We start from the raw sequence: 102,808 nt of genomic DNA on the forward strand, positions 1-102,808 counted from the left end.
TCCAGTTCCATTTTTATTGTTTTGCTTGTAAATGAGCTGCTTTTGCAAATTTTAACAATCCATTTCACATGAATACAGACGTCTGGTGACCGTAAAATAAAAAAAGCACTTAATATTAATAGAACTAGAGTTCTTACTGACAAAATGTAGAGGAAGTAATACTTTTGAGTGAAAAATATCAAGCTGTATGACTTCCAAGCTCTAATGTATCAAAAGCAAAAGTACTTAAATGCAGAAAAACGCTTCTTATTGATGTTTAATTTAGTAATATTGGTACATGGATGTGTATATGTGTCGGCTTAAAACAATATCTGTTTACTGCCTTCGGATATGAAACTTGAGTAAATGTGCTTTTCCGTCTTTGATGACAAACAGTAATAAATATAGCTTAAAAACCTCTGAATACATCAGGTAAGACAAACACTAACACACATATCTAAATGGTTTTAATTTACAGAAATCAACTCCCAAAGATGGTACTATATGTGTTTTTCACAACATTCATTTGTAAACAGCGGAAATAAAAACGCACACGAGTGGCGACTATCTCTGATCTGATCTCAGAGTCTCGTCTTCTTGCTCGTCCGAGTGACTGGAGGACTTCAGGTGCGTTTGAGATCACACGACACTGTTGGACAGTGGAAACAAAGACTGACTTTGGGCATTAAATGCAACCTGTGCATGTTACTTCATGTGTGAACAAATTTACTGCATCATAACTAAAAAAAAATAAAACAAATTCAGTGCCAAAAAATTTTGTTGTTTTTTTTTTTGCATTATTATGTGCATCAATTAAGAAAAAGAGTTGGTGTGGCAGCAACTACCAGTAGAGTCCAAATAGCAAGGAGCTCCAGACAAAGGCAGAGTAGGAGACGGTTACAGGTCCACTGGACGATAGAGGTTTATAGTCCGTCATCTTGTCTGGTTGTCCTTCGTGCTGGTTGTTGATGGCTCTGGTGGTCAACAGCCTGGCCCTTGAGGGTCTGTAGTCCTTTTTTACAACAGGCGGGGGCAATGTGGGTGGAAAGCAAGTCTCGGTATAAGATGAGCATCCAACCTGAAGCCATCGCTCAAAAAGTTGTGATGTTAGCTTCAGAAGCTCCTCTGGAGAGGAAGACGATGTGGGGAACTGGGAAAGATCCGTCTCCTCCTGGAACCTCTGCAACAAAGGAAATGGGAGGTCAAGAATATTGAAAACAGATTTTCTTTTTGAGTCAGGGTAAAATATGAATCTTACCTCAATGTTTTTATTCTTGTCTATAATTTTATCCAGTGTCAGCTTTAGCTCCAGGATCAAGGAGCGATTTACGTGTTCGCCCCAGAGGTTTCCGAGGAGCTCGTTCCAGGAGTCCAGGAGGACCACTGCTGCGGGGAACACGCAACACTGCAGGAAGAGGTGCGCCACATCAATACCGGCATACATAATTCATGACAAAGCATCCACCCGTCAGTTGCAAACACAACAGTCTGCCATCAATCTGAGATTTTTACTTTTGATGCTAAAAAGAAAGAAAGAAGCAAAGAAGTCCCCAGGTTAAAGAGAAACAGGCTGTGTGTGTGTGTGTGTGTGTGTGTGTGTGTGTGTGTGTGTGTGTGTGTGTGTGTGTGTGTGTGTGTGTGTGTGTGTGTGTGTGTGTGTGTGTGTGTGTGTGTGTGTGTGTGTGTGTGTGTGTGTGTGTGTGTGTGTGTGTGTGTGTGTGTGTGTGTGTGTGTGCGTGTGGTGGGGGGTAGGGTTTAGGTAAAAAAAAACTGCAAGATCATAAAATGTGCATGTAAATGATTAATTTATGATGCAAGAGTTTTCTATTTAACTGAGAAGTGACTCACCGGGTCAGTTTCACACAGCATGCTTTTGGTGTAATGATGCACTACATAGTAATCTTTAGGAAATACAGTCCGCTGAAAGAGGGAAACACAGGTAGAGCATGGGAAAAATGTGTTATTTTAATATAAAGTACAGTAAATACACCTTTTGACAATGACCTGCTTTAGATCTTATATATTTGTGAAGAAAACAATGTAATTGAAACTCAAGCAGATTTAAAAGTATTTGTTTTGCCATTTTCCCCAGACTTAGATAAAAGGGTAAAAAGCCTTTTGTACCCAGGCCAGTCAATCTCATAATCTGGCAGAATTCTGTTAGCTTTAGCTTAGCATAAACAATGTAAGTGAATGGTAACAGCTAGCATTTTGTGTGTAAAAGTCACGAAAATGACTCAGTAATTTTCTCGGTGACCTCAATAATCATGTTAGGGGCGACGGTGGCACAGGAGTTAAGTGCTCGCCCCGTAATCGGAGGGTTGCAGGTTTGAGCCCCGCTCAGTTTGTCGCTGTCGTTGTGTCCTTGGGCAAGACACCTAACCCCCCTTGCATGCTGGTGGTGGTCGGAGGGACCGGTGGCGCCAGTGCTCGGCCTCCTTGCCCCTGTCAGTGCGCCCCAGGGCAGCTGTGGCTACATCGTAGCTCATCCCCACCAGTGTGTGAATGTGTGTGTGAATGGGTGAATGACTGATTGTGTTGTAAAGTGCCTATGGGGGTCCCAGGACTCTAGAGGGCGCTATATCAAATACACGCCATTTACCATATTGACTAGAAATGAAAATAAGTAACATGAAGGAATTACAGGAGCCGATTTAGACTTGGGACTGCATCACGTCATGTTGTTGAGTCTTGCAGCGGTGCTTTATCGTAGTGTGGTCCCAAGTCTACCTCGGCTCATGTAATTAGTAGGGATGCACATACCGATACCAGTATCGATAAAAGTTAACCGATACCAATGCAGTTGCTTGAAAATGGCTTCACTGTAACTTGTCATTTCTGTTCACCTAGTATTTTAGTTTTGTGATGATTTCTATTCATATATTTTAATTTTTATCTACCTCACAGTCCTTTCCTGTTGAAAGCAGAGAAGAAAATAAGACCTGTATTCCAATTCATAGCATTTTTTTTTTTGTGTGGTAGAAGTGTCACTGATCCGTATCGGCGAGTACTCAGATCCAAGTATCAGTATCGCATCGGTTTGGAAAAACTGGTATTGTTGCATCCCTAGTAATTACTTCATGTTACTTATTATTTTCATTAGGAATCAATATGATTATTGAGGTCACCGAGAAAATTTAGGATCGTTACTGAGTAATTTTAAAGGTTTTACTCAATACATTTGCAATGGTCTCTAGTAAGAATGAATGCCTTCCAAGTCGTTACTCTGGAGAAGGGGGGAGTTCAGATGCACCTGATTCTGGAAAAGGCAGAGCGCCACATCAGAGGAGCGCTTTACACAACGAGATTTAGAGTCTTATTTCCTAATATTTGGACATCTCGTCTCTGATTGGCTAACAGCAACACGACTCTACTGCTGACTCGGTTTGCTCTGCAATGTTGATGTTTTATCTCCACAAATAACACAAGCCTGGAGGAGTTCTGCTGTGTGGTGAAGTTGCTAATGCTAACAGTTAGCTTCTACTAGCAGAGACATTCTCTGCTGTTTCCCGGATGCTAAACCAACAACAGCCTTCCCCGTCGTGAGTCAAGATGGGTGACTCCATGAATGTTAAGTGACAGTGTGACGTAGATCTATCAGGATTTTCTAATCCTAGAGTTTCACCGTCTGTTTTCTATCAGAAGCTACTGCAGGAGATAGGTGTAGGAGACTATTTTCATGTTCAGCCTGCATGAAACACTCAGGGTGACCGATTATAATCAGAAGTAATAATTAAAAAATAGTGTTTCAGTTTTCCACACCTTTAATTACTCTTTCACACAAAATGCTAGCTGTTACCATTCACTTACATTGCTTATGCTAAGCTAAAGCTAAGAGAATACTGCCAGATTAGGAGAACGAACGGGCTGATTACAAGATGCTTTTACCGACTTATCGAACTGGGGAACATGGAATCAGTCCAAATTTCACGTAGAGGTGGAATATCCCTTTAAGAAAAATCCAAAGCAGCACGTTGTTTAATCTCAGAAGCTTGTTTGGTGTGACATCTGATAACCTATTACCAGGTGATTAGCTTGAGTTCATCAATTACCTCCTTTATGACTTTTATCTGTTTTTATCTCGCGGTTTGTCCTTTTTACTGTACAGCACTTTGGTCATGCTGTTTTTAAATGTGCTATATAAATAAACATGGTTTGGTAATTAAAACAAAACACAAGCCTCTCACTTTTCAAATGCTCCTTCGTGTCGATACGAGTTCACGTTTAAAGAATTTCCTTTGTGAGAAAACCCAAAGTTTAGACTTTAGAAAGTGAAAACTCACAAATCCAGTGGGATTAGACTCAATGGTTGCCTTTATGTTCTCCACACCTTTCCGGTCAAAGTCACAGCCGCCGCATTGGACAATCAACAGCAATAGCAACAGTAAGACTGTGAGACATGTGAGGAAGACAAGAGCAGATTTGAAAACCCTCCTGTGGTTTCTTCGATACCTGCTCTAGAAACAAACCATTTCCTGTGTGAGGTAGCCTCTTGTGCAGAACATCTTATGAACTGTTTCAAGTTCTTTCTGCATCATCTCCGCATGAAGGGAAGTCCTAAACATTTGCTTGTTTCATTGCACGACACAATAGAAAAGCAGCAGATGATCACGCAAGCCTGAAGTAAGATAGTTTGAACGCTCGGTAAAAAGCAAACCGGAGGAAGCTTCCTGTCGTTTCTCACCTTGCAGTGACATCCTCTTATTTTTCCATGAATGGACACGTCTCCATTTCTCTTGTTGATCGTAATCACTCTTCAGATGGCTGTCTGTGTCAGTCTGTGAAAGGCAAAGTTTCTTCCTCTGTGGGTTTGTTGAGGTCGCCAACAGATCACGTCTCTGCCTCTTTTAAAGGTTGATCTTCTCATTCACATCTCTCAGGAGGTCTGTCCTCTTTGGGTCCATTTGGTATTTTCCAAAAAAGAAAATATGGCTCATCAATCATCTCATGCCATCATTCTCTTTCACTTTGGATTTCCCCACTAATGCCTGAGTGGCTGCAGCCTTTCCCTTTTCAAAGCTGTTTTCCCTTCTTCTCTCCTCTCCCTCTTCTTTATTTGTTTCCACTTTCTTCTTCTTTTCACTGCCGGCCCAGAACTTTCCTGAATTTCAAACACTCCTTTGGTCCTTTTAAACTGGTTGGTGAATAAGAGACGCTGTCCCCCCCCCCTCCTCTGGATCTGTCCTTGTATCCTCACCCAGACTGGCTCGGCTCAAAGTGAAAGTGCTCTAGTGGATTGCTTGTCTGCTCTCTATAAGGCACAGCCCCTCCCACCGCCGCACGCTTCACCTCGCTATTGACTGACCCAGCCCCCTCCCCCTCTGCTCCCCACATTCCCCGACCTCCCCCCTCCCCAATCCTCCCCTTTCTCAAACAGGGGCCGAGGAGGCTTAGTCATGCAATTGGAGCGTATGGTTCTCATTTTGGACTCTCCCCCGCATCTCTCTTCCTGCAGATCCTCTGGTCATTATCTCTCCAGAGCCATCGTCATCACATGAGCAGTTTTGTTTTGTTTACTGGATAAATAATCACATTTCTTGTCAAACTTGATTGCAACACAGCACTGCCAGAACCTGCGAGTCACTGGATGTGTGACAGCTCAGTGTTTAAAGTGAAAACAGCTCTTGCAGATGTGCTCATGTCGCACACGAGGGCCAGCGTTGTCTGCAGCTGTCACCTCTACGAGCCCGAGGGTTACGGGGGCCATCCTGTTGATCTCAGTTAGGTGTCAGAAGTGATTACTATTGACAGGAAGAAAAAGAGGTCGTCAAAGACAAACTGTTCTGCCGCGTGTTCTTTCTGAACCTGGGCCAAAAATGGAAGAATAGATGTCTCACCGAAGGACCTGAAAGGAGGGAAATGGAAACTAGAAGAGCCGCAGCAACCTCGCAGCTCTTCCCCAAGGCACCGTCAAGACGAAACCTCTTGACCTTTGCTACGTGTTGCAACGACGGGCGTAAATATTCAGCCATTTTGCCGTCTTCCTGTTTCAGGCGTCGCTTGCATGTGAGAAACCATGCAACTAATTTGAAAAGCTGCTGCAAACAACGTGCTTTTTATTTTTTCTTGGATCTAAGCAAATGAAATCCAGATTTGAGCTAAAAGTAGAAAAGTGTTGGTCAACAGACACAAACGTCATTTCTTCCTTAACTTGTTTTGCAAGTGAAATTAGCCTGATTTAATTAAAGCAGTATGCTGTTGAATTTTATTAACTTTAAGTTGCAAACCTCAGCAAAGTCACACCAATAACAGGTAAATAAAAAAATAAAAAAGGTGGGCCAATGTGTCTGGCTCATTAGGAAGCCCACATCCTGCTGATGCGGTGGACCGGACTGCAGCGAGGGCTCCTTCTGTAACTGCGTTCTACATTTCTGCGTATTAGAAACCCTTAAAAGTGTAATCTTACACCACCTGGGACTCGTTGGCCCAGAGCCTCTCAAGCAAGTGAGTGGAAGCTGGTGGAGAAAAATGAGGACCTCATCCTCTGCTTTCATTCTTCCCGTTCACCACAAGAGGGAGCCAATTCCAGCACAAACAGGAAGTCAGATGATACTTAATTTTATTCTGAAACATCTGCATGAGTTAAAGTGCGAAGGCGCTTGGTAATAAGTTAAACTTTACACACCAGGTTTCCCTTTAACAATAAGGCCCCGCCCCCCACGCATTATCCAAAGCGAGTCGCTGTGTTAATCTGTGCAGGATAATCATCCGAGGTTAGAACAGATTCTCATTACATAAAAAGACAATCATGGATGCCATCGTCCAATCACAGAGCCTCTTCGTTCCACGGAAAACCCAAAACCCACAAAACGGGTTTAGACCGATTCCCTTTTCTTTACTCTTCACTGACTTGGGCTCCTCTCTCCCCCCCGTACAGCCGTCATCAAATGACTCTTGTAGGTTTTACTCAGTCCAGTCATCCAGAACTTCAGCAGCCGGACATTGTCCTCCTCGCCGGGCCCTGTGGCACCGAGCAGGGCCAGAACCTTCTGGGTGTCCTCCCTCCCACGACCGTCCACTTTGGAAAACTTGAACAGCACCTTGACTTTACTGGAAAGAGGAAGAAGTCGTCAGGAGACGGCTAAAGTCTCCCTTAAGTTTGTTTTTTTTAAACTTACTTCATCCACTCCTCCTTCAAGCACAGCAGGCAGTGAGACACAACGTCCACAGACAGGTTCTCGTTAGACAAAGCCACTTCAAGCTTATTGAGCAACGTTGGACCTGAAAATAAAGACAGCAGAGGCTCAGACGACTGGTCGGTTGATATTTCAACACACGGTAATTATTCCAAGGTTTTGGCTCCCGCGTTTGTCATGTGAAAAACTTCTGAGGGGAAGGCAATAGCTGAATAATGAGTTTCTGATGTGGACCCACATTAGATTCTGTACATTTTTTTTACGAACTGAACAATTTCACAACCAGAACATAAACTGCTGCTCTGGCTTAAATCACACAGCACAATTATAATTTATTACAGGGCCAAATAAAAGACTTTTGCATGGTTTATTACATTTTCTTCCTCATGCGGCATTTTTCTGTGGAATTTCATAAGACACTAAGTTTAGCTTCTTTCTGAAACGCCACATAAATCACTTTGGTTATCCCCGAGAGCTTTATTATAAATGTGACTCCACTAGAAACAAAACATGGTGCAGGAGCGTCGGGTGAGGACTATTTCTATTCTACGTGGGTTTTAATGACGGTGATTTAGATTTTACACACAAACAAAGCGACACAACACCCTGACATAAAATGGAAAAGCTCATTTGCAGAGCAGTAATAAAGCATTACCCCTGTCTGTGGGCTGAGTGTTGGCACTGCTGATGGTGAACTGATAAATTGGGCCGACATCGTCTTCATCTGCAGCCGCGACCTGACAGCTCCTAACGGCAACGTCCACCAGCACTGAAAACTCTAGGTAACACACACACACACACCTGATGTTACCCACAGGTACCAGACAGTGACCAGACGTTTGGGTGCTGTTCCTTACCTGAGGAGCTGACGTGGGCTGGGATAGGGACGTCCGTGCTGAGACCCAGAAAGTTGCATTTGTAAGCTTCTTCATACTGAGGGCTGTACGGCACAGAGCGCACACAGCCGACCGGCAGCAAAGACTAACGGGAACACAGGTTCAGATGCGTTACTGGGACATACTGGCTGTAAAACCGTGTTTAGAGTGGACATGTTAGTTCTAAGGTTGATAATTAAACATGTTTACGAAGTTCGTTGCACTAAATTTCCTCTCACAGCCATTTTAATCTAGACATTTTCAGCACCTTCCAGAAGGAGCCGTTTCAGGGCTCTGTCTCTTTACGAAAACAAGCTGGAGCCGGCCACGCCCACCCCTCCCCGATTGGCTGCTATTAGCTGAGAAGCTCTGATATCAGGAAGGGGCTTGGAGTTAGAGCCCTGCACGGGCCTAAAATCTGAGCCCGTGTCCGGCCCGAGGGGGTGGAGCCCCAGCCCGACCCGGTCCGAAAAGGTTTTCAGGATTCTCTGGCCCGACCCGAGCCCAACCTTTTTTTTAACCTTTCATAATGTTTTAGCCTGATAGAATGCTCAGCATTCTAATTATCCGTGAGAAGCGTTCTGCAGTTAAAAAAAGAAAGAAAAAAAAACAGCATCAATGCAGCTTTTTTTTTTCTAACAGTGTATTTTTCGAGCGGCAGATGAAATTTACGAACACTATATTACTTGGATGTGTTTGTAAATGTAATCTGCTCTGAAAATGCGCTCTTGTGCAATTAGAAAAAAAAGCAGCATTCTAATTTTCTAACTGCAGAGCGCATTTTCAGAGTGGCAGATTAAATAAACGTCCCCAATTAATATAGCGTTTGTAAATTTAATCTGCCGCTCTGAAAATCCGCTCTCCAGTTAGAAAAAAACCCAGCAATGTATGCTGTATTTATTTTAACTGCAGAGCGAATTTATTCACAGAAAAATAGAATGCTGCCGTTTTCATGAGAATGAACGAATGGTTTCTGACATCAAAGTGGACATGAAATGGCATGTTAGAACAAGGGCTCATGTTTCAATCAGCAGTTTGAGAATTCGTTTATATCGGCGCATTTATAAACCACACACACCTTAACTAAGCTAACGGGTGCCGGTGCGTGACAAGCAGGCAGGTGCTGCTGCGTTTGTTTCAGTTTTTTTTAATGAATTCGATTAAAAATAAAGGCGCCCGGCCCCGCCCATGTCCGAGGTAATTACACAGTCGTTGGGGCTTCAGTGCAGGGCTATACTTGGAGTAGAGCTTCTGCTCCTCCTGCCTGGAGAGCTGAGAGGGAGTTCTATGCTAATTTCTCCATCAGTGACATCACAAACGGAGACTTTTTGAAACGGCTTGTTTTAGGGACCAAATTCCTTAAACCAAACACCGACAGAAAACGAGTGGATGGTTTTTTCTCATTTGGGGTGTTAATAGAGGCAGTAGAGACCTACGTGGAATCAAAATGATGGAAGAGGTGAGTTTTGCATAACATTTCCCCTTTAAAGCAATAATTTGGCTGATTTCCCACAATCAGGTTTGTGGTACCTTTAGCACTGTAAATGCCGACTGTACCAGCCCTGGGTCTGTGCTCCTCCATATGACCTGGTTTCCCATGAGCACGTGCCATGCTAGCTGTCGAAAGTCATTCGCCCCGAGGACCTGCAGAACAAAGAAACCGCTCAGTTACAACTTGTGTATCAGATAAAGACACCCAGTGAGTAGAATATGTATCATCATCACAATATATATCAGCACACAGGAATTGTCTCAGTCACTGTCGCTGTTTGTCTACGCCCCACATCACCTCACCGTAAATAAAGACTCCTGCTAACTGTCACAAGTCAGTATGATTCTAACGTATGTTTTCACACACCCTCTTAATTTTGTGTCTCCAGCTCGCCGTAGCCCAGGAGACTTTTGTTTTTTTTTTTACTGACAATCATTTTTCCCGCTTTTGCTCCTCAAGACTTAGTCAGCTCTATTGCGCTCCACTGCTTACGCACTAAAAACAAAATCAAACAACGACCTGTCTCAAATGTCTCAGCGATCTGAACTTGGGACCAGGTATTTCATCTGACTTCGAAGCGTCATACAGGAAGTGGAAGTGGCTGCTCTCTGATTGGTGCAGCGGCGACTTTGATCCCCTTCCCTCGGCTCCTTCCCAGCAGCTCATTTCCTCCTCTTGCTCTTTAAAAACACAGAATAACAAAAAGTAGAGAGAACATTTATTTTTCCAACAGATTTAAGACTGACTCGGGGAATTTCCACAGGAAGTTACTACGAAGGAAAGACGTTACATCACACTCCACTTTCAGACTCTTACACGAGGTGCACATGAAGCACCTTAAGTGTTTTTCCAAAACACAATAAAAACACTCACCTCACCTCGTACTTGTGATTTATTTTATTGCGTACATTCATCGGCTGGTGGATGATGAAACATGTCTGCAAATACACTACACCAGCGGATTCTGCTGTATTGTCTAAGGTTACCATCTCAGCCTGTAGTAGTATAGTAGTTAATAATCCTGTTCGTAACATTAGTATCTCCAGTGGGATTTCCTTCATCCGCTTTCGTTTTGTCCCAGTTTTTATATCAAGCTTACAAGAATTCCTGCTCTGCAGAAATCAACTAACAAAAACAAAAGGATGCTTCAAATTAAAGATTAAAATTCTAGATATTTGAATGTAAAGATCTGCTTTTCGTCTGCGCCGTCTTGAAGAAAATCAAAAAAATTTAATTTAATTTTTTCGATCTTTATTTTAAGTACTGTTTGAAAAAAATACAGATATAGTCAGGGTAAAAAGTACTACCTCAATCTAAAGGCAGTTTCACACTGCAAGCATCAGCGGAACGGAACGGCAGCGACGCGGCACCGCTTCAAATAGAATCCAGTTATAGTTTATGGAGTGTTTCAAACCAGCCGCGACGCGGCGATTTCCAGGCGCGTCCCAGAAGCGGCATGCCAGGGTATCTGCAGGTTTAAGGGAGCCAAATTTAAGACTTTTTAAGACCTTTTTTAAGGCCACTTTGACCAAATTTAAGCTATTTTTAAAATTAAATTTAAGCTATAATTTCCAGCTATTGCCTGGAATCGGTCCTAACCACGTCGCGAACGTGGGATTAGCCATCCAGTTACCATTAAACTTCCCCATGGTGCAAGCTCCCACTAGCTTAACCAGCTAATGTGCTCATCTCAAAATAGCCCCCTTTCACAACCAACTGAATGTGTACGGTTCCGCTTACGGCAACATCGTTCACAAAAAAAGCTGAACACTAACTAGACATTCACGAAAATTTTATAGAAATAAAATAATCTTGTTTAGTGGGCCTTTGGTAATTTAAGACCTCTGGAAACTGTATTTAAGGATTATTTGTAATTTTTAAGGATTTTTAAGGCCTTAAATTTTGAAAAGCAAATTTAAGACTTTTTAAGGACCCGCGGATACCCTGGCATGCCGAGCCGCTAAAGATGGGATCGAGTTCTATTTTTTCCGTGAGCCGCTTCTGGGACACGTCAATTTCCGCAGTTCACATCGTGTGAGACAGGAAACCACACGGTTTCAGTGTAAAATCCCCAGTTATTTTCAAAATAAAATGCAACGATGCAATGTTGTATATAACTTACGTCAGCACGTGCGACCGAAAGGCTTTGTTTACCACCAGTTTCTTTCGAGAAGTGCAGCGGTGTGATTCTCGCGGGGTTGTGAACTCTCGACGAGGAAGGTGTCGGAAGTCTCGAGGGATTTTAGAATCTCGCGGGTGCAACGAGGCGCAGCGAGGAAGCCGTGCCGCGGCCAAGACTCTCCCGGTGTGAAAAGGACCGCTTAGAAGTTTGCGAGTGAGCCGCTCCGCCGCTGTTCCGTTCCGCTGATGCTTGCAGTGTGAAACCGGGGTAAGGGTTTGCAACTTACTTAAAATATAACATTTCAGCCCAAAAGCGTGATTATATCTCCATCTTCAGGTTAGAACTCGGCTCCGCATTAATTCAGAATCAGCCACAGCTGATGGCTGCGGCGCTGCAGTGTGACGTTGTCTGTGCCGTACGACGTGGCTGAGTCTCGGCCACGCCTCCACTTGGCTCAGCCGCTTGTCTGCTGATATGACACGTTGGCGCTTGGAGCTAAAAGACGTCCTCCTCTTTCCTCTAGTGATCACGGTGAACAAGAAATCCTCCTTCCTGCAGTCAGTTTCAATGTCTGCTGTTCTCCTGAGCGGTGAGTTTGCTCAGTTTGTGCACGCACTTATTGACGACTCATTTTTCCCGCTGAGACGCTCCAAGAGTGCACCTGGGGGGAGGGATGGGGGTTGAGGGGGGTGCAGTCAGTCATTGCATCGGTGCATCTCTCTCTCCTCCAGGCAACGTCTTTTTTCAAAGTATTTTCTTAACAGGAAGTCAGGTTGAAATAGGTCTCCATCCACGGTGTTACTAACCCCTTTAAGTGACCACATGTATTTTCCCTGGCGATAGGGTGCAGTACCATGGGCGTCGCACCTGTGGGGGCATGTGGGGGTTTCAACACCCACACTTTTCCAGCCGTTTACCTAGGGTGACCACCATATGTCCTCTTTCCCCCGGACATGTCCACTTTTCACTCTCTATCCAAGGCGTCCGGGGTGGGGGTCTTGTATCGATGAAAATGTCCGGTTTTTCATCCAGGAGCAGGGATGAAATTATGGGAGAGCTGGATATCCTACACATCCAGGAAGAGCCAGAGAAAAGGTTTCTACCTACATTACCTCATTTATGGACTCTCAGCGGACCGGGGTTTTTTTTTTTTTAGCGGAGAGCAGAGAGAGCGGCAGAGCGCTGATCGTTGATGCGCTCCAGGCTGCTGCGTCCAGCGCGGTCCATTCTCAAAGCGGCGCAACCAAAAAACTATCATTAACACACGATCGTTCATGTCCGCACATGTTCTCAACTTTCTGTCTCATTTGTGCCTGAAGCGCTCTGCTGCTGCGGAGCTCATCACCTGTGCTGCGGTGATTTCACCTCACCGACACAGCATCGAAACGCGCGCTCCGCTACGGTCAGGAGATCCCTTTTATCTGCTCAGAAGTAACTGATGAGGTGAAAAAGTAAGAATCCAGGCAGCAGATTTTCTGGAGAGTTTAGAGGAGATGCAGGAAGATGAGAGACAGACAGGACAGCAAAATAGCTAAATAAAAACAAGAAAACAAAAGTGTTTGAAAAGTAAAATGTGGGTAGATTTATCTCCACTACACGTTTTTACCTGTATAAAACAACAAGTTACACACATGTCATATTTATACGTTTGAAACAATTCACACACCCCTTTTGACTTAACTGCTTATTGTTGAAATTGGGTGTTGCTGATGGAGAACACTCGGGTTCTGTTGTTTGGAAGATTAGTTCTTCCCGTTCTGCATGTGTGCAGTTTATACATGAGTGAATATTAAGCACGATTTTGGAAGGACTTTATTCCTGTGAATTATGCGTGGAGCGTCAGCCTGACGAAGTTTGCAGCCGCAAACGAAACGTTGCAGGTAAATAAAACCTTTCTGTGTTTTAAAAAGAACTAAAAGATGGAGTAAGAATTTCAACACGGCAAGAACACACCAAAGATGTGTGGACCCGGTACTGGATTGAGGTTGAGTTTCAATTTACAGCTGATGACATCCACAGACAACATCCCCCACACTTTTGAAAAGCTTGCAACGCGCTTGGGCAGCACATGCATAAACCACTGCAAGCAAGCATTATTTCTGTGTTTGAGTAAGACATCACCAATGGATGGCCTTAGGGAGGCTAAGTCACGCCCATCTACTGCTGGACCACGGGTCCCCGGAACGGAATGGAAGTCAACGGGGCTAAAAATGCAATTTTCTAATTTTGCTTGTTATATAATGTCCGTGAATTTTAAGGAAGCTTTTTGATACCGATAACGTGCTCGTTTTATAATGGGGGAAATGTGTGAAAATAAGTCCAGGTCTATGAATGCGCTTCACCAAAGTGACGTCATCCAACCAGACACGGAGAAAACTGAGGGACAATGGCTGTAAGTTCAGCAAACTTCAAATCCTTCTTTCAGGAGGAAAGAACCACCATAAATCTGGCCATGTGGTGAGTAGCAGCTACGCTAGGGGAGAGGAGATTATGTGGTGATGTCACACATGCGACGTATGTAATCATGCTAATTACAAACTTTTACAAGCTGATAAATCTGAAAGTACGTGACTGGTGTGGTCGAAACACCATCATTACTTTTCATTTAAATGGCAGTACAACACGTGTGATCCAGGCCGTAAGGCAAAGTGGATTAGAAAATAGCTTTTTTAGTCCCGTTGACTTACTTTCATTTTCTCGTTCTTCCGGGGACCCGTGAGCCAACTGGAAAATGAGGAGACTTGGGCTCCCTCTTAGGATCAAAAATCCCTAAGAGTGCAATTTTTGAACGAGTAATTTGTCAGATCGTTCAACCTCCAGCAAAATGGCAAACCCACGAGACTCCCTTTCATCACTGGCAACAAGTGAAGAGGTACACATATAAAACAACAACTTTTATGAATGGCGAAAGTTTTCTAACCGCTTGTTACAAAATCAGTAAATGCATTTTGTCCTCACGGGCTCCTGTAGAAGGAAACATTGTGCCTGTTTTGGCTCCGTCGCCGAGAGACTTGGACCTGCTCACCGTGTATTTTAGACATGATTTTTATGGTTATGTTACGAAGCCGTCAAATCAACAACTGGGCACCATTTAATTCATTTTCAACAACATTTCAATGAATATTTCCAGAGATTAATGAGAAAATCTACACATTGTAAGTTTAAGAGATGGGAACCAAATTCTTTTAGGAATTGAATCCCTTAGATCAGGGGTGTCAAACTCATTTTAGCTCAGGGGCCACATTGAGGGAAATCTAGTCCCAAGTGGGCCGGACCGGTAAATAAAAAACAACTTCAGATTGTTTTCTTTGTTTTAATACAGTCAATATAAAACAAAGCTGGAGCCTGAGGACAGTGTATCCAAAATAGTACAAGTACAACATCTGAAGTGTACTTGAAAATTTGAAAAAAAAAAAAAAAAAAAAAAAAAATCAATCAATAAATAAAAACATTCCTTAGTGATTCCTTACAGATCACATGGCTAGATCAGTTTCACGCAGCATGTAAAGTATATTTGACTAATTTTACCTAACATCTTTTAGCTTTCACCAGCACATCAACATCAGAAGTCACATCGTGAGTGGCGGCCAACTTCAGGATGTGATTCGAGTTCTTGTGTGAGCCTTGAGCGCAGCTTTGTTTCATTTATACTCATTACAGAGAAAACTTGCTCGCAAAGATACGTTTATTTTCACTCTACATTGTAAAGTATGAAAATAAAGTTTACACAACCATCTTGCGGGCCGGATCCCCTGCCTTAGATTAAAAAAAATAAATTAACCGTTGCCTTCTATCTTGTTAGAAAAAATGGATTCTTAAATATATTGAGCACATTTCAAAACGTAGGAGGAAAGCAGATGATATTTAGATACGAGCAGCTGAGCTGTTGCTGGAATTCCAGCCATCTGGGGAAAAAACGGCTAACTGTGTGGATCATAAGTGTTCCAGCTCAAATAGCATTTGACAATTTTAAGATAGCCTGCATCAAAAATCCCCAGAATGCTGCTAATATAACGTCATAAAACGATTAAACCATAAAAAGAGATCAGGACTTCAGAGTTGGACTTTGAAACCTCGGACCAGCTGCACCCCTCCTCATATTCCCTCGGCTCTGAATTCTGGGAATTTCGGATGTGGTTCTTTATGAAAATGCCATTTTGGAAATAAAGTGAATCATTACAGAAGAAATTGTCTCAACCTGAGAGGATTTTTGTATTCTTCGGACAATCTCTCTGCTCATATTAACTTAACCCTACAAGGATTATTCATGTATTGATAGCCCAATATTTTTAACATAATAACAATGCTGTTTAATGTGTTTATTTATATGGTAGCATTTCAGCCAGAGGAAAAATTATAACTACATTTGGACACGTAACAAGACTGAAAAGGCTGAGTAATAGGGATGGGAATCTTAGAGCAACTCACGATTTGATTCAATTCCGATTCTTGGGGTGCCGATTCGATTCAGAATCGATTCTCGATTTAAATCGATTCACAATCAGTATTAACAAAGAGTGTCAGCTCCAGGATGAACTACTTTGTTGTACAAGTTAGTTAAAGCTATGGGACATTTTTATTTGACTTTAAACTGGTCATGCTCCAAAAATGCTAATTTACAATGTAAACTAAAGTGATTCTAAAACTAAACAGAAACAATCTTTTGACCAAAAGGCAACATTTATTTTTGCTTACCTTGTAAAATATAACAAATCTGTAGTTACCCAACAGTAGCTTTGAAAGTAATATGGTCAAATACTTTTCAAGTATGTGTAGAAACAAGTTACATGAGTAATCCTGAGTACTCATTTATCAACTTAGAAAATAAATATGAGAATATCTCAAATTTCTGAGTATTGAAAAAATGACATTCAAGCGCCCTCTTATCAGCAGATTCAAACATAAGTCATCTCAATTTATGGGACCACAAAAGTAATCTGAGTACTGACTCTCCTAACAAAGATCAAAAAAGTGCATCTCAAACCTGTAACGTGCCAAATATTTGAGTTCTTGGAATCGACTCTGAACCTTTGTGAATCGATTCTGAATCTTTATAAATAAGAATCCCGATTCAGACTTGAATCGATTTCTTTCAGCACCTCTAGTGAGTAATGTTAAAACACCAAACGAGAACAACACCCGCCTCCTAATTAGGCTTTTCTGTGACAGGTCTGGATCATGATTAGATGTGTGAAGACCGTTAGGAGTTGGGGGATTTCAGCACTCTGAAGGATTTTCTTAAAAACAAAATCCCAATCTGAACCTGCAAAAGTGTTTGGATTCAACATCATCTGCAGAACACAACACTGAATGTTTTAGAGGAAACTAAATGGCTTGTGCAGCAGCGGGAGAGGTTTAAAAACATTGAGTGTCCACTGACTTTAATCTCCATCAGACAATGGTCTAAAGTGGGATTAGACTAGCCTGGCAAGCCAGACTAAATAAATGTATTATTTAGTCTGGCCATGCTCCATTGACGGCTCTCGGTTGTGGGGCGGGATCTACCGTTATCTTTCAAATGATGTCCGCATGCCACTGGACAATGAATGTGACATACTCTTGTTTCACTCTGTTGCATCATCCCACCCACCAGGCATATAGAGTGCCCTGATTGGCTCACAAAGCAGATAAAGCTCTGTGATTTGTTCACTAAGCAGATAGAGCACTATGATTGGCCCACCATTATGGACCAATCACAGCTCTTTATGTGTTTGCAACCCCTGTAGAGAGCTGTGATTGGCTAGCCAGAGTCCTGGTAGGAGCTGCTGAGGTTCCAATGGAGCGTGCCTAGACCATTCTTTGCAAAGCAAGAATTTGGTCTGGTTCACTAGGCTAGGATTAGACCACAGGCAAAGGAAAAGTTCAGAAAACCTGTTGTTCCATATAATGGAAAATCACTATTTTGGAGCTTTTTACCCTGATATTATCATTTCCTCATGAGAAATACCCCCAAACCCCTTTTCCTGCCTCAGCTTCAACTTTTTCTACTTTACGTTCTCGCCTGCAAATGGACAAAAGTAGCCCAAGTTGCTCATCAGGCATTTATTTCTCCTTCCCCTGAAGCTAGTGTCTGGTCTGGACCCCGCCTCCCCTGGAAGTAGGTCACGAACGCCCACTTTCCCATAGTTGCAGGCATAGAGCGGTTGATTTCATGCTGCAGTTGTTGTTGATGTTTTCAACCCTTTATTGGTAAACTGATTAAAATATAAGGACTAATATGTTTTACTTTATTTAACCAGTGGGAGTCCATGTGAGGTGAGCAGAGTAGATCAGCTAAAATGCTGCTTGGAAAATGACAAAAATCAAACATCTTTTGCAGAAAATAACCAATAAAACTAAAATATAGAAACATGACATCTACTTCATCTGGCTGAATAAATTACCGCCCTCAACAGCAGTCGAACAGGCGTCCGCCCACGGCAAAACAAGACGAAAGGCCGTTCCTTTAACCGCTAGCCAGCGCAGCAACTGACTTGCCTGAGATGCTGTCGTAGGCATATTTTGTTAGAGCGGAAGTGGGCGGAGCTTCACTGAAACTAATCGTTTCTATTCCAGGTATAAACTCAGGCTGATGAAAATAACTCCTATTTAAATGGTAAATGGCCTGTATTTGATATAGTGCCTTCTAGAGTCCTGGAACCCCCCAAGGTGCTTTACAACACAACCAGTCATTCACCCATTCACACACACATTCACACACTGATTGTGATGAGCTACAATGTAGCCACAGCTGCCCTGGGGCGCACTGACAAGGCGAGGCTGCCGAGCACTGGCGCCACCGGTCCCTCCGACCACCACCAGCAGGCAACGTGGGTTAAGTGTCTTGCCCAAGGACACAACGACAGCGACAGACTGAGCGGGGCTCGAACCTGCAACCTTCCGATTACGGGGCGAGCACTTAACTCCTGTGCCACCGTCGCATTTAAGATAAAATGACATCTCAATAGTGCCGATGGTAATGTTTGATCATATACTGTGTGTACCGTTACTCTCAAAGGTTTAAAATAGCATCATCTGGAACCTTTAAAACATGGTTGGTGGTTTCTTCCCAGCCTTTAATGTGCTATCATATAGCCTGGCCTGCCAGACTCCTCCTCTGTTTAATTCTGCACAGAGAAAGGGTCTGGGAACTCCCCTAATCAAATAACCATGAGGAATCTAACCGAGCCAATCAGCGCTGAGCATTGTACGTCACACACCATAACGCCGAGTTTGTCGTAAACATGGCGCCTGAAGTGGAGTTCGCTGCGGCTCTTTCCTCTGTTCTAAATTACTTGAATGTCTTTAGAACCACAACAAGCAGAAGTGCTAAAAGCCTTTCTTCTACCCTTTCTCAGTGGCCTAGTGGTAGAGTGTCCTGAGACTGGGAGATCAGGGGTTCAACTCCTGGTCGGGTCATACCAAAGACTGAAAAATTGGGACCCAATGCCTCCCTGCTTGACACTCAGCATTAAGGGGTTGGATTGGGGGCTTAAACCACCAAATAGTTCCCGAGCGCGGCTGTGTCTGCAGCTCACCGCTCCCCCAGGGGATGGGTCAAATGCGGAGAATAAATGTCACACACATACCTGTGTGTGTGACAACTAATGGGACTTTAACTTTGACTTTAAAAGAATAATAGATGTCTGCGCCGTTGCTAGACGCCATTTTTTAACTACAGCGTTGCATGGTACAGTCGGCATGTACGTCTTTTTTCTCATTGGTTATTTTTGAGCTGTCTAGTCCCGCCCCTCAAGTGCCTCTCCGCCTGTGAGTTACCAGACTCTTTGTGCAGAATTAAACAGAGGACGAGTCTGGCCGGCCAGGCTAGCTATCATCTACATTACCAGACAAATATTTGAGATCACTTGAAAATATCATGTTTCTTTCTGCTGCGTGCCAGAACCCTGTTGCGCTGATCTGGGAACAGCTGGCCCATAGGGTATATGGGGGGGGGGGGGGGGGGGGGTCGCATTAGATAATCTGCTAGAAGGAGACACCCAGGAATGTCTGTGGGCTGCCAGGCTGTGACTACTGCAAAGCTGCTCTGTGGTTTTTGAAGAAAACATTGATCATTTCCATTAAATGATTTAGAATCATGTAAAAAAAAGGTTTTTGTTTGGACATTTATTTTTATTTTTTATCAATGAACAAAGTTCATTCCACAGTCGTGTCTGGGCCGAGCCCCAAAAATTCTCCAAAAGTCTTTTAATCACTTTCTAAATCTCGACAAACCGGGGTTTAACTGTGAAGTGGTGTGTCATGTTTTCCTGGATCAAATGCCTTTCCCGATCGACTCTGTGATTCACTCTTACGGATTTCAGGCTGACTAGTTGAACAAACAAAAACACTAGCCATAGCAGTGAATGTCTGATGAAATCATGTCTTTCTACCTGTTTTTCTCTCAAGAAGAACCAGCGTGTCCTCTGTTGGGGCTCCTTCAAGGAGCTTTTCTGTCAGACGACAACCACAGGCTTTCAGTAACCTAAAAAGGAAGTGAAAACACACATCAGCTTGGTAAGTCATAAAAGTAACGTGGAGAAATCACAATGGCTGGCTATTAAAAGTCTATCTCAACTCACCAGCTGAAGGAGCAATGCAGGCTGGCCCAGAGATTGGGATGCTGAGTGAGAGAAGTTAGCGATCGGGCTGCGTTGCCACTTCTTTGATGTGGAAAAACCGCAGGAGAAAACACGCTGTTCATCCTCAGAGCTCGCTGGGGACAAATACCCTGTTCAGTGTCAAACACCTGATGGACAAAAAGATGGCAAAACAGCACAAACTGACTTATTAAAATGACAAAGTGTTTGTCCAGTAAAAAAAAATGAATGCACAGTCTACATTTAGGCTCTACCTTTAGAGCTGTGCTTTGCAGACTTTGTATAGTGAGTTTGAGGTGTCGTAACAGGAAAGGCCAGGAGTTGATGAGGTAGATCCTGTCCATGGCCACTACAACTATACTGTACCAGCGCTGAAACCCACGGGCCAGGCTGTCCTTGATGAAGAACGTGTGTGAGAACACAAACCCGTGTTGTTCATCACCGAAAAAGATCGGCCCTTCACGTCCAGGGCACACCTGAAACCCAACAACAAAAAGACTCGCGTTTTTGGAGGAGGGGAGGTTAGAAAAGGTCCTCCTCAGTTAGATCAGGTAGAGTTTACCTCACAGCTGAGACTGCGTACACAAGCCTGACGAACTACACTGAAAAGCTGAGACTGTCTGGGGTGCTGATGGCTCACAAAGCGAATTCCTGTTTCATCATCGATGCTCACGAAGCCTGGGTGAGACGCAGGTAGAGATCGGCATCCCTGTGAGGCATGGACAGGAGGGAAAAGGAGAACTTCGATTACAGGATTATTAAATAATGTTGCTGCTCTATCTTCTTAAACCATAATGAGTTGTGGCGGGTGGCTGCTCATACTGAGCCTGGCTCTTCTGGGGCTAAAAGGGAGTTTTCCACTCCACTGTCGCTACACACTTGCTTAGTGTGAGCACTGCAATCTGCTGAGTTCCTTTGTATAGAAATGTTTACTATGTGAAGTGACTTGAGACGACTGTTGTCGTGACTATAAATAAACTGAATTGAATGAACCTTCTCCAAGGTTTACTGTGGGTGAGATCCCATCACGCATGCCCACTCACCTCACACATCTCCCCTCTTTGAGACACAGACCCGCTGGCCCTCATGGTCAGACCTTCACCCTCCCGATCAGCATCTCTGTCCCCTGGAACCGGGGTGCCCACCTGAGAGGAGGGGTCTGGGGATGGAGGGTGTAGCGCCTCGGTACAGAATAGTGTCCGAGGGCCATGGAGCTCACAGAAGTGACACAAAGCTACCAGAGCATTCATCTGAGAAACGGATCAAGCGTTTATGAGAATCTAATCAACGTAATTTATGACATAGTTTTTATTCACAAGCTAACACCCGTTTAAGCCATTTTAACCAGCAGCAACGAGAGGATCTCACCTTTAGCACTGAGAGTTAGACTGGAGCTCGCTGCTGCTTCACTCGTTTGTGTTAAAAATGTATAAACAACAAAAGCGTGACGCTAAATCAAATATTTCGTCTACATGTCTCGTATAAAACGCGCGAATTCAAGAGAATAAATCCTCTCAGCACTTTCTCGTCTCAGTCTCGAGTTGTTAGCAAACAGCACAGTCACGTGACCTCGAGTCACGCGCTCGGACACAAATCATGACGTACGTCACGGAGTTGATTAAGTTTAATCATAATTACTATTTTATGATTTATTTAAAATAAAATAATGTCGTCTGTGAGCAGATAGTTTTCATATGGGAAAATGTGTTGCTAGCATTTGACTTTACGAAGCGTGTTTCGTCGAAAGACAACATAAAACTACATTACCCAGAGTTAAGTTCGAGGAGGGTAAAGGTTACGAATGAGTTGGTCAGCGTTTCTCTAGAGTGCTAAAAAGTACGGAGCTACAGAGGACCGTGTGGTAATGTACTTTTAATAAATATAAAACACCATTTCTTAAAACGTTTGTATTTGTGATTTAAATGTAATTAACATTGTATAATGTTGAATTTACAGCATGTGTGTTTACTTTATTAGCTCATCAGTAACTTCCGTGTTTCATTGTAAAGGAAAAGGCAAAGCCCAACAGGGACGTAGGAGCCTTTCTGAACTGGGAATGGCGTCAGACGGATCAGGAGTTCCCCCAGAATCCGCAGTGGACGGTGGAGGGACCCCCCCAGCTGAAACTAAAAGTAGGAAAGATGCCCAACAAGCCACGAGAGGTAAATGCCTGTTTTAGTGTTTGTCTTTTCTCATGTCTGTCATTCTCTCTCTCTCTCTCTCTCTCTCTCTCTCTCTCTCTCTCTCTCTCTCTCTCTCTCTCTCTCTCTCTCTCTCTCTCTCTCTCTCTCTCTCAATATATGTATATTTATATGTATATAAATATAAAAAAATCTGTATTTCTCTCTCTCTCGCCGTCTTTCTTCCCTGTGTCTACCCACCTGCCAGTCATGTTGGTCAGATTTGGTTCTGTTGTCTGAGTGAGCCTCCAGTGACTTGGCCATCTTCACCACAAGTTGCAGTCACTTCCTGTTGCTCTACAGATGCATCTTGTCAGTAGGTCACTGGTAATGGTGACAAGGATGGAGAGGGGACTTTTCAACCACAGCCTTCTGCTGAAGTGACTCTTCTGCAGTCATGTGTGGTGTAGAGTTGAGCAGAGATGCTCAGTGTGGTAGCCCCCTAACCATCTCCACATTCCAAGTGGTCGAAACAGGAAGATCTAGCAAACAATGGCTCTGAACTAGCAATGCAACTGCTTTGGTGGAAAACCCCTAACCTCACCTCTGTAACATGTAGCTCACCTCAGTAGCTCAACAGGTTGAGCGGGTTGTCCAGTAATTGGAAGGTTGCAGGTTCGATCACGGCTCCGGACAGATAATTCTGCTGTTGTGTCCTTGGGCAAGACACTTAACCCACCTTGCCTGCTGGTGGTGGTCGGGGTCCGGTTGCGCCTGTGCTCGGCAGCCTCGCCTCTGTCTGTGCGCCCCAGGGCAGCTGTGGCTACATTGTAGCTCATCCCCACCAGTGTATGAATGTGTGTGTGAATGGATGAATGATACACTGTAGTGTAAAGCGCTTTGGAGTCCCTACTCTTGAGAGGCGCTATACAAGTGCGGGTCATTTATCATGTTTGATCCTCAATGCCAATGAGTCCAACTGCAAAGCTTTCAATTTTGTGCCAAAGGTACATTTGTGTGTTTGCAGATTAAAGTTTAAAGGACTGAGTACACACCCTAGGGCTGCACAACTAATAGTTATAAAAACCGCAATCTCAATTCATGCGTGTACGCAATCTCATTTCCAAATGATAAGGATTTTAAGCAGCTGGCTAGACAAGAAAAGGACAATGTTCTCTGTTGTGATCCTGCCATGGTCAACAATTATGCTGTCCTGTTAAATGTTACATTTTGTTAATAATTGCGGTTTACATTTTAACAAACACACATATTACCTACGTCTTTCATCACCTTACAAGCAGAGAGAACATTGTTCAAAACAGTTATCGTTTAAATTATTTAAAAGTTGTGTACGTAAGTTGATATGCAGGTAATAAGTGCAATAAATACTTATTTTGGATAATAATTGTAAGAGAATCTTGATCTCAATTTTAAGCAAACAAAATAATTGTCATTCTCCTTTTAACCAAAATTGTGCGGCCCTAACACATCCCTGATTATCTTCTGTGTTCGGCTTATGAAGCGTTTTTTTTCGTTGTCTTCAAAAACACCTGTGAACTCAGCAGTAAAGTCTTTTAGAGCATATCTCAGGTTAGTGTTGGGTTCGGGAGCTTTGTGTGAGTCGACTCCGCTCACACACCAGCAGTGTGAAGAGGATGGTGGGAGTGGTATTCTCTACCTGGTGTGAGTCACAGCTACAAAAATATTTCAAAAATCCCCTACTCTCATCTTTGTGATACTTACACACAGGGATGGACAATATATTGGTATCAATGTCGGTATCGGCCCAAAAATGTCATATCGGTGCATCACTACTTACACATATTATTGAATAGCTTTTAATATTTTAGATGGAAGCAAGCAGCAACAGCCACACCTCTGTTTCCTCATAAAAAGCAGTCTACCTTATTACCTGAGTAAATAACATAATGTGTGTGTGTGTGTGTGTGTGTGTGTGTGTGTGTGTGTGTGTGTGTGTGTGTGTGTGTGTGTGTGTGTGTGTGTGTGTGTGTGTGTGAGTTCTGGTAAGCCTTACATTGTGTTGCTGTTTCTTCTCCTAAGGCTGAAATGGCAGCTGAAAGAGGGGTGTGATGGATGGAAACCAAACATTTTTAACTTCCTGCTGAGGTGTTCTGCCGGAAAAGTGTCTGTCTTTAGCAAATGAGTCAAGAGTCATAACTCTGACCTCAAGGGGAGGATAGGATGAACTCTCAGTTTCTACTCCCTCTTGTACCACTGGCTCCAAATCCACATAAAACGCTCGAAGCGTGTATTTATGTCGATGCTCGAAGCCCACAAATATCTTAAGAATGGTTTCCAGGAACTTCTGTGTACACTGGAGTCATCTCACCGGGAAAAGGAAGGCGATACGATAGTCGACGTGTTTTGTCTGCCTTGCATTCAGAGCCATCCTTCGTAGTTGTACAGGGAGTGTGTGGTTGGTGTTCTCAGTAGGGCCACTGCTGCACCTCTTGGCAGACGTTGTAGTCCTCTGGACTGAGTCATTACCACCTGTTGAACATCTAATTCTCTCAGGAAGTGTGTTGGAACGGACATGACCCGCCCACACGCGTTTGTTTCTTTGAAATGCTCACGCAAATGATAAAAAAGGAATGATATAATTGAACAAAACAACGTGTCTAGTAGGGCTGAACAATTAATTGCATATGCAATTAAACTGCGATGTGACAAAAGGAGATTTTCTAATCGCAAAGGCTGCAATTTGACTGGCAGTGAGTGGTTAGCGCAATGCTAATATACATTGAAAAACCCATAGGGATGCTAATGCTAATATCGCCGATTACATTCTTACAAATTACGAATTAGGAACGTGCCAAATTATTACATTTGGAGTCTAATAAAAAGTCAAATTTGTTATTAATCAAATAAGTACAGATATTTTAGTAAAGCTAGAAAACTGTAAGAGACTAATTACTCCACTGGCTAGCAGCTATGAACGAAATTGAACTACGGAAGCTCTCCACAGACAAAACGTCAAAAACTCTAAAATCAAAATACTTCAATAAATGGGACACACTTCCTGCAAATCAGTTTTCACAATTGATGCTAATACCCATGGTCCTTCATAGGATGTGCTCCTGGCTGCAAAGCATTGCACCTTAAAATACAAAATTTTGTTTTTACTTGTGAGTGTTTATGTAGACATATAAACTTGTTGATATGATATGTAGATAAATATATAGATACATAAACTTGTTCATATTCAGTACAAGTTACATAGATTTATTTATTTTTTGCTTCCGTTAGTTGAAAAATGAGAAAAGCCCCTTGAGAAAATAATCGTGAATTTCAATCGCAATTGCACTATTGAAGAAACAAAATCGCAATTGGATTATTTTCCAAAATCGTTCAGCCCTAGTCTCTAGATGATTACAATGTTTGTCTACATCACGCTAAAGGTCCAAAAAAGCTGCTTTAACCTAACAAGCTGTTAACTTTGTCCATTTTCTGCTTGTCTAACCGGCAGCAGTAGCTCAGCAGGTGAAATTGTATAATATGTACGGATTCTTTATCAGTTTTGTTGGCACTTCATTCAAGAAGTAATGAAAATAGAGTTGATATTTTTCTAGAAATATTTGAATGCCTATTTCGGTTGTGTGCCTTAGGGATTGAAATAAGATTTATGTGGGTACCGGCGCACAGGGGGATAGAAGGTAATGAATTAGCAGATTATTACGCAAAGCAAGCAGTAAAGTTAGAAGTAGGGAAACCGATCCCTTTTAGCAGTAACGAAGTGAAGTCAATGTTTAAGGATAGAATTATGAATGAATGGCAGGACATGTGGGTAAGGGATAAAAAGGGCCGACATTTATTTAATATACAGAACGTAGTAGGTAAAAGGTCGTTTAAGGAGTTACATAATAGGGAACAAACAATAATAACGAGATTGAGATTAGGACATTCGGGATTGAACAGCACTTTGCATATTTTGGGAAAACATCAAACAGGTTTTTGTGATTGTGGGACAGAACAGGAAACGGTAGAACATGTTTTGTGTTTTTGTAGTAAGTTTGATGTAATTAGGGGTGAATTTATAGATAGGTTGAAAGATAAAGGATGTGGCATTTGGAATTTGAGAACGTTGTTGAATGGCAGTGGGTCCAATTATAAGTTGGTGCTAGAGTTTCTTAGGAAAATTAAGGTATTTAGTAGAATTTAGTTTTTTATTATTTATATATATATATATATATATATATATATATATATATTTTTTTCTCTCCTCGCTCTGACTCACTTTCCTGCACAGTAGGTGGCGGTAATGCACCTTAAGTTGGTTGCCACCCGCCATTTAACCGGAAAGGAAGAAGAAGAAAGCTCAGCAGGTTGAGTGAGTTGTCTAGTAATCGGAGGGTTGCAGGTTCGATCCCGGCTCCAGACAGAGAATTCTGCTGTTGTGTCCTTGGGCAAGACACTTAACCCACTTTGCCTGCTGGTGGTGGTCGGAGGGAGCGGTGGCGCCAGTGCTCGGCAGCCTCGCCTCTGTCAGTGTGCCCCAGGGCAGCTGTGGCTACATCGTAGCTCATCCCCACCAGTGTGTGAATGGATGAATGATACACTGTAGTGTAAAGCGCTTTGGAGTCTTTACTCTGAGAGGCGCTATACAAGTGCGGGTCATTTATCACTTCGTAGCTGAAAGTCTGTATTTTTTCTGTCGTTTACAGAATTGGTCGGCTTGAATCAGAAGGGATTAAATCCATGCCAGTTTTTCCTGATGGGGAAGTGTCACTTTGGGAACCGATGTCGTTTATCACACAGGTTTGCTCACTTCACTTTGTTCTAATTCACAATCTTTTTTTGCGTTATTTTTTTTACGATATTAGACCTTTTCAAACAGAGATCGTTGTGAACAACAGGTTCTCATGGCCAGGATTAAAGGCACGAAACAAAAAGGGAAAGGGCCGGAGCAAAAACAGTCAGCTCTGATGAGGACATTCTGTCGAAACGTTTGTTTTTTTCTTGCACGTAATAAATTAGAAGATTGAACCGAGTGCTTTTTCATTATATCATTGTGAGTTCAAAGTTTTTAGGATGAGTCTCTAAAGGTTTTAAGGTGTGGGAGACCTTTTTCTTTAATACATACCCTGTGGATCCTAGTAGGAATGGGGGTTGCTCCCGTGCGCCTGTTTCAGGAACCAGAAGAGAGCCCGGTCCGAGTTGAGATTCGGACGACAGGATTTGGAGTCTTCTTTCTTGAAATTTGGTTATCTCTCCTCTGATTGGCTAACAGCAACACGACTACCACTGACTGGTTGCTCTGCAACGTTGATGTTTTATCTCCACAAATAACACAAGCCTGGAGGAGCTCTGCTGTGTGGTGGAGTTGCTAATGCATAGCTTCTACTAGCTAGACGTTCTCTGCCGTTTCCTGGACGCTAAACCAACAACAGCCTTCCCCGTCGTGAGTCCAGATGGGTGAGTCCATGAATGTTAGTGACAGTGTGACGTAGATCTGTCAGGCTTTTCTAATCCTAGAGTTTCACCGTCTGTTTTCTATCAGAAGCTAATGCAGGAGATAGGTGTAGGAGACTATTTCCATGTTCAGCCTGCATGAAACACTCAGTGTGACCCTTTAGAATCATAAATAATAATAAAAAAAGATATTTTTAAGTGTTTTTTACTTTTAAAATTCTGAAACCAAAGTTTTATTTAGTATGTACATTCCTCTGTGACTATATTAGTGCCACTGAGAAGGAAAAAGCCTGAGATTAACATGTAGAGAAAACCGTATCGTGGATATTATTTTCTGATAAAACTCCAACATTTTAAGAAGCATGTGACATTTTTTGTTGCATTTATGTGTTTTAGACTCTTATTGTGAAGGAATAACGAGGGTTCTGCTGTGGAAGTAGCCAAAACACTGCGTCTCTATTCAATATCGACTTTTAAATAATATATTTTATTCAGTAAAAAGTGTGCATAACTCATGGTTTAATTATTATTAATAACAACAATAATAATAATAAAGTCAGGTTCAAAAACACAATTGTTTGTTTCTGTATTTTCCATCAACAATCCAACTTTTATCTCAACATTTTCTACCGTTTTTGCTTTTCAGTGGCACAAATGCATAATTATATGATGAAGTATATTCAGATTTTATGCACAATATTTATTTAAGGCACCGATGACTTAATTTTGACTAGATTAGACTCGTTCTTTGTTTTTAAAGCCTTTGTCGAGTTTATTGCAAGTCTTTTCTCCTCTTTAGTCTTGTGCTTCACCCATATTTGCACACCATGCTGATTCGCTCTTGCTCTCATTTGTCAGTGACCCCTCACAGGATGATTCAGACGCTGCATCCCCCGATGCAGATGACAAACAGGATGGAGGAAAGATGGAGGATCGCAAGAAGAAAGAAGACAGTGTGAACAAAGTGGCAAAGTCGACACCTAAAGAGGAAATAGGTCACCCCTCATTTCTTACGGTCATCTGATCATGACAAAATACTCATTAGGAGGTTTTTTTTTAAGTTTTTGATCTGTTTGTCTGCAGCAGAGGTGAACAAAAAGCCCAGAATGCGAACAGCTGATGATGTTATCTCTCGCATCCTGTGGGACCCATCTGTGGATTCCTCAGAGTTCGCGGTGGGCTACGTGGATCGCTTCCTGGGTGTGCTGGAGCGGCCTTTCTGTGACTTCAACTGGGACACAAACCCCTGTGACTGTGACTACTCGTCCGAGCTGGCCCTGCCCAGACACAGGATCCAGTACTTCACCTACAGAGGGCAACGGGTCTGGGACCGCCACAGCAGGACTGACAGGGTTTTTGGCTCCACTGGCCAATCTCTGGCTCCCCCCTTTGGAAAGGAGGAGGAAGTAAAGGGTAAACTATCTCCCCCCCCCCCCAAGACTCTCGTCTAAAGCCAGAATTAAACTGACTGAATGTGAACTTTTATTTCAGAGGGAATTCACTCAGAAAACCTTGATGCTGAAACAGCAGAAGAGCAGAGAGTTGCTGTGGGGGGGCAGGGTGAAGGCAAAACGTGTCCCAAAGACCGACACGAGGAAGACGAGGAGCTGAATGGGATGAATCACACTTTCAACCCGACGCACGGTGCAGGAAACGTTTCGCAGGAACAGCGGGAGTCGTGTGCTGCAGAAGAGGCTGCAAATAGGTCTGGTGTTTAATTTTAAACCTCGCTTCCAACTCAGAACAGACGACGCGTTTCTGTATGAAAAGATACGAATACCCGGTTTGTATAAAACGATAAAAGCACACAGCAAAACACAGAAGGTTATTTTCCATGAAAGAATAAGTAACTGTAGTAACAAAGGATTCAAATTTCATGTTGTAATTGAATTACTCCGATACTGTCTGATGTAGATCAGCTGATCCATCGGTTGGGAGGATTTTAAAAGACACATTCTGGATCTGAGACCACGGTTCTCGACCGGGAAAGGGTGGCTGGCCAACTCCGGGTCGGGGGAGAGGTCCTACCTCAAGGGGAGGAGTTTAAGTATCTCGGGGTCTTGTTCACGAGTGAGGGTAGGAGGGATCGGGAGATCGACAGGCGGATTGGTTCGGCGTCTGCAGTGATGCGGACGCTGATCCGATCTGTCGTGGTGAAGAGGGAGCTGAGCCAGAAAGCCAGGCTCTCGATTTACCGGTCGATCTACGTCCCAATCCTCACCTATGGTCATGAGCTTTGGGTAATGACCGAAAGAACGAGATCGCGGATACAAGCGGCCGAAATGAGTTTCCTCCGTAGGGTGGTCGGGCTCAGCCTTAGAGATAGGGTGAGGAGCTCGGACATTCGGGAGGGACTCGGAGTAGAACCGCTGCTCCTCCGGATCGAAAGGAGTCAGTTGAGGTGGTTTGGGCATCTGGTCAGGATGCCTCCTGGACGCCTCCCTGGGGAGGTGTTTCGGGCATGTCCTGCCGGCAGGAGGCCCCCGGGTCGACCCAGGACACGTTGGAGAGGTTACATCTCCAATCTGGTCCGGGAACGCCTTGGGGTCCTGCCGGAGGAGCTGGTGGAGGTGGCCGGGGAGAGGACGGTCTGGAGCTCCCTAGTTGGGATGCTGCCCCCGCGACCCGGACCCGGATAAGCGGAGGAAGACGACGACGACGACATTCTGGATAAAGATGCAGATTTTCAGGCGCGTGACAAAAAATAAGTAAAAGGTTTACACAAAAACTCGAGGCTAGCTGCGTTTTTATTAGGATTCTATTTAAAAGCAGAATTTTGTAAATTAATCTTAATTAATTTTGTCAACCTGTTTGCATTAAGGCTTCAGCCTTCAGAGCTTCCAGATGAGTCGGCTGTAAAAGAGGAGGAGGACGGGCCTGCAGAATGGGAAGAAAGCTGGGAAGATGGAGACGAATCCCAGGTGTGTGTGTGTGTGTGTGTGTGTTCCATCATATCCCGAGACACGCTCCTGCTGCTCCAGCTTATATTTAGTCCGGTTGTTGTTGTTTTCCTCCTCAGATCCCAGCGGCCTCTCCGGACCAGACGGAGGAGAGGCGGGGCGGACGTCCTCCTAAAAAGCAACCCACACACTTCATCGCCTTCAGGGCCAACACTCCCGCCATCCTCTCCTGTTTCCAGCTGCTGCAGGAGGAGCTGACCTCCCTGCTGCCCTCCTCTGCTCCTCACTGGCAGACTGCCTCCAAGCTCCACGTCACCTTGTGCCTCCTGGTGCTGAACGGCCCTGCCGAGGTGGCGGCTGCCGCTGAGATCCTCCGTCAGTTCGCCCATTTGGACCGCAACCCGCCCGTAGCCGTGACCTTCCCTGTGAAGCTGAAGCACTTTGCCGGGAAGGTGCTGTACCTGAGCCCCCAGCCTCAGCTGCACCTGCACCAGCTGAACTGTGGCCTACAGGAGGCCTACAGGAAGGAGGGCTGGCTCCACAGGAGCTCCTACAACCCACGGTACCACCTCACACTGGCTAAGGTAGAGAACCGGGACGGGGAGAAGATCTTTGAGGGCGTGGGGGACCTGAAAGTGGGGAAGGGTTTGAACTTTGGTCGCCTGCCAGTGAACACCTTACACCTTTGTACGGTGGGTGACTCCAGAGTGGACGGGTTCTTTGAGACGGTTTGCAAAGTGACTCTTCGATGATAAAGAAAGCGTCTCGTTAGCAAACACTACAGAGGACATTATGAGATGATTAATTAACTTATAACTATAACATTGTGGAGTCTTCACCAATTCAGAGTGAAGAATGTCGACGTCTGGCGTTCGCAGTGAGCGCAGGAACCTGGGGTGAGAATGTTTGAATGTTTCGTCTTCATGGAATGTCAACACGCGTTGAACAGAACCTTCTGGGTTTAGAAGGTCACCTAGAAACTGGAATTATTTCTGTAGATGAAAGGTTATGTTGATCAATATATAGGAGAAAATTGACCCTTTTGAACATTTACATATTGCATCTGTTTAAAGAGGAAGTCACCCCCTACCAGAGTATTACTCCACACCCACTTCCTGTTTGAAAAATGCAACAAATGCTGTTGCCTAGCAGACCGAGAGGGCGGAGCTAACAAATACACACACACACACACACACACACACACACACACACACACACACACACACACACACACACACACACACACACACACACACAATGACATTGTTTATGTTTATGTATTTAGCAGACGCTTTTGTCCAAAGCGACTTACAAGTGATAATCGGCATGTTGCCCTTGAGGCTAACAACAACAATAACAACAACAACTTGACATCAATCATGGAGAGGAGGGAACAAGGAGTGGACAGTAGAGAGGGGGGGTGGGTGCAGGGAGGGTGCTAGTTTAGAAGATGCTCTCTGAAGAGCAGGGTCTTCAGGAGTTTCTTGAAAATTGAAAAGGAAGCCCCTGTTCTGGTAGTGCTTGGAAGGTCATTCCACATTTGTGGAACGATGCATGAGAAGAGTCGGGATTGTCCTGAGCGTGGTGTAGGCACTGCTAGCCGACGATCCTGTGATGAGCGGCCGGACCGAGACGTAAGCCTTTGCAAGAGGATTCAGGTAGATGGGAGCCGTACCGTCTCGGACTTTGTATGCTAGTGTTAGCTATTTGAATTTGATGCGTGCTGCTAGCGGTAGCCAGTGGAGCTCAATGAACAGAGGGGTGACGTGTGCTCTTTTAGGCTGATTGAAGACCAGACGCGCCGCTGTGTTCTGCACCATTTGAAGAGGTCTCACAGTACAGCCTGGAAGACCAGTTAGAAGGGCGTTGCAGTAATCGAGGCGGGAGATGACAGTAGATTGCACCAGGAGCTGGGTGACATGTTGTGTTAGGTATGGTCTGATCTTTTGTATGTTATACAGCGCAAAGCGGCATGAACGAGCCACATTGTGACATCATATGGTACCAGCTAACATTTAAGGGTACCTCTTAGCCAATAGCGATGGCAGATTTAAATTCTAATGCAGTGCAGTTTTTACCTGACGACACAACGCTGACAGTTTTAAGCAGAAGATTTAAATTTTAACTGAAATGCACTAAAGTGCAAAACTATTGACTACACGTGTCTGCAGCACGATTAGACGCACATTTATGTAGTTTACCAGGAAAATAAGTTGATTTGGGGGTGACTTGCTCTTTAAGGGCTTATAATAAAATAGTTGTGGGAGTCGGGCGAATAGAAATGTTCCACATAAATAATAGCATTATGATCTTCTTTCACACTGTCTTTAATTCTATTTAAGGAACAAAATTCTAGTTTGTATGGAGATTTTAAGATAGAAAAATGTCGAGAAATGAAGGCCGTCGGTCTTAAACTAGGGATGCACCGATACGATACTGGTATCGGTATCGATACTGGTATCGGTACCGATACCAGTATCGGTATTGGTAAAAGTTAACGGATACCAGGAGCTGATACCAATGCAGTTGCTTGAAAATTGCTTCACTGTAACTTGTCATTTCTGTTCGCCTAATATTTTACTTTTGTGATGATTTCCATTCATATATTTTACTTTTTATCTACCTCAGTCTTTTCCTGTTGAAAGCAGAGAAGAAAATAAAATCTGTATTCCAAATCATTGCATTTTCTTGTGTGGTAGAAGTATCGGTATTGGTAATCGGTATCGGCGAGTACTCAGATCCAAGTATCGGTATCGTATCGGTTTGGAAAAAAGTGTTATCGTTGCATCCCTATCTTAAACGTCATGCATATAATCCCAAAATTACCCAAATTATCCGTTGAGCTGTTTTCATGTTTTCAGATAACAGAATCAACATAAAAATGTTCAAATTTAAGGTGAAATCCGACATTTTTATCCATTGAAATTTGTCTTCGATCAAATGCAAAACATCTAAGATCTGAAAAGACGCACAGCTGTCCTCGTGCTTAGACCTTCTATTAACAAAGTGTTCGATTTGTTCATCTGATGCCGACCACCATGATGGTGTCTGTTTATCATGATTTAATTCAAGATCACAGCTCACTATTTGGATGAAAAATACACAGAAACTGACTAATCATCAGATATGTTAGATTAAACATTTCACGGCAGATTTCTTTCACAAAGTTTAGTTTGCGTCTCTCTGAGCATCATCATGAGTCGTGTAATTAGTCAGTTTTCAGCCATTATTTGAATTAAAAACTAATTTTTGTATTTTCTGTTCCTTTTAATCTGGTGTGATTTTAAGGGCTGCAGGCCCAACATGTCTCTGTTTACTCTGGATTAATAAACTGTTCATGGAGGGTAAAACTCTTGATGTCTGTGGTTCAGAGGACACTGGTTACTGTCTCTTCTTCTACAGATTATCACAAGAGCCGGTTTGAGGCTGAATATTAAATCGCTTCGTTTTGAGACTCGCGGAGTCGTGAGATTTTCTCGTCGCGGTGACGGATGTGCCGCTGCTCCGACACGTTGGAGGCCGTGTAAACCCTCAGCTCAAGTCTTGCATCCATAATATGGGTTTTACACACACACACACACACACACACACACACACACACACACACACACACACACACACACACACACACACACGCACACAAAGCTACTGTTTGCTCCCTCGCTCGTATTATCTCCCCTCCCCCTCTCTCTTTCAGTGACACAGAAAAACCAACGCCACCCCCCTCTCTCCCTCCTCTCGCCCCCCCCACCCCCCCCATGGAAGGCAAACACTTCAGATCCATCCTCGCTGGGTTTCACCTCCACGTCTTCACGTTTGCCTTCTTACATTGCGGCTCCTCCACGGCGTGCGCTCATCACGTCTGTCACGTTGTTACGCGTTTTCTTTCGCCTCCTTATCGGCGTTGGTGCGGCCTCCGCTGAAAACTGCTCCTGCCTATTAATCCGCTGCACACTGCTTTGCCCCTTTCTGTTCATTGTTCGCTCCATCCATGGCTCGCCCTCCCTCCCCTTTCTCTCAGCATCCCTCCCTGGGAACCCATGCACACCCCCTCCCACCCAATCTCCCCAATTCCCCGCGTTTCCCCCCTCCCTAAAAGCATCCCTGTGTTCCAGTTTTCCTCTCCCAGCTTCAGATGCATCTTTTATTTCTTTTTTACCGGGGTATCCCAACTGTGCATCTAAGATGTGACTGGATTTTTAAAACCCCTCCTCCCAACCAGGCACTGGGAGGACTTTTGCATTGCTACTCTTGGTAATCCGGTTCAGTCTGCTGTTGCGGGCAGAAACCGGTGTCGTGAGGTGGTCGTTACTGCGAACGTGCCTCTCCATCCGACTGGGTTGGACCCTTCTAATCCACGGTAACGGATTAATTATCTTGGAGCAATATCGTTTTGGGAAGTCATTTGGGCGTTAAGCGGCGAAGGGCTACAATGCAACGATAAAGAGTCCCTCAGGGGTGTCTCCTCAATCCTAATCCCTCCCTCCCTCCCTCTCTCTCTCTCTCTCTCGCTCACTAACTCGCTCTCGCTGAGAGCTCTTCTCCCATCCATCAACACAAACACCTCTCCACCGTCACCAGACAACCGTACAATTACTCCCAATTTCATATTTTAATCGTTGCTTTAGAATTTGGCACCTTTTTGTAAATTAGCTTTTTTTTTTGTTTTTGGCACGCTCGTGTGCCATTTTTATTTTTTAATGTTTTTGTTTAGGATGATGAATTTTCAAGAGCATCAAGCATCAACGGCAGGCTCGAGACCCCTCTGAGAGGGTAAATATTTAACGGGCTACCGGCAAAGAGACGAGACAAGGAGGAGAGGGAAATCTCCCGACGGCCGACTGAGGTAAGAGGCGGATTCCTGACCAGCTGATGTGGCTGCAAAGATCCGTCATTCAAATGAGACCAAATTCACTCTGCATGTTTACTCCACAAAATCACTCATGGCTCTATGTTCGTCTTTGCAGACACACTTGATGGGTCTTTGTGGAACCAAAATCAGGGGTGCCTCCAGAAAATTTTGATGGGGTGGCCAGATGGGGCCAAAGAAATTTTTGGGGTGGCACACCAAATTGGTTCTTGTGGTAACTCTGGGAGAATTTAGCCTGTGGCGACGTGCTGCATTGCACCTTTATTCATTTTTATTAAAATAACAGCACATATCCAAAACATTCAACTTAAATTTTACAAACGCAAACATTTTAGAAAAATACATTTCAGTTATTTCAAATGTTACCCCAAATATAATTTAAAATTTTATTTTTTTAGTTTTTTTTTCACCTGTGTTGCTGTGTTCACAAAAAAACAAAAAACTATGGTGATAAAAACTTTTTTTAATTGGTGAGAAGCAGAAACATATGTATATTTTTTATTCTGATTATTTCTTTACTCATTAATTGTAATTTTTATTTTGTTTTACAATTATATCTTGAAAAAACAAGATTAATATATGGTTTGACTGAACATTAATATGATTTGTTAACACTGGCTTTTCCTGGGGGGGCAGCAATGGCCACCCCTGGCCACCCTTTGGGGGCGCCCTTGACCATAAAATTGCATTAAATACAGAGATTAATCATTTTTCTCCCATCAACATTTTAGAAAACGCTATTAAGCCGCGGATGTCGTTATTTCTTAATTTTACCCCAAATTTTTTATTTTATTCGGATCCCGTGGACGCCTTTGAACTTCCTGTCATGCTGGACGCTTCTGGTAAGCTCCGACCTTCCAGCAGCACTTTGAATGGTCCCGCCTGGTCGGAGCAGAGCAAGTCTTCTGCAGATGAGGATTTAAACCTGAGTGAATTCTCTCTGCTTTTTACAGGTTGGACGATTAGTTTCTCTCAGCAGATTTAATGGGTCTTAAAGATGTAATGTTCTCATTAAATTCTGCTCTCTAAAGAGGTCGTTGCAAGATGAACATCCAGGCTGTAATGCTGACAGATTTTATGAAGCCAGTTAGAAATGTGCAGCTCTACATGGAGTCCCAGCTCCAATCAGCTGACGGAAAGAAGAATTAAAGGTGGAGTTGATTTCTGTGCACCAAAGATGATCCTAAATCCAGCAAACAGAAGGCGCGTCTAGCCTTGTTCTCATTAGCTGCCTCACAAAATGGCCCTTTTCTTTACATCCAGACATCATGGAGTCTCATATGTGCGAGTCATTTCACCCTCGCTTGTGTTTAAACTTTATTTACTGGGTTTTCTGCCTTCTTTTGTTATGATTTAAGGCTGTAAGCTTATATTCTGGATTTAGCCCAACTCCTTTCCATTTTTCTGTTTCTCTTCAGCTTAGCTCTAAAGCTCATTTATCTGTAAAGTTATGCAACGGACATAAGAAGCTGGCAGAAGATATCACGTCACCTCGAGGCTCCCTATCTGTGACAACTGCTGAGTAACCCCCTCCTGCCTCTGGGACCCCCTCCCCACCTCACTTCCATCAGCTCCTCATTAGGTCAACTCCATATTTCGATTTAGGAGTTGGAGGAGATTCTTACCTGATCTTTGACCTGACAACTTCCAGAAATGTGTCATTCTACATAACCGTGGAGGAGCCATCATTCTCATGTTGGTGATGTTCTCTTGGGGCAGATTTATTCCCCTCTAATTGTGAAATTCCTCCTTTAGTTGTTTATTGCACCTCTTGAAAGGCTTTGACCCTAAAAAATGGCGTTTGTTGCGTTTTATGAATGGAAATGGAGTGTTGGCAGTGATTTGGTTTATGACGGTTGTGAGCGCTGGAACTGTGAAGGTGAGCAGACTTGTTGTAATGGGCTTATTCTGTGTGGTGATCTATTAACTTGTTCTCTTCCGTTGACGACCCGGATCTGAACAGCGAGCTTGTTCAACATCAAATGCGTCGCGTGGCAAAATCCAAACCGTTTTTCTGTACCGTACGAACTCAGCCATGTGCGGATGTTTACAAAAGGCCTCTGTATGGGGAATCAATAGGGACTGTAAAGTGGAACAGTGTGTTGATTGAAAGTTTTATTACTAAGAGAGACTTAAAATCCAACACAGACCATCATTTGAGTGTGTTTGCGCGGTATTGATGCAGGATATCAGTCTGTGACATCAGCATTGAGCTGGACTCTAAAACTTTTCATGTGTGTAAATGTTTCTCGGCTCTTGAACAGTAAAGCTTTGCTTGGCGGTGTCCTACAACAGCCTCTGTTGTTGCCCTTTCTGCTCCGTCTTCACCGGGAGGATTCCACTTTTGGAGAACTGGATTTGTCCTCTGCCTGCATTTAGCCTACTTTCTCCCCTCTTGACCAGCTTTGGTTGTATTGAATGATAACAGCCAAACGCTTTATTTTCTAATTTGTGTCCCAGATCAAACGTTGTAAATGTAATCGGTCAATCAATACTTTATTAATCCCAGAGGGAAATTAGAGTTTCAGTACACACAATTCAGAGATCAGATATACATGGGCAAGACACATGACAAGAATTGGTGACTGTGGTCATTCGCAACCCTGAGTTGCACTACCTTAATAGAGATAAGAGGGTTACATGAGGATTGGTTCAGGTGGAGGGAAAAAAGGCACTTCATAGTTACCCTCCACCAGGAGGGCAGCTTTGCTCTGCAAAAAAAAAACTTCAACAAATATGCAACAGACTTCAGACTTCAGATCCTATTTCCCCCCAGCGAGAGCAGCCACCTACGGCACTCATTTACTGTACAGTCACAGGTGGGAGGGAGATCTTGGGAGAAGCGAAGAGCACATTGACTCCTATAGCTGATGACCTCGCCAGGCTGAAGCCCACCAATCCGGGGGCGGTAGGTCAGGTTTACACAGCATCTGTCTGCATTCCTTCGAGGGGGTTTGTTGCTTGCCACTCAAGGCTACCAGGGCGTCAGATTCAGATAGCAAGAATTTGTTTGGGTCAGGTTGAGATAATTTTCCTCTCTGCCTTCAGTCTTTAAACTGATCATTCCAGTCCTTCAGTGAAGCCAATTTTGGGTTTTTAAACCTGTCCATACCGTCCGGTGACTCTCTCCGCGATGACATCCATTTTGCGCACTAATACCGGTATCGCAGCTAGAACATTGTCCAGCTTACGATTCACCTCAAGTAACGTCCCAGTCTGAGAAGTCTCCACACGGACAGTGCTTTCCTTGGGTGCGGGTCGCCCTCCAATCGCTCCCGTCTTCCCAAATTTCCAGAAAACCAGATATCCTCCCACTCCAATCAGGAGAAATCCAGTGATCATCAGGCCGAGTATCCACAATCGGTGTGTCCTCTCTCCCTGGAAGTAAAAGTATGAAGTAATGATGCCATTCTTAGGCTGTGTATCCTCCCCCACTCGTCTAGAAAAAGGCACCACCTTGTTTTCAACAAAAAAGAATCTAGTGCATAGGCATGCAAAGCCTGTAGGTGGTGGTAGTTCCCCAAATCGCCTGTCTTTGCTGAGAAACATTCCTTGGATGTTGAATAATTGGTGGTGTGCAATAATTGTTCCTAAAAGAAAAGTTCACTTGTTTTTCAACACATCTGCAGTGGTCTCTAGTATAAACAAGTCTCTGGCGCTCCTGTTTCAGGAAGTAGAAGTGAGCCAGGGAAGAGTGGAGCTTCAGACGACAGAATTTCGAGTCCAATTTCCTGAGGGTGATCCTCAATGTCAAGTCGCCTGGCCTCGCAAGGCGATGTCATGCGAGGCCAGGCGTCTTGCTTACGAGGACACTGTCCTTCCTTGGTCAAAGAAATCAGCTAATGGAACAGACTTGCATCAAATGACACGGGATATATCATACTTTATACATATAAGTTTCAATATAAATATATAACGTGTTTACTTTTTAAATTGTGTATATATTTGTTAGATTACATATGTAAGCGAGTTACTACCCACTAGCCTTCCAAGCTGCAATTACTAAGCAACTAACCAACCATAGATAACTTCTTTTGGATCTAAAAAAACATTTAAAATTAGTTGACTTACATTTAAACTGGAAATTTGTCCCTGAAGTAGCTGCCGGCTTCTGATCCGCCATGCTTTTGAAAATTCCGCGCTGTATTCTGGGAAATGTTTGACCAAGGCTAGGCTACAAGACAGCTCCTATCCTGGCTCAGCTAGCTGAACGGCTAACAAACGGAGAACAGACGCATTGGTAGAGCATGAACATTCAAACACGTCTTGGCGGTTCCTGATGACGTATCTCCTAGGCAACCGGGGCGGGACCAAGACATCAAGGCGAGGTTCCTTGGCATTGACAAACACCCCTGATATTTGGACAACTCCCTTCTGATTGGTTAACAGCAACATGACTCTACCACTGACTCAATTTGCTCTGCATCGTTGATGTTTTATCTCCACAAACAACACAGGCCTGAATGTGTTCCGCCGTTTGTGGAGTCGCCAATGCTAATGGTTAGCTTCTACTGGCAGAGATGTGCTCTGCTCTCTTCTGGACACTTAACAACAGTTTTCCCCATAGCAAGTCGACATAGGTGAGCCCATGAATGCTAATATTCAGTGTGACATTGATCTGAGTGACTCCTAATCAGAGTGTTTCCGTTTATTTTCAATCAGAGACTAAAGAAGGAAATAGAAGTAGAAGACTAGTTTCGCTTTTAGCCCGCACGTAAAACACAGAAATGACAAGTAAAAAAAGGAGTTTCTCAGTGAACATGGTCCTTAACGTCGTCCTTCGCCCGTGGTCTTCTACATAAAGCAGCAACCAAGCTTATAAAAACAGGTCGCATGTGTGTATCAGAGCATACATAATCCTGGTTATTTAAATCCACAAACAAATGCTGACAACGGAGAATTTGCAACTTTCCAGAATCATTTTTGGTGCCATATAGCTTAGCTTTGGTGTGGACGACAGGCCAAACCGTAGAAGATTATATTTTTGTGTAGTTGGATATCTGGCTTCAAGCATAAAGAGCCTTTGTCAAATTTGGCTAAGTTGACTTTTTTTAATGCCACATTTCTTTGATATAAAATGGTGTCGAACACAGGTGTCTAAAGTGTAGCCCCCTGGCCCGCAGAGCCATTATATCCGGCCCTGCACAGCAACCCACAAGCATACACTATTGATGCTTTTTAAAATACATGATGCCCATCATCAGTAAATGCAGATAAAACAGTCTGTTTAAAAGTAAAAGTACAAATCAAAATTCAACTCTTTGCATATCATGTTTAAAATTGGCAGATCTTTTATTTTATTTCTTTTTTATTAACAAAAAATGTAAAACACTTAGTTTTGTTGTGTTGCAGGTGTCCTGTTGAGCAGGTAAAATTGAGCAAAAACAAAGAAATTTGTTTTATGTTTTTTGGAAAATCTTTTTAAACCCAAGTGTTCGTGCGCTGAGCGACTTTCCAAATCGGCAGTTTTGGCCCAATTTTTGAAACATTTTGGACAAAAATGCTTATAAAAAATTAGCCTCATTTACCCGAGCAAAATAATTATGCTTTGCATCAAGCCATCCTAAATATCCACATACATAGGATGGCTTGCCAGGCTAATAAAAAAGGGGAAAAAAGAAAAATCTGCAAATAACCTCAGGAAACGGAGCATTTAACAGTATTTTTATATTAAAAAAAATCCCTACATGGATCACATACTTGCTACAGATGCAATTTTTTCTGTTTAAGTGGCATTTTTGACGAGTATTTCTTTATTTAAATATAAATATAGACCCCACCACATTTGAGCCGTGTCATGAACGTGGAAAGACGCCCAGACTTCCGCACCTCCTCCTGGTTCTGTTCATGCCACCTCTCCTTGGCCTTGTCACCCCCCCCCCCCCCCCCCCCCCCCCGCCTCATCTTCACATCTTCACATCCTGGTTTGACTAACCCCCGTGTCTTCCCTCCCACAGGGCGGAAGGAGAAGAAGGGGGACCGCTGGCAGTAAACCATGGCTGCCATGACGACAGTGCCCAGCTACACTGCTTCGATATGGGTGAGAATGTGTCATGCTCTGCCCCGACTGGACTTCAGTATGCAGATGAGGGACAACACCTTTGTCCCTGACAGCTGGGAGTACCAGCAGGTAACAAACTCCTGACAAAAACTCAGACCAAACCCACCCTCGGGTGCTGCGATGCATGATTATTTCAGTCCCAGGTGCTCTGTTTGGATGCACAGGTGTGGTTTATTACACGTTAGCAGGATGATGGGTAATTTGTGCCACATGACTCGAATAATTAGCTCCATAAATCCCTGCAAGTAATGGCAACCTGCTGAACCGTGAAAATGACATTTTCCATGTTTATTAATTGACACGATTAAATGTGTAAGATTTCTAGTCGTATTTTTGCTCCTTTACCTCACTTGAAATACTGTTTTGCATAAAAGTAGAGAATTCATTCAGGCGGTGCATGCTACCTGTGTCGCTTTTGTCTGCAAGATGGAGTTTTGTTCTGCAGCAAAATGCAGCGTTTTGCCTCTCTGAGTGTTTCTGACTTGACTTTGGTACCAAAAGGAGGCGGGTAAGGGAGCGAGAGCACAATTTGTCCTGTAGAACTGAAAGACAAAAGAGACTCGGAGAACGGGGGTGAGAGAGGCAACGAGTAATGTGAGGAGGTTGGCGAACTGGGCACAGAGAGAGGGAACGCAGTCAGAGCGGGAGCCAGAGAGAGTGGCAGCGAAGGTTTTAAGTAGGTCAGATTATTAATAGAGATTCAGCGGTGTGGATGGAAAGAAAGAAAAGACCGGGGGGGAGTGGGGAAACGGGGATGGGTGGAGTGGAGCGATGAGGAGGGGCTTCGGAGAACAGGAGGGGAGACAGAGGGAGGAATGGGGAGTGACAGACGGGCAGATGGATGGAGGATAAAGCTGCAGAAATGAGTGGAAGCAATATGCGTTTCAGTTTCAGTACTGTTGACTCTATTGATCAAAGCAGAGCCAGATGTGGCGTAGTGGCGTTAAACTCCATCATGGTGCGGCGAAACATCAGGGTTTCCCAGCTACACGCCTGTGAAGGGTAGAGAATCAGCGTTTCCTTTATGAGCCTGTCTAACTGCTTTATGCTCCCTGTCTGTTTGGACATGATTCATATGCACACACCTTTTTATCATCATCTCCCACTGTTCATGTGGGCGGGACGCTTGGAGACGCTATAGAAACGTAAACTGCTCCTTTAAATTCAACGTGATTTTTATCTTTTGCACTCGGCGACTCATCTCCTCACCCACCTCCTCGTGCCTTTTTCAGACTCTGCTGATTTTGTCCAGTCTATCAGCCATCGCCCTCGTCATCTCCCTCTTGGTGGTTCTCTCCTTCCTCATACACTACTGCTGCTGTCACCGCGGCGACCGGAGCGAGGGATCCGAAGAGGAGGAGGAGGATGAAGATGGCAGCACGGGTCACGGGTACAGCGGGAAGAAGGGGAAGGGCATCTGCTGTGTCACATGGGTGGCGGTCGCCGCTGTCACGCTGTGCTGGTGAGACGCAGAAATCAGCTGTTTGGTTTCAGGTCAACGTGTCGGTGATGAAAAATAAAACCTAAATCAAACAGTTCAGCAGAAAATGTCACATTTTAGCGTCAATAAAAGACAACTTTGAACTATTTGGGTTACTGAAGATTGAAGAAGCAGAATAAAAAAAACAAACCTCAAATACATAATTTCACCTCATAATTTAAAAAAATATATTTTTTAGATCCAACAGACAGTGAGGCACGCCGTGTGTTAATGCAAACACTCATCAGACATCCTAACTGGGTTTTAATCACTCAACTTGTGACATAGATTGCAGCGACTCTGCTTCAAGGCCCTCCCAGATATCGGAGCTTCTCAGGCCCAATCCCAAAACTCGCACTGCACCCTACGGTCCTCAGCGAAGTGCACTTGGATAGAGTGCGGTGAGGCTTTGAGTGTGTGGTACACAGGTGAGCGGATAATAGCCGAATTGGGACAGTGAGCAATGCGTCCTCGATTGTACTACTTTTAAAAAAATCCTTATTAACTATTTTCAAACAAAAAGTTATTTGGCATATTTGCATTTATTGCTGTCCACATTGAATATTAGTCTAAAACATTTAGGGCATGAATAAAAATCATGAATTGTCTTTCCTTTAGGGTAAAAGAGGAAGTTATGAAAATTTGGTTCTAATAGTGAAGATTTGATTTTTCAGAAACATTCCAAAAAAATTTTCCCTCACTGAAATAGGAAAATTTCTCTTTCAATTTTAAACTTAATATTTTATTGTTTACTCTGCAGTCTGTAAAATTGAGCCAAAACAAGCGATTAAATTACTGACATGTCGTGTCCAAAAACAAACACACAGCACCGTTGTCAGTAGACAATATTTATCAACAGACATGGAATGCATCTTTCCAACAGTAAAGATGTGCTTCTAATCTGTACACAATTTAAAACTTACTTTATATATATATATATATATATATATATATATATATATATATATATATATATATATATATATATATATATATATATATATATATATATATATATATATATATGGGATTACATATTTTTTCTGAAATGGCACTTGAGCTATTGCTCTGCATTCTTCTCAAAATTAGATTGTGGGTAATACCCTTTGCCTAAGTCCGCATCGATGAGGACTTTGGCAAAGTGCAGATCAAGGGTGTAAAAGGGGCGTGGTCAACTTCCGCATCTGAGAATCAGGACACCCTATGCAGGAAAGCGCATTTGAAGGGTGTAAGAGTGGAAGTGTGAGTATTGGGATTCAACCTGAGTGGGTGTGGCCAACTCCAGCTTGTTTTCTTAAAGTGACAGGGCCCTGACACAACTCATTGTGAAAGGTACTGAAACTGCTTAAATATCTTTGTGCGAGAGCGATTTAGTGCAAAGAACTTCATAAACATGTTCTGTGTCAACCATAGATCTATTATAACTTAAAGGTGCTGCATGTAAGAATATAGTGAGAATTTTACTTTGAGAAAATCCCAAGAGTCTGTTTCAGTAATGTTGGCAGGAAGGTTATACTAAAACATATTTCATATCCAGCTGGCTGCAGGGATTCTTAGTTGTTCTCCTTTCAAAATAAAAGGAGGGATGCAACTACTGTTAACCATCGGTAAGTGTGGGGTTGCCGTGTCTTCTGCGAGCTAATACTGCAGCACCGACCATTTTAATTTGACGATGGACGGCAAAAATCTCCAGAGTTGTTTAAAGTGGTTGCTGTAACCCCATTTTACCGCAGGATGCCATTTTTATTTCATTTCTACATAATGCACCTTTAAGAAAAACAGCCATGTCCACTTTGAGTGGCACAGATATTTTGGTAGGGCACCAGAAATCCTGGGATGGAACATCATTCCATTTAAGTTCTCATCTGTTTTTGTCATTAATCACTTTTGGCTCAGCGGTGGCAGAAAAAAACTAAAACTTTTGAGGATTTTTGTTCACTAAAATGAATATTTTTCACATTCCGATTGTCATTCAGTGGACTAATATTTTCTATCAAACGGCTAAAGATAAAACACCCAAATGGGAAAGCTGAAAGGGATTTCTTACAGTACACAAGCCTTTTTTTCCTGTGTCCCTCCATGAAAGTGTTCCCCAGAGATCACCTGATAATCTGCCAAGTGGCTATTACACAATGCTCACTGACGGCTCTTGTTTCACTTCCCAAACTCTTGGATGTTTCTGTCTATAACACAGTCTGTACTGCCCTCTTTGGGAGTATCACTATCACACCTATAACCTGCCTGAGGCTGCTATTCTCATTTATTTTATTTGAAGCTCTTTAGCAAAGATTTACAGCTGCACTAACCTGACATTAACAGTTAAATATGTTTGAGAATAAAAGAATGGCTAGATTAATGACAATACATCCTCAAAGAGCAAGTCAACCCCTACCAGAGTATTACTCCACTCCCACTTCCCCTTTTGAAAAATGCAACCAATGCTGTTACCTAGCAGACCGAGAGGACAGAGCCACTAACAAATACACACACACACAGCCACAACGACATTGTGACATCATATGGTACCAGCGAACATTCTAGGGTACCTCTTAGCCAATAGTGATGGCAGATTTAAAAACAAATGCAGTGCAGAGTTTTTACCTGACAACGGCACAACACTGACAGTTTTAGGCAGACAATTAATATTTTAACTAAAATGCACTAAAGTGCTAAACTATTGACTACTCGTGTCTGCAGCACGATTAGACACACATTTATATAGTTTATCAAAAAATAGTTGATTTGGGGGTGACTTGCTCTTTAAGTTTCAAACTTCTTTGTAGGCTGAAACCAGCTCTTAAAGGTCCAATATGTAAGAATTTTACTGTGAAATAATTACAAAACAGTCTAATGTCTCAGTCATGTTGGAAGAAAGGTTATGCTGAAACAGATTATTTCTCCGCCGGTTGGGGCGACGGTGGCACAGGAGTTAAGTGCTCGCCCCGTAATCGGAAGGTTGCTGGTTCGAGCCCCGCTCAGTCTGTTGCTGCTGTTGTGTCCTTGGGCAAGACACTTAACCCACGTTGCCTGCTGGTGGTGGTCGGAGGGACCGGTGGCGCCAGTGCTCGGCAGCCTCGCCTCTGTCAGTGCGCCCCAGGGCAGCTGTGGCTACATTGTAGCTCATCCCCACCAGTGTGTGAATGTGTGTGTGAATGGGTGAATGACTGATTGTGTTGTAAAGCGCCTTGGGGGGTTTCAAGATCTCTAGAAGGCGCTATATCAAATACAGGCCATTTACCATTTAATTCTATTCCTTGAAGACCAAAGAGGAAAATAGTCGTTGTTTACATTCTGTGAGCCCACAGGGTTGCTGAATGCCAACATTGCAGCTCAGGCATTTGTAATTCAACACTATCAGGCAAAAAGCTCCAAAGCAAGTAACGGGAGAGACCCAGTAGTTATTTCCTGGATCCCTAGGAAGCCACAGCATCTTTTAGTTTTACTCTAATATCGGGTCAAGAAGCTAGACCAAAGACGCAAATCATTCTAAAAGGTGAAAGTGTCCAATGTTTGAGATGAAGTTAAACTACGAACAGACTGGCTAATGCTAATGCTAGTGGGTAGCACTCTCATGTGCTCATGTGACGTGGGATTCCGAAAAAATCTGATGATCGCAAAACTAAGAATGACTAAACTCTACAAGTGGAAGAAAAATGGTCAGATTGTCTCCACGTCTAATGCTCCTTCTGTCGTCTTGGAAGAAAGATTCGAAGCTTGCTAAACTCACAGCCATTTTCTTCTCCGTGTCTACACCGATGACGGCAATATGGTGAGACGCATTTGTAGTCCTATGCATCTGTTCACACTAAACCTAAAATAACTTTCAACACTGTTCAAAAAGAAGCGCTTTATTAGCATCAAAGCGTGTCTTTAAAATTCACAGACATATGCAAACTTTATGGCACACATTAACAGGATTAGAAAATAGCTTCTTTATCCACATGGACCTGCATTATTTTTTTTCTTATTTCTAGGGACCCATGGTCCGGATGGGCGTGACACCTTCGGCTCCCTGTTGCACCTTTAAATATTGTCTCGTCAAAAAATAATTTTATTTGATAACTGTGCTAAAGCTTTAAACCAGTAAGACGTCCGACTTTCTATTTTCTGATAATCTGTTTTTTTTTACATTATTTTGGTGAAGCGTTTGGGATTAATTTAAATTTACTGCAGCATCTAAACTCCAAAATAAATGTTAAATTGCGTTTCCATGTCTAACTGAATAAGTAATGTTTGTGCCACTAAAGTAACTTTTTTCAAGGTTTTAAAAGACTTCTTTTGCTCCACTAGCAGTGACTTTAAATCATGTTATCCTCACAGTTACCAGTTCTGTAAAGACCACACTGCTCAGACCTCATTCGTTGAAGTTTTACTTCAGGAAATTGATTTTATTCCAATGACCAAAAATATTTAAGCTAAAAGAGATTTGCCAAGTCACAAATTGTCTAAAATTGTTTAATTATCTAACTATTTCAAACAAATTCAACTGTAATCAAATATTTAACCATTTTATTTTAAAATTATTAAATTAAAAGACAATTCATGTAATGTTGCCGTTTCCCACGTGCACTCTGCAGTTAAACGTGAGGAAAAAGTATTTGGCCCTTATAGATTTCTTTGGTATTTTCCTTTTTTTGTTGTTGTATTTGAAAGTTTCTGATTGGGATTTATTGTACAAATAATGCAAATTTTAAATTATTATTTTATTTTTTTTAAAACGCTATAACCAACCTGGCCCTGTGTGAAAAGGTAACCACCTGCATTGTTAATCCATCCTATAATTCATAGTGTGATTAATTATCTGCAATTAATTTTCACATTATTTAGAAAGCAGAGTTCAGTTTCACTAACCAGACTCATGTATGATTAAGGATTTCCTTCAATAGAACCTTTCTGACAGCATGAAGCAGGTTAAAAGATCTCAAAAAGCAACACGTTATGCCTCATTCTGTAGCAGTCGAAGAACAAAAATAAACCTGAACAACACCTGATGATTAGCATCTAATGAAATTTGCGGATCTGAAATATTCAAGTGAAAAAGAAGTATTCTCAAAAGCGGAAGACGTCGGAGTCAAATTACATTTTCATAAAACTGCGACTCTATGCTAACGGCTAATGGTCAACATTAGATAACCTGCAGTAGAACACTAGACAAAAATGAAGGCAAAGTTGTACAGTCATTTTGTAAAGTCACACTAGACCATGATCATCAACCCTACTGGTTGAAAGTGGAATTACAACTGTTGTAAACAACCCTGCTGTAGCTAGCGCTAACAATGAGCTAATATTAACATGAGCCAAGTAATACTAAAGTAAACCATAGAGTAAAACGATCCACTGTTGAACAAAAAATATTGTCAGTCCAGTAGCAACAAAGCCAGGTCACCATCAGTTTGTGATTTCTTAGCCGCCCTTAGCTCCGTCGCACTAGCTTAGGCTGCGGTGATGTTAACACTGGGTTTAGCTCTTTGCTTTGCCTCCAAAGACATTACTCTCTTACTTTTACTTCCAGGCTCCGCCATTATACCAACAGGAAAAGCAAACTTCATTTTCTTTCTTCTTGTGCTTTTCATTGACGATTGGCGAACTGAAAATGCTAACTGCTAGCATTACAGCTAACAGCCGAAAAGCAGTGAAAGAGCTCCTCCTAGGGCACCTACCTGCGTCACAAAACGATCCACATTAATTTACTCTCAAACGTTCTGTAAGTTTTCCATTAAACCTAAATCCACCTCGAAGAAACAGAGAAAAGCTAACGGCGGCTCACGGACTGAATAAAAATGATTGATGCAGCCACACAGTCAGAAAAGTGAAGTCAACGTGAAAGTCTCTGAAGTGCATTAGTACTGTGGGAAGCAGGCACCATCTCGCTCTCTACTTATCTCTAGATGAATTGGTCATTATGGAGCGTTTTCATCTAAAATCCAATCTTCTCATTAGCATAACATTCAACTGCGAGCTAAAAGAGTCCAAAAAAGCTTTGTATGTCTTCAAGAAGCTTGGTTTGTTCCAAACAGCTGGCTGTGAATCACTTGCTGCCCATCACCATCATCATGTGGCCTCCAGCCTCCCACAAAGTCGTGTTATTTCCGTTTCCTAACCACAGCCAGCAGCAGCGCCGTGTTTATGAAACCCACTGCCTCCGCATCAGTGTGTGTGTGTGTTTGAGAGGATGATGTCAATTCAGCCAGTCATTAACCCACCAGTGGTTACCCACTCCTCTGCTGATCATAAAGTCATCAGGTCGGTGCATTAGGGTGGTTGTACATCACATAAAATACTGCTTGACGTCTGTCCAGCATGCTGTTGTAATGGAGGAGTGAGTCGCCGTGGCGACGGCCCTGATGCCTCACTTCGAAACCCATGGCCACCCGTGTGATTTAAGAAAATGAAAGTGCACTTTAATGGTTTGGCAGGGCTTATTATCCTCCATCTGCTGCAGTTTTATATACATGGAGACTGAACTGCTAAACGACAGAATATGATGTAGTGCAGATCTGACCTTAGCCGGTAATAATGTCCTCACACACCGTCTGCAGGTGATGAAGGGGCTCGTGTCTCCCCCTCATGGACTTTCTGGTCTAAACATCAACACAAACGCTGCAACTAACCTTCTGAAAAGTGTTCTCTAAGAGGATGGTGGCTTTTAAGTGGGTGCACTTCAAAACTGCATTAGACGCCGGAGTTCCCGTTTTAAAATGCAAAGCACACACAGAAACGGACTCGCACTCCCCCCCTTTCTCCCTGCTCTCTAATCTGGGTCACATACTTTGAGGGAGATTGGGCTGTACCATTTCTCTTGGGTTTGAGGGGATTTGATGAACATCTGGCCCCGCGCCATAATCCGAATATTTGAATAACCGTAAACACGCTGAGACGTTTAACATTTCAAATGCGTCTTCTCCCCTGAGAGAGCGACGTGTGTTCATCTGTTTATTGCTGTCCCTGTGCTCTGCTCTTGGTGCGCTCGTCCCTCGCTCGTTTTATCTTCTAGTTGTGTCACGTTCGTTTAAAATGTTCATACACACTGAATTAAACATTGCATCTGTGCCCCTCTCTCTCTCTCTCTCTCTCTCTCTCTCTCTCTCTCTCTCTCTCTCTCTCTGTCTCTCTCTCTCTCTCTCTCTCTCTCTCTCTCTCTCTCTGTCACATGTGCACCCTCCCACAATGTTCTCATCCTCCTTCTCATTTTTTTATTTCCTCCCCTCTCTGCAGCGTTGCCATAGGCATCGGTTTCTATGGCAACAGCGAGGCTAATGATGGGATGTATCAGTTGACCTCGTCTCTTCTCACGGCCAATTATACGCTAGCTTCCATCGATCTACTGGTGAGTGCTGCACCCTGCGAGTGAAATGTCACGCAGAGCATCTGCACTGCTCGGTGTGTGTGTGTGTGTGTGTGTGTGCGCGCGTGTGTGTGTGTATGTGTGTGTGTGGTCAGCCTCTGAGAGGAAGACAAATCAGACACAAACTTCTGTTTTAGTGATTTGCTCGCGGTCAGGCGGCGGCTGGTGTGGTTTTCTTCCGTGTAGTTGATGACACGCATTAGAGCGAGTCTCAGTGATCCCGTGAGTGATTGCAGAAGCAACGACAAATCACTTCGCTTGGGTTATTTAAAACTGGAGTGCTTGTTTTACACTGTAAAGCTACAATGGAAATCTGCAAACAAGCTAGCTTGTGGAGTGATTTTTGGGGGGGGGGGGGTATTAATAGCCTGGCCTGCCAGACTCGTCCTCTGTTTAATTCTTCCCATAAAGAAGCATGGGGCTGGCTGGTCAGGCTAGATTCACAAAGTGGTTCTCTCACATTTGTCTAAAAGCCTCTACCAACAACACAGCTCGGTGCAAAACCAACTATTGGACCGTCTGGTTGTCTCTCCCCGAACCGCTGCACTTCCCTGGGTTCTCCATTTATTTCACTCATATTTAGCAACAGAGCACCACTCAGAGTGAGAGGTTCTCCACTGACTAATGTCAGAGAAGGAGAAACGGCTGGTGTAGGTACCGGATCTGCTCGGGAACTGCTGAGGAGTTTCTGGTCAGCAGAAGGCTGCAGAGTGCCGTCTAATGTGAAGTTGCTCAAGTTTGTGGCTCAGGAACCACCGAAGCCAGTTTGAAAGCAATAACAAAGTGTTGATGAGAAGCTCTGATATCCAGGAGGGGCTTTGAGTAGAGCTGTTGCTCCTCCAGCAGCAACTCGTTGTTGCACGTGAGACGTGGTCCTTTTCTACCTCGCCGTTTGTGACATCACAAAAGGGCACTTTTTGAAACGGCCTGTCTCAGGCACACAAATACTACTGACTAAAACCGACGGAAAACTGACTCATGGGATTTTTTGCGTTAAGAGTGCTGATGGAGGCAGCGGAGACCCAGATGGCTGCATGAAATAATGCGATTTCAGAATGGCTCTGTTCTCATTGCCTAAAGTGCAAAGAGGCCACTGATGATGCAACCGATGCGAAAATGAAGCCGTTTAGGATCCAGAATGAGTTTAATGTCTGTGGAGGAATTTGATGTTCGTGTGTTTGGCCGGTCTTCCTGGCTGTGGGGCATTCAGCGTCTCAAACCAACAAATGAAGCTGTTTAAAGATTGTTTTTCAAGCTTTTTTCAGAAGACTTCAAACACATGAATGTTCGTCTTTTATTGCACACTCATTCCAACAATTTTCAAAGTTCAAACTTTTGCTTTTAGAAGTTTGTTCCATACAGGATGTGACCTCTGACCCCTCAGTTATATATCACTCATGCAGTAGCATCTGCCTCTCCTCTACACAACCACTCAAACCAGCATTAAACACATGATCGTATCTGTTTTTGTGGCTTTCATTCCACTTTACTCCTCTTACAGATATCCGACACAATTAACGGACTGCAGCTCTCCGTCTCTGGCCCCCTCTCCTCGATGGAGGAGCTGTTTTCCGGCAGTAAACCCTTCTTGGTGTCGACGCGGAACTGCCGGAGGTTATCTGAGAATGTGATCAACCTCCTGTCCTCCATCTCTCTGGCTCGGTCCAGCGTGGAGGCAGGTCTGCTGGGGAACGACAGCAGCATCAGCGGGGCGTCCATCATTCCTCTGACGCCGGTCCCTCCCTCGGTGGCTCCCACGGTGGTGCCTACCAGCAACCTACTCCCAAACCCCTTCTCGCCTGGCTGGGCAGCTAACACGCTGATGGTCAATGAGGACTACAGGTGAGGCCTTTCAACACTTCAGTTTGATGCACTTGTAAGAACTTTATTGTGTTTGGCTCAATTAAAACGTGACTTGTTCAGATTTAGTGAAAAACCCAAACACCCACAAATCTTATGTTATTTTTAAATCAACTTTGCCAACCAGCAGCAAATAATCAGGCTCAGCAATGAAATATCCAGTCTGTGGATTTAAATGATTTATTTTTAACTAATGGAGCATTTTCTTAAGGTGATCCGGAGCAGATCATGCAGAAAACATCAACGCATATTCCAATTAGTCACCTGCACCTGATGTGAAAGGTCAAGCCAAAACAAAACAAGCCTTTTTATTTTGTTCACTAGTTTAAAATGCAAACTACCCGCATGCAGATGGATTCCTGAATGGCCTCTGTTTGGAGCAAAAGCATTTATGTCCTGTAGGACTGATGAGCTAACGGCTAGTCCAAAGCACGTTGCTGCAGTTTTAAAACATCTCTAATTCCCCAAATTTCATTGCAATGAATGCGGTTATTTTGTGAGCCTTTGCTTGCCCATCAGCTTTCATATTCTAGCTATTTACGGACATCGGCGGCTTTTCATGCATGCAGGGATCAAATCCTGCAGGAGTTTCTTAAAGCGTAACTGGTCTTCGATCTGCCACAACTAATTTCAAACACGTTACTCTGATTATTCAGGTTTTTTTTAAAGACTATGTGTTGTAAGAATGTGGTCAGAAACGGGAAATACCCTAAATCTATCGACAAACGTCAACATTAGCAGCTAGCTCCTTTTTATGTTGAGAAATTTTAATCTTTGGCTTTAATTCATGTCCAACATCAGTTAAGATAGTTCCAAATAGATCTCTAATACTTGTTTATTATATATTTATTGTTAATTCTGATTTAATAAAATCCTGTTTTCAACCTGAACTCATCCACATTCTGTTCCTCTGTCGCTAAAGCAGATATCCTTTCTTAAAGGGGACATATTACACAAAACTCACCGTTTGCATAATTTTTTTTTTTTTTTGCTGCCACAGGACTCTCTGCTACCTCTCAAAACACTCCAAATGTGAAAAAAGATACATTTGTTTTCTGTTACTGTTTGGGATCATGTGTCTAAAACAAGCAATGTAGAAAAGTCCCCGTTTGTGATGTCACAAACGGGAAAATTAGCACAGAACCACCCATCAACTACAAAGAGCTGCTACTGGGGGAGTAGCGGCTCTCCTATGAGCTCCTCAGCTGGTAGCAGCCTGAGTGGGTGGTGGGTGGGCGTGGCCAGATTCAGCTTATTTTCTTAAAGTGACAGAACCTTGAAAAGGCTCATTCTGGAAGGAACTGAAAATGTCAAGATTTAAACAGCTGAAATCGCTTTGTGTGAGAGGGATTCAGTGCGAAGAACTTCATAAACATGTTTTCTATAGATAATAGAACTATTATAACTTAAGAGAGAAGTCGTTTGTCTCCTGTAAATGTTTCAGGTGCAGATTTATTGAATTACAAGATGATTATCCCCTAAATGGGCCGTTTTTACATTCTGTTTAATTAAAGGCTTTTAGTGAATGAATGCCACATCGTTTTGCATGTAAATGATTTTTCTTGCGTAAGAATAAAACACAACTTACTTTTTAAAGTAAAGAAAATGAATAAAGTTTGGCTCCCTCACCAATGAGCTTTAAAATGAAAGAGAAGTCTCATCTGGGGAGACTGATTGCTGATTCAGACGAATCAATTTAGCTATATTGTTATTTTTTACCTGTTTGTGAGTCTTAACTCACTAAAGTAAGACAGCAGCTTCTCCCCTCAGATCAAAGTCGGAGAAAGAGCCAGAAATCAAAATGTTTTTTACAAAGAAATGTCATTAACCCGGTGGGATAAAATGACTCAAATTGTTGGTTTAATTGCAATCAGATGCATTAAAAAGGAAAACTAGAGTACTAATGCAGTACTAATAACATTAAACACATCTGCGTTGTGTTTTCTAGGTGGTTGTCATACGTGTTGCTGCTGCTGCTTGACCTCATCATTTGTCTGTTCATCCTGCTGGGACTGGCCAAACAGGCCCGCTGGCTGCTCATCCTGTGAGTAAAACCTCCCCGCGGAGACCACGCGGGCGGCTCTGGACCCGTCCGTTTGGCTGAGCCGTGTTTGTGTTCCCCACAGGATGACCGTGCTGGCCTGGCTGGCTCTCTTCCTAAGCTGGGGCTCGCTGGGTTTGGAGACGGCCACTGTGGTGGTGAGTAGATCCAGAAAACCCCGCTGTCATGAGCAGACCAGGGGCTGCAGGAGAAGAACCATGTGTGTGTGTGTGTGTGTGTGTGTGTGTGTGTGTGTGCCCATTGTGCTACACTGTGAAAAAACCTGCCTCACAGGGGAGTGCTGCAGTCGTGGCAGAGGCCCAAGAAGGCAGGAAAATGGGTCAGAGATTAAAGATTCAATGAGCGTGTGCACGTTTGTGAACAAAGTGAGCGCTCTTGCGCCGCAGTGCGTGTTTTACACGAATGTGCGCTTGCTAGTTTGTGGGCGTTTTGAGAAGGAAAGCAGCGTGACGAAGCGCAGGACTGTCGGCGAGAGCGAGGAGCAGGCAGAGTGCATCCTGGGATGACTTTTGAGAGACGGAACAATCCACTGCGTCTGCGCCTCCGACCCGAGCAATCAGATGGAGCGTGCTCAAGTAAAACTATAATCTCCTGAAAGGTGCATTTGGTTTCACGAGGTCCAGCTGTGCTGTCCACACTGTGCATGTTTATCCCTGCAGAAGGCGACGCTCTGTTTGCAGTTATGAAGTGTGCTCATTCTCCCCTCTTTCATAAGAGGAGGATCGCGGGGCTTTTCTCTTCAATGCCATTCATTTGAAGAGTCTCTGTGTCATGAGGGGCCGGCGGGAGATGTCCCAAAGCCCGGCGGGCCGCACAGAGCTGCTCTGTCCTCGGGTCATTAACAGGAAAACAATGAGCCGGCTGTCAGCCTGCTCACTGCTCTTCCAGTCAGGCACCAGGCTCTGCATGTGGCGTTTGCTCCCTCTTCTGGTGGGGAGATCTCCAGCTACAGCGGAGCTTCAAAAGTGCACACAGGATTGATTAAAGAAGAGGAAAACAAGGTTAAAAGAGGGGATGATGCCACGGAAATAGAACAGACAACACGTGATGCCACCAGATCAGTATGTCAGACATCTGCAGAAGTGTGTCAGTCGGTCAGTGTGTTCACTCGTTGGCTTTTTCAGTTGATTTAATGGATATCGAGCCACGGTGCTGCTAGCTGAGAGTCACATAAACGTCATGGCTGTCTCCTGGCTGGCTCGCCATTTGTAATGAATTAAATTACAGGTTATTTAGGCCCTGTCCACACGTAGCCGGGGATCTGCCAAAACGTAGATATTTTTCTACGTTTTGGCCTGTCATCCACACGAAAACTGAGTTTTTTCACACGAAAACGGATCTTTTTAAAAACTCCGGCCAAAGTGAAGATCTGCGTTTTCTCCGTTTTGGGTGTCTGCGTGTGGACAGACAAATCCGGAGTTTTAAGGTCCGCAATGTCACTTTCCGCGACAAAAAATGCTGACATCACGTGTGCGACCTGTGTTTACACTAGCCGACAGCATGGATGCCCTCGGAGCTGCGCTCTGTCACTACCCGATCCATCAATTGTCCAAGCACTTTTTGCTTGTTTGTTTTTGCAAGCGGAATTACTGCTCCTTGCGGAAGACCACAGACGAAGGACGAGGTTAAGAACGGGGGAAGTACTGCCGCCTACAGGTCTGGCATGTCCTTAACAACGTATTTATCCGGGTACGTGTGGACAGAGTTATTTTTAAAAACGCGGTGGTGTGGATGCAAGTTTTTGGAGGGGCGGATATTCGTTTTAAAAAAACCCCGGCTACGTGTGGACTAGGCCTTAATAAGCCATAAGTCGTCGGATTCCATAGGAAATATGAACTCCACCTTATGGACCTGTGAGGTTATTTGAACCAGAAGATTGGATCTTTTTATTGCAGGGATTAGAAAACAGCTTCGTATTCACTGAGAGACGACAGAAGAGAGAGAGTCAAGTTTAAAAGTTAAGAATTTTATTACTAATGAATTAAACTAGACTGACTTAAAACACTACATGATGTGTGGTGTAACTAAAGTGGATGAGGCGGTGAATGGATGACGTGTGATGTTGGTCAGAACCAGCAAATCCGAAGAAGCGATTAGTTCTGATGGGAGCTGAAGGTGATGTCTTCGCTTTAAGCTTTGGTTAGGAGGTTCATAAACACATTCAACGCCATTACGTCGGCCTACGTACCCTTTTGGAAGTCCCCGTTAGATCAGGAATGTCGAGGTCCAGCTTGACCTTTTGTGGAACCGAGCCGGTAGGAAAAGCAGCGGTTGCCGACCAGACCAGTCTGTGAGATACTTCCGGGTCACGACAATTTTATTGGCGTCAGGTGAGACCCGAACCTGGGTCGTGATGGTTCAGCTTTTATTCTGAAAGGAACTGTTGCAGCGGTTGGAACAGCAACAGATTTTATCCAGCTTGTCGTTGGTTCTTTCGGCTGAAGAGGAAAGTTACGGATTGGCCACTCCGACAACTTCTCCAGAAAGCTTTGAACTGGCGTTAGAGATGAAGTGGGCATAGTTTTATACTTCGGATGTTTTGGTTTATGGTCGAATGAAAAGTTGACAGATTTACCAAACACCACCAAAACCACGCCTCCGTCAGATCTGTCAGATTCTGATTGGATCAGTGAAAGTAATGTGTCATGTCTTTTAACGCTCCGTGAAATCAGTCCTGTTGGAACATTTAAAGTCATAGTACCTTTATATTCTATAGGATTATAATAAAGTAATTAATATTTTGATTTCACAGATTGGTCACATCTTATTTATTGACTAACACTTTGATGGATCAGCTTTATTAAAATAGAGTTATTTGATTAATTAAAAGAAAAGAGTCCATTCTTCATTCTTCTGTTGAGCTGAAAAGAAGCAGGTTAGAAGCAAATGCATGAGACCTTGAGACCATATCTCATGCAGACTAGTTCTGTGTCAGAGGAGGGGGAAAACAGTCATTTCATTCTGTTACATAGAACTGACCAAAACAACTAAAACTCCATCATCTCCTGCTCCTTCCTTCAGGCTCTCAGTGATTTCTGCTCAGATCCAAACACGTTCGTCCTGAACTCCACCCAGTTCAGCGCGGGCACCAGCTCAGGTACGGCAGCTTGTTTTCCCTCCTGATTTAGCTCCTGAAACCGCGTCAGTCAGCAGAATCGAACAGAGCGACGGGTGAATGCGGCTTTGTGTTTCACGCACCCTGATCTTTTGTCTTCTGCTGAACATCCAGATGTGTTGGATTATTACCTGACCTGCAGCCGGCGCATGACCAGTCCATTCCAGCAGGTAAAGTGACCGCTCGCACTCACGTGCACATGCATCAGCCTGCAGGTTCTCGCTCTGAGGGGCGGGGGGGGGGGGGGGGGGGGGGGGGCAGGAGGGGATGGGGAGTTGCATCTACCAAAAAACATATGACGATACAGATGAGCAGTAGTCTAAAAATGTGGTTCTGAACTGTGCTGCTTCCGGTTCTGGATTTAGCTGCTGACCCAGTCGCAGAGAGCGCTGTCGAACATCCACACACACCTCTCCAGTCTGGACAGAAACGCTCTCCCGCAGTTCCCCAAGGCCCAGGTAGGAAGTCATTCCTGCACACTTGAAAGCCGTCGTAGGAATTGTTTCCACCTTCAGCACATTTGTGCTTTGTGCAGAAATCCCTCAGGGAGGTTCAGCATAACCTCAACTCCACAGAAGGCAACTTCCACCAGCTGGTGGCGCTGCTCAACTGCCGGGGTCTCAATAAGGTAACTGCAGCTGTTCACCTGAAGAGCTGCTGTTTCGTCTTCTGAAATGGACTCATCGTGTGTGTTTACGGGCTGTTTTGGGTCAGGACTACATCGACTCCCTAAAAGGCCTGTGTTACGATGGGATGGAGGGACTGCTCTACCTTTCTCTTTACTCGTTCCTCTCAGCATTGGCCTTCACTGCCATCCTTTGCTCTTTGCCTGGAGCCTGGAGGAGCTTCCCCAGGTAAAAGCAGTGTGTGTGTGTGTGTGTGTGTGTGTGTGTGTGTGTGTGTGTGTGTGTGTGTGTGTGTGTGTGTGTGTGTGTGTGTGTGTGTGTGTGTGTGTGTGTGTGTGTGTGTGTGTGTGTGTGTGTGTGTGTGTGTGTGGCACAGCGATCATAAAGTACAGTGCCTGGTACATCACCATACTGTGGTTCATTACAGGGTTATAGCAGCAGAGTTACAGAAGTTCAAAAGTTAAAGGGGCGTTATAATAATAATAATAATACATTTTATTTCAAAGCGCCTTTCAGGACACCCAAGGTCACTTTACACAAAACACGTAATAAAATACAATAAAACAATAATAAAACCCAAAGAAGAAAAAACAGAGAGAAACATTTCAATAAAATCAGAGGTTGTAGGCAGATTTAAACATATGTGTTTTGAGTTTTGATTGGAAAAGGGTAAAACTGTCGATGTTCCTGATGTCTGGGGGAAGTGAGTTCCAGAGTCGAGGAGCAGAGCGGCTGAAAGCTCTGCTCCCCATGGTAGCGAGACGGGCAGAAGGAACCGCAAGATGGATGGAAGAAGAAGATCTGAGTGAACGGGACGGGGTGTGAATACTTATAAGGTCTGAGATATATGGAGGAGAGAGGTTGTGGATTGCTTTGAAGGTATGGAGGAGAATTTTGAAGATGGACCTGAATTTAACTGGGAGCCAGTGGAGCTGCTGGAGAACCGGCGTGATGTGGTGAAAGGAAGGGGTTCTGGTGATAATACGGGCTGCTGAATTCTGGACCAGTTGCAGTTTATGAAGGAGTTTGTTGGGGAGACCATAAAGAAGTGAATTGCAATAGTCGAGACGGGAGGTGACGAGGCTGTGGACGAGAATGGCGGCAGTGTGAGGGGTCAGTGAGGGACGAAGACGGTTTATGGAACGTAGATGGAAGTATGCTGACCCAATTAAGTTATTAATGTGAGCCTGAAAAGAAAGGGAGCTGTCGAGAATGACACCCAGACTCTTGACATGAGGTGAGGGGGAGACTGTGGCACTGTCAATAGTTAAAGAAAAGCTGTCAGATGTTGAGAGGGTGGAGTTAGTGCCAACTAGAAGAAGTTCAGTTTTATTGCCGTTGAGTTTGAGGAAATTAGAGGTGAACCATGATTTGATTTCCGAGAGGCAGAGTGTAAGGGAGGATGGTGGGAGAGTTGAGTTGGGCTTACTGGAAATGTAGAGCTGGGTGTCATCTGCAAAGCAGTGAAACTGGATATTGAATTTGCGGAAGATTTTGCCGATAGGGAGGAGATATACTATGAAGAGGAGGGGCCCCAGGACAGAGCCCTGGGGCACACCTGACTTGACTGGGGAGGGTTCTGAGGTAAAGGATTTTAACTGGATGAACTGAGTGCGGCCAGTAAGGTAAGATTGAAACCAGCGGAGGGGGGTGTGAGTGATGCCTAAGGAATAGAGTCTATTAAGGAGGATGGGATGAGAAATGGTGTCAAAGGCCGCACTCAGATCGAGGAGAATAAGAATAGAGATTAAACCAGAATCAGCAGCAATGAGTAGGTCGTTAGTGATCTTGATGAGAGCTGTTTCTGTGCTGTGGTGGGGACGGAAGCCAGACTGAAACTGTTCATAAAGGTTATTGCGGGTGAGATGTGAATGGAGCTGAGATGCAACAGTTTTCTCAAGGACTTTGGAAATGAAGGGAAGATGGGAAATGGGACGGAGGTTATTGAAATCATTGGGATCTAAACCAGGTTTTTTTAGAATAGGGCTGACTGAAGCGGATTTGAATAGGGATGGGACCGTACCAGAGGATAGTGAGGAATGAATAATGGCTGTTATAAAAGGGAGCAGAGAAGAAAGGCAGGATTTAACTAAAACAGTTGGAATAGGGTCCAGTTGACAGGTGGAAGGTTTGGATTTGGTGATGTAATCTAATATTTCTGAGGGATGGGGAAGTTCAAAGGAGGAGAACGGAATGGTGGGTTCAAATAAATCAGGAGAGGGAGGGGAGGAATGAGGTAAAGAGAGATGGATTCTATTGACCTTCTCATTAAAAAACTGAAGGAGAGAGTTACAGGTTTCTGAAGAGTAAAGATGGATGGGTAAGGAGTCGGGAGGCTGAAAAATGCTGTTCATGATGGAAAATAATGTTTTAGTGTTGCTGGAGTTGGACGAGATGAGACCGGAGTAATACTGAGATTTGGCATGGGAGATGGAGTCCTTGTAGAGAGAAATCTGAGCAGAATATAAGTCTTTATGGATGGTGAGACCGGTTTTCTTGTAGAGTCTTTCAAGCCTCCGGTTGGTAGCTTTCAAGGAGCGAAGGGCAGGGGTGAACCATGGAGCAGACCGAGTAAAATATACAGAGCGGGATTTGATGGGAGCAAATGAATTAAGGATAGAAACCAGACCGTTATTGTACTGAATGACAAGATCATCGGGAGTAGAGGACAAATTAGGGGTCAAGGTGGCAAAACTGGAGGACAGGGAGGCTAGATCAATGTCCTTAATATTACGAAAAGAAATGATACGTGGTGACTTGATGATGGAGAGACGGAGGGGAACAGAAAAGGAGATGAGGAAGTGGTCCGTGAAAGGGAGCGGGTCAGCTGTACAGTTGGAGGGGGTCAGGCCGGAGCAGCAGATTAAATCCAGGGTGTGACCTTTAATGTGAGTGGGAAAATTGGCATATTGATGAAAACTGAGGCTGTCCAAAGATGAGGAGAAGTCTTTGCTGAGGGGGAGGGCCATATTGTCCATATGAATATTAAAATCACCAAGTAAAATTACATTTGGGGAAAGGGCGGACAGATGGGATAAAAGAGCAGAGAGTTCATTTAAAAACTCAGGGCTGAACTTGGGGGGACGATAAACAGTGACAATTATTGTGGGGGTCGGGCCGGAGAGTTGACAGGCGAGGCATTCCAGAGTGGTGAGAGGAGGAAGGTTTACGGGAAGGACCTTCCAAGTCTCGCGATAAAGTATCGCGAGACCACCGCCGCGGCCCGACCCACGGGGTTTGGAGAGGTAAACAAATCCGGGAGGAGTACAGTCATTGAGTTGTGAGAAATCGCTGGGTTGTTGCCATGTTTCGTTCAGACAAAGAAAGTCTAGCTTATGGTCACTGATGGTATCTTGGAGGAGATGTCCTTTACCAGAGAGGGAGCGAATGTTGAGAAGACCAAAATTAGCAGTGCGGAAGTCCCTGGCGACAGGAGCATTAGTCCGACTAGCCAGCCGGGCTAACACGCTGGAGTCGGCAGCTCGGCAGGTATTCCTGGGTAGCCGCCGGCTAGTCGTGGACCAGAAGGAGGGTATTCCTTTGGAGCCGTCGAGATGGAGGTTCCGCCGGGACCCCCGATGGATATACCGACGGCGAGGCTGGAAGGTGATGTCGGGGAAGAGGCACAGAGCTGGTGGTGGAGATCCGGAGTAGCGAAAGCGGAGGTTGAAGAGCTCCGCCGCCGAGTACTGGAGAAGGCCATCCACGGACAGAAGAATGAGCGACAGGATGATCCAGGCCAGTGCGAGGCACACAGAAATCCTGCTGGACCACATTATGGAGTGGAGCAGGGAGGTGGTGATGTGCAACCAGAACGCAAGCTGAGCAGGTAGGTGAAAATGAGTTTTCACCGACACAGGGATGTGACCAGGGTGAAAAAGAAGAAAAAAAAAATACAAAAAGTTTGTTTGCCAGCGAGCAGCGGCAGCGAGACGCGCCAGCGTTCACTCAACCGGAACCGGAAGTTTGACAGCCAAAACATGTATAGAAATAATAAATTTCTTCTTCATACGTTCTCCTGACCTGAATTGGAATGTTTATTACCTGAAGTGCCTTGAGATGACTCTTGTCGTGACTTGGCGCTGTACAAATAAAATTGAATTGAATTGAATCCTGCGATGCCCTGGTCCTGTAGAATGAGCCCTGGCATTTTTACTGTGATTGCCTGTTTTTCTGTAAAATCACAGAAAAAGAGAGATGCTCGGGTCGAGCAGGCTGCTTCATGCGCGTTCACGCTCAGGCATAGCCCGTAGCATTTGCTATCCGTAGCTTTAGCAGCAGAGAGAGAGGCAGTGCCACTTTGTCGCTGTTCCTAACGCCTAGTGACAAAGCTAGCTACATTTCTGAGGACCCTTAGCTACTTTCTGTAGAACTTTCTTCTAGATATTTCCTGCAAATTAGCAACAAAATAGCCATTTTCGCTCCGAACCGTTCTTTGGTTTGACGTTGTTTCAGCTGTCATCAAGGACATAAAAGCTACAGATACTGTAAATGTTACTAGAGTGTAGCTCACCTAGTAAGATGTCTGACTCTCATGCAGAACTCCTAGGTTCAATTCTGGATGTGAACATAGTTTATTTAGTTTCTTTTTTACATTAATGGTATATTTTTTTTACAGTAAAACGCCCAAATTTTTATTTGAGACTCGCCGAACGGCGTTGAATTCACAGATAAAAAAGATGTGGGTTCAACTTTCATTTTGGAACAATTTTTCAAGCAAGGGAAGGGAATGATCTGAGCATGCAGGAGGACTGACCCATCATAAACCTTTGTCGGCTGTGCTGAAGAGAAAGGTACAGAACCACATTATTTAATTAATTAGCTGCACGTTCTCCTGTCCTCTGTCCTCCGGGCCACACACACACACACACACACACACACACACACACACACACACACACGGGACTGTCTCAGCTGTAATTTTCGTTAAGGAGTGTGCACGTACAGCATGCACGCCTCGTGCACGAGACTACTATTGAAGCTGCCGTTACGCTTTTAGCCTGAGGGGGCAATCGCGAGCATAAACATTCAAAAGTCCGTAAAGTCCCTTTAAACAGAAGCTTTCAAAAAGAACAAAACGAAAATAAACAAACAGGAAATTCGAAAAGAAATGATGAGCAGCAAACGGGTCAATAAGCGATTTTCAAATATGTAAAATGTGGTAAAAATGTTCTTAACCGAATGTAAAATGAGACAAAATGACTAAAATTGGATAAAGTTTTCACCATAATAAACACAGATGAATGATGCATAAATGAAAATACAACAGAACAAATAAAAACAATTATATACATACATAATATAAACCGGTGTTATTTTGCTGCTTTCACAAAAGCTTTTTTTTCTCTTTTTTTTTTTTCCATGGACGTCGACAGCGAATCAGAGGACTACGACGACTCGGACAGCGAGAGTGAGGACCCCTTCACCTCCCATCAGGCACGTAGACAGGCGTCCTCGGGGTCTCAGCGAGGGGCCATGGCCCCCTTCTATAATTACCCGGGGGCCGGGTGGACACCCCCCTTTTCTAGTGCGCCGCCCCTCCCGTGAGTAACACAGACTCTCAGACACACAGACAGACAGACAGACAGACGGAGCATCCTGCCGGCCCTTTAAGAAAACACCAAAACACAGAGACTGGCTGAGGATCTTTGTGCAAACACAGTTTTCATAGTGAAAAAGTCCAGCGTGAAATCACGTTTGCTCCCTTCGAAGCACGAAGCTTTCACACTGATAAACTGATACGTAGACGCTGGATGTCACGCTACACGCTTCACACGAGGGAGATTAGATGGTCTGAGTACCTGTGTTACACACACACACACACACACACACACACACACACACACACACACACACACACACACGCAGGATTAGGCTACCACCACCATGAGCACACGAACTGCAGACAGACACACAGACAGGTCACTGTGAGGTCGAGTGTAGGCAGAGAAACAGACACACGTCCAGAGGTCTGTCTGTCTGTCTGTCTGTGTGTCTGTCTATCCGTCTGTCGGGTGTTTCAGGACAGACGATGTAGGCCGCTCGGACATTTCCTCTTTCAAACGGCGTCCTGTCTCCTGAGCAGCAGTTTGTCCTCTACTGCTGTGCGGGGGTCAGGGGGGAGGCGGCGCTCGTAAAATCTCCAGCAATGTGAGGCTCAGGGTGACGATAGGTAATCCCCCCCCACCCACCTGTCTCTGACACACACCCGCCGCCCCCTTCTGCGTCTGTGTCCTCACTGTGGTGTCCACACGACTCTCCGTTTTAAAACCAAACACAACCAGCCCCCGTGCTGCTGCCTCCTTCCTGCTGACTCCTGCTTCCTGATGTGTTCTCCCTGTTCTCCTCCTCCTCCTCCTCCTCCTCACCGAAGACAAAAGCATAGCTAGTGCTCTCCTAACTAACACTAACACACTGACACAAGAGTACTGACAACTGTGCACTGAAACACAGTCCAGCCCCTGAGATGAAGCCTGCTTTAAAAAGCTCTCTGGGTTTTATCGTGCAGATAAACAAGTTCATTAGAGAAACTTTTGCAGTGGAGATGTGACTGTTGAGTCAGGATTAAATGCACGTAATTGCAGATTATTGTAATAATCCCCACGTGCATCAGCCATGAGTGGACTGTGGGTCTGCTGGAGCTCCTACTCAGGGCAGCTAGCTCTAAAGCACCACCAGTTCTTTTGAGTGCTGCGCTTTTCTGCACCTTCATTTCTAATCACTCTTTCTTCTTTTGTCCTTGGGTCCCGTCGCCCCACGGCCTCTGTTCCCTCTGCCTTTCTGGATGTGTCTCACCTGTTTCCCTCTCTCCTTAATCCTCCTCTCCCTCCCTCTTCTGTCCTTGTCTCTTTCTGTCTCCACACAGGACTCCAAACGTTTCCTCCAATGGCAACCCTGGCTATGAGAGCCTACCCCTGACCGACAGGCAGTCCCCACCCCCCTCTGTGAGTTCCTCTGTACTTGTGACGCCATCTTGACCCGTGACGTGGTTTTTCCCGTTGCCGTTGATGCCGATTCTCCGTGTGATGACCGGTAGCCGAACGCGATACCGAGCCCTCAACCTCACCGTGGTTTTGAAAAGCAAAATATGCCAAAATGTGGAAAAAGAGTTTGAATGATGGGAAGCTCATCATGGGAAGCTCATGGAAGCTGATGGGAACAACCTCAGTTTGGAGAGTTTGTTTCTGATCGGATTGACGAGCTAAAGGCTAGTCAGACCAGGACCATGAGAAAAATGTAGGAGCCGGCATCTCATCACAACATCTCAAAACTGTTGCAGCAGATCACGCAAACACACTTTTAGAAGTGGGATCAAGTCGCACATAAATTAACTCTTGGCTCAGATTAAGTCCTAATCTGGAGTCAGACCCAAGTCCTCAATTTGAATTTTCAATTCAAAAGAAGACATTTGTTGACATATTCATAATAAATGCTAGAGGCCGACCGATATGGTTTTTTTAAGGCCGATACCGATTTTTAAAGATTTTTGGTGTCGGTGGCCGATATACATGTTTTAGCAGCACATTGATTGTGAGACAAGTGAACACTCACTGTGTGCAACATAAATTAAATAAGTCAGTGAATCTCTTCATATCATTGTACTTCAAGTATAAAACAAACTCAGAACATTTTATAAAACGGTGTGTTGGGGTCCTTCGGGTCCTTTCTTCAGTAGTGGCGGCAGTTGGCCTCACAGGTGCCTGACTTTTTTTAATCGGCCCTTAAAAATGTTTTTTGGCCGATATAGATAAAAATGCAGCTCTCCAGGAGCTTCCCTCTGTTGGAGCTGGAGGTCAGATCACGTCTTGTTGAATAAACTTAACGAGCGCGGCTTCGATTGCAACAAAAAGCAAGTTATGTCCGTGATAAACGGAAATCCGCAGCAGTGCGGAGACCGCCCCCATACCCCCTTCATGCCACCATCGCGTATGTTGCGCGACACTACTGCCACGGTCTGACCACTTATAAACGACCTACGTCTCCCTGATGCCGCCATGGTGTTGCGGCAAATTGATGGCATTGTTCTGTTAAAACAGCGTAGAAAAAATAAATGCCTTGTAAGTCGTACTCTGGGGAAAACGCTCAGAAGTGCCTTTATCAGCACAGAGAACTCAGCCAGAGGAGAAAGTAGCTTCAGACGACAGGATACTGAGTCTTACTTCCTGATATTTCTGACATCTCTCCTTTGATTGGCTTACAGCAACACAACTCTACCACTGACTCTGGTTGCTCTGCTACGTTGATGCTTTATTTCCACAAATAACACAAGCCTGGAGGAGTTCTGCTGTGTGCTGAAGTTGCTAATGCCAACGGTTAGCTTCTACTTGCCGAGACGTTCTCTGCTGTTTCCTGGTTAAAATGCAGGAGATAGGTGTAGGAGACTATTTTCATGTTCAGCCTGCATGAAACACTCAAGAGTGACCCGTTAGAATCAGAAATAATCATTTAAACGTGATTTTTTTTAGTGTTCCACACCTTTAAATGATTGTGTGTAAGATATTTTAGATTTTAGTATTTTGACCTGTAGTATGATTCAGTCAGAGTAACCTCAGTTTGGAGAAATGGGGAGAAGTTCCTAAAAGACTAAAATCAGAGCATCATTTTAAAGTATCAAGATGCTAAAATGTATCCTAACAGTTCTGGTGGCCATGTTGTTCTTGTATGCTTTTTTTGCAGTTCATTAATTTTGCTATGCTAACTGTGTGCAGACTCCCTCAGGAATTGTTCCAGCTTCTCCACTAAGAGTCTTTCTCCTGGTTTTTAGACATTTCCTCATCTTCAGAAGAATGCACAATTGTCTTAAATATTGCTTTTGTTCACAGCCTGCAGTTGTTTTTGCGTTAAAGTAGCTTAATAATGCTATCTGACCCTTTGCTATGACATAAAGTAGGTTATCCTTCATAATTTATATTTCCCCTAAGCCCCTACCGTGGCCGCTACAGCAAAACAAATTATTTACGTGACCCTGGAGCATTGACCAAATCGAGCTGTGTCCACAAGAGGGCGCTGTTAATCAAGAATGTTCCCAGCATGCACTACAGGATGATGCAAAGTGAGCTTAGCACACCAACCTAGCTTGAACTCGATCTGCTTTGAATTAATAACTGTGGCAGAGGAGGGAGATGAATGAAGATATATTCATCATTGTTGTGTTGGAGCTAAGTGTAGCGTGGCGGTCAACCGTACGCTACGGCAGACTATTGTTTTAGCCTGTTGTAGCGTTAGCAGGGGCGTGCTAGCATCGCGAGTGCCGGCTTCCTATGGCTCCTGCAGAACCCGATGAAGGCCGAGGAGATAATTCAGCAGTTAGATGTGTGTCTGAGCAGGAACATATCCAAAACATGACTTGTCCGTTAGCAGTAGACTATTTGTGTACACATTCAGCTCCTTCCAGAAGGGGAGGGGGAACAGGGGCGGGAGCTATTGCCGTTCAAATTTCACCACTCCCCCATGACATCACGCCAGCTTTAAAGAGCAAGTCACCCCCTACCAGAGTATTACTCCACTCCCACTTCCTGTTTGAAAAATGCAACAAATGCTGTTGCCTAGCAGACTGAGAGGACGGAGCCACTAACAAATACACACACAGGCTCACAACGACATTGTGACATCATATGGTACCAGCTAACATTCTAGGGTACCTCTTAGCCAATAGCGATGGCAGATTTAAATTCAAATGCAGTGCAGAGTTTTTACCTGACAACGGCACAACACTGACAGTTTTAGGCAGAAAATTACAATTTTAACTAAAATGCACTAAAGAGCAAAACTATTGCCTACACGTGTCTGCAGCACGATTAGACACACATTTATATAGTTTATCAGAAAAAATAAGTTGATTTGGGGGTGACTTGCTCTTTAAATCTTTACAGTGGTTCAACAAAAGTTAGTTGTACTGGTTTTACTCTTGTATGTGAAAATAACGTTTCTTTTGTCCCACTTTTACTTTCTCCACATGGTTTGGGATCGCCCCGGCCTCCGTCCTGACGACTGACCTCACGCTTCGTGGAAGCGCAGTACTCTCCCAGCATGCTGACTGGTTACGGGGGGAATCAATCACACCCTAACCCCCCTCATTCGAGGAACCTGTATTCACGTTGAAAAATGTTATTTTTTTGTTTGTTTTTTTGTTAGAAAATGTATAGAAAAAAAGTTTAGTTTTCATATAAATGGACACTTTAATTAAATAAAAAAGAGGAAACTAATCTAAATAAAACGAATGCTAGATGTGAATTCAAAGTGCGTAACATCGAACCACTGAAAACGATTAACAAAAGCACTTAAAAAGGAAGGACTGCTCATGTTTCCCAGCTGTTGTGTTGCTGGTTGTTTGTGCGAAGATACGAATCGAGGCCTCTCGGCCGAACGTCTCTCCTCCTTTCGATGTCCGAAACTCTGTGTAAACTGTGAACAGTGGTGAGGCAAGTCAGAATGGTACTGATGCGACTACGTTGTAGTTTTATATTCTTACATGTATCTGTATCACCGAGTTATTCTCATGTTTTTATATGAATATTGTGAAGAGAAAAAAAAAAACACCGGCACGTAGCAACACGATACATCGTTTTTGTTTCTGTGAATGGTTCTGCAGTTCTTTTGTTTTTTTATGATGACTTTTTATAGGTGGCAATTCTGTATTTCTCTTTTCCAGTGGTACGCTTGTATGTTTCACTGTTGACAGCATCTCGATAATCTTGAATCATTGTTGGGAACAAAATAAAAAAATGACTAGGGCTACTGAGACCCTGGGTGTTTCTCAATGTCAAGGCGCCTTGCCTTGCGAGGCGATGTCCTGCGAGGCCACTGTCCTTCCTTGGTCAAAGAAAATGGTTAAATGGAACAGACTTGCATCACGCGACCGCGGCTTCCACGGCGGTAACGTTACGTGACACGGGAGATAACGTTATATTTTATATGTATTAGTTTCAATATAAATATATAACGAGCCTTTTACTTTTTAAATTGTGTATATGTTTATTAAATTAAAAATATAAGCGAGTTACTACCCGCTAGTCACCGAAGCTGCAACTACTAAGCAACTAACCAACCATAGATAACTTCTTTGGATCTAAAAAAAAAAAAAAAACATTTTAAATTAGCTGACTTACTTTTAAACTTGAAAATTGTCCCCGAAGTAGCTACCGCCTTCTGATCCATTGTTCTTTTGAAAATACCGCGGTGTATTGTGGGTAATTTTAGACCAAGTCTAGGCTACAAGACACCTCTCGTGTATCCTTGCTTAGCTAGCTAAACGGCTAACAAACGGAGACACAATACACCGCGGTATTTTCAAAAGGACGACGGATCAGAAGCCGGCAGCTACTTCGGGAACAATTTTCAAGTTTAAAAATAAGTCGGCTAATTTAAAATGTTTTTTTTTTAGATCCAAAGAAGTTATCTATGGTTGGTTAGTTGCTTAGCTGCAGCTTCTGTGACTAGCGGGTAGTAACTCGCATATATTTTTAATTTAATAAACATATACACAATTTAAAAAGTAAAAGGCTCGTTATATATTTATATTGAAACTAATAATTTAACTGTTTTCTTAGACCAAGGAAGGACAGTCCTTGTAAGGCGCCTGGCCTCACAAGGCCAGGCGCCTTGACATTGAGAAACACCACCTGTTGAAAATGGAGAACTACAACTTCCACATCAGTATTGAGAGAAGATAACTACAAATCCCAATGCAAGGACAGCAAGTACATAGCAATAGGATCCTTGCTACTGGTGCTGCAGTAGCTCTACTATAACGAGCAATAATGACTATGTACAGCATCGGGTTTCTGACATCTCTCCAACATGTGTGTATATATGGTACAGTCTGAGATTTCCATCCCTCCTTTACCAACTTAACCCTAGAATTGAGTTTGTACGGTTATCAATGCTCCTTTTGAATGGCATCCTTTTACACTCAAGAGTCTAATATAAATAAAAACTTCAATAACCTGACAACAGTTTGGATTTGTTCTAAAGAGTCAGAAATACACAAAGGCTTTAAAACTTTATTATAAATAAGCAACAACATTATGAACCTTTACGGCTCAGGTGTGTGTTAGTCACTAGTGTGTGTCAGAGACGATGCTCCTCACTACTCGGGATATGCATAGTTCAACAGGCGAGATAAAACACACATTAATACGTCAGACAGTCACAGAAACGTTAGTATTTTTTGCAATAGTCTACATTTCAGCAGCCGCCATCGTAAACAAGAGACGTGAAACCTGGATCAGCTTCGCATTGGATTTAAAGAGCAAGTCACCCCCTACCAGAGTTACTCCACTCCCACTTCCTGTTTGAAAAATGCAACAGATGCTGTTGCCTAGCAGACCGAGAGGGCGGAGCCACTAACAAATACACACAGTCTCACAGCAACATTGTGACATCATATGGTACCATCTAAAGTTCTAGGGCACCTCTTAGCCAATAGCGATGGCAGATATAAATTCAAATGCAGTGCAGAGTTTTTACCTGACAACGGCTCAACACTGACAGTTTTAGGCAGAAAATTTAAATTTTAACTAAAATGCACAAAAGTGCAAAACTTGACTACACATGTCTGCGGCACGATTAGACACGCATTTATATAGTTTATCAGGAAAAAAAAGGTTGATTTGGGGGTGACTTGCTCTTTAATGTTAGATTCTGATGCGTTTCAGGCTCTGGTGTTTCCAATGAGTTTCTGAACACCAAAACAAACAAACAAAAGAAACAATGAAAAAGGTAAATAAAAACATTTCCGGTGTTCTTCATTTCACCTGGGAGCTGCACTACCACCAGGTTTGTGATTTCACTGCGAATAAAACCAGGTCACATCTGAGGACAAGCCAACGCTACAAAATCCAGTTTCTAATTTCATAAATTTCTCAAATTCAGAATCTGCTTCGTTGTGCAGACCTCAGGTGTTACTGTTCAAATATCTGCCTGTTTGAATAAAAAAAACAAAAACAAAAGACAGATCACGAATCTCTGTAGTGCATAGAAGGCTACCAACATGGACGCGGGGTCAAACCGGGCAGCTGCTGGACTCAGGTGAGCTAACGTAACCGTTAGCATCCATATGACGACTCAACTTCACCTCAAACCAGATATACGTGGCTTTTTATTCACACACCGCATCTGCTGTGAGCAGTTAGGTCATTTTTCACTGAATTCTGCAAAAAACACTCTTAAACCAAGGTACCAGGAGGATGTGGGTCAAACCAGAGGCTGTCACAATCAAAAACGTCTTCCTCTCAGGAGGAAACTTTAGCCGCTGCTTCTCTTTGGAATTCTCTCTCAAACGTGGTGCGGATATTAAATGTATTTCAGTGCATTCCCTGAAGGAAACCTCTTGAAAAATTAAAGAGGAGATACTGTAGTTTACTCCCTCCCGAGCTACACAAAGGCATCACTTCTCGAGGTTGTCCGAGTTCAGCCACGAACCGTCCTCCTCCACCTCCCGCTGGACAACGAGGAGCATCTCCGCCACATCCTGAGAAAGCTGTTCGCTGAGAAACGTGCTGCAAGAAGGGACAAGAGTGGAAAATGTTACAGCTGGGCACACAGCGACGAGTCAGTGTCCAGAGGGGTGAGGTAACCCCCGCGTGGGGATGACTCACGGCTGAGACACAGTTCAAGCAGCAGGCGAGGGCCAAGGCTTGATCTAATTCAGAGCAGGTGACATGGAGCGCCTACCATAGCTCCGCCTCTCCCCCGATGCAGACGGGACTCTTCAGTTTGGAGTCCAGGTTGTAGTACTGTCCACTAACCTGCCGGACCGCGAGCCAGTGCCGCCGCCGGAGAGGGAGGGACACAATGCCCAAAGACACCCGTGACGGGACGTTGAGGATGAAACCCTGAACCTTTGACATGCAGAGGCTCTGAATGGTCCTGGAATTGTTCAAAAGAATGAGTTCAGCAGGATAAATAATAGTAATGCCCAGAATCAAAACTCCCTCTCACCTGCGTTTATCCCACCACACCGCAGCCAGTTCCCTGCTCTGCAGCGCCGCCATAATGACGTTAACGTCATAGTTCCCCGTGCCTAACACGGACCGGTGAGGATTAACCACACATTGTGGAGCCAACCTGTAGAGACGTCAAGAAGATCAGAAGATCCGCCGCCCACCAAGAACAGCTGAAATCAGATGGAGTACATTTTGTGCCTAAAAACTAGGAATGGATCGATATATCGGATAGATCGATATATATCGGTCAGTCCGATACAAGATTGATCAAGAAATCGGGACAATATTTACCATTTTTTGATATATTGGCATCAGCTGATTTACCTCCTTAGCAAAGCCGATTTAATAATAATAATAAAAGATTTTATTTGTAACGCACTTTACATTTCAATGAAATCTCAAAGATTAACAGCCAGGCACATCCCTGGGCAGCCTGGTGCTGATGCTGAATTAACTTTAAATGTATATTTACGTTCCTGAATAACATCTGCATAAAAAATGCTCACAAAATTATTTTCGACTAGAGGTCGACTGATATTGATTTTTCTATTGCCCACACCGAGATGTAGGAGACATGGTCAGCCAATAGCCGATTTCTAGACTTTTCTTTTTATGTTGCAGGGTACTTAAAGAGCAAGTCACCCCCAAATCAACTTTCTTTTTCTGATAAACGACAAAAATGCGTGACTAATCGTGCTGCAGACACGCGTAGTCAATAGTTTTGCACTTTAGTGCATTTTAGTTCAAATTTTAATTTTCTGCCTAAAACTGTCAGTGTTGTGCCGTTGTCAGGTAAAAACTTTGCACCGCATTTGAATTAAAATCTGCCATCGCTATTGGCTAAGAGGTACCCTAGAACGTTAGCTGGTACTATATGATGTCACAATGTCGTTGTGAGCCTGTGTGTGTGTGTGTGTGTGTGTATTTGTTAGCGGCTCTGCTCTCTCGGTCTGCTAGGCAACAGCATTTGTTGCATTTTTCAAACAGGAAGTGGGAGTTGAGTAAGATCAGGTAGGGGGTGACTTGCTCTTTAATATGCAGATGTTATTAGTGAATGTAAAACTACATTTAAATGAAATTCAGCAACAGCACCGGACTCCCCAAGGATGTGCCAGACTTTAAATCTGCTTTACTAATAACAAATATCGGCGAATGCTGATATATATAAAATTAAAAAGAACGGTAAATATCGGTCTCTACTCCTATTTTCTTTAACAGTTTTGAATTTTTAATACTTGATCAGATAAGTAATTTGTTTGATTGACTTTGGTTAGACGTCTGATTTTAACACTGAGCCGTGCACAAAATTCATTTTTAACACTTGCTTAAATTCAGTGTTCAAAAACTGATTCAGCGTCACAAATTTTGTGCATCAAATGATGTCATTAGTGACATCTGAGAATGAAAAAAATGTTGGAAAACATCTAGATATCGGCCCAAAAAATTGGCAGTACTTATTGGCCATTGGCTGACCATGATCTCTACAAATCAGCAACAGATAAACCAATACTGGTCGACCTCTACTAAAATCCTCTCAATGCGTGTTTGTTTACTGGTGCATTGGCTGTTTGCTTGCCAAAAGCCGCTACGATTATGACTCGATGGCTCGTGTTTTAATTAGGTTAATGGCAGACAATGTAAAGAGTGGCCTCTTTAAAAACAAAGCCCATATCTGTACGAAACAGCACCGCTGCTGTTTCCCCTCCAGGTTACTCTTGTTTTTCACAACAGTGATTTTTTATGTGATGCAGCAAATCCGTTTAAGTCTGCTTCAAGCTCGTGGAAGCCTGAATGGCATTTACAACAGTTTTAGGCCAATTTTTTTGTTTTTATCAAATTTTCTTGCCTGAAATTAATCATCCTGTAGGTCAAACCCCCTAAAATAACTAGTTGGATTAATAAAAGCTCACAGAAAACGTGTTTTCATAGCGACAGCCAGTCTGTGATAAGACTGGTAGCGCAGATTTAAAGCAAGGCACATCCGTGGGCAGCCCCGTGCTGCTGTCAAATTTCATCTAAATCTATACTTACGTTCCTGAAAAACACCAACTTTATAAATGCTCTAAAGCATTATCGTCAAACGGCAATATTTTTAAATTTATTTACCTGTTTTGTAGTTTAATTTGTTTATTTGTTTGATTAACTTTGGTTAATAGCTTGAGTTTAACTCATTCACTGCCAATGACGACTAAAGTCATCATTTTAGATCCAACCGTTTACTGCAAATGACGACTTTAGTCTTCATTTGCATTATTTTACTGTTTGAGCATCGGAACGAGCCCCAGCGCTGAGAGAACAAACATTTAAGCCCTGAAGCCGATCTTCATCCGCATACGTCACACGTCACGTGATCAGGAAGCAGAAAATCTATGTGTTAGGAGATCGTTTAGGCCTGTTCCTGTAAAAAAAAGTGAGGCGCGAACCGGAAAAGCGTCTGCCGATCATAATTCAACAACGGATTATGAAAGAACGGATAACGCTCGAAACACGCGGATTCTTCCCGATGTAAGAGGTGAGTCTCCTCTTTGTTTTGGCGTCGACATCATCCTAGCGCGCAATGTTCTGTGACTCTTAAAAAAAACAGTAAAAAACGGTGAGAAACGCTGGCAGCGAAGTCCGTTAGCGATCAGGAAACGGCTGGCATTGAATGAGTTAATACTTGGCAATGCACAAAATTAATAATCATGAGTCGGTTAAACTCTGTTCAGAGAGTAGCTCAGAAATGTTGAGCACCTATTGTTTGAAAATGACATTTTAACATCGAGACAAGTCCGAAAACATCTAAATATCGGTATCAGTTGGAGAAACCCACATCGGTCGATCTTTAACCAGAATCTTGGTTCTACCTTTTGAGTTATTGGTGGAAAGAGAGATTTACAGTAAAAGTCGACTGAAGTACAAGAAAACCCATCTTTTCTCTGTTTCTGGAGCTAAGAGGAGCAGCTGACTGTTGCGTCTCCAGCAAACACGCTGGAACATTCCCATACCGTTTACAGATGTCATCGGCGGTCTCCTTGGTAAACACTCGCTCCTGGAGCACGTTGTTGAGTGCGTGAATCGCACACAGCTCCAAGCGTTGCTTCTCGTGAAACACTTCTCCTTCGTTCATACTTCAAAACAGAATAAGTACCGTTGTCGATCAAAATAAACATCATTACAGGCAACCATGCCGCTAGTTAGTATCTGCTTACTCACTCGTCCCTGTGCCTCCCAATGATTCTTCTCTCTGTTTGGCTGCCGATGGTTAGAAAAAGAGCGGCACGGTGACCTGTTAATAATCAACAACAGCCAAATAAAGCCACCGACCTGCTGATGAAGCAAGTCCCCGAAACGATGCTGGAGTCTGGTGGCTACATCCAGAAACCGGAAGTAGCGCCCTTGTTGTGTTGTGTTGTTGATTAGATGACTTCACATATGCATCCAGTCTTAAATAAGTAAACAACATGCGTAGATTAGATTCCGTTTAACCTATGAGAACCGAAAATAACGTAAAATTAGCGGTGCAAACATCTTATTTTATGGGTTTCAAACGAGAAGTGCTAACGTATTCCAACGGGTTGAAATAAACGGTGACGTTGTGCTACAGCGCCCTCTAGTGGTCATGATTAGAAACGGGCGCATTACTAGAGGTGGTGATAAAATATTACAAATGTGGTCCTGGCTCATAAAAAACACCCTAACTACACATAACTGCGTGTTAATCCGCCACATAACTACACTCTTATGAATCGCACACAGTACAGTTTTCATTGGCGTGTTTTGTATTGAATGAGCTTCAACTCTTCCTGATTAGATTTAACACATGACTGTTGTTTTTCAGTGATTGTAGAGCACTGAACCATGATTAGAATGATGAACAACACATTTGAACTATTAGATTATCCAATTGAAAATTATGGATTGGCAGTATCTTTGGTTTTCAAAAACAAAAACGTTCTCCTTCATAAGTAATATAAATGTCAGCGACAACATATGTGTAATGACACGAAATCAATAGAATACATTACATTTTCAAAAGTAAAAATTATCACTCTCTGTTACTTTTATGTATAACAACTTCTTTAATGTATTTTACAACACTTTTATTGTATTTATCATTTATGCATTTTATCTTATTTTATTCTAGATAAGCATCTATCTATCTATCTATCTATCTATCTATCTATCTATCTATCTATCTATCTATCTATCTATCTATCTATCTATCTATCTATCTATCTATCTATCTATCTAGCTGATATATTGGATATGACAATGAATATGTTAGTACTTATGTGAATAAAGAATAGTAAATGTATAGTTATCTGCCCCGAATGTAATGTCTAACTTAAAAAAACAGTTCGTGTTTTAATAATCAAACGTATTCTGATCATTAAAAAATTCGTGAAATCCACAAATCCTTTAGTAAATGTATTTGTTGCGTTCTGAACTAACAGGGAACCTTTTAACTCCACCTTCCCGGAGCACCGCCAGCGTGTGCTGACATAAAAGGGTGCCGATCCATTATTAATCAAGGGCGTGTTTTTTTTTCTTTTCAAAATGACCAATAGCTGATTGGTATCAGTCCTGTTTCGGCGCGGTTTGGCTGATTGTGCTCCTACTGATGACGTAACAGAAATACTCTATCTTGTTTGGCTGTAATCGTCTGACGCGTAATTTCACTAAAATGCCGATTGGTCAATGGCAGTAGCTTAAACTGAGAAACGTAATTTCGTTCCTGGGAAAAGAAGAAAACAAAAACAGTTAGACTGGACTAAGTTTTCAACCAAGATTGTATTTCTTTTCGAACTTTATTAGAAAACACGTTTTTTTTTATCTGACACCAGGCGGACATTTATCACCTCAACAGATCTCTTTTTCGAAGATGGTAAGACTTAGCATCATGCTAACAGCTAACGGTTGCCTAGCTTGAGTCGATGTTAAGTCGTCGAAACATTTTCTTTATTATTTGAGTTTTGACTATTTTATATGTATTCCGGTAGTTGTTGAGAAAAGAACCTTCATTTTAAAACCTATCCAACGTCTTTAGTATAACTAATATTGGAATAAAATAACAAGAAGCGTTGAGGTTACCTGCTTAAAGCTAGGCTTGTAATGCTAGCTGTAACATAAATGTACTTAAGTTCATTTGATCGTTAGCGGACATTACAAACATTTGACTTATCTAAAGGTGTAGTTTTAAAAGACGCGTTCATACTGAGCTTGCCCTAAACGTGTTGATTGCTGAATTTGAAGTAACATTTCCAGATACTCAACAAGATGCGAACTAATGTGCCTTTTTTTGTATGAATATTATGGAAATAAAATAATGTTTTGCGTAGAAAACTTTCCTCTTTTATCTCCGTGTGAGATAAATAGTTCCCCAGCGAGGTTGTAAAACTGTTTTATCTGATTTAAACGATCAAAAATGATAATAAATTGGCAGAAAGACTGGCAAATAGGTAGAAACTTTGACACAATGCATTATTTTCACTTTAAACATCTTCTGTACGTTCATTTTGTGTATCTTTTTAAATACAATACAATTATTAATATTACTAATATTGTTTAGTTTTTGTCTATGCATAATTTTAAGTGTAACTTCTGATATTTCGTGTTTATTTATTAAAAAATTCAAATTAGCAAAGCAAACAGTCATTTATGACGTGCATTATTGAGTTAAAGCCATTTTAACGTTGGCCATCAACAGTGTAAAGGTGAAATTTATATATTTTATTTAAAAATATTGTTTCATGTTTAGAAATTCAGTGTTCATACCGAAACTCTTTAGTGCTAAGTCGTTGCTCTGTCTCTCCTCAGAACTCTAATGTCGAGAATTTGCCCCCTCATGTTCTGCGTTTGGTCTACAAAGAGGTTTCCGCTTTAGCAGCAGACCCACCTGAGGGCATCAAGATTTATCCCAGTGAAGAAGACATAACTGAACTCCACACGTCCATTGAAGGACCAGGTAACAGTCAGGATGCAACAAAAACTAAACATCTGTTATTGTTAGTTTAGTTTGATTATCTTACACACTTCCCATTTCAGTTGGTTAAAGAGACAGTGTGTAGTTTTTACTAGGGATGCACGATATATCAGCATTAATATCAGTATCGGCCAATGTTAGTCATTTTTTAACATAGCGATATCAGTCCGACAAGTAAAACTGGGCCGGTATTAACAAACAATATTTTTTCCATCTTGTTTCTGTTTGTGTATCTGTTTCCGAGGGTAAGGGGGGTGATGATGTGTAATTGTTTAGTCCTGTGACAGTGAAGGTAACAGATAAATGTGTGTTTATATAATATATTGCCAATTCCACTTAACAGAAATGAAGCAAAACATTCAAAAATTCAGCTTGCATAATTTCAGTCTATACAAAAGTAGCTGATTTCAGAAGCATAAATCAGTATCGCAAACATCTGTTATCGGCCGTAACGGTGATATTAATATCGGTCCAAAAAATTCATATCGGTGCATCCCTAGTTTTTACTGTCAATCTCTGAAAAAATCCATCAAAACTTTATTGAAAATAAATAAAGTTATGTCCAGTCGTTGAAAAGTATTGGCGGCTTTGTACCACAAACCCATAAGGTAGTTCTCATAGGGTGCGGGTCTGGTGTTTATTGGGGACACCTTGTTTCCTTCTGGCTGGCTCGGCGTCCTGTGCCTGTTGATGACGTCACACTAGATGAATGGCTGACTCACAGAAGTTGCGTTACCACGTTCACAAGCATTTAGGTAGTAAGAAACACAAATTTAATAACAAAACTGCTAAACTCTTTCCAAAACATATGTGGAAGAACAGAATCGAAAAAGAGATGCAGTATATTTTGACCGCGCGGTATTGTCGTAGTATGGTGATGTCATCAGCAGGCGCAGGACACCGAGAAGATCCAGAAAGTACAGCGTAGGGCTGCTCAATTAATCGAATTTTAATCCCAATTACGATCTGAGTTTTGAACGATTATAAAAACAAGCCGATTATTTGCTCCTCCCACTTGCGCTGCCCTGAGTTGCAAATGAAGCGCTCCTCCGTGTTGCCAACTTATCGACTTTGACGCTATTTCTAGCAGCTTTTCAGACCCCCTTCTTGACTTTTTAAATCTTAAAAGTACCTAGCGAACACCTCAGAAACATCTCTGGTAACCCTTAGCTACTTTCTGGATAACTGTCGTCGACATTTCTGCAGGTTAGCTAAACACTCCGCCTGCGCTCCGGACCGTTCTTCAGGACATTAGGAAAGGGAATGATGTAGTGATGTGTCAGTCGCTAAAGAAACGGCTCTCGGAGTCGGCTCCTTGTTGGAGTAACTAGAGTGAGTGACACACACACCGCACCTGCGGGCTCCTGAGCCGCTAAAAATGGCTAAATGTGCGCGTGCGGCGCGCTAAACACACGTGCATCTTGCCCATGATTGCTGTGAGACCGGGTTGGGGGGTGGGGGGGTGCAGCTGTGGTTGGGACAATTATTACATTAACTGATGGACTTGTAAATAAATAGTTTATAAATAAGGTAGAAATAAGTTCCTCACACTGATAACTAATAACTAACCTCTCTGAGGACACGGTGCTAGTGCACTCTCCTACAGCACCTTGACACGACTAAATAAATGTTACGCAACATTTTGTGAACATCAATTTATTTGCATGTATTTGTTATAAATGCCGCTGTATAATTCTTGCTGTCAGTATTTGCAGGATATTGGTATTTGGGTCTGTACTGGTTAGACTTAAATGAGTTAAACCAAGGTCTATAGCCCTTGGGTCATAAACTATGAGCTATTTGGTCTTTTTATTCTGGGAATCAGGAGTTATTTTAGTGATCATCTTGTTTCTTTTTTATTTTTGTCCTGATTGTGCCCTGAGCAATTTTATGACTGATCAAAACAAATAAAATCAACATAAATTGAAAAATTGCCTTAAATAATCGAGATCTCGATTTCAGTCACAATAATCGTGATTTTTATTTTTGCCATAATCGAGCAGCCCTAGTACAGCACCAGGAAACTACACGTTGCATGCCTGTTATGGAGTTGAATGAGTCTGAGAAATCGTGCAGAGGTCGCTCGTTTTCGGCTCCACAGGGAACAACGTTTACCGTAATGTTTTAAACTAGCGTCACTGACAGTGATATGGTGTAAAACTACCCTGAAATGTATGTACTGCCCCCTAGTGGCAGGAGACAGCACACCGCCACTTTCTACCACTAGCTGGCTCCTGTTTGGCTTCATCTCCTCGTTTGGAAAGTGGCTCTTTTCTCCCACGAAGCACAAATAATGTTTCAGAACTCTAAAATCAGTGGTCTCCATGTTTTCATTCCTGCAAATATGCAGTCATTTACTCTTCTTATCTAATTACTTCTATTATAAATGTTTACATCTGTTTTTGTCCAGAAATCATGAAAATATTTGTTTTTCTCCTGAGCTGCAGATCCGTGATCCTGCCCTTTAATTTTAGTTTGGGCTTGGCTTACTCGGGCCACGCTGTTCGCGCAATGAATTCTTTATGCTTTGACAGAGGGAACTCCGTTTGCTGGTGGCATTTTCCGAATGCGTCTGGTCCTCGGGAAGGACTTCCCTGCTGTTCCGCCCAAGGGGTATTTCCTGACCAAGATTTTTCACCCCAACGTGGGTCACAAGGGAGAGATCTGTGTCAACGTGCTGAAGAGGGACTGGAAAGCAGAACTTGGCCTCAGACATGTCTTACTTGTAAGCTCGATTGTCAGTTTGTCCTTTTTCGGAGCATAATGCTCTCTGACACCATCTATCTCTTCCTTTTCCCTCCAATAGACCATCAAGTGTCTTCTCATCCATCCGAACCCCGAATCTGCTCTGAACGAAGAAGCGGGGCGCTTGCTTTTGGAGGATTACGCGGAATACGAGTCTCGAGCCCGTCTCCTGACAGAAATCCACGCTCTGGGTGCGTCCGGAGCGCCTCAGGACCCTAACGACGGCCCACAGCCGAAGAAACACGCTGGCGACCCCACAAAGAGAGCGGGCGACCCCACAAAGAGAGCGGGCCCCAGCGCAGCGGCGGTACCGGCAGCTCTGGGTAATGGAGCTAACGGGGCCAGTACCACCAGCAGCAATAGTAGTAGCATAAATAATGTAGCAGGAAAAAAGAAAGCGGATAAAAAGCGGGCGCTGAGGCGACTTTAATACCTCCACGTGAAAGTGGTGTGAGAGTGTGAGTGTAAATATATAAATTTGTTCCCTTTTCTGACTATTTTCCACTCGAGTCCAGAGTTTGTAACCGTTTTGTTTTGTTTGAACTCGTCTCTTTGCCCTACAGGCTCGTCACTTATGTCCATACCCGAAGACACGAGAATGAAATGCTCTACTTTAAAAAATCCTGCCGTCGTGTTCCGTCGGCGTAATTGGATGAAATGACACCGCTTTCACTCCTGTCCCCTAAAGGACAGAAGTCCTCGTCTTAAACTCTCTGGTCTGTTTGTCTGAAGTGTTTCTTGCTGCTGTGATGGTACCGTGTACCGCGCAGCCTGCCTTGCTCTTGGCTCTCAACCAGGATAAATCCACTTGAAAGGATTTTATGTTCAACATCGCTAAACGAGATCAGGTCCCAAAGGGTTAAAAAGGCATTTTGCTGTTGTTCAAAACAAGTGACAACTTTTTGTAAAGTGTATTTTTTAACGTTTTGATTTGATGTAGTAAAGGTTTGGAAAAAGTTAACGGCGAATTTTTTTCCCTGTCCGGTCTTTCTCCACCTGCTCGTGATCAGCCGGCGGGAGGGAGCTGCAGGTTCTTCATCTTAAACAGCCGAGCATAACCATGTGTGGTTTGTGTCTACTACCTCTGCTTCCTACAGGCAGGGCGAGCTCTCCCAACAGCCACGTCGTGGAGAAAGCATCCATGTTTGCTTAGATTTGTCTCCAGCCATCACACACAGGCAGGGTTTCTCGGGCACACTTCCTCTGAGTGCATGCAGAGCCTAAACGGAGGAAAAATGGTGCCTCTTGAAACTCGTTATGAATGAAATTTTGTCCATTTTTAAAATTTATTTAAATTAATAAAACCTTGAAATACCAGAAGTGATTCAAAGTCCCGTTCCTTGTTGTGTTTGGTGCTTTAATGTCTCTTATTGATGCAGAAGAAGAAGCAGGGCGATGCTTTGGTCTGGAGCGGTCTCCTGTTATGGAATAACCATTATGAGGAGAGGCTAATTGCGTCCACCCCAGCAGAGCAGTGAGCGTAAGTGCAGACATGCAGCAGCCCACCCACCTGAGTGGAATAGCAGCCTGCCTGCGTGCAGTTACCAGGGCCTTCGGAGACACCTGGGGCTGCAGAAGCCCCTTCCTGGTAGTGATGACGTCCTCCAGCACCTGCTCTCCACCTCTTTTGCATAATCTGGATCTGAAACATTTCTGATTTCGTTTCATTCACGTGCTGCAGATCCGAAGCACTGACAGGTATGATGTCATGCATCTCTCCTCACGCGGCCTCCACCTAGACGCATCTGAATGTTCGGTGCAGGTCTGAGCCCAACTGACAGTTTCGTTCGCGCTCCGGTGTTGAAGCTTTTGCGCCTGCAGTCCACTCCCCTCACCCGTTTTCATCGCTTTCATAATTGCCACCAACATAATGACACAGTTGCTGTGGCAACCGTGTCTGTCTCCTTCTCTCCTCCTCGCGCGCGCACACTCGCAGGAAAATAACACTCCCGGGATCGCTGAGGTTGTCAGTTCAAATCCTGCTCATTTTTCCAAGTTGTTGGTAAAATTTTCTCAGATTTTGTTTAATTGGAGTTTGATGACAAAAGTAAAATCCCTGCTAGTGACTCGCGTCGGGTGACTCGTGCGAAAGGGGGATTAAGTGAAGGGGAGAGGAGCTGATCGCCACCAGTTGAACGGGCCTGATCGGTACCGAGTCTCGCCTCTGACGGACCAATCACAGCGCTCCCCCGCTGGCGGACCTCCATGAGGCCAGGCGCAGTTCGGTACAGGAACCCAAACCGGAGGAGAACCAGCTCCACTTGGCTCCAGCTTTCACAAAGTTCCATTTAGCGCCACGTTTTGGGACGTTGCGCAAATTATTTGCGTCTTCTCTCCGATTCTAACAGACATTTCCGTTGCAGAGTGCTTTTTTCTTATTTTTATTTTCAGGGGGGACGAATTCACGTTTTAGAAACAAAACGCCTCTGACTTATTTCATTATACTTTTATTTACTACTTCCTGTGGTGGATTACCAACATTTTGATGCACACGCAACAAAAGTGATCGGCAGCCCTTAAAAACACACAGGTGTCAGATCTCGCAGCAGCTCAGTCTGTCCTCATCATCATCGTCTTCTGCTACAATAACAGGCTGCCGTCTGAGAGACGCGGAGACGGTGCGCAGGCTCTCCAGCATCAGACCCCAGCGCGACGCACAGGTAAGACACGACATCCTGCACCTTTTCACCAGCGCAACACGCATTCAAACCCTAAAACGGGTCGCTACTTAATTCTGCGGCCGTGTCTGTGCGGATTTGGGAGTTTTGGCTCGACGCGCCAGCTGATCCGGAGGCTGTCGAACTCAACATCTGGATGGAAAGATGCGCAAAACTCGTCACGTGTGGCTTTAATTTGCTCTTCTTAAACGTAATAAATGAAAACTGACAACATACTGCGAAATTATTAATGTAATGGGAGCACTGGCACACACACATAGACTATACAGGCGCGCGCGCGCTCTCTGGCACGGATACACCCCCGCACTTTTAGCCAGCTGAAATGCAAGTCATGTCCGTAAACCCGCATGTTTGCTCGTTGCGGGCTGCTACTTGTTGGAGGATGTCCAGACCGGGTCGGCTGGTGATGCACGCGCGCATTGCGCAGCATTTATTCTCTGGTCAGACTTAAAGCATCCGCGCGGTGATCAAGCACATTCTGCATCCTCACGCATTCTTACAGGAATCTCGTTTGTTTTCTGTCATCGATTCGAGCCACCGTGTTTTATAAACGGCGTGAGAAGAAGGAGGGGGGAAGTGGCCATTTTGTTTCATCCCCAGCAAACACCTGTTGGAGTGCTTGCAGGCTCAGAGGGCTTGACACGCATCCTGCAGAGGAAGCATCTGGTTTCAGGTTGATTGAAACGTGTTGGAATCGGATTTGTTCACCCCCTCTTTCCTGCATCCATCCTGGATCCATGCAGCTCAGCTCAGGGCCGCATCTTGTCAATGTGCTTCCATTAGGCCTCCACTGCATTGACTCAACACCACTAAAGAGGTTTCCTTCAGTAGCAGGATGGATCACATTTAATGTTTGAAATCGTTGAGGCAATGGCACCGGCATCCAAAGGCAGCATCGTGAGCCCAGAGATGGACAGATGTGACTTGTGATATTTGCCTAATGGGTGAAGATTGGATTCTGCCTCCCTTTTCTCTTTCAGAGCCTCTTTTTCACTCACACTCAGACAGAGAGCTGCATTGCTATTCTGAGAGAGTTAGCTGCCTCAGCCCACGCACCGAATCTGAGAAAGAGAGAAAGGCAGAACGAGGAAGAAAGAGGAGAAGGAGGGAGGCAGAGACTTTTCTACATGAAGGTTGCCAGGATGCCGACTGTATCCCTCAGATGCACTCACTCACACACACACACTCACACACACACACTCACACACACACACACACACACACACACACACACACACACACACACACACACACACACACACACACACACACACACACACACACACGCACAAAGCCTCCTTTAGAGCTCCGTGTTCCAGCCTGTCTAACTGTTCTCGGTGCAGCTGATCTCCTGTGTGTGTGTGTGTGTGTGTGTGTGTGTGTGTGTGTGTGTGTGTGTGTGTGTGTGTGGCATGTGCAGATCCGTTGGGTTGGTGCTGTTTGTGTGATGTGTTATGTTGCATTGGTAAGTGCTGGGAGAAATGTGCTTGATTCTGTGCCGCCCACACACCGCCCTCCCACTCACGGTCGTCTCTGCATCTATACCTCTGGCTCTTCCCGCTCGCCACAATCTCCTCTGCTCATTTAAATCCCTACCCTGCATTTATCCCTCTGCGCTCTTTCCATTGTCGTCTTTTCGGGAGAAGAGAGTGTTCCTTCTGCAGCCAAACAAGCACACCAACACACACACACATGCACACACCTGCTGCTCTAGTGCAAAAACAACCATTCACATCTGCATCCACAAGCCAGAGCATGGACGCAATTTTCACTTTAGAAGTGGGGGGGGGGGCACGGGGGGGGGTGTCTTTACAGTATGCTCTAATGGGCAACCGGCTTCAACACAAACGGTTGTTTTCTGCTTGGTCCTAGAGCTCAACCAGTGTCAATTTAACATAGCGTAATATTGTTTTTGGATGGTAAAAAGTGCAGGGGTCAAAACTTGACTTTGGAAAAAGTGGGGGGGACATGTCCCCCCTCTCCCCCCCCCAAAAATTACGTCCATGAGCCAGAGCACATTTGAGGGTGCACATCTAATCTAAGACTTGTTTGTTTGTGTTGCACGTTACAGATCTCACAAACCTGGACCTCAAGAAGAGAACCCCCCCTCCACCATCCTCTAAATCTCTGCTGGATCCTCCTAAAAAAACAAAAAACTCCTGCATTTGTTCTCATTTTCCCTCCTCTCGTCAGAAGGTTGGAGGAGCACACAACTTCAACAAGCGGGGCCCTCGCTGATTCCGTTTCTGCCCCCATCCGTGCCTACGTTCTCTGCCACAGATAGGGACGTTTTGATAATTACATATAATTATAATTTCTGTGGGAGACAGATCTGCCTCTGTCTATTATTGCTAGCACCTCCAGCACAATAACTTCACACATTTACATATTTCTCAACAAAAGTGATATTCTTTGAACCCCTCGGAGATGAAGCAGGAATAATTTTACTTCTAAGAGGGACGTGTCGCATGCAGAAGCAATGTGCCACTCAGCAAACATCTAATTAGGAGCACGGCTGAGTGACACGGGCGACGTTTTGTGCCTCGAAGTCGACTAAAATCATGGCTTTCGCCTCTTTTCGTGGCGTGTTTTACAGGCTGGGAGTCATCTTTTTTGGATGAAGCGAACTGCTGAAATTTTCCCTGTCGTTCCAGCCTTCTAGCACATAAGCAGAGCCTTTCTCATTATCACCCACAGTCCGGTCACAGTAACGGCCCGTGCCAGGCGAGCACAAGCCGATTCGGACAAACGGTGCGTCAGTGGAGAAGATGTCCTCCTCAGTAGGATAAGATCACGTTAATACACAAAACCGATCCATTTCAACAGAAAAGCACAAGAACGCCCTTCTTTTTTTTTTTTAAATACATGGACTTGAGTCATTTATTTCCTTTGATGATAACTACCTACAGGTTAAATGAGTGCCCATTCTGAATGTACACACTGTCAGACTGAGGTAGACAATCGGGATTCAAGAAAACCGTACCACGCTCGGTAAAGCCACGTACAGGAAAGTCACGTTTTCCTAAATGAACACCTTTGCTACCACCTTTTACTGGATTTTATGATTAAAGACAAATAATTATTCATCACTTGTACGTTTCTTGACGGCTCATTTCTTCAGAGGGACGTGCAGGGTGAGCCAGTAGAGACAAAACTGTCGCGTTCTACGATTCTAGACACTAATCATTGACCCAGACGCAAAGATTTTACCGGTTTGGCCTTTTCTACTTTTATCACTCATGATTTATTTTTATAACTCCTAATTACACCATATAGATCGAACAGATCGTGACAAAAAACAAGATGGACTTTAACTGTTGCTGTCCAGTTTGTTGACTGAGACTCCACGAACGCCGTCCTGTGGGCTCTGGGAGCTACACGAACATTTCACATGACATTTTTGTGGGTTAAACTGCAAAAGCAGACAACGTGTCCCGACGACATTGAGTCAACATCAGAAAATAGATGTCTTAGTCATGTAAAAATGACGCCCACCACCAATCTCCGAGTCCTCGCCGTCTCCCTGCTCTCCCTGTTCGCCGCCCCACTCACCGCCGCTGTGGAGACCCCTTCGTTCCACCCCGGCCAGCACCTAGACCGCTCAGGGAGACCGTTCACCGAGCAGCCTGACTCCAGCACCTCCCTCCTGCTGCTCGCCATCCAGGCCAATGTCAGGCCGGCCGCCCTCCGAGGCAGATCCAAAACCCCCGAGAAGCTTCCTGAACATTCAGAGGGAGTCCTGGAGGATCCCCCGAGACCCCTGTACCAGGTGAATGTATCCTCACCGGAAACCGCCACACCCCGTTTCAGCGCGGCCCAGGTTGTTCCTCCTATGGAAGGATTTCCGGATGTTTGCTGGGGTTATTACGACGTGATGGGACACTTTGATAATCCGTTCAACTGCTCCAAGGACAGCTTCATCTACTGCTGTGGGACGTGCCACTACCGCTTCTGCTGTCCGGACCGAACCCGCAAGCTGGAGCAGGAAAACTGCAAAAACTATCACTCCCCAGACTGGGCCAAGACCGAGGCAAATGCCAACATCATAACAGAGGAGCTGAGTCCTGACCCAGGCTTCGATCCCCTGAAGATGCAGAGCCACAACACAGGCTTCATCATCGGAGGGGTCGTTGTGTTCATGGTGGCTGTGGTAGTGGGCATCAAGGTGATGTTCGACAAGGTGCAGCAGGAAGCCAACCAGAGGGACCTGAACATGCCCAGGTGAGAAGATCCGTGCACTTTCATCGTGTTTGGCTGTTCGATTTGTTGCAACATTTTATGCTTGAATGAGTCATGCAAGATGGGCTTTTAAGGCCAAAATCAGGGCTTAGAATAATGTAAAGGATGGGTCGTTTACATCTTACTTATGAACCATAAAATGTGAGATTCCATAGAAATATGAAATATCAATCTGATGGATCTTTGACTATTTTAACCAGATGATCAGAACTTTTTATTGCAGGGATTAAGCGACACTTCGTATTAACTCCGAGGAAAGTCAAAGTCAAGTCAAAGTCATTTATTGTCATTTCTACCACATGTGCAGGACATACAGAGAAACGAAATTGAGTTTCAGCACACACACAATTCAAAGATCAGACATACGTGGGTAAGACACATAACAAGAATTGGTGACTGCGGTCATTCGCAACATGAGTCGCGCTACCTTAATAGATAGATGAAAAGGGTGTTACATGAGGATAAGTGGGGGTAGGTAAAAAAAGGCATAGCAGAGTTAGCCCCAGCGGGGAGTAACTCTATTATACAAAAAAAAAAAAACTCCTTTAACATGGAAGCACAAACAGCACAGATACAACATCAGAGTCCGATAGGGAGGCGGGGATGGGCGGGATCCTGAAGCCTCCAATGGGAGCTGCCACTGCGGCGCATCGACCAGCTGCAGACCAACAGGTGGGAGGGAGAGATAAGGACCAGAGAGCACATTGAAGTTTCCCGCAGACGTCTCAATCTGAAGGAAGAGGGTGAAGGTCAGGACACAGCATCTGTCGGCATTCCTCCTTTCGTGGGGGTGTGTTGAGGCAGCCTTGAGAGGCTGCTATGGCGTCAGATAAGGATAAACATGACTTTGTTTGGGGCAGGCAGAGATAATTTTCCTCTCCGCCTTGGAGTCTCTAAGTGGTCATTCATGTCCACCAGTGAGCCAATTATACGTTCTAAACATCCTCGCATCGTCCGGCGACCCTCTCCGAGATCAAATCCATCTTGCGTACTATCACAGGCAATGCCGCGAGGACATTATCCAGCTTGTGGTTCACCTCGAGTAACGTCCCAGGAAAGAGAGAGAGTCAGGTTTATAATAGTTAAGAAATTTATTTCTACACAATTTAAACAAGACTAACTTTAACACTCTGTGTACTGATGGTCTAAGGTGGAGTGAGATGTGCGATGATGGTGTGTGTGTGTGTGGAATGTTATTATCAGAACCAGCGGATCTGGAGAAGCATTTAGTTCTGAGTGGGAGTGAATGTTTCGCTCTAAACTTTAGTAGGAGATTTATAACACACATGAGACGCCATCTGTCGGTCTACGTACCCCAGGGGAAGCCTCTGTTAGATCCAGAATGCAGAGGTACTCAAGGACCCTCCTTGGTACCGAGGCCGGTAGAAAAGCAGCGGTGCCGACCAAACTAGTCTTGGAATGCTTCCAGGTCACGACAGGTTATCACTGGCGTCTCCGAGACCCTGAAGGGGTCGTGAGGTTCAGCTTTTATTCTGAAGGAACCGTTGCGGTCAGGTGTAACTTGCAACCGATTTTATCCAGCTTATCGAGGTTCTTTTGGCTGAAGAGGGAGTCCGGATGGCCGGTCTGAGACTTCTCTAGAACGCTTTGAACTAAAGAAAAGGTGGCGTGGGATAGTTTTTATAATTGTCATATTTTGGTTTACTGGAGAATCAGAATTTGACATGCAAAAGAGGTGTGTCATCACCTCGAACACATTCGAAGTCCAAGTGGCTGCGGCAGAAGTCACAAGCAGATTCATTCACTCAGAGTTTTATGACTTAAATCTAGAGGATGGTGATAATTTGAAGCACTGCATTTAAGCAATATTTTTAATGTTTTGGAGTTTTCTGAAAATGTTATTAAAATAATAAAATTTTACTTTTAACTCTGACAGTTTCACAAGCAACTGATCTAACGAGCTAGCGGCTAGTCCAATGACAAAGTGGACTGCTGCCATTGTAAAACATCTTCTGTTCGTACGTCGGTTCCTTCCCGTTGATTCACCTGGGTTTTGGGGACAGAAGCTCTAGCAGAGACACTCGTCCTCAACATGGAGATATAATCCTACTTATGTGTGTTGGGTCGCCCCGGGGACTTGCTGCCACCAGGACAGAAGCCTCAACCTGCTCCTCTACTGGCAAAACAACTTCAGTCTCCTCATCTTTCTCTTTCTCTCTTTATTTGTTTCATTCAAAGTGTTAAAAGAAAAAAAAATATATATGTATATGTATACAAACAACAACAAAAAACATACATAACATGAACACCAAACAATTTGAATGAAAAGGGGCAGAAGGAAGAAATATCTTATATTATCTGCCCCTATTTACAAACCAAACTTTTTAATAATGCTTCCCTACAATTCTCAATAAACAACAAAACAAAACGAAACACAGATTCATTTTATATTCTTGTAACTTACAGACCTAATCAGACACCAACTGAGTTTAGGTTATTGTAGTTCTGCAATACACTTGATTTTATAATTTTTAAATATATTTAGTGACTTTGATTCTTTCATGTCTTTGCTAAGGTTGTTCCATATTTTCACGCCATTTACAGAGATAATCGTTTCCTTCATTCTGGTTGTAAATTTCTGGTTTTTAAATACTTCAGTTCCTTTTAAGAAATAATTACTGACTCTTTGTTCAAACATTTTCTGAATGTTGGTGGGTAACGTATTGGTTTTCGCTTTATACGTTGTTTCCAATATTTTCATATTTACGACTAGATCATAAAATTTCAGTCGTTTATATCTGATGAATAACGGATTGGATGGATCTCTATAGTGAGTGTTATTAATGATTCTCAATGCTCTTTTCTGTAGAATAAACAGTGGTTGTGTATGAGTTTTACATGTGGATCCCCATATTTCTACACAGTAAGTCAAGTATGGAACAATGAGTGAGTTATACAATGTCAGCAGTTCCAGAACTATTCAGTTAAAACTTAACTTTATGTAGTACTGCAATGGCTTTGGCAATTTTACCTCTGATATAACCTGTGTGTGACTTCCAGGTGATAGCTTCATCAAACACAACCCTTTGAGTGTCCATTCCATTTATTTTTATTGTTACGTCTTTGTTGTCTCTGTCATTAAACAATATAAAATTTGTTTTATTAAGATTCAGTGAAAGTCTGTTTATGTCAAACCAGTTGTTAACTTTCTTCAGTTCGTCATTCATCACTCTAGTTACTTCATTGATATCTGACCCTGACTAGAACAATGTTGTGTCATCAGCAAATAAAACAGTACCGAGTAGCTTAGATACACTTACAAGATCATTAATAAATGGTATGAACAGTTTAGGTCCAAGGACCGACCCTTGTGGCACACCATAATTAATCTCCCGCAGTTCTGATTTAGTGTTGTTTAGTTGGACACATTGTTTTCTATTATTCTCAAAAAGTGGTTAAAAAGTTCTATTTTATAACGTTAAATTGCTAATAATTGTATATCACACTGCTGATGACAGTGAATTTTGGTTATTTACAAATCCAAACATTAGCAGCAGTGGCTAGCATTAGCACCCCCCAGTGGAGCCTTGGACATTTCTGGTCCCGGCAGGTCGATGTCATGCCACAGATGACCAGGTCAGACTGGCCGGGGTTAGATATGAACTTATCTTCCTGCAGGTTCCAAGGGTGCAAAACAACAAGTGAAGTTGCCACCAGTGGTATGCTTCAATGTGAGTGTTTGGGTGACACGCTGCTCGAAGTGTTGCTTAAAAAAAGCTTCCCCAGGTCTCTCCCAGCAAGGTTTTTGGGACAATTTCGAGACAGAGAAGCTATGTTGCTGTGTATTGTGTGGTGGCTGAATTAAAGAATCCCCGCTGCCTCAGTTCTGTTTTTCCATCTCTCAAATACGACACAAAACAAACAACGGAACACATGTATATCTGTAAAGGTTTTCAAAATAAAGTTATCAGATTTTGGGGACTGAAGTGGCAGAAAACTCACCTGGCAAGTCATCTTATATATGTGGATGTAGAGTCTGGCCATGACCCATAGAGAGAGCTCAGTCGTTGGGTGGAAGCTACGGTTATCTTTCAAACAGTCTCCGCATGCTATTGGACTAAGAACAACGTAACATACCCATCGCTATGGATGTCAGTCAAAAGGACGGACACCATACACTGTGGAAGAAGACACAAATACGCCCTTTTTCTAAATGAAGGGCTAAAGTGTCTCTATCCGTCCTTGAATCAAAGAAAAACCCAAGTCTAAATTGTCCGACGTTGATGCCAAATCTGTTTCAAATGTGCCGTCGCCATTTTAGTTTTGCTCAGTTGCAGTAACATCCTGCCCAATAAACCCATTGAGCCCTGTGATTGGCCCACCAAACTGATTGTGATTGGCCAGCCACAAGGCCTGGCCTGCTGGGCTCCAACGGAGCATGGCTAGACTGACATGCAGAGCAAAATCGTTTTACTTTGGCTACGGTCTGTCTACGTCTCTTGGCTAGCAGAAGTCCATTTTGGTCTTGGCCCTGCTCTAGCTACCATCATTACCACCGTTAGCTTATTAGTGTGACAGTGTGGGCGTCCTGTCACAGTGTCCCGATTGATCATGCGCCCTGGCTACTTGGCCAAAGGGATGTCCTTTTGGCTGACTGGTAAGCGCGCATGACTCTCACCCGGGAGACTGGGGATCGAATCCCGCCCGGGCCCTCGTTCCTCCACCTTGCCACATTAGTCAGTCAAAAATAAACTCTTTAGCTCCAAATTGGGGTCGTACAAAGTACTATCTACTGGTAAAACACTCAGAAGCCAATTTCAAAAGATACGTAGGTAATGATTGGTCTGGTTTGTGTTCAGATTTATTTTCATACTCGTCAGGTGATGGTGAAAGATCAGTCATGACGTGCAGCACGTGAACTTTGTACTTTTGTCAGTACAAACAATTGTTTTGTTGTTAGCCAATTTCCTTTGTTCTTTCTGTGTGCCCTGCTCATTAGAGCTCTGGTTGACATGTTACGGCACCAGTCCAGCCCAGTCCAGCAGGACGAAAGAAACAACAGCGTGGCCCTGACGGTAGGGGACGGACAGGGGACAATAGGAAGAGCTCCCAAAAATCTTTATGCCCCTGGAGTGCCCAGCAAGGACAACAGATGTGAGTCTGTTTTCTATTCTAATTTGTTCTGTTCTTACTGAAAATAATTTTTTTTTGAATGAACATGAATCAGAATGTCTTCATGTCGGTGCTGAAATGGATGCAAGCCTTATTTTCAAATGTAGAAATGTGAAAACTGCCTGGCATTCTTTTTCTGAGCTGATTTTCTTTTCTTTTGACTTACAGTGGGCAATCTGCAGCACAACTTCATCCACTCGTCAGGCTCCAGCCCCAAACACACTGCAACTATCGGTAAGGCAGCTGCTGAAAATCAGGGCTTCCGCGTAAATGACGTGTAATCACAGCGATTCTTCATTTACTTCATTCACCTACATCTGAAGCTCAAAAGTAGGCTCATTCATTTGAACAATAATAATGATTATCATTGCTCCGGTTGCTTGTGTTCGTGTTGAAAGCAAGTAGACATCAGTCTTTTTTTTCCAGTGAATGTTAGCAGATTCACACCCTGCTACGTGCGACGCGCTGCATCGATCCAGAGGAGCGAATCTCATTTAACACGCCGTCGTTTTCTCCCTGTGGTCTATGCAGAGCGCACCCCTCGGATGAACAATGCTCAGCTGGCAGCTGGAGGCACCCTGCTCTCCAGCAAACACAACAACACCAAATCCCAGCCTTCTTTCCACCACTCTCTGCACAACCTGGCCCAGCTGCCGCCCTCCTATGAGAGCGCCACCAAGCCGGAGCTCAACAGATACTCGTCGCTCAAACGCCTCGGTAAGTGCCTTGCTTCGCCTCAAATGAGACACCTTCTCACTCCCCTCAGAGTGCTGTTTCTGCAGCTGTTTGATAAGCGCTGGAGCACAGCGGCACACTTGATGCTAAAAGGCAGAATGCATCAATATGTACTCATGTTTTTGCTGTGATGAAGTAAACAAATCAGGGAAATATTGTTTGGCTTCCAGAGAAAGGTCTCGATGAGTACTCGTCTGGTTACTGCACCACCAAGCGTCGACCACACACAGCCCAGCCAGCTCTGCAGTCCTCCCAGCACCACCTCCACTGGGGTGGAGACTACACCCTCAGCGGGAGAGGAACCCTCCCCAGGCACGCAGCTCGCCCCTGGATCCCACCACCGCCCTCTGGCATGCCTGTCTCCCCCATGCCTGCCTCACCCACTCCCAATCCTTATCCGCTAGACCCTCCAGAGCCACAGTACAATCCCAACTACGATACTCTCTCGAAGCCAAGAAAAGTAAAGTCCTCTGACCAGTTGCTCAACATGGGCGACGTTCCAGGCAACACTGGGACCCTGTCCCGAATGTCAAAGAACCAGCAACACCAGTACTACAAAGCCATGGCTGCCTCTAACAAAAATTCCAACACACAGACCCTAACCAGGAAGACGCAGGACAGGCAGGAGAGACAGGAGAGACAGGAGAGGCAGGAGAGGCTGCTCATGTCCCCGGACCACTTGGAGGAGAGGATGGGGGTCGGTGGAATGGGTGTCGTAGACCCCTATGCCGCTCACACGGGAGGCATCGTCCCAACGCTGCCTCGCCAGCAGAAGGCCCAGTCGCAGCAGAACGTATGCGCCACGCCCTCCCTCGACCGGCACCACATGATCAAGATGAACTCTCACCCCACGTCCGGACGAGAGCAGGAGAGGAGCACGCCCACAACGGGGCAAATGAGCGGAGGAGGCATGGGTTGGACGGGCGTCGGGGAGATGCCCGGAGCAGGGGTCGTCGTGGGAAAGGGAACGCTTGGAGGCCACAGTGCAAGGAGGATGGCTTTTGCAGCCAAAAGGCAGAACACCATTGAGCAGCTACATTTCATACCGGGTGGGGGTGGCGGCGGGTCAGCAGGAAGTGCAGGGGGCAGTCAGGGAATCAGGACAGGGAGTAAAAATGAGGTGACGGTGTAGTTTAGTCCTTAGATGTATGGGGAGTAGATCACCCTTCTGCATTTAACTATTAGATACAACAGCAAGAATTAACTCTAGAATAATACAGTAGTAACAGTTTCATGTGTTTAGTTGATTCTAATTAGCTTTCTCTAGTAACAAAATTAGCTGGAATACTTATAAAATTAAAGATCTTGGTGGGGAAACCTGCTCCCTGTTTGTGATAGCCTACATCAGCCATATTTTGTATCAGAGTTTGCCATATTGCCATAAACAGCAGTGCCATTATTCAAAGAAAGACTGACTGGATGAGTAAAAAAACAAAGGAGGGGTTGTTCATGGTTGAACTTTTATACATGTTTTTCAAAAAGTACTCAGGAGCCATATTACATAGGGAACCAGACATTCTAACAAAGGTTTTGATGATGCAGAAGACGGTGAGGAATACTTCATTGGAGGATTTCAGACAGCAGAGAAAACCACCTGGTCTTTCAATGATTTACTGAAGCTCGGAAGTCCAGAAGGGTCTCACAGACCATTGTGCCTGGTGAAAAGTTTTTTTTGTGTGGAGATTTTACTTTCTCCTGAACAAACCTCATCCCGACACAGGGAGACTGAACTTGTTTTTTTCTTATGTAATCGAGTGGAGAAGGTGGAGGCTGTTTTCAGCAGTTTACCGTCAGATTATCCTACCTACATTAACAATCCAAATGCCTGGGTTGCCTAGATTTCCATGTGACCTTAGATTAAATCACCAGAAGAGACTCACACTCTGACCACTGTTACTCTACAGGATGCTGAAATGTGAAACCGATATTAGGCCATGTTAGGGATTGACGATGTTCCCAAATCAGGTCCTACCTGTAAAAACAGTGGCTTACCAAATAACGAAGAGCCATCAAGTGGTGATGTTACTCAAAAAAAAAAGCAGACACAAACGTATGGAATCCAGAGACTAAAGAGAAGCATTTCTTCACGTTTACCTATAAAGACGCAACTTGCCATGATGTAGGTTGTTTACGAAGAGCACAAAGAGGTTGCACTTACTCAACTGTCCTTCAAAGCCATTCATGGAGATTCAAAGGAACCATCATCGCCCTGGAAGCTGGTCTGACAATCACCACCTAGTTATTCTCACCAGGTGACACATTCTACCAAGTCAGCGATGTTTTGTACAGCTGAAGGATTGGCTTTGGAGAAAGCCAAAGAGGGACGGCGACCCGAGGTGTCGCGAGAGACTCGGAGGGTTTGGATGCCCTTCCCATCTTCAAGACAAAGACCTTGCTGTATCATAATGCACTTCAACCAGTATGAGTAAAACGAGAAAATATATTAAAAAGAAAAATAATCTTCATCAATAACAACGCTTATCAATACTAAGGGCTATCCAATCCTATATACTGTAGTATGTGATATCTGTGGTCCATATGAAATGCTATCTCTTTCTATTGATTTTGTGTTGATATTGTTATGACGTATTAAGTATTAATGTGTACAAAAAACGAGATAAAACAAGAGCAATTTAAGCACAGTTCAAAGACAAACACAGAGACACAACTTTGCACACATCAGTCCCCTGATATTTCCACCGGACACGAACGTTCTCCGTGTTCCTAAGGTTTACATCCACGGCTGAAGGTTCGACTTATCGATCAATGGAAGGTATTGCTTTGAGAGAGGATTACTATTTTTTTTTCTATCAACTGAAATCTGAGGCATTTAACAGTTTGGCTTTCGCTCAGCCACACGAAAAGGATAAAGAGATGAGAAGCCGAAGAGCAGAAACACTGATTACATTTGGACAATCTTCCTATACACAGTGCTAAATGTAGTTGTTATAAATTTGATGGAGTGTTATGAATAATGATTATTATAACTGTTATGGTTATTATTAATAATTATCTTACGATGTGATGTTCTTTTACTTGGTGGGATTTAAGTGTTTATTGTTTTTTAGATAACGTGCATTTTCATGACTAGTTGGTTTTTCATACATCTGGTCATTAAAAGTTCTAAAAAATATATTCCAAATCTTGATGCATGCCAACTCCATTTCTCCATTGAGAGGCATTGACAGCATGCCTGGATTTATGAGGTCGTCAAAGCTTAAATAGCCAATTTTTCCAGCTGTATGTACTGTGCCTAGACATCAGCCTTATGACTTCTTGATCTCTCGTGATTAGGTTTCCACTCTGGTACAAAAACGTGTGTCGAACGACTCTGCAGCCTTCGAAATGTAGACAGACAAGGAAAAAGATGAGCCAGCGGCCTGATCCACTAACTTATCACAGGCTGCACGCACAAACCTACGATGCCATAATGTATGTATGTTCAGATGAATGTTTACTTCACAGATGGGGGATAAACAGAGGTCCAACGGCAACCTGAAAACGTTGAGTGCAGTGTCTTTTTCAGGGAAATAGGACAGACGACGTACAGTTGTATTCGATTTTTTTAATAGAGCCACAAAAAGGTCTGTAGCAAAGTCTGTAATAACTCACAAGCCATATCCATCGAAAGTCATCATCACAACTTTTATAAATGGTTAATCTAATTTGTGAAAGTATTGTATTTTGTATAGCTAGTACAATCAGAATATTTTGAGTGATCTCTTCGACATTAATTTGAGGATACGAAAATATAAAATCAGTGTCAGTATTTAATGAATTGTACAGTGCCAAAATCCTAACATTTTGTTGTCTTTTAATTCTCATAGCATCCTTGGTGGCTTTAGTTTTTTTTTTTCCTTTTTTTTTTCAAAATGGAGAACACATACACACCCAGGGATGCCACAAAGCTATTTGTTTTTTCTTTTCAGTGGTTGAAATGAATGAATATGGTGTGAGTTTTTACCATTATGAATTCATTTAGAGGGAGTGGATGCTTAGTGGCCACCTGGAATGGACAGGGACAGTGTCCAGTAGTGAAACTATGGATTTATTTTCATGCCAATAAATTTCAATACAACCCTTTTTTGGTTCTTGTTTATTGCATTGATCCCCTTGGAGACGACGGTGACAAAGAATTTGTATAGTAAAGCTGGTGGGAGAAATGTTTTTTGTTTCTATTTTATTTATTTTTTATTTACAGCATGAATTGTTTTTGCTTTGTTTTAAAATTTAGGATATAATTAGGAGTTAATTTATAATGACTATGTTTCTTGTGAGTTTTTTCATAACTGATTGCCCACAATTTCTTCAGTTTTTTTACACAATTAAATTCAATTCAAGTTTATTTATAAAGCGCCAAATCACGACAAGAGTTGTCTCAAGGCACTTCACACAGTAAACATTCCAATACAGGTCAGTTCATTAAGCCAATCAGTAAAACGTTTCCTATATAAGGAACCCAGAAAATTGTGTCGAGTCACTGACTAGTGTCAGAGTCTTTACAGCAATCCTCCTCCTAAACAAGCATGTAGCAACAGTGGAGAAGAAAACTCAGTTTTAACAGGAAGAAACCTCCAGAAAATTTAAATGAATAAGATGGTCTTGAAATCACTTTATTGTTTATAAAAAGAAAAATAACTACGTTTCTTTTTTAGACAGGTTTGCTTTAAAACATCTGAAGTTAATTGCTACGGGTGGCTGCACCACAAACACCACGTTCTGTCAAGATCTCTAAGCTAGGGAGCCAGACCATTCCAATTAAAAAATTCCGACATACACTACAATGTATTATTCGAATAACTGTACCAGGAAGTAAAATTTATTTCCTGACAAAGTCATACAAAATGTGGATGATTTAAGTGTGTGTAAACAAGCACAACTCTGATGTATATGAGATAAGAGGTCAAACCAGAAGCTGTAGCGATACAAATAAACATTCATAAACAAAAAGTCTTCAGTGGACTAATTAGAATTGTATTAAAATGCTGTACAATGATAAATGACCCGCACTTGTATAGCGCCTCTCAGAGTAAGGACTCCAAAGCGCTTTACACTACAGTGTATCATTCACCCATTCATACACACATTCACACACTGATGGTGATGAGCTACAATGTAGCCACAGCTGCCCTGGGGCACACTGACAGAGGCGAGGCTGCCGAGCACAGGCGCCACCAGACCCTCCGACCACCACCAGCAGGCAAGATGGGTTAAGTGTCTTGCCCAAGGACACAGCAGCAGAATTCTCTGTCCGGAGCCGGGATCGAACCTGCAACCTTCCGATTACCGGACAACCCGCTCAACCTGTTGAGCTGCCCCTAACTGAGCTGTGAGGTATTATGAGATACAACAAGAGCGTGGATGACTGTACTTTTAGATTAAATTTACTGTAGATCCTCTGAACAGATATGGTGCTGCAGGTGAGGGACGTGCAGCTCATATTTTAAATCTCCTCTGAATACATTTATTAAACTGAGACATATGAAGGCTTAAATAATAGAGCAGGCGGTGCCCATTGTGCTGATGCATGCAGGTGGAAAATTAAACAGCATACACAAAGGACACAGACAATATTATACTGGAATCCAAAAGGGTTCGAACGAAGGCAACTGGACTTCTTTGGTTTCTTGAAGACGCTTCTCATTTGAGGAGCTTTGTCAATTCTGACTGGGAGATGTGAGGGTCAAGTTGGAGAAAATTCTTATTTTCTCTGAGACTCCTGCCATGTATGGAATGATGGTGCCCTTGTGCCTGTTGTCTGGAAAGGTCTGGAAATGAATTCACAGCAGTGACTAGCATTAAAAAAAAAAAGGGACAACAATGACGCAGCGGCCTCAGATGCATTGAAGTTATTACAGTTTGCAAATTTTGTCTCCAGGAGGTTCCAGTGACTCTGAAAGGTATTTTTTTTTGCACTCAAAATATTTTATTCTTTTGGGCTTTTTGTACCAAAATGGGCTGATTATACATCGTAGAATACAGAAGTCGTCATAGAATGATGCCATACGTGATTGGTTGTTTTGGATTATTTAATACCATTCCCAATTCTAGCCATGCCTTTTCACTTTAATTACTCTTTCCAACACAGTGGGAAAACACTGAACAATCACACATAAATACAAAGACATATGGAATAATTGTATAGCGAAAAATGTGTTGCTTTTAAAAAATAATCCACTGTGAACAGCAGATTCTGTGCCAGCTTCATGAGATCGTCACCTGGAGCTTTCCCACTCATACAGAGGAAGTGCTTACACACTCTGGGCTGCCTCCCTCTCTCTCTCTCTCTCTCTCTCTCTCTCTCTCTCTCTCTCTCTCTCTCTCTCTCTCTCTCTCTCTCTCTCTCTCTCTCTCTCTCTCTCTCTCTCTCTCTCTCTCTCTCTCTCTCTCTCTCTCTCTCTCTCTCTCTCTCTCTCTCTCTCTCTCTCTCTCTCTCGTCCCAGGAACCTCAAACCAGTTCAGATGGGTTCATATTTTGTGACTGTGACAATCTAGTTGTTTGAATAGTTTCTCACTCTTTGTCCAGCAGAGCCTGAAAGCACCATCACACCTCCTCCATACTCCAGAGTGGGAGACATGAATGCAGACACCATCGATTCTCTACTAATGTCCAATCTCTACGTTTCTGAACTTCTAGCATGTTTACTTTTCTTACAGGGTTTCCATTGTATGTGATTTTCTCAGTTGCGGTGATTTATTTTACTAAATAGGAGTAATATAAATTAGATTTTAAAATTTAATCTAATTTTTATTTTCAAAGTGAGTTATATCCGGGTGTTTGGTGTACTTTTGTACTTGACAGAATTCAAAGGGCCTTGAAAAAATCTCGACCCACAGACCAACAAAAGATTATCCCAAACTGCTACATCTGGACAGATAATTATTTAGGGTTATTCATCTTAGAGAAGTGCAGAGGATTAAGTCCACCTGATTCCTAGTCATTCATCACAACAGATTTTCTAATATTGTGAGTTTTTCAAGGTCACACTTTCTTCTTGACGTCCTTTATTTCCGCATATATGAAGTCAAGTCTTTTGAGACCCTCAACCAACATTTATAAGGGAAAACAGACCAGAAAACAACTTCTGAAGCCCCCTTTACTTAAATTCTTTATTTTTTCCATTTAGCTGCCTCATGAGTTGACCGGAGGGGAGGAGACTTAGAGAATGTTTATCATTGTTGGGGCGGTAGAAAAAGGGCCCCTGAACTACAGCTGAACAGCCAATCACATTTGGTCTCTATGGAGAAGTGGATACTTTTCTTTTGCCAATCCCACCACTAGAACATTACCTAACCCACACTTCCTGTTTAAAAAACGGACCAACAGGAGGTGTTGTGGCAGTAACTGACAGTAACGGACTGAGTCTCAGTATAGATCAGGATGTTCACTCGGAACCAGAAGCTCCACAGTTCACGTTTTATTTTGTTTTTATTGGAGATTCCAACAGGTAAACAAAAGCCCAAGACAGTCAGGAATCAACTCAGTGTGATGTAGGGACATTGGATTACACAATTGTTTTTTTTATAACACAGATTATTATGACCTCAAACCAGCAAGGGTAAGATTGAATTTACGCTTTTGACTTTATGAAATTAGCTTTGTTTGTTTTGCTGCTGAGTTCCTTGAGTTTTGCAGGTAGAGTGATGGTACTTATAATGTTGTAAAGAGGAGAGGCGGGGCTTAAATTTAAACAGCTGCTTTTATGAATAGGATCATTTGACCCTTTTTTTTTTTAGGCTGAAGCAATTGCTCCTTGGGCAACGGTGGCACAGGAGTTAAGTGCTCGCCCCGTAATCGGAAGGTTGCAGGTTCGAGTCCCGCTCAGTCTGTCGCTGTCGTTGTGTCCTTGGGCAAGACACTTAACCCACGTTGCCTGCTGGTGGTGGTCGGAGGGACCGGTGGCGCCAGTGCTCGGCAGCCTCGCCTCTGTCAGTGCGCCCCAGGGCAGCTGTGGCTACATCGTAGCTCATCCCCACCAGTGTGTGAATGGGTGTGTGAATGGGTGAATGACTGATTGTGTTGTAAAGCGCCTTGGGGGTTTCAGGACTCTAGAAGGCGCTATATCAAATACAGGCCATTTTACTCCCCCTCAGAAGAAATGTGGAATGCTGCCGTCGCCATGGTAACTCTGTCTCCCTATCCCAGCCTGGGCGGGACTGCGACTGGTGAAGGCCGCTGAATCGTTTCCAGGAGTCACTGTGCTCTCCAACCCAAATACCTCCTTCCCCTGTCCAAACGGAGGTGACGAGCGCTGCTTATCGCGGCTGCATGCACTGATGTGAGGAGAGTCCCCAACCCTACCTCCCCTCCTAGTGGACACTTATGTTGTGTAACGTCTGAAGTCTGTTGCATTTCTGTCTGAGGGGTTTTTTTTTTGCATAGCAAAGCTGCCCTCCCTGTGGAGGGTAACTCTGAAGGGCCTTTTTTTCCTCCACCTGACCCAATCCTCATATAAACCCTCTGATGTCTATTACAGTAGCGCGACTCGGGTTGCGAATGACCACAGTCACCGATTCTTGTCATGTGTCTTTGCATGTATGTCTGATCTCAGAATTGTGTGTACTGAAACTCTAATTTCCCTCTGGGATTAATAAAGTATCTTTGAATTGAATTGAATAATGAATTGTTGTATTTAGCTTTTGTTCCCCAGACTTTTTATTAAGTCATCGGGTGTTGCTGTGGTAGAAAACTGGATTGGATCAAAAGAAAGGTAAATTGGCATCCCTAGTGGTGAGATGTGGTTAACGTATCTGAAAACAGAGGCAAAAATGTGCCCCACCCAAAAGAAAATCACCAGCCACCTCTGGCAAATAGTAAACAAAGTTAAAACAGGCTATGCACAATGGCCGAAGGAATGGACACAACAACGCTGCAGCACATCTTATTTGGTATGTACTGTACTGTTTGATGGTGTTACACGTGTTACTTTGTGGTGATGATATTATCAGGAGACCGCTTCTGTGGCTCGTCACTTCCGGATTTTACCTGCTTGAACTTGACTGAGGCGTTTACATGCAGGTGCAGCATTATCTTGGTGTTTAAGCACGATCAGAACCAGTTCGCCTTCAGCAAGACTAAGACACGCTTACATGCATGTACAAAAACTGGTATCAGTCTAGTTTGGGCTATAGTTTGGTTTTCTGATGCTTATGTAAATGCGCTACTCATATTTGTCAGCAAAAAAAGCTGATTTGGGGGTGACTTGCTCTTTAAAGTGACTGTGTGTATTTTCACTGGCGATTGGGGGAGGGGGGGGGGTACATACCTAAAACATTGATAGCAAGAAGTTTTTTGTGTTCAAGTAAGAACTTACC

General features: G+C 43.6%; 7 protein-coding genes across 11 annotated transcripts in view; 4 read left to right on the plus strand and 3 right to left on the minus strand.

The window, feature by feature from the left end:
* zgc:174888 (uncharacterized) overlaps positions 1-5,204 on the minus strand; it is a 5,215-nt gene extending 11 nt beyond the window's left edge. The window contains exons 1-5 of the mRNA XM_015950346.3: positions 4,664-5,204; positions 4,263-4,369; positions 1,828-1,899; positions 1,238-1,384; positions 1-1,159 (exon numbers count right to left, since the gene is read on the minus strand). The exon at positions 1-1,159 is cut by the window's left edge and continues 11 nt beyond it. Coding sequence (XP_015805832.3) covers positions 821-1,159; positions 1,238-1,384; positions 1,828-1,899; positions 4,263-4,369; positions 4,664-4,676 — 678 coding nt within the window. The 5' untranslated portion in view covers positions 4,677-5,204 and the 3' untranslated portion in view covers positions 1-820. The remainder of the gene's footprint in view (positions 1,160-1,237; positions 1,385-1,827; positions 1,900-4,262; positions 4,370-4,663) is intronic.
* Positions 5,205-6,521: 1,317 nt separating this feature from the next.
* Positions 6,522-21,758, minus strand: flcn (folliculin). The gene is made up of 12 exons (XM_015950347.3): positions 21,552-21,758; positions 21,227-21,433; positions 20,746-20,892; positions 20,438-20,659; positions 20,166-20,332; positions 19,977-20,068; positions 10,002-10,162; positions 9,521-9,634; positions 7,973-8,096; positions 7,771-7,893; positions 7,098-7,200; positions 6,522-7,029 (listed from the first exon to the last, which is right to left on the minus strand). Exons 2-12 carry the CDS (start codon positions 21,431-21,433, stop codon positions 6,822-6,824), a joined length of 1,668 nt encoding a protein of 555 aa, XP_015805833.1. The 5' UTR covers positions 21,552-21,758; the 3' UTR covers positions 6,522-6,821.
* A 166-nt stretch (positions 21,759-21,924) lies between these two features.
* Positions 21,925-31,524, plus strand: leng9 (leukocyte receptor cluster (LRC) member 9). Of its 2 annotated transcripts, none has more exons than XM_015950348.3 (8): positions 21,925-22,044; positions 22,193-22,345; positions 26,986-27,079; positions 28,592-28,728; positions 28,817-29,146; positions 29,225-29,438; positions 30,555-30,654; positions 30,753-31,524. In XM_015950348.3, exons 2-8 carry the CDS (start codon positions 22,240-22,242, stop codon positions 31,383-31,385), a joined length of 1,614 nt encoding a protein of 537 aa, XP_015805834.3. In that variant the 5' UTR covers positions 21,925-22,044; positions 22,193-22,239; the 3' UTR covers positions 31,386-31,524. The 2 variants fall into 2 exon arrangements, with proteins under 2 accessions (XP_015805834.3, XP_015805836.3); XM_015950350.3 differs by having other exon boundaries at positions 28,820-29,146.
* Positions 31,525-35,264: 3,740 nt separating this feature from the next.
* On the plus strand, positions 35,265-68,315 carry ttyh1 (tweety family member 1). 3 transcript variants are annotated; one of them, XM_054741370.2, is made up of 15 exons: positions 35,265-35,479; positions 41,461-41,633; positions 42,797-43,026; positions 50,260-50,371; positions 51,891-52,231; positions 54,198-54,293; positions 54,376-54,448; positions 57,333-57,408; positions 57,541-57,596; positions 57,792-57,884; positions 57,962-58,054; positions 58,141-58,280; positions 63,428-63,595; positions 64,918-64,996; positions 68,070-68,315. In XM_054741370.2, exons 2-15 carry the CDS (start codon positions 41,499-41,501, stop codon positions 68,151-68,153), a joined length of 1,776 nt encoding a protein of 591 aa, XP_054597345.2. In that variant the 5' UTR covers positions 35,265-35,479; positions 41,461-41,498; the 3' UTR covers positions 68,154-68,315. The 3 variants fall into 3 exon arrangements, with proteins under 3 accessions (XP_054597345.2, XP_054597347.2, XP_054597346.2); XM_054741372.2 differs by having other exon boundaries at positions 63,428-63,488; positions 68,070-68,209; XM_054741371.2 differs by lacking the exon at positions 64,918-64,996.
* Positions 68,316-71,133: 2,818 nt separating this feature from the next.
* josd2 (Josephin domain containing 2) lies at positions 71,134-75,578 on the minus strand. Of its 2 annotated transcripts, none has more exons than XM_015950352.3 (6): positions 75,305-75,578; positions 75,190-75,232; positions 74,986-75,108; positions 71,994-72,119; positions 71,801-71,921; positions 71,134-71,551 (listed from the first exon to the last, which is right to left on the minus strand). In XM_015950352.3, the coding sequence occupies exons 1-6, from the start codon at positions 75,441-75,443 to the stop codon at positions 71,357-71,359; spliced, it is 747 nt and encodes a 248-aa protein (XP_015805838.1). In that variant the 5' UTR covers positions 75,444-75,578; the 3' UTR covers positions 71,134-71,356. The 2 variants fall into 2 exon arrangements, with proteins under 2 accessions (XP_015805838.1, XP_015805839.1); XM_015950353.3 differs by having other exon boundaries at positions 71,727-71,921.
* A 1,109-nt stretch (positions 75,579-76,687) lies between these two features.
* On the plus strand, positions 76,688-81,362 carry ube2s (ubiquitin-conjugating enzyme E2S). Its single transcript, XM_015950356.3, has 4 exons — positions 76,688-76,865; positions 77,798-77,945; positions 80,498-80,688; positions 80,770-81,362. Exons 1-4 carry the CDS (start codon positions 76,863-76,865, stop codon positions 81,136-81,138), a joined length of 711 nt encoding a protein of 236 aa, XP_015805842.1. The 5' UTR covers positions 76,688-76,862; the 3' UTR covers positions 81,139-81,362.
* Positions 81,363-86,634: 5,272 nt separating this feature from the next.
* LOC107379560 (protein shisa-6) lies at positions 86,635-94,757 on the plus strand. The gene is made up of 5 exons (XM_070551161.1): positions 86,635-87,607; positions 92,586-92,740; positions 92,927-92,992; positions 93,290-93,475; positions 93,664-94,757. Exons 1-5 carry the CDS (start codon positions 86,778-86,780, stop codon positions 94,623-94,625), a joined length of 2,199 nt encoding a protein of 732 aa, XP_070407262.1. The 5' UTR covers positions 86,635-86,777; the 3' UTR covers positions 94,626-94,757.
* The last annotated feature ends 8,051 nt before the right edge of the window (positions 94,758-102,808 follow it).

This window comes from Nothobranchius furzeri, chromosome 5 (genome assembly GCF_043380555.1).
Source record: "Nothobranchius furzeri strain GRZ-AD chromosome 5, NfurGRZ-RIMD1, whole genome shotgun sequence".
NCBI classification, from domain to species: domain Eukaryota; kingdom Metazoa; phylum Chordata; class Actinopteri; order Cyprinodontiformes; family Nothobranchiidae; genus Nothobranchius; species Nothobranchius furzeri.

Coding starts and splice junctions, on each gene's coding strand:
- flcn (XM_015950347.3), bottom strand. CDS start 21,433: ATGAATGCTCTGGTAGCTTTGTGTCACTTCTGTGAGCTCCATGGCCCT. Junction 20,660..20,745: donor TACGCAGTCTCAGCTGTGAG/GTAAACTCTACC, acceptor GTTGGGTTTCAG/GTGTGCCCTGGACGTGAAGG. Junction 8,097..9,520: donor CGGCATTTACAGTGCTAAAG/GTACCACAAACC, acceptor TGTTCCCGTTAG/TCTTTGCTGCCGGTCGGCTG.
- leng9 (XM_015950348.3), top strand. CDS start 22,240: ATGGCGTCAGACGGATCAGGAGTTCCCCCAGAATCCGCAGTGGACGGT. Junction 28,729..28,816: donor GACACCTAAAGAGGAAATAG/GTCACCCCTCAT, acceptor GTTTGTCTGCAG/CAGAGGTGAACAAAAAGCCC. Junction 30,655..30,752: donor AAGATGGAGACGAATCCCAG/GTGTGTGTGTGT, acceptor TTTCCTCCTCAG/ATCCCAGCGGCCTCTCCGGA.
- ttyh1 (XM_054741370.2), top strand. CDS start 41,499: ATGGCTGCCATGACGACAGTGCCCAGCTACACTGCTTCGATATGGGTG. Junction 50,372..51,890: donor TAGCTTCCATCGATCTACTG/GTGAGTGCTGCA, acceptor CTCCTCTTACAG/ATATCCGACACAATTAACGG. Junction 57,885..57,961: donor CGCAGTTCCCCAAGGCCCAG/GTAGGAAGTCAT, acceptor TGCTTTGTGCAG/AAATCCCTCAGGGAGGTTCA.
- josd2 (XM_015950352.3), bottom strand. CDS start 75,443: ATGTTGTTTACTTATTTAAGACTGGATGCATATGTGAAGTCATCTAAT. Junction 75,109..75,189: donor GGAGGCACAGGGACGAGTGA/GTAAGCAGATAC, acceptor TCTGTTTTGAAG/TATGAACGAAGGAGAAGTGT. Junction 71,922..71,993: donor GTGTGGTGGGATAAACGCAG/GTGAGAGGGAGT, acceptor GAACAATTCCAG/GACCATTCAGAGCCTCTGCA.
- ube2s (XM_015950356.3), top strand. Junction 77,946..80,497: donor CACGTCCATTGAAGGACCAG/GTAACAGTCAGG, acceptor ATGCTTTGACAG/AGGGAACTCCGTTTGCTGGT. Junction 80,689..80,769: donor GCCTCAGACATGTCTTACTT/GTAAGCTCGATT, acceptor TCCCTCCAATAG/ACCATCAAGTGTCTTCTCAT.
- LOC107379560 (XM_070551161.1), top strand. CDS start 86,778: ATGACATTTTTGTGGGTTAAACTGCAAAAGCAGACAACGTGTCCCGAC. Junction 87,608..92,585: donor AGGGACCTGAACATGCCCAG/GTGAGAAGATCC, acceptor CCTGCTCATTAG/AGCTCTGGTTGACATGTTAC. Junction 92,993..93,289: donor CAAACACACTGCAACTATCG/GTAAGGCAGCTG, acceptor TGGTCTATGCAG/AGCGCACCCCTCGGATGAAC.